This window comes from Hyposmocoma kahamanoa, unplaced genomic scaffold (assembly GCF_003589595.1).
Source record: "Hyposmocoma kahamanoa isolate Upper Pololo Valley unplaced genomic scaffold, ASM358959v1 202, whole genome shotgun sequence".
Taxonomy (NCBI): domain Eukaryota; kingdom Metazoa; phylum Arthropoda; class Insecta; order Lepidoptera; family Cosmopterigidae; genus Hyposmocoma; species Hyposmocoma kahamanoa.
This window is the reverse complement of record NW_020653726.1, coordinates 5,398,350-5,542,528: the sequence shown is the minus strand read 5'-3', so window position 1 is coordinate 5,542,528 and position 144,179 is coordinate 5,398,350. Positions and strand designations below refer to the sequence as shown.

Sequence of the window (144,179 nt, the reverse complement as noted above, 5' to 3'; positions counted from 1 at the left end):
GAGCGAGTTCATTACGTACTTTCATGACTAAATTGCACCTAAAGCACTTGTTGTACTTTATGTTTGGCATTCCAAGTAGCATTACAATAACACATTGTGGTTTTATATTGCAGTGGTAGTAATTATAGGACGTAGATATATGTTACCTACACTTGCGGTTTGCGGCGTTCCTCACAACAAACAGATACGTGTGGATAACAAGACTTAGGAAATGACCCGTAGGAACTTTGAAATGTAAAGAAATATTTTTAAAAGCGAAAGAAAATATGCTTAAAAAATGCATTAACTAAAGGAAGGTTAACTTGGCACAATTTGATTAAGGAATCATGTTATATGGTGGGTGATAAGCAATTCATTCAGAGTTCTTTTTTCAGATTTGAAAATTTAAGGGACAAAAGTATAAGATTTTTTCTTACATGAAACAACGTGTCTTATTTAATGTCATGTGGAATAATATATCGCTGTGTTTAAAAAATAGTGGTCTAGACTAAAATAGTTCATCTTTTGTCTTATTTCGCAAATACACTCAGAATGAGCGCAAGTGATTGAATCAGAAATGAGGAGATCCGGAGAAGAACGAAAGTCACCGACGTAGCTCAAAGGATTAGCAAGTTTAAGTGGCAGTGGGCAGGGCACATAGCTCGTAGAACTGACGGCCGTTTGGGTAGAAAGGTTCTCGAATGGGGACCACGAACCGGAAGGCATTCAGTGGGAGTAACCGATGGATGCACGTCGCGTCCCACCGGCTAGTCTGGCAATCTTTGGGAGACGCCTATGTTCAGCAGTGGACGTCTTTCGGCTGATATGATGATGATGCTCAGAATGAGCAAAATTGTATTGTGAAAAAGACTACGATCTTTTTATTATATTGTATTGTTATATTTTTATAATCACGTGAGAACATGGTACTCTGCAGTTGTTTTTAAAACACCTTCCTGATGGTCTAGGTGATTTTGTGACAGGTCACTATTGTAGAAACCATCGATATGTAGCTCCGTACATACGTGAATAATTACCTTTTCAAGGTAATTAAGAGCATGGTAAATAACATGCAGTACCTACCTATTTATATTGCAGGAATATTCAAGGTTTAATTAAAACGGTATGGTACCATGACAACGTTAATGAATAAACAGTTAATATACTTACTATATGAACAGTCAAAATTTAACCTAATGTTAATTAAAATTGTTAACTTTAATAAAGCAAATACTTCCTCGTATTTATTTACATATTATTGTTGCTATCTGTCAAATCAATGTAGGTATGTAGGTGTTCCGTGTAGGTACCAATATCAAACCGCGAAAAATAATCACATATTCCACACAAAGTGTTCGTTTTTACTCGATAAAAGTTTGTTTACCACTGCATACTGATTTCTTTACAAAAATATATGAATGTCATAGTAAAAACATCATGGTAGTCAATAAAGTAAATATTCTTTGAATGGTGTCAAGTGTTAATGGATTAATGGAAGAGCCTAAATGAGTCCAACTTTGTAAGTAATTCCAAATTTGTAAGGAATCCACTAGAAATATTACAAGATTGTAAATAAGATCATGAACGAAATAAAACCAACAACCATGCAACAGAACCATGTGGAAAAAGCGCCCGCATACTTTACGTTTATTTTAAAATTTTGTTTAATTATTAATTTTGTTAATGATCTATAAAATACCTTATTAATATTGTACTAAATAACATGAATATCGTAAGCAATTTCAATTACACTTGTTTGCAAACAAGGGCTCATACGTCTCTCGGGAGACGCAAATGCATGGAATCATAAACAATCAAAGTGATCTAAAAGGCGTTTATTTACTTACACATTACAATTTCTGTGAATTTTTAGGTATACGCATAAATGGTGCTGGCTCAACTATGTAAACAGGCATTTTTAAATACTTCAAAATCCTGCGGGATCCACTATATAATAAAGGTACATCTACCTAATTTATTTATTTTGTATCATTTTACAGCCTTCGGGATCTATTGGATGGACAGCAACACAATTTATTTAATTTTATTACATAATTATATTTTATGCTAATACATTTGTTTACTGTGCTAAGTCTTAACCATTTTTTAAAGGGGGAAATGCTTTATGCATACCCCCGAGACCGGAGAGGTTCAAGGGTTATGTAGGAATAACCCTCGAGGAGGAGGGTATACCCACTAAACCTCCCCCCCTGGCTTACCCTCTTGGCCAGGTGTTGTGGGCGCAGTGTGATTTCGCAGATTCACCACTACGACGCTCCTAAAGTCTTAAGTCTAGGTTTCCTATGCTATACATTTGTTCATAGTAGTTAGATCTAATTTTTTTTCTTTTTATTTACACACACATGACACACCCATAGACAACCACAAATTACACTCAAACTCACGAGAAAAATAAATATAGGCCTCACAAATATGATCTGCTTGGCAGATCAGGATGGTAACCGTTCGACCACGGAGGCAGTTAAATAAACTATTTTGTTAATTAATTATTAATAATAATATAAAGACCTAACACACATTAAGGTTTAAATAAAGACTAGAGTAAATGGATCAGATTGGGTCCCAGCATGGGCGTGCGCGTGTGTGGCCGTGTGCATGTACGTGAGGCACGCTGTCGTGGGGCTCCACTGTAGATTTCAAAGAGTTTATTTCATTTTACATTTTTAGGCGACTAGTTTCTTCCGGATGAAGCGTTTAGTTTCAATGACTTAATATCAACACTCGTGTTGGCAGTAATTAAATCCTACAAAATTCAGTAACTTGATGAGACCAATCTATATTCTATTATCGAAAAATTCGTCACATTGTTAGTAAAGACATGCTACTTCCTCTCAGTGGTAATGTATCAGAAATAAGTAATCTAGTAACATACCTAATTACTATATAGGGTTATTTGTAAAATACTAATAACCTCGTAGACTATACAGGGTGGAAAAAATCAATGGCACATGAAGAGGAAGTACCTAAAATGCTTACAACAGCTAATTCTAATTAAAGGAAACTATATTTTATGTTTCTTAATATAAATAACTGCATTCACAGAATTATTGAAAGGCTTGCCTGAACCAGCCGCGCCTACCACAACCTCTTAAAACAATATTACTTTATCCTTACATTGACTTTTCGTGGCATGCTCCGCTTAAAGTAAGCTTATTATAATGTTAAAACTATGATGTTTTATTGGCAGCATTGTGACTATTCATTCGCTTAGTTCGTACTATGACGCGACTTTATCATTAAAGTAATATTGTCCTTATGTCACGTTTAGCAATCTTAAAATAGTTACACGGATGCAAGGAAAATATTGATTTGTAATGATTAAAAGTTAAGTTGAACTTATTTATGTGCATATAATTCTTCAATATTTTGTTTATTTTTTTATGTAATAGTAAACATAGGAAATAATTTCTCGATAAATTAAAATACGCGATATTCATTTCGTAAAATTATGACAGCGACTTCTATATGCTCCTTGGTGACACTAACGCACACACACACTTAACATAGCCCCGCTCTAAGGAAACCCTGTATCGCGGGTGCCATTACTAACAGTTGATACTAGACTGTAATTCCGAATTCACATGGTGATAATCAAGACTCAGCTTGTTTTATTTAGTTTTCTTCATGATGAAATGCAGAAAAATAATTGAAAAGAACGTAATTTTAATGTATTTTATTATTACATATTTTTCTTTTTTTAACAGTTAAAATTCTCTGAATGTAAATAACATTAAGTACTTTAACATTGTACTACGATAGGCACATCAAAAAAGAAAGAGATGGCGTTTTACAGGTCATATAGCGTTATTTCTTTCCTATTTTTAGTAAGGAATAGACAATATTGGGAAATCATTCCTTCATCAATCAGTCACTTTAGCAATAATACATTACTTGGTTGAAAGGTTTGTTATGGTATGAATATGAGTAATATTATAATAAACTTACTATAAGCTTACATTTAAATAGGATTGTTTTTTGAAAGGTTATGGTAGGCCCCCAGGAATCGAACCAATTACAAATGCAAAAAAATTAACTCATCATTTTTTATTGAATGAATGAAATGTTCTTTATTGCACATTAAAACTACAATGACAACACAGAACAGTAACGTAAGTATCACAGAGTAAGCTAACGTACAACAGGCGGCAGTTTTGCTAAGTAGCAATTTCTTCCAGGCAACCTCAGGATAGAAATTTAACAGTTGAAAAGGGGGGTGCAGTCAAAGAATATCTTGTAATGAAACCTTTTTTTATTGTACTAATGGTTACGATTAGTTACGGTTACGTTTTACATTGCATTAAAACATGTTCTTTCACAAGGATCTCTACAGCTACTAAGCTTATAAAGTCGATAGCTAGTAACCGCGTGAAATGTTTAGTTTAATTTTTAATATAATTTTTTTTTTAATATAATTTAAAATTTACGTCATTATTACTGGTATTTGTTTTTTTAAGAATTATTGATTATAATCATCAAACGACCTTAAAAACTATTCTGTTATTTCCGCCGGAGCTTGAATAGTGAGTTAAGAGGGAAATAATATTCGGATGCTCGGTTGTTTCAACGATTTTATTTGATTTTAAAAATTAATTACACAGAAAATTAAGTTTATTGAAGTTAAGTGGTTTTATGTTCTGTATTTTAATTTTGGAGGCGCTGTACAATTTTGAGAATGACCACGGTACATATATTGAAGATAAATAAATATTTCAACAAGTTTTCATAAATAATTACAATTTTTTTATGAATAACAACGCGTCGGATCTCATAAAGTTCTTTTAAAAACTTTACTGAAACATACAATTATTATCTTTGATATTACTGTATATACAATATATAAACAATAATTGAGTCACACAATGAACTGTTGCTAAAATTAACAAGGCAATACCGAGTTGCATATCCAGTTTGAACACTGATTTGCGATTTATTAGCATTAGAGCAGAAAAAGTAGCTCTTGGTCTAGAGAGATGAAACGAATTGTAGAATCATCAATTAGATACACATAATATACGAGTGTTTCATTAAATGCTCACATTACTGCGTTTCGGTTTTGAAGGGTAAGAGTGCAGGTGAAATTACAGACACGTGCTTGGACTACGAAAACCAAAAGACAAGTTATGTTGATATATATCAGACGTTGTATGTATATGATGCATTTCGACGTTGAAAACATAAACATGTTATTGTCTTTGTTTAACTACTGTGTGCCGTCGTAAGCCATAAGAGATAGCATTATATTTTTATTCAATTAAAGATAGTTTAATTACTTGTAGCAGTTTTGTTATCTGTTAACTTATTGTTACCTCATAAAGTAGGAAAATTAAAGCTTTTCTACGAATGCCATATTAAATGTGTGGGAGCGTTTAATGTTCTTGAGGTTGGAAATGTATAGGAGATCTCCAGATTCATATTTCAAAGTTTTTTTTTTATATACTCTCGAATTACATTTTTTCTGTGCAAATCCTCTTTTCGTAATGTTTGAGTATTTGTAAACGCAAAACAATAAATTAAAAATTTCATGTGACATTCCCGGATATTCCCATATAACCTAAAATATTCCCCAATGGAATATAGATCTACTTTAATTAAATGTTTGCATGTCGATAATGGCTTATCGATAGATTAAGGCACGACACTAAAGAAATCCGCCATTTGTTCGTTCAACGTTTGTTTAGGTATGCACGTTCATTCCTTATTTAGGGCAACTCCTTTCTTTTATTTTTTTTCCATCCTCTAAGTAGTTGTACATCGTGCACAGTTTGACAAACCATTTTACAAAAACTGCGCAACGAATGTAGAAGCACAGAGCAATAGCTATTAGCAACTCACCCTAAGTACTCCTACTCAAGGTTAGTCAGACGACGTGAGCCGCGTCCTGCTTTGTTTGCCGGATCGAGCGCTGAAGGTGAAACGAAAGTTGTGCGTGTTTTGAAATATTTTATTTTCATCGAGTTGTAGGTGTAGATGTATATTAGGCGAAGTATTGTTTGCACCGATTCGTCTTATTTGTAGAGTACAAATACTAAGAATGTTTAGAGCACAATAGAACAAAAGAGTGAACCGTGTCCAATCCACCCAAAGCATTGGAAAAAATTAGTAATAAGTGAATAAAATTCATATTTTCAGGCAATTGTCGTGTTTTTATTGTATACACTTAAAATTCATATTTTCAGGCAATTGTCGTGTATTTATTGTATACACTTTGCATACACATTATTAGCAACACAAAACCGTATCAAAGAGATTCATTAGCAATCTTCTTTCAATGTCCTCCCTTTTTGTGGAGTTCATGAATTAAAAAAAAATCACAAGCAAACTAAACTTATTCGGTCCATAATGGAAGCTATCGAAGGTCTATTAAGAGGCTTCGTTAGGAAATTTGCATTTTGTAGGTTTGCCCCCACGTTCTTGGAGTTTTCCATATGCAACCAATTCTCTGACATAGAAATGTCTTATTGCTATGTGCTTTGTTCTTATATGCAGTTCTGGATTTTGAGCTAGTTTTACTGCATCATCATTATCAACTTTTTATTGGAATTTGCTTTAGAACAAAAATCTCATTAAATAGCTTTTTCAGCCACACGATGCTGCGTGATGTTTTGCTAGCTGCGACAATTTCAGCTTCTGTCGTAAATATAGCTACAGACGTTTGCTTTCGACTCGCCTAAGCTATTGCTCCGCCAGCATATAGACACAGTATGCCACTTGTTGAACGACCATCTTTGAGATCTCCGTGATTGGAATCGCTGTAGCAGTCTTGTATTCCCATCTCAAAATTCTTTTAGTGTGTTATACCATAACTTTTTGTACCTTGTAGATATCGCATTATACGCTTTATCTTTAATACATTCTCTTTGGAGGGGTTTCCAAAGTTCTCGATACAACATTAACAGCGTAGGCAATATCTGGTCGCGTTCCAATCGTAAGATAAGCAAGGGCACTAACAGCCTGTCTATAAGGATATGATTTCTCGTCTAAAATCTCTTTAACTGACTGCCCTTGTTCAGAATATCTGATAATTGGTGTAGTGACTGATTTACAGCTGTTCATACCGAAACGAGGTAAAACTTTATCGGTGTAGTGCTTCTGCGTAATGCTTATAGAGCCATCATCTTTACATCGCAGTTGCAACCCCAGATAGTAGTCTGCATGCTTTGTGGTTATCTTAAACCTTCGCGTCAGCTTTTCTATAAACTTATCTGCATCTGTTTCATGTGTTGCAGCTACCAGACGATCGTCTACATACAATACTAAAATTATTTTATTTTGTCTTGTTTTTCTTATAAACATGCAAGGATCTGTTTGACTTTGTTGAAATCCAATTGATTTCAAGTAATCTACAATGCGTTTATTCCAGCATCTTGGTGATTGCTATAACCCACATAGGCTGCGTTTCAAGTTGCATACTCGATTTGTCCCGTCGTTAAAACCTCCAGGTTGTTTCATGAAAATATCTTCGTGTAGATAACCATTCAGAAACGTGGTCGAGACATCGAATTGCGTGAGTGTCAAACCTTCGTTTGCCGCAATACTTATGACAGATCTGATCGTCGTCATCTTAGCAACAGGACTGAATATCTCATCGTAATCCACACCTTGTTTTTGTGTAAAATCTCGAGCAATAAGCCTTGCTTTGTATTTATCTATCGTACCATCAGCGTTAGTTTTAACTTTAAAGATCCATTTGCAGGATATAGCTTTACGACCCTTTGGTAAGTCAACTAGAGTCCACGTTTTATTATCTTCTAAAGACTTTATTTCACTTTTCATTGCTTTTAACCAATGCTCCTTGCTTTTAGTTTGTAATTATACGTTGTATATTGTAGGCTCATCCATTTCAAACCTATCACCTACAGACAACATAACGTAGTCACCAAGTCAAGCAGGTGGTCGTAGCGATCATCTATCTCGAAGAGTTCTCCTTCCGTCATTTTCTATTTCGCTATCTGGCATGATGTCATCCATTGGTTCTACTCGCTCTGGTAATGTCCGGTTGTTAACCACGTTATCAACTTCATCACGCTCATATTGAGTTTCCGAAGATGACTCTCCATTAATTGTACTCATCTCTGTATGAGGTGTATCTTGGAACGATTCAGGAGGTATACACTCTTCGAAAGTTTCTGGACTTTTTTGTCTTCGTCCCTTACATCTTGAATAGTTTTACTCTTCTCCTTCCTTACAACTGACTAATCTTTGCTTTATGCCATACTTTTGTAGTGTCGATTGAACTTTCTCCTTATTAAATTCACTGCCGTTGTCACTTAACAGTTCTCTTATGATATGACCAGCTACCTTGCTTTCTTCTAACATTAGTTGAAGCTTTGAATACATCTCAGGCTTCTGTTTCATGAAGTATACATAGCGGTACTTACTACAACCGTTTTTAAATAGAACGAAGTAACGTCACGATATCCTTTGTATGAGAATGGGAATGGGCCACTCACATCTGAGTGCATAACTTCTCCAGGTACATCCGATCAAAATTGTGTTCCAAAAGGTTGTCTGTGCAACTTTCCGAGGCTATAACCTTCACAAAACTCCTTTGTAAGTACCTTTATTTCGAGTTCTCTTTCAATAACCTTCTTTACATGAAATTTGCTTAGGTGTGCTAATCTCTCATGCCACAGCTGTAACGAACCTTGGCTTGTCAGCACATTGACTTCGACGGGTACTGGTGGCATTACATTCTTTACATTGAATTTGAATAAGCCTCCCCTTTTTTTTCGTTCATCTGTAACTTTGACTATACCGTTCGCTTTCAATTTACAGAACTCTGGTTCAGACTCGAAGACGCTCTTTTTTTTTTTTTTTTTTTTTTAGTTTATTGGGGTCAACAAACAGTTACACATTTAAAAATAGTACTTAATTATACTAACAAATAGTGACTTAATGAGTAGCCAACACCGTTAACCACAGGTTATGTGGGGTGTGTTAGTTGTTCCACCTCCACGCGTGCGAAGTTCTTGAACAGTCTGTGATGACATGTTGTCACAGAATGCCCAAGGATGTAGCCGGTACACCCTGGGGCTAACACTGACAACTCTCGGCTTCAGTCTGAGTCTTACCAGTGAGAGCGCGAAGTGATCAACACGGCCCGGCCATGCTTTATGAGGGTGGATCATGGCAAGTGGTGGGCGGTCTTAACCTACACCCTCCTGCGTTCATGCCTACGCAGTTGAGCGCCGTACGCAGGGATGAAGGAATCCTGGGGGGTTGAGCCCGAGCGGGGTGGGGACCCCGGCAAGCAATACGCCCTCTTTGGCCCTGATTTCCTGCTAAACGGTAGCCCTGTGACTAGCCAACACAGGGAAACGGCAATGTGTCCCGTCAGAGGGCCACAGGCGAGGTGTGGGGGGGACGGACTCGGCCATGCTGACGGGGTGAGTATGTGCGGAACACCTGGCTGACTTTGATCGGGTCAGCCAGCCGCACATTTCGAGCTCCCGATGTCGCGCAGTGAGCTCCCAACCTCTGCACCTATACTCTCCTGATAATCCTGGTGTCCCGAATGGGACATCCCCAAAGGTGCGGGCTCCGTGGTGGGTGGGAAATCAGGAGAGTGAACACAAGTACAATGCATTATGGATTCTGCAGATCAATCAAAACAAATCAATCACCCAAAACCGGTGGTACTGGAGGGGAAACCCAAAAGTGCCCCATCAAGCACAAAATCAAACACAGACCAGCGCCCTACGGTGAGTGGTAGGCCAAAGGGGAAACCCCAAGGCCAACCGCGTACCGATGCCGGTGCTGGCCCAACACCAGCGGTAGTGGCCCGAGCCTCGTGCTCCGTGGTCCCCGCTCAGACACCTGGCTCTGCATCGCAGAACCCAACGCACACAGCCCTTGAGGCAGGGTGGACTCTGGTGAGTCGCAAGCCCAAAACCGCGGCACCCATCCGCATGGAAGGGGAAAGTGGCCAGGGCAAGCGACCACCTCCAGCTCCCAGTGGGAGCAGGGGACGCCCTGCCCGAAAGAACAAACGGAGTCGGCTCCGAGAGCGCGAGCGACTTCAAAACGCGAGCAACACCCAGCAGAAGGAGGGAGAGGCGAGGCCCCCAGTGGCTGGCGAGGATGGTTCTGGGACCGCACCAAAGCGGCTCCCTAGACCGGACTCGCAACCCCCTGGAAGGGCCCCCCTCCTTTCTAAGAGCAAACCGGCGGACAAGGCGCAGAGGTCCTCGACCAATGCCAAACGGGCACGCCTCGATGAGACGATCTCTCCTAGAGGCGAGCACAAGCGGCAGAAAGTTGAGAGGCCCGCCCAGAACAAATCATACGCCGAGGCAACTAACCCCGAACTCATGGCGGTTATTACCTCGGCTAAAACAGGTTTCATACGGAGCCCCGATGCTGACACCATACAGGAGGCCCTATGTGAGCTTCTCACTCAAGGAGCCGAGGAATGCGGCGAGGATGACGTCGGCCCACAGTTTCGAGGAAAACCCGTCTACGGCGATGGGGCCTTGAAACTGTGGTGTCACGATAAGGCCACTTTCCAGTGGCTGGAGGACGCCGTCAGCACCATCAGGCTGCCTTCCGGGGAGCCCCTCTCGTTGAAAAATGGGGTGGAGGCTCCCCGGAGGGTGGTCTGCGGACTTCTACTCCCCGGCAAATGGGAGGATGCGCGCCGAATCGGTCGCATCCTCAAGTGGCAAAACAAGTGGGCGGAGGCTCACCGCTGGCTTGTCCACAAGCTGAATCAGCAAAGTGGGCATACCTTCGTGGTGGTGAGCCTCCCCGAAGATCTGGTCCCCACTGTCCTGGGGCATGGCCGGCGCTTCACATTCCAGTTAGGCACGGTCTACCTGAGATTTAGAACGAAAAGGGGCCTCTACACTGACGCGCCTCCAGAGAATATAGCGTCTACAATACAGGACACAGGACAAATGGATGTTTCCCCGGAGCCCTCCACCTCCTCTGGTATCACCAGGGAAGGAAAAGGGCCCTCCCCGACCCCCGACCCTGTGGACACCGACGAATGCCCGGCGGTGTCCATTAGCGACGACGAGTGTGTGTTGGGGATGGGAGACATCCGATTGAGCGAGGACGAGGACGTGGAGCTGCTGTCTGGTGATGGCGGTATCCCCCTCGCTCAATAAACTGCAAGTCGTCCAGAACAACCTCCACCACAGCCAGGCCGCAACGGTTCAGCTCCGGAAGTGGTTGGAGGTTAACAACACAGCCGTGGCGCTGATCCAGGAACCGTGGATCAGTGCCCGCGGCCAAATAAATGGACTCTCACATCTGAGAGGTAAGCTATTATCCACCAATAACTCAGATAAACCACGAACTTGCATCTATTACTCTAATAACTTACATGTACAGCCACTAACAGAATTCTGTTCCAGAGACCTGTGTGCCGTCAAGCTTTTAGCTGACACGGCCACAGGCCTACCTGAAGTGGTGCTCGCCTCTGTCTATATGGCGGAGACTGATGTACCACCGCCACAGGAAATGGAACGGCTAATCAAGTACTGCGAGCAGAACGGCCAGCACATCGTCGTGGCTACTGACTCCAATGCCCACCATCCACTGTGGGGCATGGAACTCGCAAATGACAGAGGTAAGAACCTAACAGAATACTTATTCACAACTAACCTTCAAATCCTTAATAAAGGTACTGTACCAACCTTCGTAAATAAAAGATGCAGGACAATTATAGACCTAACCCTAGCATCAGAAGGAGCAGTAAATCTTGTCCAAAACTGGCACGTGTCCGAAGAAGCATCCTTCTCGGACCACAGATGGATAAGATTTAGCTTAGACACAGCCATCAAAGAACAACAACCGAAACGAAATCCCCGAAAAACTGATCGTAAACTATACACTGACAAACTACACCAGAGTCTGGGGGAACCTGGCAGACTACTGAACACAGCACAGATAGAAACACAGGTAAAAGAACTAACATCAAACATAGTGAACAGCTATAACTCCGCATGCCCACTGAGTGACTCAGCCCCGCGACAAGGCCAACACTGGTGGGGGCCTGAGCTTGAGAGGCTTCGAAGAAGGGTAAGGAGATGTTTCAATAGAGCAATGAACACATGCACGGATGAGGACTGGGAAAACTACAAGACGGCAAAATCCAAATTCAAAAAGCGCATACGGTTCAGGAGCACCGCGTCATGGCGAGGCTACTGCGGGAACATTACGTCTTGTGCACAAGCGAACAGAATAAGGAAAATCCTAGGCAACTCAAATTCAACTGAGCTAGGTTCAATACGCAAAATAGATAACACATACACAACTTCCCCTGCGGAAACGGAGAGAACCCTACTGGAAACACATTTCCCAGGATGCAGGTTCGTCCAAGATGACAGGTGCGAAGAAATGAACCATAAAACATCGATCCATAACTGGCGATACGCTGAACAAGTAGTAACATACGAAAAGACAAAATGGGCAGTAAACACCTTTGAACCGTACAAAGCTCCGGGCCAAGATGGAGTATTTCCCGCACTCCTACAATGGGGCGGGGACACACTGGTCCAGCACCTGGTCGACATCTTTCGGGCCTGTCTAGCATTCAGCTATGTGCCCCACAGCTGGCGAGAGGTAAAAGTCATTTTTATACCGAAACCAGGAAAAAACGACTACACTGACGCGAAGTCCTTCAGACCAATCAGCCTCACATCGTTCTTCCTGAAAACATTGGAAAGGCTATGTGAAAGAGAACTGAGGGATGGTGCGCTTAAGAACATACCATTACACGGAAACCAACATGCATACAGCCAAGGCAAATCCACTGAATCGGCCCTACATGCCGTTGTTGGCAAGATAGAAGAGGCCCTCAAAAACAAAGCAATCTGCCTAGGCACCTTCATAGATATTGAGGGAGCCTTCGATAAAACCAACTTTTCCAGCATACAATCAGCACTGAGAAGACACGAAGTGGATGAAGTGCTGATCAGCTGGATTAGCAACATGCTAAAACAAAGAACAATAAAAACAACAGCAAATGAGACCTCATGGGCCATAGTAGCGAAGGGGTGCCCTCAAGGGGGGGTACTGTCGCCGCTGCTGTGGAACATGGTCGTAAATGACCTCATCATCAAACTAAACAAAGAACATTTCTATACAGTAGGATATGCTGATGACATAGCTATACTGGTAACAGGAAATTATGCCAATACTCTCTGCGACATAACACAAGCTGCACTCCGGATTGTGGAAAGATGGTGCAGGGCATACGAACTATCGGTAAACCCGACAAAGACGGAACTAGTAATGTTTACAAACAAAAGACTACTGGGTAACTACCTACTACCCAAACTCTTCAGTACAGAACTAAAATTATCAACCGAAGTCAAGTACCTGGGGGTAATACTAGACAACAAGTTGAACTGGAACAAGCATCTGAACAACAAAATTCAAAAAGCCACTATCACCTTCTGGCAGTGCCATAGAATGGTGGGTAAACAATGGGGACTTTCACCCAAGATAACACTATGGCTCTACACAGCGGTGATAAGACCCATGATCAGTTACGGCGCTACAGTATGGTGGCCACGAACCCAGCTGACGACCGCAACCGACAAGCTGGACAAATTCCAAAGACTTGCTTGCGTGGCGACGACCGGCTGCATGAGGACAACACCAACTGCGGCCCTCGAAGCGATGCTGGACCTGCGACCCCTCCCACTGTTCATCAGACAGGAAGCGGCGTCAACAGCAGTGCGTCTAAATAGAGCCGGCCTTTGGAAGAACATGAGGACCCCACACACAGAAATCCTCTATAAGACTGTCAATGAGGAACCGCTACTGGAGGCGGCTGTGGATAGGATCCCAAAACAATACATCTTTGACAAAAAATACAAGATACAATTGTTTGAAGAACCCAACGAAGGACTAAACCCCAAAGAGGTCCGCGTCTTCACTGATGGATCTAAAACAAATTCAGGAACAGGTACTGGGGTATTCTCAGAAGACCTCAATATCAGGATATCAACACCACTTGGTGACCACAACACAGTATTCCAGGCTGAATGCATGGGCATCAAGTTGGCGGCAGAAGCAATCATAGCGAGAAGAGTTAAGAACCACTCCATTCGAATACTCTCAGACAGTATGTCAGTACTACAAGCACTGAACAGCTATGACATAAACTCAGGGCTCATTTATGAATGCTATCAAGCACTCATGGAGGTATGTATACAAAACCACGTAACCCTACAGTGGATTAAAGGACACAGCGGCTCACGCGGCAATGATGCAGCAGATGAACTAGCCAGAAAAGGATCGGAGGCGGACGCTGTAGGACCAGAACCCATAGTGTCCCTCCCCTACCAATGGTTCAAAACAACCATACACAAAGGTACAAAATCATCACATAACAATACATGGACGACCCTTACGGTCTGTAGACAGGCGAGGGAAGCACTCCCAACGCTCAATGCCAGTCTATCGCGAATATTTATTAAACTCAAAAGGCAAGAGCTTCGCACTCTAACTGCCGCCCTAACGGGTCATGGTCCATACAATAAACACCTTTTCAATTTAGGTATCACAGACAGCCCTCTATGCAGAGCGTGCATGGAGGGGGAGGAAACGGCTGCGCACATCCTACTACAGTGCTCCGGCGTGGCCAACTACAGGGCAAAGTACCTTGGAGTGCCAAGGTCGCTCCCCGAAGTCTTCAGCAAGCCCAGGAGGCTGCTGAGATTCCTGGAGGAGCTTGGGTGGCACGAGTAGGACCCTGCACCCACCACACGCAAAATAGGCGCCTTGACGTCGAGTTGCGGACACCAGCCCGTTGCACCAAGTACCAAGTACCAAGTAAGTACCACAGGTTATGTAAACAGTTACAAATATAAATGCTATAACTAATTGCCCACTAGTTGTAATGATTTTTGTTTATGAATTATGATTATTATTTATTTGCTTTAATTTATTAATAATCAATTTTTTAAAAGTGCCAACACGTGTACCATGTATATCAAATTCATTAAATGTATTGTTAAAGGATTTTTTTAACCGAAACAACGGTGATCGCTTACCAGCGTTAGTGCGACATCTGTTAGTAGCAAACAAGTGGTGAATCCGTGACGAACGCATGTGGACTTTGTTGGGGACTTTATATGATATACTGTTAACAATATCAGAGCAATCATATCTGTTATTGCATAAGTCATACAGAGTCATGCACTCCAACTGTTGACGCCTGGAATGTAGATCTAGTAAATTATACTTTTCAAGAAGTTGGTCATACTTAATTTTGTAACCTTTACACCTATAGTTTACGCAACGTAAAAATTTTTGCTGCACCCTCTCTATATTGTGTGTGTATTTTTTGTAATAAGGATTCCAAATTGGTACAGCGTATTCTAATTGAGATCTAACAAGTGACTTATATAAAATCAAAAAAGATGAAGGCATTTTAAATTCTACACTGGAGCGCATGACAAAGCCATATGACCTAAAGGCCTTGTTGATGATACTCTCAACATGTGTGTCCAAATGTAACTTGGAATCAAGCGTAACTCCAAGGTCTTTAATAGTATTAACCGTCTCCAATCTTACTCCACAAAGCTCATATGAATGTCCAAAGTACGATTTTTTCTTAGTGAATGTTACCTTTTTACATTTGTTAAGGCTCAGACTTAATTTATTTTCAGTACAGTAAGTGGTAAAGCGATCTAAATCTCCCTGAAAGCTTTCAATGTCCTGAGTACATTTAATTTTATGATAGATTTTTAAATCGTCGGCGTATAGTAAGAAATTGCAAAATTTAAAACAGTTACTAATATCATTAATATAAAGTACAAAAAGTAATGGTCCGAGAATAGAGCCTTGAGGTACACCTGAACTAATTCTGACTGTCTCTGATTCATAGCCTTTGATCACTATTTTTTGTGTACGATTGGTTATATATGATTTGAACCAACGCAAAAGGTTACCACGGATACCATTAAAAGCAATTTTCTCAAGAAGTCTCTTAAGGTCAACTCTATCAAATGCCTTTTGAAAATCAGTATAAATACTGTCAGTTTGCTTATTTGAATCCATATTGTTAAATAAATGATTTGTGTAAATAAGTAGATTAGTTACAGTTGACCTCCGTTGCACAAAACCATGCTGTTGTGGAATAATAATATTGTGTAGCGAGGGGTATATAGCACGATGTACTAACCTTTCAAAAATTTTAGACACCGTAGGCAAAATAGAGATTGGGCGGTAGTTTTCTACATTTTGCTTCGGCCCTCCCTTATACACGGGCACGATACGAGCTGCTTTCCATACATTTGGGAATACTCCTTCACTGAGGCATCTATTAAACAATATATGTAATGGCTTGTATATGGTTTCAGCTGTGTTCTTTAAGAATATAGCAGGTAAATTATCTGTGCCAGGTTCTTTGGCAATCTGTCCTGTGCTGATAATAATGAGAACAGATTTTTCTGTAGGGACGGTACACACCATACATCGCATAAGATTATGATTGCTTTATGATCTCCGACTTTAGCTTCCAGTTTTATGTCAGCTTTACCAGTAGCATTAACTTTCTTGCCGTTTGTTGTCGTTACCGTACGCGTTTTGTCACATTTCTCAAACGTATGGAACAAATCTCTTCTAAATGTGACGTGACTAGTAGCTCCACTATTCAGATCCAACCATCTCTGTCAGGATATAAGCACGTGTCAGCAATCATTAGATTAATGTTACTTACAATGTTTGCATTCGAACTTGGCTTGGGTGGACGTCCATCACTCAACCACTTTGCGCATTTTCGTACTTTGTGTCCTTCTTGACCACAGTAGTTGCTCTTTATCTTTCTACTGTTGTCCTTGCGGTTTCATTTGTTATAAGAAGTCTTTACAGTTAGAGCTTGGGTACTCTCGCTTGTGGATGTAATAGCTTTTGTGTCTATGTTTCGCTTAAAGGCACAGAGTTGTGAGGCTAGTCTCTCTATGGTTCTTTCCTTTTTAGACATCAACAGCCAACTGGATTTAAACGTGAGGTATTCTTCTGGTAAGGTATCTAAGATCTTGCAAAACAGAATTACCTCCGGTAAAGAATGATTTCCTTCAAGCTTTGTGATCTCTTCGTTTAAATTAAACCAAACATTCTTTAGCTTTGAAATGTGCGTTGCCATATTATAGTCCAGTTTCTTCTTGTACTCGAAGAACTTTAGGCAATTATAATAAGAGTAAATCGTCTCCATCTCCGTCAAACAACCTCTTGAGCTTGACTTCTTTGGAAGACTCGTAACGCATAATTCTTTGGATAATGTCGTCTGTCATATTGCTTGTAAGAATTATTAAAATCATGCTATCTAGTTCTAGAAACTCCTTATTAGCAACGTCACTAACTTTTTCTGACGTTGATGCCGCCTCACTGATTGGTGTACCATATCTACCTTCTAATATATCCAAGGGTTTTGGAATCCCTTTTAGTAATGTAGATATTTTGTTCCACTTCCATACCGACCAGTTTGTGCCATGTAAGTTTCCGATTTTGAATCTTGTAATCTTAGGTTTGGTGGCCATGTTGACTACTTGACTACTAATCAACTATTTGCTTTTATAAATTTTTAACTTTCCATACACTCTGCTACCACGTAGCAGGAAATAGTGGAAAAAGGACATGTTATGTTGACATATATAAGTCAGACGTCTGCATTTCGACGTTGAAAACATAAACATATTATGGTCTTTGTTTAACTCTTGCATGCCGTCTTAAGCCAAAAGAGATAGCATTACATTGGTCTGTGTCAAACACGGGAATCGAAAATACGTAACGTCATCTTAAATGCCAACCGTGTCGATTTCGCAGTACATGAGAAACATGATACGGTTGTCAAAGGGAAGTACATCAAATTCCAAAACAAATGTTTTTCCAAGTGTTTTATTGAATTATTCGCATGTATTGTAATAAAATGGACAAAACTGTTGACAGTGAGAACAATTAAGTATTAATAAAAATTCGTCGCTACAGCATTACGGGATGTAGTATTTGAAAAAGCGAAGACCGACCGAATGTAACATTGTACAGGCACGTATTATTTTTCCGTCTATAAATCACACAAAAGCCCAAATATCTCTAAAATAAACAAAAAAAATATATCATGTAATTAGACATATTTAAGTAGTTTATTTATAAATCTTGCCAAATTTTGCTTTGGTTTGTTCAGATTGCCTGTTTGTTTATATATTTTGATGATTGTTAAAAACGATTATTTTGAGATAGTGTTGTTCTTGGAAGCGTACATATCGATATTCTGTTATTAAAATAATTCACTACGAGGTTTTTATTATTATTATTTTTACTATTTCAAAAGAATGGTTGGAAATCATACCGCCGTATAATAGTGCCGAATATAAACATTGAATCAAAGACCATCTTCAATTTTATTAGCTTCATTTTGAAGAGTCAAATTTTAAAATAACTTTGAATGTACCTAGATTACATTATAATGCAATTCCATCATTAGGTTTATTGGTAATTAATTTTATATTTAATTTAGATTAAACAAGATTCATTTACTAGGCATTCTCAGTTCCTGAAAACAAAATTATCCACTCGTTTCCGATTTTTTCCCACTGACAACTCTAACTACTAAAAATTCTTATTTTATAAAGTCAGCAGTACAAAGACCATGCTGGTCTAACGTTGCCGGGTGAAGGCCAATACCAACGTATAGACAACCTATTTGCCTTGCCTTGCCTTGCCATCGTTCGGTGTCACTCGCCTAGCTGACCGAGTGAAGGCGAGCGCTAACGTGTATAGAGCTCGTTTGACGTGGCTTGTCACAACTCGCAGTCGCTCGTGACTACTTGTCTCATTTCGGAGCAGTGTCGATTTTTCTGCACAAATCAAAGGCGCTCGGCCAATAGTAGTCAATTGACATTGTATAATCAGACATTTGCTTGCTATTTAATATATTGAAACGTGTTTATACTACCACTGTCTCTTATTACATCTTCTGTTATGCCATGTTTTAAGCAAATAAACGTATGATAATAATATTATTATTGATAACATTACTACTTTAATTTATTTCCAAAATTAAATGGAAGTAAAGATTCACTTAAATCAGTCACTGATATTAATTCTGTACCAATGCATAAATACAAAAAAGCTTACACTATTTGGAATCTGTTTAAAAATTTCTCTAAGAAAATATGAATCTTGAGGTTGGAAATGTATAGGACTTATATTTCGAAGTTTTCTCTTTTTTATATACTCTCAAATTACAAAATATTAATATTTTCTGTGCTAATTCACTTTTCGTAATATTTGAGTATTTGTAAACGCAAAACAATAAATTCAAAATTTCATGTGACATTCTCGGATAGGTATTCCCATATAACCTAAAATATTCCCAAATGGAATATTGATCTACTTTAATTAAATATTTGCATGTCGATAACGACTTATCAATAGATTATGGTACGACACTAAACAAATCCGCCATTTGTTCGTTCAATTTTTGTTTAACTTTTTTGTTGAACTCCTTTCTTTTATTTTTTTTCCATCCTCTAAGATCCATAACAACACAAAACCATATCAAAGAGATTCATTAGCAATCTTCTAGATTAGAGACGGTAATTGAGATGGTCATTGTGACTAGAAATTTATACGAAATTACGAAACCGCTGCTGTAAATGGAAAACCGCTTATCAGTAACTATTTATGATATTCATTCTTCGCAAACAAGGAGTTATCTTCTAACCGCGGCCAACACGCAGCTGCACAGGAGTTAAAGGTGAGTGTCACCAATATTTTTCCAAAATTACATTTGTTGGTTTTATGGGTAAACTCTTCAGAACGGAAGGAACAAAGTCCACTGCCTCCTTTTATCAACCAAAAAATTTTTAAGGGGCTCAGATGTTAAAAGGAGGCGTAAAGACGGTATTTTATACGCGCGGACGACTCTCGTATACGCGCCGCATACGCGCTGTAATCGCGCGTATGCATTGCGCATTTTTATAAAAGATAGTTTTGTTTCTTAAGTTCAGTTAGTTTTTTTAAATGAAGCAACTACATGAAATCCGAAGTGGAGTATATAAGCTTCTTCCTTGCAACGCGATGTTTGCGCGCGTTTGAATCGATTCACTACAGGGCGTCTGCGGCACGTGTACGTGCAGATAACGCGCGTATGCATATAGCAAGCAGATGACGTGCTTTTGCGGCACGAATAAAATACGCCTTGTGCATAGGCTCTAAGTACAATTTAAGTCATCGCCATTCTCATGTTTCCCTCATTCTTTTAGGATTATGATTAAGGTATCCTATTATATAAAAAAAAACTTTCACTTCGTTTACAATATCATTAATATTTTATAAGTTAAAATAATTGGCAATTGGTTTTACCTATTATTGTACAATATCAAGTGATGATTTTTATTTTTGTAGCTACTAGAAGATTCATAAAGATTGACTATTTTTTTAAAACCGATGTATTAAATATTCGTTTTATATGTTTTGTTAGGATATTCGCATAAAGATTTTATATTATTCGAATTATCCGATTACCAAAAATGAGCGAAATTTAAAGGCTCTGATCGTGACCACAATCCGGTTCTCACGGAGTTTTAATTTTACCTTTTTTTAATCAGAACCGACCATACGTCCAGCTCTCACTTTGCAGAGCTACTTACTTAAATAAAACTCTTTCTCTACGTGGGATAGTCAAGAGTCTGTTTATCAGCCTGAAAAAACCTCACATAGCCGTTTCAGGCCAGACGCTTAGTCGCTGGATACGCAGTACGCTGCAGGATAGTGGCGTGGACGCAACGGCGTTCGGCGTGTATAGCGTGCTACACTGCCACCTCCGCCGCAAGGCGAGCAGGCCTCAGCGTCAGCACTATCCGTCGCACCGTTGGCTGGTCCCATATATTTAAAATAATTATATATACATAAAATTTTTATTTTACCCTCTATATAGCGGGAAAGTGGCGACCGCTACGCGGTACTACAGCTGTTATTTATATGCTAATCTTGAGGACGAAGTAGAGTATAATAAATTTATGTATTGTTGTATATATTATTTTTATTTATCATAGTGTTCCTTGTCAGCCGAATGCATATCTACTGTAACACAGGATTCATGAGAGCGAAATAACATGACATTTAATACGTACTAGTTAGAATAGGTATGAACAAAAATGTTAATAACTCCTTTTCGGCGGGGCTTTTATTACCTTACTGCATTAAGATAAGTGAACTGTTTTTGAGATGCATGTCTCGCGTGACAAAGATAACGGAGAAGGTTTGATCGAAACTTTCGAATTGTACAACATTACCAAATTTCTCCCACATTGAAATAGAAAAAAAAGCAAAAACAAATAACGCTGCAATTTGAAAGCTTGTAATTATTGAAGATATTATCACTAGACATATGTATGTATATTATCACACTTGTTATGAGTGTATTTATAGGACTTGCCCTATTTTCTGTTCTTACTTTGTTTTGTAATAATGAGCATGCACTTAGATAAGTTATATATTCAATAAACGAAACAAACGAATAACACATATTTAAGGTTTAATTAATGTGTTGGGCAAGGTCTTCCATTCGGTGTATGATGCACTTTTGTTTATTGAAACAATTAACAAAAGAAACAATTAGGTATAATTGGTTTCAATGCAGTAGTATTGTACGGGGCGGTATTATTTGTATTGTTCTTAAGTGAAACGCGTAATCGTCCGGAATAGTGCAAAGCCGCGCAAGCATTGGTAAAAGGTGCGTATCTATACTATAATTACGTATAATTTTACAGGAAGTTTTAGCTTTATTACTTTGTTATTTATACTGCTACGGCTTTCACTGTATATCTGCTAACAATAGATTCCCGTAAATCTTGTTAATTTACTTGCCACGTCATTTACGCGGACTTGATTTAGCTACTAACTTACCGAGGTGGAGAACTCATATCGTAAGTTTCGCGGCATTGAAATCAAAGGCACACAATAATGCAAGGTAATTATTTTAATTATTACAACAAAAAATTAGAAGTGCTTTCTAAAACGTGTTTAACTTGATTATAGTGCAAAGGCGCGTTAGTAGCATTGGTAAACACAAAACTAAATTTTACAGGAGAGGGTTTTAACGTTATTACTTTGTTATTTCAATGGCTGCAACTTTCATTTTTGCACAGTAAGTATTAATTTGAAGCGTTGGTAGCCTAATGGTTAGATCTACTGCCTCTCAAGCAGAGAGTCGCGGGTTCGAATCCGGGCTTGCACCTCGGAATATCTCGGAATTTATGTGCGAAATATAATTTGAAATTTATCATGAGCTTTTCGGTGAAGGAAAACATCGTTTTGAAACCTGCACGTTGAAGAAGGTGCACAACCCTCGGAAAACGTGTGAAGGACGTATAAATGGGTGATGATGATGAAGTATTAATTTATTTCGTCTACGGATTGACCACAATAGGTTCCCATAAATCATGCAAATTTTTTGCCACTATACTTACGCGGATTTGAATTGGCAAAGTAAGTTACGCAAAGTCAAGTAATCTTTATTTCACAGGTAAGCAAGTTACACTTGAAATAATGCGGTATGGACATCAAAGGCATACATCGTTATTCACCGAATCCTGACTCTCTGTTAATCAATCGCAACTCGCGTTAATCATGCAACTATGTGCACTAGCATACAAAAGTAAATTGGCTACATGTGTCAGACACGCGGCATTTTCCAATTCTAGATAGACGGAATTGCACTATCCCCGACGTAATAAATAAATACGAATGACTTTAGCCATAATCGGTGACCAATTTGCTTAACCGTTGCACATAGATTTTTACGGATTTGTATATGATTGAAAAATTTAATATCGGCTGTAATTTTTCAAGATGGGTTGGCTGCATCGTAACACGTTGTTTATTTTTGATATCTTGCTATTGGCTACCAGTGTATGTACACCGTATGTCGTTCAAGAGATTTGTTTCCAAGTAAAAGCACGAAAATATTTGATAGGTACTTAGCAATTAGCAGTAAAAATTATACATGTTGAGTGTGTGCGTTATTTATTATTACACGCACCAGCACCTTTAACGGAATACTGCTAAAATCCCCAAAATATGCAGTGTTTTCTTCTTTGAGTCTGCTCGGTGTTATTGTATTTTTCTATATTAGGTTTAATTTAAAAAAAAGCGCTTCAGGCATGTTCGCGGACACGAGCGTAGACGATTTTTATGTCATTCTACGCAAAAAGACTGCATCAATATACGTCGTATACGTGGGAGCGCCAACGTTATCCTTAAGATGATTGCCAACCGCACTGACACGGCAATTTTCAGTCGATATATCGAGCACACATTCGAAAAGTGTTCCTCGATAGATCGAACTTTTGCGTTTTATCTTTGCTAGTCCTTACTAATATATTAACTTATGCTATGAACTTATAATTGGTTTGAAATTTTTTTTTTTATTTGAAAATAAAAAATACTCGTCTGTTATTTGTTTTAATTTCCTATAAATAGAGGTTTGTGGAGTAGTTCAAAGTAAATTTTGAGATCTTGTAAATTTTGTAAACTTAAATTTTTGTTATTTATTAACCAATGTTAAACTGTTACAATTTTTAAATTTTCAGTCGTTACAGTTTCGTCAAAAAATTTAATTAACCTTCGTTCTAAAAAAAATGTAATTAATAAATAATATTAAAAAATATTAAACAAACTGCATTTTTTAGATTTTGTGACGAAACAGTATTGGATGAAAATTCAAAGTCAAAGTCAAAGTCAAAGAATCATTTAATCCATAGGTAAAATAAATTTTGCTACATTTGAAAACGTCACATTTAAGCTACTGCAAAAATTGTAAGGCTCTAGAAATCCGATGTCAAAAAGATCTTAATATACTTGCTACTTTATGTCTAATTATTATTTATTTATATATAAAAGTTGCTATTTTGTATTTTCACTTTCTTTTTGTTCAGTAAAATGTGCCGGCGTGAGTATTACGTGTACAACTGTACACGTAATATTCACTTTTTGTTTTGTTTTTGTAAAGTGAGAAAGTGCTGTATAAATGACATTCTAGGTATTTCAGCTATAGATGGGAATAGCTTTCAAATACGAGTAACCAGAGATAAGAATAGGCAGAGTATATTTACCTTAACGTCCATGTAATGCACATAGAGTAACTAATACCTCCTTCTGAAATCCCGGAATAATTAAAAAAAAAACGCAAAAAAGCAAAACAACTTAGTTATCACTTACACTCTTATTTTATGAACAAAACCAAAGTTGCACTTAAGTAAATTCTTCACTAAGATCGACTTGAGTGAAATTTTTGCTTAAGTGTGACTTATTGATTTGAGTCTTACTTGAGACTTTTTTATGCTTAAGTCGGATTTAGGTTTGTTCATAAATACGGGTGTCGGAGTTGCTTGTAAATCTTTGAGAAACAATTCACTTTTCGTTCTACCCCCGCCCCGTGCTAATTATAGGCAAAATGAGTTTATGTGGCGTGCAGGCAATAATTTTAACATATTATGTACTTTACTTTGTGGACGAGGCGAAACTTATGTCGAATGTCCATGTCGTACCCACCCCTATAACAGTGGGAACCTTTACTCTCGAAGTTGTTGACGAGTATGTCTACCTTGGACAAACCGTCCAATTAGGCAGAGCCAACTTCGAGAACGAGATCAATCGTCGAATCCGACTCGGTTGGGCAGCTTTCGGGAAGCTCCGAGACGTCTTCTCGTCCGCAATGCCGCAGTCCTTGAAGACAATAGTCTTCGAGCTGTGTGTGTTGCCAGCGATTACCTACGGCTCTGAGACGTGGTCACTTACTATGGGCTTCACAAAAAAGCTTAAAGTCACTCAACGAATCATGGAGCGAGCAATGAATCGGAAATGAGGAGATCTATAGAAGAACGAAAGTCACCGACGTAGCTCAAAGGATTATCAAGTTTAAGTGGCAGTGGGCAGGGCACATAGCTCTAACTTTGGGGCAGAAAGTTTCTCGAATGGAGACCACGAACCGGAAGGCGTTTAGTGGGACAGCTCCCTACTAGATGGACGGATGACCTGGTAAGGGCGGCGGATAATCGATGGATGCACGCCGCGTCCGATCGACTAGTCTGGAAATCTTTGGGGGATGCCTATGTTCAGCAGTGCACGTCTTACGGCTGATATGATGATGATGATGATGTACTTCCTTCAATCTGGATCTATTCAATACGAGTGTGATTTCGGAGAGGAGAGCACTGAGTGGGCATTTCTTTGACTCATAGTGAGGCTTGTAACTGCGGTTAAATTTTTATGTTTTACGTAATAAGTTGTGTTTTATACGATAGGTTAGTTAAATTCTGTATCCTTATTTTATATTTCTATTTGTGAGGATCTGTAAATGGCTCTCAGTTGTATTATTATATAAGTTGGTTTTAAGCTGCTGGTCTTCCTTTAAGAATAAATAAATAAAAATAATTATATCTATATAGGAAATGAATATATTTTTCCGATCTAAATCGCATATATTTGTTTTTCAAACAAACTAAGGTTAGGGGCAGAAATAGAGACGAAATGTCATTTCATTTGTTAGTGCTCCGATTGGCTAGCCCGAATTCGAAACAATTGACGGGAGTTGTCAATTGTTTCACTTCAAAACGACCAATTTAACTTGAGCTTTGCTATAATGGGCGAACATTGAAAAATTACATATTTAACATTTAATTACCGATGAAATGTGATTCCGTTTGTTTTGTAATTAGATGGTTTGCTGTTTTTCGTATACCATCAACTGGAAAAGCTCCCCAATGTTATAGCTATCTTTATTACAATAAATAGAATATTTTTGGAATATATGAATAGTCAATCGTTGGCGCTGTACTGTTACAGCTTTCTAATTTGTGATTTCAGCGTAAACGAGAGTAGATATTTAAAAGTGATATAAGGCCCATTTGCCCGACGAGTTGGCAGGGATGTATGGCCCTTATTTCGTCTCTATTTCTGGTTATATACTCAATCTTAGAATAATAACGTCAATGCGACTGACTGAGATGGTAAAGTCATCAACCAGTGATGTCTAATGTTATTGTACAAAAGAGATGCATATAGGCTATTTGTGGTCTGAAGAAAACGGGCAGTTGCCAACCACATTTTAAAAAGCTGAAAATTCTATTCTCTCGTCCCTGAATATATTTGATTTATCACGTTTCGTACAGCGTCATACTGAATTGAGTATTTCAACATATCACAAGTGCACGCACGCCTTTTGATTAACTACAAACCAGATCATGCAAACTGCTCTACTTAGAGAAAGCGTAGTTGTAATGGCTTCGAAGGTCTATAACAAACTTCCGATTTAATTACCTCAATGAAATGACATTATACAATACATTGTATATTGTTTATGTTTTTTTTTAATTTTTGATATTTTTTTAGTATTGTGACTAATGTTATTTTATTGGACGGCATGAACACAGTATACAAATTGTTACACGAGTGTTAAAAATATATGACACTTTGTATGCTGCAAGGTGGATCACAGGCATTCTATATGAATTTTTTGTAACACCTTTTGTAAACTGCGTATCACAAAAAATTAAATGAATTTGAATTTCAATGCAAACTACCTTATCTTTTATAATTACAAAAGTTATTAATTAAATATTTTACTTTATTAATACATTCATTTACAACAACGATCTTGATTTAAAATTACAATACTTTTCTTTTAAAACACTACCATAATATTTTTGTGATGAGAAGTGGTCATTGTCGATAATAGACATTTGCAACATCAGAGGAGCTGCCTATACGTTGCCAGCCTTTGAGGGCCCTTTTGATTCGCTTTTTGAAGAATCCCATGTCATAACGCAAATGGAATAATTCGGGAGGTAGACTATTTCACATCTTGCAGGTTTGAGGACAGAACGAATATGATGCTCGTTTGCTCGTCTTTAAATATCAGGCAACAAGGATGTGGGATGGGCTTTGCTCCTTTGGCGGGACATGTGACAGAAAAGTTTCTCTGAGCACTCTCCGTTATAAAAACGAGACGGTTAAACACACACTGAGAAAAGTTTTTTTAATGATATCAAGTGACGGAACGTTCGGACCGAACTTATTAGGGTACGGTTTTTTGCACAGGTTAGTTTCACTCTAATACATAAGTTGACAAGTCCCATGTGCCTGTAATTTCACCAATACCTTTACCCTTCAAAACCGGAACGCAGTAATGCTCACATTACTGCTTGGCGGCAGAAATAGGTGGTAATATTTCTCTGGACGAACTCTTTCACAAGGAGTTCTACTGCTACTAAAACAGTAAATTTAAGCAGAAAAAGGTAAGTAATTGCTAGTTAACCTTAAAAATATAGAACAAAATACAATATAATAATTCCGGGATTTAAGAGAGAGGTGTGGTCCACTCCATGTGTATATTTTCCTTGAAATTTAGGTAAATGTATTAAATTTTTACCTATTCGATATCTGCAACCACTCTCTCGATCTCTGTTACCACTAATTAAGAATAAATCCCATACGAAAATTTTTAGACAAAATTTGAATTAATATACTTGAATTAAAATAGCTCAGTTGTGACGTAAAGTTGCTATAGCCTACATTGTAAATTATCATAACCCAGATAATTTATTTTACGTTATGAAACAAAACGAAAAATAGCCAACAATCAGAGGTTATTTCTTTGTATTGTATCGAGAAAATATAATCTAATCGTGATTTATGAAATACCGAGAATCAACTGAAAAGTAAAAAATCTGTATCTTAAGTCCAAATCTATTATCGGCTTCTTTATGAAATAATAAAATTTAGGTAAATTTATCAAAATATCATCTTATGATAAGTGTGGTTTTCAACGCTCGAGAAAGGTAAAAGAACTTAATCGACCAAGACTTGGCGGTCGGTATTCAACTTTTGCCATTTCCTAATCCAAAAGAATTTATAAATATCGTGTAATTTATGATCATATCTTCATAGATGTGGTGAATATTTATTTATTACAAAGGTAATTTCGAATCTCGAAGATATATGCACTCGAGTATTCTTTCCTCAAGGAAAAGTCCTTGCTATTGTTAATAGTGAATGCGAAGAAGGTGTCAGACGCCTAGGTCATGTCCGTTTTATCTTCGAAGGCAGTGATCAGATCCTAACAAAGTTACACCTAGTTTAGTTTGTTGAAGTGTATGTGAGTAAATGTATAATATACATTGAATTAGTCTGTATGCCTAATGTTTGGCCAGACACAGTGAAACTATACCTACTTATTTTCTCACATGTCAAATTCTACGTAACCTGTGTCTTCACAAATAAGTTCGAAGGCAGTGATCAGATCCTAACAATTGTTACACCTAATTTAGTCTATTGAAGTGTATATGAGTAAATGTATGATATACCTTGAATAAGTCTGTATGCCTAATGTTTGGCCAGACGCAGTGAAACTATACTTATTATTATTATATAATTTTTTTATTTTGTATTTTTTTTTATTTATACAATTTTATTTTTTTTATATTTTTATTTTTGTAAAATTGGCACACTACGTCTCCCGCTCCGATTAGCTTTCCTCTAACTCTAAGGTTCTCTGGAAGAGATCGCTCTTAGCGATAAGACCGCCTTTGCTCACATTAGTTTTAAGTTGTTTATGTACTATTCTTGTTCTTGTGTGTGAGCAATAAAGTATTTATCTATCTATCTATCTATCTATACCTACTTATTTTCTAATATGTCAACATGTACCTGTGTTTTCACAAGTAAAAGAATTATGAATAGAGGAGATATAGATATATCACCATAACGCCATCCATCGGACTCCCATAACTTTCACCAGGGCGTCGATCCAGCTGGTGGGTGGTCTGCCCACGCTACGTCTTCTGGTATGCGGTCGTATATGCATAAACTAATAACAACAATTATAGATCAAATTTGAGAAACTTTTTGAAGTTATTTCTGTTAATCCATTTAGGACAAAGATCTGTATGACAGCAAACAATGGAGGCACTGTATCTCAGTAGGTGTGTATTAATGTGAAGTATTTCAACGCGAGCCTAGTTTTATATTATCGGATAAAGTACATCCCATCTTGTAACGTTGTAGCACATATTTAGACAACACCCTTACGTGTATCGTATAGTTTTTGTACGTTCGTTCCCAAGGAGCACACTTTATACGCCTCAAAACTATTATATCTATAAACAGTCTTATTATGGTATAGGTTTAGATAATAGTCATCTATAAATGGTTTTAGAAAAAAGAAATTGGTCTTGTAGACTTATTTCACTCAAGTCAAAATTTTAAAACCTTCTTGATACCAAACAACTTAATTAAGTGTGATCTCTCTTAAGATTTACTCTGATTTCCTTATTTTAAGTGTATCTGTAGATCGACTGATTATTTTTAGTAAAATTGATCTATACACATCCAGTAAAGTCTATTAATACTCTAAAAACTAGTGTTCTTAAGTTTATTCTAGATATATTTCATTTATAGACATTCTGTAGTGTTTATACTTATGACCAACACGTTATAGCGCGTCTTCAGTACATTTTATAAAAAATACTATAATTAGGGTTTTTACTCTATTGGACGTTGTAAGAGTTCATGCGAAATGGATAAATTAAAGAATATTAAAATATCTGGTGAAGATGGTGAACCTTGGATATTATGTCACATAATTCGATACATTAATCGGTAATTCGCGCGCGAGACGGGCAGGATGCATTTTTGTTTGTAAACAAATAAATAAACATTGTGAAGTAATTCCGTGTTCTGAAGTGATAAAGACAATTGAAATAAGCACGTAAACTACTGTACTTCAATGTTGTGTATGTGTATTGTGCCGTCTATCAGTAGAATAAAGTGAAATCATTGTGTGAAATGTGGTTGGCGTGAAGAAATAACCTCAATTTTGTAATAAAAATTTTATTTCTTCCAACATAAGTTAGGTATGTCATTGAAATGTACCTTATCTGATAGGGAATTTATCCACCTCTCTAGTCATATATAGCACATTCCATATAAGTATACACAATAAGTTTTTTTTTTGCGACAAATTGGATTTTTTAAATTGTTTTTTGACCTAGTGTTTTGAAAAGTTTTTTATTGCATAATACGCTCACAATTCTCCACTTTTACTACATAAAAAGGTTTTGTAATACTGTCAAAAGAAAAAAATCGCTTAGAAACATCGCGTTTTGTAGACAATCACAAAAGTCATAGGAGTTAATATTCTTCTACAAGTTCAACTACACTAAAGCAAGTAAAAATCATCTTTTCGTATTCTAAAGTTTTTCCATACGTAAAGCTATAGACAAAAAAGAGCTTTAAATTCTTGTAGCCATTTATATTTTTAAAGAATGACTATGAAGTAATCGAGAAAAAATTATTTTCTTTTAAAAAAGTAAATTTAAGTTGAAATTAGCTTGAAAAAGCCAAGAACTTCTTGGAAATTATATTATATATTATATATAATATATTATATTTATACATAAATATTTAAAATACAGCGAGCGCATTAGTTTTATGACAGGTTTTTCATTACTTTTCACAATGTATTTAAAGTCGCACATCAAGTCGCGCTTTCTAAACGACTAAACATTGCGCGAAAAAGTTAGAAATATTATATCTAATTTTGGTCATATTGCAATTTTGATACTTTATATTTTGCAAGCAATTAAATTTGAAATCTATTACGTTTGTAACGCTTTAGTTACTTTGGTGTTAAAATAGCATTACTAAGAAAACTATCATAGACTATGAATTATCTAAAAACTGTCTACGAGACTAAAAACTGTCTACGAGACTAAATCCTGTTCTACAAATGGTCTTGTAGCATTCTAGAAGGGTTACTTGAGAAAAAAGATAAGAATCACTCTTAACACTACCTACAGTAAATTTCTCAAAGCACTCTTGTAATCTACTAATAAAGTTGTGCCCACTTTTACTTTGAATTATCCGAAAACCTTCTATCTTGAGGGAATTTGAACTCTTAAAATGTACATTCGAATTAAATTAATTAGATATCTTATAGTATATATTTATTTAATAGTAAAAACTAAACCATTGGATCTAGCTCTAATCTCAATAGAGTACTAAAAAACCGACCTCAAAAGTCATTCATCCTCTAGTTTGCCACCTTTAGGGGTGGAATATGGTCTACAAATTGAAATGGGATCATTTCTGAGGTACCCTTTTCCCAACAAAAAAGAATCATCAAAATCGGTTCACAAATGCGCGGAATTATCACGTAACAAACATAAAAAAAGTCCAATTGAGTACCTCCTTTTTTCTTAAGTCGGTTAAAAAGGATTTTCCGCTTTTCCCATGACTCGCCTTAAAATCAAGATACCGACATCCTGTGTCATTATTTGTACAGTAATTATTAATCCATAGCGGATCTTATTTTAGAGGTCTACTGTTTACGTATCACAATTTGTATATCTAATCGCTAACCGTTTTGTCTATTGCGTGTCCTGTATGCCCTTTGTTGTCTATTGTCCTGAGACAAGACGTTCAAAGTAAGTCGATTGTGAATCTTATTTAATTATATTAGCTATAGGTTTAACTACAAACTAGGAATCAAACTCGGGGTGACGTCTGGTCGTCCTAGAAACAAAAACTATATCTTATTAGCTACGGTCTGGACGTTGCTCTAGTACAGCCTTTCCCAAAGTGGGCGATAACGCCCCCTTGTGGGCGCTGCAGGCCTAAAGGGGGGCGGTAAGAGACCCAGAAGAAAAATGGGGGCGTTGTGTAGAGGCTTAGGGGGAGATTTGTAATTTCATTTAGGAAGACTCTTAGACACCGACTGAGCTCTCCACTCTCGACTACAAGTTGTGAACATCAACTTTAATTAATTAATATTAAAAGATTACTCAAACTAACTCGGTTCAATATTTCTCTCCGTGTAGTTCATATATCTGTCCTGTTTTATTGCATAAATAAAATAAAAATTATGTCAATTGGTCGCTCCGTTGCGAATTGAAAGTAGACACAAACAAACAAATAAAAAGGCAACAGACACAGTTTCTCATTTTAATAGTTATTAGTATTCCTAGATAGGTAATTTTCGTAGATAATAGACTGCGGGAAATCGTGTTTTAACAAGTTTTTGTTAAATAACCCGATTTGTGCATTCCTGTATCAATCGGCTGGTTCATAGAATACTTGTTCTTACTTGTTGAGTCCGATTGAGCGTCGAATGAGATAAACGAGTTTATGCATGTTTGTCTTATTCCCGTCAGTGCGTGCTGCTTATGCAATCCTATATAAACAACGTAATATTTATTTTATTTTCATTTGTGGTTTCGCGCGTAATAGATAAGCAGTACTTAAGTTCAACAATTACTTACGTATTTCTCAAAACAAAACAGTGTCGGAAGTAAAAAAGAAGAGACGGCAATACTGTGCGGAATATATTTATTCGAATTCATTGAAAATCCCACAAACCCATCGTCGCCTTTGTGCATTCTATATCTAAAAACATTTTCGAATGAAGCAATGAAGCCTTCAAGACTGCAAGATCATTTGAATAAAATGCATTCAGATAAGAAAGACAAGAATGTAGCATATTTTCAAGACTTAGAGATGAAGCAAAATACTCAGCCAAGTATAGCATAACTCTTTTCGGCGGCTGCTAAGCAAGATGACGACGAACTTCGAGCTTCGTACAATCTTTTACAAGTCTCTTTGTTAATTGCTCAAAAAGGCAAACCACACAACATGGGAGAAGAGTTAATTTTGCCAGCAACAAAGGAAGTAATAAATACTGTGCTTCATAAACCGGCCACAGATATTATCCGAAAAATCCCTTTGAGTAATAATTCTGTGCAAAGACGAATCGATGAAATGGCTGAAAACATTGAAGAATCATTGTGCAATCATCTGAGGACTAGTCAATTCTCAATTCAGCTCGATGAGTCCACTTTACCAACTAATGAAGCATTGTTGCTGTCTTACGTGAGGTTTATTAAAGATGAGAAAATATGTGAAGAACTATCGTTTGCTAGAAATTTAGAGACCGATACAAAAGGCGAAACCATATTCAATACATTGGAAAAGTTTTGTGATGAGAAAGAGATTCCCTTGAAAAATATTATATTAGTTGCTACGGATGGCGCTCCGGCTATGACAGGGTGCCATAAAGGCTTCATAGCATACTTAAAAAATAAAATTCCAGATGTCCTTGCTGTACATTGCGTTATTCATAGACAACATTTGGTTGCTAGAAATTTAAGTGAACGACTATTTCAATCACTGCAATATGTCATCAAAGCTGTCAATAAAATCCATAACAGCTCTTTGAATGATAGATTATTTCATCAGCTTTGTGTTACTAATGACGAAGATTTCAACCGTTTCACAGTATTTCGTCTAGTACAAGCTACCGGGACAAAATTCATGACGTAATTTCCAGAAATTAGTGATAACGATTTGTAAACAACCCTTCCCAGGTACCGAATTCCAAGAACTAATTAGGTCATCATACCTCATTACTTTATCGGGTGTCAAAGGTAAGTGATTTGGGAGTTCGGTTTGCATTTATAAATCAGTTGCATTTTTACCACACTTGTGACAACATCTCTTAAAATTGGTATCAAAGTGAAACGTGTTTTTTGTGATGAAATATTCTGTTGAAGATATGTACACTATTATCACGTATTTTTTTCTAAAAAATCATGTATATTTTTGGTGCAATATGATTTGAATATCTTTAAAAAAAATCCTGCATATTTCTCCTTAATTGTTAACTTTAAAGAACTGCAACTTTTTTTATTTAAACATATAAATCTAGATACTTCTGTATATTATATTTACAACTTTCAGGCATAGATTCTTATATATTTCTGAGCCCGAAAAGTCCCGCGAGTAAATTATTGTTATTTTTTCAGAACGTGTCATTACTGTGATGAAATTGGATTTTTTTGAAGAATGGCTGAGACATGAGAAAAATGCAAGAAACAATCGCATTTTTGATTATATATGTGAAAAACATAATATCACTTGTTCTTTTGACGAATCATTGAAAAATCTGAAAATGAAAATCTCAAGTCTTTCCGCGATACTAAATGAAAAGTGGACTTCATTTAAATCTAATAAAGAAGTGTTTTTAACCAAACATAAAAATTGGTTCGAGGCTTCGGGAATAATAATGAATATATATGTACACACCAGCCGCAGCCTTCAACATCATCAGGACTTGAGTCTGTAGGCAGACCCAAAAAATCCTTTAACGACTCATCGAAACGAACAGACGTAGAGTAGAAGATCTTTTAGAAATTCGGAGTGCAAGTGAGCTAACTATACCCGTGGAATTAGCTACTAGGAAGAAAGGGCACCGAAGTGTTGCTAAACAAATTAAAGAAGTCGGTGAAAGTCCAAAAAAGAATAAGTGTTCTGAACAAAGTAGGCAGTTAACTCCGGACGAAGCGTTAGCTTATTACGTAGACTCCAAATCTACTTCAATGAAGTAAGTCAATGAAAGCGGGACATCAAGTGTATTCATCATTCTACAGTTTAGATAAATCCAAAACTTGTTGTCCTTCTGACGAACACATTACTGTCACTGAATCTCGAGCTAAAATTAAATTTCAGGCGATTTTGAATAAATCGGCTGAACGATTAGTTAACGCTCAATGTGAAGTTATTAGAAGTGTGTTACCTCGTTCATCGTATACGTTGGTAAGCAAATTGGGTTGTGATGGGAGTTCGGGGCATAGTACTTAAAGCAGAGGTTTGAGAACACCAGCGCTACAGACGAATTTCTGTTTGTATACTCATTTGTCCCCTTGAGACTTCATGACGGAGAAACTGTGATCTGGCAAAATTCACGACCTTCTTCAACCTTATATTGCCGTCATATCAGGTTTATTTTTGCAAAGGAGACAAATGAGTTTACGAAACAAGAAACTACTAAAATTTTATATGAAATAAGTCAGCATCTTCCAACATTATGTAACGTTGATGGATCTCAAATTTTTGTTACACACTACTTATTGTTGACGATAACTGATGGTAAGTAAACACAGGACAGATGTGTAACGCTTTAACGGACACACGTTCAACACAAAAGTGTTATATTTGCGGTGCTACTCCGTCTACTATGAACGAGGAGCCGAGGAACTGTCCCAGCAACAAAGAGCGCTATGAATTTGGTTTATCTACTTTACATGCATGGATCCAGACTTTTGAATGTATGCTTCACATTAGCTATCGTTTAGAAATAAAAAAGTGGCAAGTCAGAGGAGACAACGATAAAGCTGTAATAAAGCACCGCTCACAAGAGATCCAAATAATGCTTAAAGATCGTATGGGTTTTATAGTGGATAAACCAAAGTCTGGGTGTGGCAACTCGAATGATGGAAACACAGCAAGTAGATTTTTTTCTAATGCTGAATTGAGTAGCGAAATAACAGGATTGGACGTAAGTCTTATTAAAAGATTTCATGTAATTTTAAGAACTTTGTCATCGGGATACGACAAATTGTTTAGAATTCGAAAAGTTTTGCGTTGAAGCAAGAAAATTATACCTTGATCTGTATTCGTGGTACTCCATGCCCGTTACTGTGCATAAGATTCTTGTACACAGTACGGAAGTAATTAAATCTTGCCTTCTTCCTATTGGTCAGCTTTCCGAACAAGCCCAGGAGGCAAGAAATAAAGATTGCCGTAGATTCCGTGAGCGACACACTAGGAAGCGGTCACGTATTACCACGAATACAGATCTTTTGAGAATGCTCCTAATTACGTCCGATCCTGCAATCAACACTTAGAGAGTTACCGAGAAAGAAGATTACTGCTTTGCCAGCGGAGGTTCTGCAGTTGATTATCCCACCTTCCTTACCATCCCAGTTATCATCAGTTCGCGAAATTGATGAGGAGGATTACGTGTTGTCAGACTCTACCGGATTGGAGAGTAATGATGAGGAATCATCTGAAGATGAGCATTAGATATTTTTGTAATGTCTTTACATTTAGATTAGATGAATTAGGTCTTGTTTATTATTGTAATTAATTATTATATCTAGTTTTAATATGTAGTTGTAGAGTATTTTACTATAGGTGTTTTAGTTATATAATGCACATTTATTATACGTGTCAATTTTGTTATTTACTACTGAAATATAATTTTTGTGGTTATTGTATTGTTCGTTGGTTTAATTTAATTGTATAAATATAAAAATTGTAAATAAATACCTACCGAACACGTCATAAATGTAATAAACATTTATGATTTTTTAAATTTAATTTTTATTTTTCTATGTCCTAATACTTTTATATAATAAAAAAATAATGCACTCGCGGCTTACAGGCATGTGAAGAAGGCAGAGGCACCTAATTACAGAGCTATCACCCACATTTCACCGCGTAATTGGTGACCTTACGTGTCAGGTGGTGAGGCCATCAACGTTGTAGGGTCTACACACATTACAGTACACAGGTTTCCACTTTTTTTAGCTTAAAATAGCATAATATGCCTGCAATATGCATAAACAATTAAAATAACTCAAAAAATAATATTGTTTCGCTAGCTTGTACTAGACGAGACACTGTGCGTTTGTTGTTGTTTCATACTGAAGTTCGTTCGTCGAAGACGCAATTGTCTGACTCGATTTTACAACCTGTTTGACTCTGTGATAGAGTTCTTGGAAACTAAAGATACAGAGTTGCGCAACAAGCTCATTACATCAAAGACTGATATGGCTTACATGACAGACCTGTATAAATTGTTCAACGACATGAATCTCCAACTGCAAGGCGATGCACTAAATTTAATTAAAACAAAAAATGTAGTTGCTGCTTTAGCAGCCAAACTGCTTCTACACAAAAAGAATATGGGCAGACGTGAGTTTCACAATTTTCCGAATTTATCAGTATCCTGCAGTAACGACGACTTGTTTGCCTACTGCCAACATTTGGAAAACCTCCACATTGACTTCACCGAACGATACCAGGACATTTTCAACTTGGAAATACCAGTCTGGGTGTTGGATCCGTTTTCAAATGTCAACACAGTAATATCATCTCAGCTGGAAGAAGAACTTATAGAATTGACAACGAACGAGGAAATAAAAATCAAGTTCAAAAATGGCTACCAAGAAGTTTGGCTACAAAAACCGATCCCGCAATTGTACTCTGGATTGTGGTCAATCGTTCAACGATTCTTGATAGCATTCCCATCGTCATATTTGTGTGAACGTGGTTTTAGTGCTGTGACAACGCTGCTTACTAAAAAGAGAAATTGTTTGTATGTTATCGAACGTGGTGACTTGCGGCTGTTCTTGAGCAAATTGGAACTTGATATCAATAAACTTGTTAAACAGCATCAGATTAATCCTTAACATTAGTTTTTTATATTAGAATCGATTATGTTTGTTTTATTTTGAATAAAAGATACTCCGTCTGAATACTATAAAGTTCCGTTTCAATAATCATTCTCATTGGCTGGTGTAGCCCGTAAGAGTTAACTTGAGACCTGAGCGCCGCCGTTGTGTACTACCTACTGCGCTTAGGTCTCAAGTTAACTCTTGCGGGTTATAGTAAAAGTCTCGTTTAGAATTAGTTTAGAAGACGAAACCATAATCAATACATTGGAAAAGTTTTGTGATGAGAAAGAGATTCCCTTGAAAATATTATATCAGTTGACATTGTGCCAAGTTAACTCTTGCGGGTTATAGTAAAAGTCTCGTTTAGAATGAATGTTTGATCTCCGCTAATATAGCTCACAATAATTAATTTAATTTGAAGTTATAGTGGTTTTTAAGTAGGTGTAAGAAATAAAATAAAATAGCGCAAAAAATAATTTATTCTCAAAGCGGGCAGTAGACAAAATAAGTTTAGGAACCCCTGCTCTAGTAGGTACTCATAGTATAGGAAATTTCTGACTTGTTTTGAAGGATAAGGGTGCTGGTAAAACTACATGCACATGCTCAAGGAGCACATCTGCATCTAAATATATGTTATGGGATATCTAATAGAATTTAATTCGATTGTCTATCTATCATCCATTTCATAGTTTTAAGAATTTAATATATTTGATATATTTTTTCTATTACATAATTTCTGTTTTGTTGTGCACGTAAACTCGTTATTGTAATTATTGTCTCCTGTATTTCGGTCTGCAGGAAGAAATTTCTATTAGAAATAAGCAGTACCTTTTGTTTGTGTTTTCCTAGTTACTATATATGTTTTTTTCTGTACAATATAATAATAATAACTCACACACTCAACATAGCCCCGCACTACCTTGTGTCGCGGGTGCCATGGACACACACATAGACAACTAACCACAAATTACACTCAAACTCACGAGAGAAATAAATGTAGGCCATACAAATATTTCTCCCAGTCCGGGAATCGAACCTGGGACCTCTGCATGGCAGTCCGGCATGGTAACCGTTCGGCTACGGAGGCAGTTGAATTTGTGATTTAAAGTGTTGACAAACTGCAACTGTTATGTACTTTTTAATAGTCTTTTTTAAGCAATTTTTGTATAGTTTTATCTATAAAAAGATTTAGAATACGAAAAGGTTAAGTGTACTTGTTATGGTGAAGTTGGTCCTGTCAAAGAATATCAGTTCCTAATGATTGTCTATAAAACGCGATATTTAAATATCAATAGGTGTAAACACTAAAAGATATCTAGTAATAAATTATATCTAGCATGAATTTATGAGCTATGTAGAGCGTTAATGGACTTTACTGGATACGTATAGAACGATTTTACAAAGAATAATTACTTAGTTGATCTACAGAAAGACAAAATAAGGACTTCAAGAGTTAGTCCTTAGAGTGTTCTCTCTTAATCAAGTTGTTTGATATTAAGAAGGTTTTCAAATGTTGTCTTGAGTTAACTTACGCTATTAGAACAATTTCTTTTTCCTATATTAAGGAACACAAATCACATTTATAGATTTAATGGTTTTAAGGCTCAAAATGTGTTCCTTGGGAAAGGGCTTGTCAAAGTATGTGTCCGGGTGACGAGTGCAGTGGCAGTGCCCCTGAGATTTTTGCGATTTCAAGCTCTGAGTGCTACTATGTTTCCGAGCATATACATACAACCCGACTATGCGAATGAATAGGCATTTTCTAGACGAGCTCGTTCCATCGTAGACCCTATTTTTGTTCCAAGGCAAGGTAGTGGTCAAGAGCAAGTCCATTTACTTTAAAAAAATAGACCGGTATAGAGAGGAAGTGAAGAGTCCGAGATCCACAGGTGTAATTGGTGAATTAAATTTTGAATGGACGGTATACATTTTATTTATTATTTAGCAGTAGTAGCAGTAGAGCTCCTTGTGAAAGAGTTCGTCCAGGGAATTACTGCCATCTTACCTATTTAAGCCGCCAAGCAGTAATGTTAGCATTATTGTGTTCCAATTTTGAAGGGTATGGGTGCTGGTGAAATTACAGGCACATGAAACTTTGTCAACTTACGTCTCAGGGTGACGGACACAGTGGCAGTGCCCCTCAGATCTTTGCAATTTAAAGCTCTGAGTGGCTCTGTAACTGTTATGGACAGGCGTGTAGCTTTCTACCAGGCGCACGACTTGTCCGTCCCGTCACTTGATATTATAAAAAATTTTTATTTTTATAATAAATGTTTAACAATAATTTATAAATATGTAAATTATTGTTATTTGTAGAACACACGTTAAGCTACTACCACGTCCTAGTTACAAATCTGGAATGCCCTCGTAACTTTTTATAAATAAACAATAATCCTCCCAAAGCACTTTGTCTTTATTTATTATTCATTCTGGTTATTGGTTTCTCTATGCCTTATTATTTGAGGATTTAGAACTTTTCCTGTTGGTTGCATAATTAAAAAAAAATGTAGAGTGAACGCAATGGAAAACGTGAGGAAAGGTCGGCCCATAACATTTATCTCAACCAAATTCCTTCTATCTCCAGTAAAAAACGCTAAAACATTGTTTGATTTTAAAAAACGATGTAAGCAATTGCCCCTATCTGTACAGAAGTCGAGTAACAACTGATGTCCAGCAACTAGCAGCACAGAATTTTAACATTTAGGTTAAATGCATAAAAAGATATAACTACACGGACAGCAATTAAATTTTAACTTATTACTACTTATTACCTAAGGTAGGTTATTACTTGGTGTACACTCAGCATATTGGCTTGGTGTAACATGCGAACAGCTAGCTACAGGTGAAGACTGAACCTTTTTTAACCGACTTCAAAAAAAGAGGAGGTTCTCAATTCGGCTGTATGTTTTATTGTATGTATGTAACGCGATAACTCCGACATTTGTAAACCGATTTGTTTTGTGATGATTCTTTTTTTGTTGGAAAGAAGGTACTTTAAACGTAGTCCCATTTAAATTTGAAGAAAATTCCACCTCCAAGTGTGGTAAATTAGGGGATGAATGACCTTTGGGGTCGGTTTTATTTAGTACTCTCTACTGAGATTATAATGTCCACATAACTCAATTGTTATTTTTCTATTAGTTGTTTAAGTATTGTGTTTCTTAAATTTTGTGCAGAAATAACATTTATTCTTTATTTTATTTCAATTGGGTACGTTTAAAACAGGAAAGGTCTATAGTGGGAAAAAAATTAAATGTGCTAAAAATAAAATAGTTTTGCCTATGAAACAAACAATAATATTCATTTTCTATTACACACTGAATATTATTTAATGCTATTGCCAACATGAACAATGTAGCATAGCTCCATTTTAAACTTATCACGCGCATATGATAATAATTGTTAACGATATGATAAACTAGCGCGTTCCTACTACTATATTCATTAGCGCTTTATAAAAATAGAGTTTAATTAATGTGTGGAGGTTTGTAAACAAAGAATGTAAACAGTGTAAAAGTTCGCTCACCTCTACCCAATACTCCATGGCGTACTGTGTAACTTATATTTTCGAAAGACAGATTTAGAGAGTCTTCCAAAGCAGTTGATGACGTTTCCTGGGAATCCGATTGGCTATCGCTTGCCATATCGTAAATTTTCACTTTCACTACCACAAAACTACATAAGGATACTTAATATTTGCATTACGAGTTGGAAGAGCACAAAGGATCGGATCGATATGTAAACAAAGAGCTCGTATGCGCCAGTTGCGTGACGCCCAGGCGCAGGCGATTAAAGCAGCGGACTGACTGAACGGAGTACGTAACTCTGCCGCCTGGTTGGTTATCGGTCGTTCTCCCCACTCCCCACATGGTCAGCATTGGAGTGCCAGCTGAGTGTCGCGTTGCAGTCAAATAGATTGTGTCCGTCACAATCAGGGGCGTAGCTTGTGTCATAGACGCGGTGCATAGTGGTATAGGTAGCTATTTTAAACAAGCGGAAAAACTATTTTAACCAAAACTGGTAGGTACCTACTTACTTTCATTATAAACATTTGACACTTGGCTCATTGCGTTCGATTGCCAGTATGAATCGCACGTTTCATTCAGAATATATAAGATACGTTAAGTTTCCTGGCTTTTCCTTCGAAAGTAACTCTAGTAAGTTTCGTAATTGTAGCGTCCGCGATTAATATTTATAAAGCGCCTTGGACTGTTGTAGATATCTAAACACAGTCCAAGATCTAATACACAGCAAAACAAAAACAACTTTGAATAGTTAACGTCAATTTATGAACGCAAAACAATTTATCACGATAAGCTGAAAAAAGGTTAGATCCGAGATAAACTCGACACACTTCATATACATATTGTGGGTGACAAGTTACGTAAATAGCTTGACACCAAACCGAGTAGTCAATGACCCTTTAGTTTATGAATGGTATTGTTTTATTGTAGTCAAGAGCATATTAAAATTGAGTTCTTATCGAAAATGGTATGGAGTTAAATTTAAACAAGTGTCAAGCTTGACGTCATTGTTCTTGACCCTGCACCTTAGAGTTGTTTTTTTTAATTTACCACCTATCAATTATGACCTTTTTTATCTGTGGAACAGATGTTGACACAAATGATGACAAAATGACCCAAAAAATGAACGATAGTTATGAATCATATAAGTATGAATAGCGGAGATATCAATCATAATTTTTTATTAGACTTAAAATGTTTAATTTTCCTTTAGTTCTAAGTGACGGATGCTGGAAATATGGCACTAATTACATTAATTAATAATCCCAACCTTCAAAACAATGATTTTTTTAAATTTTCGTACCAGCGAACTGCCTCTACCATGAGTTTTTTGTGATACCAAGTCGAAAAAATCAATACGGATGGTAACCCTATCCCGTATTTCAATGCGGAATGCAACAGTGTTGTTTTGCGGTAGAAAACGGTAGAGCGGTAGTTCTAAGCTATGGTCAGGGACTTGATCAAAGAACCCAGTCACTGGTTAAACTTGTTCATACGCAGGTACTTATCGAGACCGGAAAGATTTATTTTCTAAACAAGATTTACTTCTCAATTGATTGTAATGGGTATTGGAAGCAAATTGAACAGACCAGTAGCAGTAGAGCTCCCTGTGAAAGAGTTCATGAAGAACTGCCACCTTACATAAATACATAGGTTACGCCGCCAAATAGTAGTTTCGGTTTTGAGAGGTAAGGGTGCTGGTGAAACTACAGGCACAAGAGACATGTTAACTTCTTTCACAGGGTAACGGGCGCAGTGGAAGTGTCATTTAGATCTTTGTAATAACGCACACATTCATAGCACCGCACTAGGGAAACCCTGTATCGCAAGCGCTATGAACGCACACATAGACAACTACAAATTACACCCAAACTCACGAGAGAAATAAATCTAAGCTAAACAAATATTTCTCCCGTTCCGGGTATCGAACCCGGAACCTCTGTGTGTCAGTCCAGCATGGTAACCGTTCGGCCACAGGGACAGTTGAATTTGTGATATACAGTTCTAAGTGGCACTGCAACTGTTATGGACAGGCGTGTCGCTTACCAACAGGCGCACGACTTGTTCGTCCCGTCACTTGGTACCTTAAAAAACCTTTATGATACGTAAATAAATTTATCACAGGCTCCTTCTCGGTACCAAGTACCAAAAACTTTTTAGAAGTTATGGCTTTATAAAATAGGAAAGAAAGATTATACCTCTATCGCATCTACTTAGAAAACGAGTTCTATTGCGGAAAAGGCTAATAATTTTGATGGTATGCGTGTGAGCGTCCTCCGACCTTCTTAATTTAGGCCCCGCTCCAATCTCTCAATACCCAGTCATTATCTTGTTGATATTTGAAAGTAAGTATTAATACGATACAAACAAAACAAAATACAACACAGTTTATACACCGATCACGTAGTAATACGAGTAACTACGAGATCGGTGTATAAACTGTGTTGTATTTTGATTTTAGTAAAAAGGTTACTGTGACGAGATGAGAGATATAAATGTAATAAAATTATATGTATAAATAGAAATAATTACTCAAATTTGCTAATGCAGTTCGGTTTAAAATGTTTCTTTTAATTATCTAATATTTTTTCAATTCAATCACTTGAAATAATGATACATAGTTTAGATTATTGTGTAATTGATATGTATTAATAGGTACTTTTTGCCCGCAAATTTGTTTATGTCTCGGTTGAAACAAAATTAATTAGATGTGATTTATGGTAGCTTATATTGATGAGCTAATTCAGGAAGGATACCGCCCATTTAAAAAATGTCGTTCCAAACTTTTTAAATCTTTAGCACTATACTTTGACTATACTTTGCATGTATTTTGTATACTTATAATAAAATAAATATGTATTTTATGTATTTTGTACAAATTGTCACATACATATAATAAATTCGACTGTAAAACCAGAACCAGAGAAGAATACATTAACGTCCATAGGCACGCACACGCACACGAATACACCACGCCTACGCCCATTCTCATGCCCACGTCCATCCCTACCCCCACGCCTTCGCGAACGCGCGCACTCACGCGCGCGCACACGCACGCACGCATGCGCGTGTAAGTCAGGGCAAAGATAACCTCTATAACAACAGTAGGTACAAGTTTCATGTTGTACATTTTACTAATAAAATAACGTACCTTGTAAGAGGTGTAAATATATTTTCATGTTATCTTGACGCATTAGATCATTTTGATGGACAATGGTCCATTCTTTGGGCGAGAACCGTGCTCAACAGTGGGGCGTATATGAGATTATAAAACAAAAAATATTTACTCAAACCACTGCTCATTACGATCATGACCAAGTAGTGTGTTATATTGTACATAATGGTCATTAACGTCATAAAATATGGCGATTAGATAATTAGTGTTCATTAGATAATTAATAGTAGGTACGACTTACTATAAAATCTAAACACAGTCTACAGCACATCAAGCTATATATACACTTTTGTTAGAATATCCCTGCCAGTGCAACGGAACGACGTTCATCAATACGTAACTTGATGTGCTGCTGTCTGTACACAAATATTCTAAAAAGGTTACATTCTATAGGCAAATTAATTCCTCGTAAGGGATTTGACTTCCGAAAAGATGCTGTTAGGACTTTGACAGGAGCAGCATAGACCACTAGGTTGCAATTGCGTCGTTAAAAAGATGGTGTGAATAATTGTTATCATCATCAACCCTTTTCATATGTCCTACGGCCGGGCACGGGTCCTCCTCTCACGCGAGGGTTTAGGCCATAGTCCGCCACACTGGCACGTTTACACGTTTTCTAAGGGTTGTGAACCGTCTTCGATATATAGGTTTCATCACGATGTTTTCCTACATCGAAGAGATCATGGTAAAGGGCTCGTGAAGCGTGCCGGCGATATGTCGCGACTGCCGTCGCATCGACTCGCAGCGACTTCTAACGACGAACTACAGTGCAGCATGCGGGCGATTAGCGACACACCTACCTACAGTACCTACAGGGAAAATAGATTAAGGGTCGTATTCTAGAACTCTACTCAATGCTCAAGTCAGGATTTGAGTATGGTTTAAAGCACTTGATATCATACTCAAGTCCGTGGCATTAGGGTCGGTATCAGAACTTTTTTGTTGGAAAATTCTGTTTTACGGGTCCGTGCCATAGGAAGGATAAGAAGAAGGAATTTAATATTCATCCAATTAATATTCTGCGGCGATTACAAACTGCACAATTGACCTATTTGGGTCCATTATTATAATTTTAATTACTTATGTAATAATCTAATGATAATAGGAACATTAATTGATTATCTATTAGTGTACCTAAAAAAGAGAGGCGTTAAATAATATTTTTTTTAGTTTTGGATTTTAGTAGCAGCAGAGCTCCTTGTGAAAGAGTTCGTCCAGTCAAGTACTGCCACCTTACCTATTTCTGCCGCCAAACAGTAATGTGAGAAATACTGCGTTCCGATTTAGAAGGGTAAGAATGCTGGTGAAATGCACAGGTATAGACAAGCACATGGGACATGTCAACTTATGTCTCAGGGTGACGGGCGCAGTGGCGGTGCCCGTAAGATCTTTGCGATTTAAAGCTCTGAATGGCACTGCAACTGTTATGGATAGGCGTGTCGCTTACCACCAGGCGCACAACCCGTTCGTCACGTTACTTGATACTATTAAAAAAACATAACATGGGTACCCCATGATTATACAAACATATTATAACAATAATAATATTATATTGTTAAAACCATAATAATATTATATTGAAAGGTAAGTCATAAAATGCAATGCTCACTGAACATGCTTGCTAGTTTTACATTGATTGATGATGGATGATGAAAATGGGCAAATATGTAATTGCCTATGTATAATAATGGAGTGATTGTGCGTGTGATTGTGCGTGTGAATGTGCACGCGCGCTTGTGTGTGTGTGTGTGTGTGTGCGCGAGCGCGTGTGTGTGTGCGTGTGTGTGCGCGTGTGTTTGTGCGTGCGTGTGTGCGTGCGTGTGTGCGTGCGTGCGTGCGTGCGTGCGTGCGTGTGTGCTTGTGTATGGTAAATCGATGGACAAGTCGTCCAAACTTCGTGAAAAAATGATGTGCCATATATCTAGAGTGGGGCAGAGTCGACTATAGACTCAAATAGGGTTGCATTGATTTGCATTGACGTATTATCTTTAAATATCCGCCCTTTATCACTGATACTGACTATATTTGGTTCCGTTCATAGTTTTAAATATAACTCCAAGATTAATATCAAATATGGACTATGATGTAAAATAAAATAAAACGCATATGTAGCAAATATTTATTTTAATACATTTCCATTACAATATTTAAACAGTCTAACAGTTTTGTCATAAGTACCATTAATAGGCAATTAAATAATTACTATCAAGTTTCTTTATGGTCAATATACTAATACAGTCATAAACTACTAAAAAGTTACGGTTTTAATAAAATATTGTAATCGATTTTCCTGTGTCAGACACTTGTAACAGACACACTATCTTCAGGTCATGATATTTTAATTTGAGGAATACTCAAAGACGCGTCATGGATCGTTTAACATATTCTGGGAAAGATAAGGCGTAAAAGCCAAAGTATAAAGTTTACAAAATGAGATTAGATTTACGTTCATCTTTTGTTATATAGAACGTAAAACAGCTTTTTAGGCGAAAGCAAAGTTTTCGTATAAATACACTTATCAAAAGTGTCTGGGGACCACGCATGTTTTTGCTAATTACTGAAAATCAGGTTTTTTTAAAGATTTTTTTTAACATCAATGGATATTTTTTGTCAATTCATTTTAAAATTATAAAATTGACCAAAAAAATCTATCGGTTTCAAAAAAATCAGGAATTGCCAAAAATATGCTTGATCATTTGATGTGTGTAGACCGAAAGAGCACGAAAATTTGAAACAACTACATCAAAGATTAACTTTACGCCATTTTTTTCCAATTTATCGACATAACATTAAGATTTTATTGGGTACTGCATAAATTGTTCTCCAAGCACCATTAATTTAGTAATTAATACAAAGTATTGATCCATGCCACAATCATGTATATGGCGTGATGTTGCTGTCAAAAAATTGTCATACTTGTATAACGATATCCATATACATAATCAAAAAAAGACCAAAGGGATGAAATATAAAAAATAATAATATAAAATATTATTTTTTTTTTTTGTTTTTTTTTTTTTGTGAATTCTAGAAATGATACATATGAGGAGACTTTTCATATAATAGGTATTCGCTAGCTTATAATTCACTGGACTTAATTCTGTACCTATAATAATATACTGATTCATTTAATTCATATCAGTCAGAAAACAAAACTTTTACAATATAAATTTTAACAGAAATAATTTTTGTTTTTTTAAAAAGGAGAAAAAATATTTTTTCAATTGTTAAGTGAAGGTATACTAATAGTTGATTAGCATTATAAGGTTTTTAATCACCATCACGGGAAAAGATATACTTTTAATTAAAAATCGCATCCAATTGGTAGGTACCATAGGGGATGAATTCGGGTCGTTTACGTAATAATTTTGAAATAGTTTAATAATTATTGAGAATTATGGCCATAGTTGAAAATAAATAATATTACCGCTAATAATAACTCTGGCATCGATTTTCAGCAACTAATACAAAATAATGTACAGAATTATTTTACAACCTCTCAAACGTAAAAGAATGTGAAATAACTCATCTTATTACACAGTTCTAAAAGGCAAAAAGTCTATGACGGTTAATTTGGTTGTAGACCAAGGCATCTGTTATAATTTTTTAGAGATAAAGATGTCTAATTTTTTTTCGGTTTTCTTTAAAAATGTTTGCAAGTGATCAAAATTCATTGTTCGTAATGTAATTTCTCAAGATCAATCTCTAACTGTAACATAATAAAAAAAATACATGTCTGTCTGTTAATAATTATGTACTCAATAAATACTACGTATCAATACTACGTAGTCAAGAGCTCTTCAAGTTTGACACGTTGAAATATCGTCGGTAATGCAAGGATACAAGGTGTGCCATTGTTCATCTTTAAGTGTTTATGATGTCACTTGATATGTTCTGTACCTACTCAATATAATTAAGATCTTGTATGCTAGACAATTTGTCTCTTGTACAATTTTAAATTACCTACTTAAATATAAAGTTAAGCCTACACCTTTTAAACTTACAAATCTACAAATACTACAAATTACTGTATACCTACTTAATGATTATAAATATTTTAACAATTTACCCATGTGCTAGAAGCTTACAATATAAGGGAATAAATAACTAAAATCGACGCGTTGAATAATACTATTTTGCAAGATTTTATCAGCCACCTTTCTTTAATAAAAACATTAATTTAATGTACAATACAGTTGTAAGTCTTAATCCCTAATAATTAATTAGGGCGATCGCACGGCAGATGACGCCGGCAAACGTTTTGATCGTTAAAAGGTTCAGTGAGTGTCCCTTATGTTTATTGTACACCTAATCCAAGTAAGGGTGCGTTCTCATGGCCCATGACGGTCCGTGATTTCAAAGGCGCCGAAGGGAGCTCGCGACACGGACGAGTCCCGGTCTCGGGCCGACGTGCGTGGTGGCGCGTATTCGAGTTCGTATGTATGTTTTGTTCGTAAGTATTGTACATTCGCCTTTAAAGTCACTGACGAGCGGAGGATCCGAACAGGCCACCACGGGTGAGCACGGGCACACTCGGGCGGCCTTCTTCCCAGGCGCGTTTGTGCGAAACGCGCGGCGCGGGCTACGGGCTGTGGGAAGATGGCCTTAATGCAGATTAGGGTCGAATTCGGATCTAGGATCGCTTTCCTTGTTAGTTCCAAAAGAGACTTCTTGGCCTTTGAGGTATACCGCAAAGGTGACTGTGGAAAGTTAGCAAAAGATAATGGCCGCCTTTTGAGACAGACATTTCAGGCGGTAATATCACTTAGGCGTATTTAGCCAAGTGTGGATTTTATTTTTCAGTAATAAGAACGTCGTCTACACAGCGCGTCATAATCGCAGCACGTTCCATTGTCAAAATTATGTTATTTATTTAACAATATGTAATTGTGATCTCAAGTAAATCGGTGCTAGAATAGTAGTATATTACTCATAATAGATTTGATGAAGAAATACGAATTCATTGTTTAAAAACTTGTGAAAAAAATATAAGTTATTCATTTATGTCCTACAGTTTAAGGCTTTGAGTGCTCTTCCTCTATCCTTCTTTGAAAGAATCGAGACTATGTCTCTTTCTGGTCTGCCCTGTTTCCGTTGTCTTGGACATCCATTTCTTGGTTAAAACTAATCAAGCCTTTAGACATTCTTGACCTACACACATACATTTATTCAAAATATTTCGAAAAACATAAGGCAGAAGACCCTTCAGACTTGAATAAATGTAAAGAAAATATAATAGTTATTTTATATAAATGTTATTAAATAGTCAAATTTTATCTTTAAATTGTCAATCTTTATCAAATCTACTCTTATCAAATTATACAAATATAACAATTGCGTCACGAAGAGGTATGAATAGGTCATCAAAATTCATCATCATCATTAGATACATCATCATTATCTTTAGTTAATGATGATTTTGAAACCTTACACAAAAACCTTACACCTTAGAAGAAACACTTAAGGAACTATTTTGCCTACTAATTTCTTAGCATTAATCTATGTCTTTCCATTTTACAGTAAATGAATGACCTAATGGTAACTTAAATCAGTTCTTTTAACAATCATATCATCTCTTATTGAGTCGGTACCATAACGCAGCGCAGGTGAGAAGGTGCATCAACACAGTTGTAATTAGAACTAAAGCCATATTTCCACCGACGTCCACTTGGGCCATGTCCATTTCAATGAGAAACTTGCTTGGTGTACTGTAGTGGCAGTATTCTGGAAAATATTGATATTATAATGTATTAAACGTAACTGGTACTTCCACAGTTTTTAACCGACTTCAAAAAAAGGAGGTTCTCAATTCGACTGTATGTTTTTTGTATGTATGTATGTTACGCGATAACTCCGGTATTTGTGAACCGATTTTCATGATTCTTTTTTGTTGGAAAGAGGGTATCTCCCGAACGGGAGAAGCATTTGTATGGTCTGCATTTATTTCTTTCGTGGGTTTGGGCGTAATTTATGGTTGTCTATGTGTGTGCCCATGGCACCCGTGTCACAGGGTCTCCCTAGTGCGGGGCTACGAGTGTGTACGTTATTTATTAAGGGAGTATTGTACTTTTGAACCTGAGTCTCATTTCATTAAAGAGGCGTCCAAAATGTGTCCAGTCTTACTTACCCTTAGAACAATGGATCTTAGTCCTGTTGAAGCCGTAAACCGAATGCACGGCTACGTGGAAACCGGCCCTGAAGTAGGATATGTGGTGCAGCCACTTGAAAGCATACGGCGTGTCCCGTAACGCTAGGCAAAAACCAAACACGGAGAACAGGCATGCTACAACAGGGCCTATAAACACTGCGATCTGGAAAATAAATTTATAATTAAGTGTTAACTACTAAGTTATTAATAAATTACACGTGGAACTGATTCATAATAATGCAGAATTAGTTTAATCCATCTATGACATGGTAAATAGATATCAGAGAGCAGAGTTAACTGTATGTTTTCTCTTGTATTTAGGGTATCCGACTGCAAAACCAGAATAATAGTGCATTCATCTAAGGCTAATTTACTCAACAGGACAATAAATAGAGACCAAATAGACGTCAAGTAAAAGGAAACAGAGATAGACTATTTTGCTAATCGAAAATAAATAGGCGTTTTGTGCTAATCGCTTTATTTAACGAGTAGGCGCTTGGATATGGTTGTTGCCCTTCATGTTATAACTAACGCATTTGCGTTTTGGTAATTTTCGAGATGTTGGCACCTAATAGTAGTTTATGTGACTGTTAGATAATGAAAGCCATTAAAATACGAGTATGTACGTAATATAAAATATCACACGAGTGTTTTAAAGCCTAATTATGTACAGTTACATACACTGTTATATCTATACATATATTATAAGCTCTCTATGATGTGTTCAGGAACCGCATTTTACGACCGGCATTGCGGCATTGATCAAAGCTATTAGCAGTAATTATTAGTAACTAATGCAAAAAACTTATTTCTCACGCATGTCACGCAAACCGTAGTTTTTTTTAATTCATAGACAAACTACAGTCGGCCCCAACTCTCATATCATTCGATATCAAGTAAAGTAAGTAAAGTGTGAGATTTGTCAAAAATTTTTTCATCAAGACATATTTCAAATAAAATGTTATGCTTGTATATGTATATACGGCCGTGATCAATAAAAAAAGGCCGATTTGTCACTACAGTAATACGCGAGGGATGCGTTCCGGACAAAATCGCGATAGCGAAATCCGTGTAAAACAGGGTTGTTCTTATTTCTGTGGCCCGCCTGGTGCTATAGTTTTTTGGTCGCGGGTCTCTAACTTGTACTAACGATTGCACAGTGTGCTATTTTACTTTAGTTGTGGACATCCCCGTTTTTTGTTCGATTTCAATAGGTTGAGTCCTAATAAATTGTACTAAGAAACACCCGTTTAGATATTTACTTTTATTTTGGAGATTTTTTTTTTTCGAAAGGTCACTGAACTTCAAAAAAAATATTTTTGCCTGTATTTCCCGAAATATGTGAAACTTCTCTTTGAAAACAATACAAATTAACTGTCTATTTTAAGTTTATTAAAGTGAAAATCGCAAGACCTTAAGTGCACAAAAAAGCGAGAAAAAATATTTTGTTAATATATTTATATAAAATTAACCTTACTAAATTAGCATTTTTTTTACCTTCAAAATATACTACATTAATGTATATATCGAATAAAGAAAAAGTAAACGTTTATCTCGTAATATCTCGGATATACCGCATTTCTAAGGTTTTTTTAGATTTCTATGGAAATAGGGTTCTCACAAAATATATATATTTATTTCGAATATGAATAGACTTGTACGTGATAGTAGATATAAAGATGTGAACTTATTTTAGTGTTAGTAAATATAAAATTTTATTCATACATGTGGGCTTTAGCCCACAACAATTCAAATTCCTGAGGTTCAGATAACATAGTCCATATGGTACATTAATTGATTTTTTACATTTTTTAAGTTACGTTAGTTAAATTTAAAATCAAGTGAAATAAATTAAATTGAAGTAATTGATTTCAAAAATAATTTAAAACAATGTACGTTACATGCTATTGGCATAATTTGTTATAATATTCACGTATGCGCATTACGTTGTGTGAATAAAGATAAATTATCCTGGCAAATGCTGAAAGTGAAATATAAAATATTGCACTTTGCAGACTGAATAAATATTCAGTGCCAACCCTAACCCAAAATTAAAAAATCAATATTTCTGGTCTCTTGTGTTTGTCGCATCTGGATTTTTTATGGTAATATTTATTACTGTAATTAACAAATCTGCGTTGAAAAAACATGGTAATATGTACAAAATCTTCAGAAAAAAATGGTTTAAACTATAGAAAAAAAATATTTGTGCTCTAGGATAGCTTGATTTTTTTTTTGTACTTATTGGCGCTTTTAGTAGTTCTCTATCATAGCATGAAATATTTGATGAAAAATCAATTACAGGAAAGGAGATAATTTAATTTTATCTCCATAGATTTTTCTTGATTTTTTACATTTCTCTAAAACCATGATAGAGATATGCAGGAGAGTTTAATTAAGAGCTTTGTTTGAGTATTATCTTTCTAAAAAAAATACATAAAACGAGGATGTCCGCAACTAATGCAAAATAACACACTGCCGGGCACCAGCAGGTATATCTACCTCGCTCGCACCGTTACATTATTTTACAGTTATTTCTATCTATCTAACAGTGCTGGGGTTGAAAATTGTTAAAAGCTTTATAACGTTTATTTTCCATTGACCTACCAAGGTCAATGTTATTTTTCTTCAATTTTATACTTGACTTCGTAAAACCCGGTACCCGATACAAAAGCGCATTCCATGTTAGCAAGGTACCAAGTTGTAGGTACAATATGTATCCAATTTTCCGACCTTTGATCAAAAAATATTTACTATAAGATACTTGCTAAGTTTTGTTCAAATTTAACGATATTGTTATAAAATGTTTGTATTTCTCTAATTTCCTTATTCATATTAATTTAAAAACACCACAAATCACAATTGTAATCTACTGTTTTAAATCACACCAAATGTACAAGTTTTGTCTCATTGTAAGAATCCGCGTTATATTACTGCAGAATTTATATTGAATTGTAAATAAAAAAACGTATTGTAATTATAAAATGTACTGAAAATCTAAAAAATGACACGAAATGAAGAAAAACAATTGTGATTAAACAAAAGAAAGAAAAAAAATTGCAAAGGAATAAAGAAGTATTTAACAAAAAAGAAATTTCATGTCGTTGACATAATTGCGCCCGCGCATGAAATTGGAATAAACGACCTGTTGACACTTCAATCAGAACTTAAATATTAAAATGTTTAAAATACATTTAAACAACATACATGACTACATATTATATTACAATAAGTATTTCTCTAGTATTCATAACAAGTAGTAGTCACAGTATAATACAAAATTATATTGGCAATACAACGACTTTAGAAAAGGCCCTGGAATTATATGAGACTACTAAATCCTTATCAGATGTCATTACTTCAACAACTCTAACTGTAGAGTCCTTGCCTGGCTAGACCCAATGGCCAGAATTGTGGATGAAGCATATCATCCTTTAATAAAACCAACTCACCTTTACGTACATATATTTTTTTGTGATAGTACTTATTATATTATAATTAACATATCCGCGTTGAAAAAAAATGCTAATATGTAGAAATTCTTCAGAAAAAAATAACGAAATCATAGAAAAAATAGTTTAATCCGGAAAAATAGTTTCATTTCCTATTCATAGAAAAAAATTAATTGTGGTCTAGGAAGCTTTATATTTTTTTATTGTTTGAAATTATTGGTGCTTTTAGTAGTTTTCTATCATAACAAGAAATATTGAAAGAAAAATCATTTGCAGGAAGGGAAATAATCTGATTGTATGGTTCTAATAGATTTTTCTCGATTTTCTAAGTTTCTCTAAAATTATGATAATACAGCGTGAAGAGTTTTATTACGAACTTTGTTTGAATATTATCTTTCTTATGAATATTAACTTTCTTTCTTAAGACATAAAACGAGGATGTAAAATAATACACTGTGGACTGCTACCAGGGATGGAGGGGGGTACGATCGAATAAAAGCTAATATTGTAACGACCGTGCTATTCGAATGAACCTATCTTTTCTACAACTTTTCTTCGTCTTCAAACTCAAGCTCTTATTCTCTTCTTTCTTAGCCGGCGTCATTGTTCGTAAAATTATCTTTTGCAATTAACTGGATAACAGGCAGTACCAATGTGATCATAAATTAAAGGTCCTACCAAGAAAGAACTACCTGTGACAATGCAAATTTCGTAACTGAGAAGCTACGGGTTCAAATTGGCTAAATCAATGCATCCGTGTAAAGCGGGGTAATTTAGCGCGAATTTTGAAAATCGCAAGGCGGAGCATTAGTGTATTTTTATATTTTCTTAGGTGGATAAGATATTATGCAGTTACCGTAAGAGAAAAGTAGATATTTCTTAAAACATATTTTGTCGGTTCTGAGTTTTTGTCACAAGCGCCCTTTCAACTAAACGGCGGCAGCATAATAATACCATAGAATGAAAAAATGTTGTTGCCAAAAAATTACCTTAGTTGGCGTTGTGGAGCCAATGAAGTATCCCCAAGCCTGAGCACATAGTGACGTCGCGACAACAGTGGCCAGGAAGAGGGTTGCTCGCGTTGGATCCAACGGGTTGTCCGTCAACCAGTATGATAACACCACGTACGAGACGCAAGACAACATCTGTAGCAATATGTGTATTGGTTATGGCAAATAAATGCAGAAAAGTTACATTTATATTTACTTTTGTGGCCAATAATGCTTATTAAATTAAGGAAAATCATTAAGGCGGAGACTGACCGGATTATTTCAACATAACTAAACACGTTACGATGTGAGCATTCATATAGTCAGGACAGAGAGCGGAGCCGTTCGCTGCGAGCTCCGCGTCGTGGGCCTGATCTTAAGTGACACGCCTGTCTATAACAGTTGCAGTGCCACCCAGACCCTTTAATCGCAAAGATATGAGAGGCACGGCCACTGCGCCCGTCACCCTGAGACATAAGTTGACAAATTCACAAGCACCCTTAGCGCGTTGGGGCACTGTATCCGATTCGTTTTCATTCCGAATCCGAGACTGCACAAATTTAGAAAACTCGGACCCACTTTGGATGTCGCTTGTGCACTAAGTCCAATTCGACTCCGAGTTAATACGAATATCGGTTGTACACATAGAGATAAACTGATCCTGTGACATTTCGGACCGTCATTTCTCGGATTCGGAACGCTTTTAATTTTCAAAACCGGAACGCAGTAATGCTCACATTACTGCTTGGCGGCAGAAATAGGTAAAGTGGGAAGTACTTCCCCGGACTATTTCTTGTACAAGGAGCTTTATTGCTACTTAATCATTAATCCCTTTGAGTGTACGTTACGCCTCAAATTTTGGTCAGTACAGCTCGGAGAGTCGTCGCTATTTATTTATTAAAGAACCATGTCGACTGTGAATGCGGAGCACGGCCGAGCGCTGAATTTGAAACGAGCGATGATACCGTTCAGTCGGCTAACGCTCTAACGTAAAATGCTCGTAGCGAATGTTATGGTAAAATAAAATAGGATTTTCGGCTGGTCACATTACATTGCGTCTCCCTAAATCAATGCATCTAAGGCGGCCTTTAGAGGCTTTGGTTGAAAGTATTTACTACTCTCGAATTAAAGTTTAGAAAAAAATAAATTAGGGTGAAATTAAACAGGGTGTAAACGAGGTCGTCCCTCTTACAATTAGGCTTTATTTATATTGCAGCGGAACGGAATAGAAGCGAATTTTGTACGGATGGAAGTGTTTATTGAACTTTATGGTCGATTGTGTAATATACAGACCAGATACGAGTCAAAATCTTTTGCGGAATGCGCGAGCATTCTCGACCATGCGTGACAGGTCCGTAGTGAAGTCCGAAAGTGAACAGTCATTATTCTAAGGACTCGAAGGAAAGGTAGAGTTCAAATTGAAACTTACTTGAAATGGCAACTCCACTGCTAATATAGAAAAGATGTACGGCCCTAAATTGTACCATCGATTGAAATATTCGCCTTTCAGTATGTCCATTTCTAACGGAACTGCAAAAAGAAAAACATTTTTTTAAAGATGAATCTCGTCACCAAGACACGTCGTATTAGTCACTTACTTAACAGGTAAAGGAAAATTTCATGAGAAAACCTTCATGCGGGACGAGGCTTCAAAATTCTGCGATGGGGTCAAGTTCTTATCTTCTATTTCAGCCTTTCCCAAAGTGAGCGATAACGCCCCCTTGTGGGCGCTGCAGACCTAAAGGGCGGTAAGAGACCCAGAAAAAAAATGGGGGCGTTGTGTGAAGATTTGTAATTTCATCTAGGAAGATTCTTAGACACCGACTGAGATCTCGACTCTCGACTACAACTTGTCAACTAATATTAATTCAGGGATTGCTCAAACTAACTCGGTTCGATATTTTTCTCCGTGTAGTTCATATATCTGTCCTGTTTTATTGAATAAATAAAATAAAAATTATGTCAATCGGTCGCTCCGTTGCGAATTGAAAGTAGACACAAACAAACAAATAAAAAGGCAACAGACACAGTTTCTCATTTTAATAGTTATTAGTATTCCTAGATAGGTAATTTTCGTAGATAATAGACCGCGGGCAATCGTGTTTTAACAAGTTTTTTTGTTAAATAACCCGATTTGTGCATTCCTGTATCAATCGGCTGGTTCATAGAATACTTGTTCTTACTTGTTGAGTACGATTGAGCGTCGAATGAGATAAACGAGTTTATGCATGTTCGTCTTGTTCCTGTCGGCGCGTGCTGCTTATGCAATCCTATATATACAACGTAATATTTACTTTATTTTTATTTGCGGTTTCGCGCGTAATAGATAAGCAGTACTTAAGTTCAACACTTACTCACATATTTCTCAAAACAAAACAGTGTCGGAACTAAAAAAGAAGAGACGGCAATACTGCGCGGAATATATCAAATTCGGATGTATTGAAAATCCCACAAACCCATCACCGCTTTTGTGCCTTCCATGTCTAAAAACATTTTCGTATTAAGCAATGAAGCCTTCAAGACTGCAAGATCATTTGAATAAAATGCATCCAGATAAGAAAGACAAGAATGTAGTATATTTTCAAGACCTAAAGAAGAAGCATAATACTCAGTCAAGTGTAGCAAAACTCTTTTCGGCGGCTGCTAAGCAAGATGACGACGGACTTCGAGCTTCGAACAATATCTCTTTGTTAATTGCTCAAAAAGGCAAACCACACAACATTGGAGAAGAGTTAATTTTGCCAGCAATAAAGGAAGTAATAACTACTCTGTTTCATAAACCGGCCGCGGATATTATCCGAAAAATTCCTTTGAGTAATAATTCTGTGCAAAGACGAATTGATGAAATGGCAGAAAACGTTGAAGAATCATTATGCAATCATCTGAAGACTAGTCAATTCACACTTCAGCTCGATGAGTCCACTTTACCAATGAATAATTTGCAAAACATTGTTGCTCTTTTACGTGAGGTTTATTAAAGATAAGAAAATATGTGAAGAACTATTGTTTGCTAGAAATTTAGAGACCGATACAAAAGACGAAACCATATTCAATACATTGGAAAAGTTTTGTGATGAGAAAGAGATTCCCTTGAAAATATTATATCAGTTGACATTGTGCCAAGTTAACTCTTGCGGGTTATAGTAAAAGTCTCGTTTAGAATGAATGTTTGATCTCCGCTAATATAGCTCACAACAATTAATTTAATTTGAAGTTATAGTCGTTTTTAAGTCAGTGAAAAAATGGGGGTGCTAAAAAATAATTTATTCTCAAAGTGGGCAGTAGACAAAATAAGTTTGGAAACCTCTGCTCTATTTGGATTATGACCTGATCAAAATCCTTTGTGGTAAAGAGAGGATAGCTCCGTACCTCGCAGTCGGACATTATTGATTCACCAGTCTCGAAGTGATAAATAAAATGAAAATGTAATGTGTCTGACAACTACACCAATTGTCTGGTCTCAAACTAGGTAATTCCCTGTACTATGAGTACCAGAGCATCAGAATTCACTCTGGGGCACTCCCAGGACACCCAGACCAGAATTTAGAAAAGTTAGTTTTCCCTAATATATCCGTTCCGGAAATCGAACCCAAGACCTCCGCATTTAGAATCCACTGTTAGTATAAACCGTCAGGCACTGAGGTCGTCAAATGTTTGTGTATCGTGTTTTATAGAAAATTTATGTAAAAACAGTCACCCAAAGTTTTCTATTTATTAATTAATTATCATAATATAAATTATATCTGTTATTTACAAAGTATAATGCGCAACACATAATTGTCTACTAGTTCCAAAGTTCGTTTTAGGTCATCAGGAAATTTCTAGAAATAAGCATTTCACCGGTTCATTGCAAAATTTATTAGATAATGATTGTTTTTGTCGACGTAGTATTGTAATCAAATTATACATAGTGTTATAACATGCGTGTAAATGGTACTGATGTGAGTAAAGTGAATAATAATATTGTCGTCATACTGAGTTATCTGTATTTCGTGAAAGCCATGGAATTCGTAACGGTCCTGTTTAGATAACATGCGTTAAACACGCGTGGACGGGCGTGTAACGCTTGTCATTTATAGGCTGATTCACCGTGCCGGGGTCGGGCCGTGCTCCGGTCGTGTGCCGGCCGTGTCATGGTCAAACATTTGTATTATGCTTTTATATAAACTAATTCCGAACGAAGTCCGTGCTCCGGAGCACGGGTAAAGCACGGACTCGGTTCGGTCTAACATTAATTAGTTCATATAAAAGCGTAATATAGATATCTGACCGTGTTACGGTCAAATCGGCCCCGGCACGTTATAACATGAATCAGCCTTAAACCGGCCCTAAATATTTGAGAATGGTGCAGTCTGTTTACCTTCGCGACTTTATAGCGTCAATAGAGATCTCGTCTAAGTTGTTTTGAATTTATTCGATTAATTCATTATACGATTGTTTAAGAATAGGGCAATCAATCCGAAATTTGAATAATCCGGATAAAAAGAATGACATTGGTGAAAAAGTCCGGACTTTGCTGTAAAAAAATTAAATCGAAAAGCAGAGATGTCGTAAAACGACTTTTGAAAGTAAAATATATTTTTATTCTGAAAATGGTTACCCTAATCTGAAAAATTCGGACTAAATTCGTACTGAAAATCAAAATGTCCGGACAGATCCAAACAGATTGTAACTCTATTTAGGAATCAACTTTGGTTATATTTGATTTTGTTAGTCTATAATACATCCTTAATATTGGAGTCTGAACGAGAATACTTACATGATAAAGTAACGGACATCTTTCCAGTATAGACGACGAGCAGCATAGAACCATACAGATACACGTAGTTGCCAAGTACACTGCTAGCTTCACTGCCCACTCCGAGATATAGGTAGCCAAAGATAAGCGCGATTGTGACGTGGCATGCTACTCGATACATGAACAGCGACTAAAAAAGACATACGCATAAATAAGTACTGTATCAACCAATACAATAAAATATAGTATTTCTGTTGTATTATAAGCTTTAAAAAATGTGTTTATTCGTGATAAAATAATATAGATGTCAATTGAGGAAGATTAAATAGAACAATGTTAATATTTGCGTCTGCTCTACATTTTGTTCAGTCCCTTTATCAAGAACCAATATTTTGTATAAGCAACCCTAGTTTAATAATCGGGTTTTGTTTTTTTTTTGGTTGTACTTTGTAAACAGTTTATTGCAGTCATATCATGTGGCGTCTCTACAATCATTCTTTTTAAAGTAAACTTCAACAGTGGCGTTAAAATCGTACACTTGTGTAAACCTTTAGGGTTATTTATTAAAAACCCTTTATATTAATAATTTCTGTACATGGCGTCAAACTTAGTAAACTTGACAGTATAATAAAAAAGTTACGTAACCTTTCTTCATTGTCTTTTACATACTAGTTTTTCTGCGTTTCCCTTATCTGCGTTTGCTTGCACGCTATTCAAGCTATGTTCTTACACAATCTATTCGAGTTATAAATTAAAGATATGCTACCTATATTTCGTTAGCTCGTCCCGTTACTTAATATTAAAAAATATATAATAATTGTGGGACAAAAACCTAGAATTTAAATTGCTATATTTTATGTATTTTGTCTTATTTATTTCAAGCCGTTTTAACTTTAGTCTTGACTTGAGTAAATGTTCTATCCAATGACTGAAATATTAAATGTAGAAATGTTACCGTAGTATGTAGACCCTCCTACGTGCTTGTACTAGAAGTATGTAATTGTGATGCAGTTACGCTGACTACCATTTAAAGCGTTTCCCGATTGAATTTCAACTATATAGTTGCGACGCTCTCAAAATGTTGTTCATGTAGTGGGTAGTTATAAGAATTGTTTTTTTTATATAATTAAAACAAGTACATCATGTCTACTCACGTAGTTCCTGGTTGTCATTAAGTAGTTCCGATATAAAAGAATCCAGGTTTGTCGGAGTAACCCTGACTGGTTATACATGAACTTCGAATTGTTCTTCCTGTACTTAGAACTGCTTAGGAACGGCTTTGACTTCAGTTCGCTGGTTATTTCTAGAAACATAGGAAGAATATAATTAGAACGGGTATCAAAAAGCTTCCTTGAGGAACGCCATCATAAGTATACTCTGTATTAAAATAAAAAAATACTGTGATATTTTACAATCAAGGGAATGAATAATTTTCCCCTCAATGGTTTTAAAAATCTGACGCAAATTTGCAAGTTTCAAAGCTTGCGTAATTGCGAAATTATAATATAATTTAATAAACATGATCTAATTGATATCGGTTTTAGATCGACTTTCTTAAATGTCATTGATTTTTTATGTTAATACCCAAAATAGGATTGTATTTCGTTTTTTTGGTGCGCGCTCGCATTACTGTCCGAAGAGGCCCGCCTATAATCTTATGAACAGAACTGAAATATTTTCCTTCTTGGAACGGTTGTTATGTTTTGCTTTAATCTTATAAGTGGTACATAGTCTATGGTAGAGTTGCTAACGTCATGGGCCTAGTATTAGACAACATCACATACGTTGCTCTGATCCCAAAGTAAGTAGCTAAAGCACTTGTGTTATGGAAATCGGAAACAACGACGGTACCACAAACGCCCAGACCCGAAACAAAATAGAAAAAATAGTTTTCTGCACTGATTCGGCCGGGGATCGAACCCGGCACCTCAGAGATGGCAACACCATGAAAACCGGTGTGCAAGTCACTCGACCACGGAGGCCGTCAAGTATTCTTTCATAATTTTAAGTAAAAAAGTTAAATTACATTTCAGTTTCAATAATAACGCATGTTGGCGTGCGCTTGACGGTAAAATATTATAATAATGAATCGAATGCTAAGCGTAATGACTTGTTTTTGCAAAATTTACTACCATGTACTGTATGTACAATTTAACATGCTTGGTTTACCAAATACCCCTAGTAAATACATAAGCGATTAACAAAAACAAAAAAGGAAAATGTTTTAGCAAATATCATGGAAAATAAAATAGGGGTTACAATATTCTTACCCATAGGGCTAGGCAAGGCGGGTATAGTAGGAACATTATCTTCGAAGTTGCCATTAGCTGAAGGTTCGGGTTTGAATCGCATCATTGTGTTGCATGTTTTCTCTAGGTCGACATTATAATCTCCTGATGCTACCTCCATCACTGAAAAGAAAGAAAAAATTTCTTTATACTTTATAGAGACGTATCACGTAGTTTAGAAAGGTTTAGGTTTTAGTACACAACGACGCTCCAACAAATCGAGCTAGCGATGTTTTATCGAAGTGATTTTGTCATTTGGAAACCCAGTTACATAATGCTTATTCATTGCTTATTTATTTAAAATGAACAAAAAAATCTTAATATAATTTGCGAAATATAAAAACAGACTAAGTACATATTATATAGCAACCTACTTAAAACCTTTAAGTCAGCTTTAGGCAATTATGTCAGGACATTATGATGGACAGATGGATCTGTGCCGTTACAAAATAAATAAAGAAAAAACTAGGTTATCGACCGGTGATTTAGCACGACTGACCTTGGCCTCTTGTTGACTCCATATCGTCATAACTATTCAAATAATATATCTCAAGTCCCGCCTGAATATCGTTTATCAACTCAGTTACATAATTGTACAGCAATACGACTTCAACATAGAGGAAGCGAACGCGAAAAATAATGATGTTTAAGAAATAAAACTATTTTTACGGATCTAAATCGAAAATATTTGTTTTTTCAAAAAAACCAATGCCACAGACGCCGTGTGAAACCACCAACAGTCGAGCAAGGACCTGCCATTTTACCTTACGTGAGAAGTGTTACAGACAAGATCGGAAGAGTCCTCAGGCGTGCAGATGCACGACGAGATGCATTGATAGATATCAAGACCTATTTCAAGCCCCTGAGGAAGATTTCTCAGTTCCTGAGACCCGTGAAATGTAATATCCTCTTACAGGATGCAGGAGTTTACAAGCTTGACTGCGAGTGCAGTCTCTCTTATATTGGACAAACGAATCGAAGTATTTGTACCCGCGTCGTTTTGGGCCCTTTACAGGTTAGACAGTCACCCGTGACCATATGTAACATATACATATGAGTAACAATCGCGAAAACGTCGTTTATTTTTTATAAAAAAAAGTGCATTTCCTGACGATGGATCACACATACCTAATTAATGTGACATGTTGAAGGCTGGAGACAAAGTTGAAGAGCTTAGCGATATCTTTTAATTTAAAAAAGCACATACGATTTTTCATTTATACGCCACTACTGACACAAGAAATAATTAATATGCGTTGCATGAAAGAGCTGTAGGTTTTATGTAAATTTTTCGCCTTTATTGAATCCCTGTACAGATATATTTATTAAATAGAATAATTTGTATGTCTTTATGACCCCAATGTGTAATATGATTTTTGTGTCTACTTCCAGGTAAGCGTGTTTCCTTCACGACTACGTTGTCATTTATTTAAAATGAGGAATTGTAAAATAAACAATTATTTATATTATTATTAAAGGCGAGACTGTAAATAATTGTTTTTTTTTCTATATATATATTTAAATATATATTTATCATTGCTACACAATAATAAGATTTAATTAAACTTTTGATATATTCATCATTATAAGTTTATTTATTAATCATTGAATTAATCCGATATTATAGATATTGTTAGTGATTAACTGGAATCTAGTAACATCAGGAAAAATAAAACCATAGTCTCCGTGTCCGGGCAGTCGCCCGTTACTATCTTTGAACACTGGTACCAGTTAGACGTTAAATTACACGTAACACCGACGGAACACTCAAAGTGTTCCGTCGGTGTTACGTTGGGGATATCGATGGAGAAACTTATTTTGCTTGTTGTGCTAATTATACGTTGTCGAAGAAAAGTCAAAGTTAAATCATAATTTATTCTATAGATACAATGTTTATATTTGAAAACGAGTGTTAACATTGTTGCCGTGAATATTTACAGGCAAATCAACCACGTCAGCTGCAGGGTCTAATGCTTCGAAGACTACTTGATTAATCGGTGTGTCTGTGTGTCAAGTGGAAACAGCAGTGTCTGTGTGTAGTGGTCGATTCATATTAATTCTTTGAAAACAGAATATTCATAGTTAGCGCATTTGCACTGCATTCTATTCATATTCGTTCCGCATCTGAGACTATGCAAATCTTGAAAACTCAGACCCACTTGGGATGTCGCTTGTGCAATAAGTCCGATTTGTTAGACATTGTCGTGATTCCGCTAGCGCTATACTTCAATACACGCAGCTTTAAACTTTTACCTGATCTAAGATTATACAAGAGTTTTTTTTATTTGTAGTTATGTAATTAGTTTTGCAATCTAGCTAAGAATTTCGTAGAAAATACACTGAGAATGGTGTTGTATGAACAATTCTTCACACACGCACGTCACAAGTTATCCTTCACGTCTCTATGTTAACCTTTTTTTATTGTTACAGGCATAGGCGTAACTGTACGTGTGATGTAATTTACATAATTACGTAAATAACTTATATTTAAAAAAATAAACATTTTCTAAATAAACATCAGTAATAATATAATTATCTGATCTTTAACTAGGAAATTCTCAGAATACCCAGATTAGAACCAATTTAGAAAAATTCGTTGCTGCAGATTGATCACACGGAGAATTTAACCCGGATATTCCTAATCTTCCGCCTACAGTGCTAATCGTTAGGACACCAATATCTTCGAATAGGCACCAACATCCTTGGATACATAGTTAAGCGAAAATAATAAACTAAAATAGTAAATAATATGTTCATTTATGTAGCCCTCAACTCTTCTTAAAGGAGACTTGTCCTATGGTGGTCGGTAGGCAGGTTTTTGTTATATTACTATTGAAATTGAAAGAGGTAAGAGAATAACAGCCGTCCGATAAGCAATAACATGTCAACCCACAAGAGCACGAAAAATGAGATTTAAATGCCAAATTGTAGCTTGTCATCTGGTCTACATTTTACAAAAATAAACTAAATTATTTCAGACCTTGAAATATGTAAAAATGGTAAAAACAGTTGACATTAATCCATTATCACACGTTGCGTGTTTAGTACCTTGATATGTTTGAAGAACGTGCAAAGCGCCCGGTTATAATGTCAAAAACGTGTCAAGAAGGTTAACATATTATTGCAAAAATCACATTACGTCTGTTCCTTTTAGCATAAGTGTCGCGCAGGTAAAATTTTTCGACAAAAGGTGTTTAAATTTATTTTATTAACGTGATCAAGCCACAAATGTATTAATTATCATATTTTTAAGTGGATAAACACTACAAGTAACCAAGGTAAGTTATTTCTTTTAACCGGTATCTTACTATTTTAACGTTACATGTTTTTGAGGTTACAATTCAGGTAAAATCTACAAAAGAACGACGAAATTAAAATTTTTGCTAGGAATCTCTTTTGGCAAATCTGTATGAATAAATGAAAGGAATAAGTAAATTTAATTTAGGTTTAAGTAAATTTTTTATGATAAGTAATTCTAGTTAAAAAGGTTTTTCTACGTTTGACTCATTATTACAAAAAGAAAAAATAATATTTTTAATGAATCATGTTACTTGAATCATTATGGCGAAATGAAATTTGCCTAATATTTTTTTATTACTACCGTGTTATAAAACATAATACATTTTAGCTAAACTAGATATAGAAGATAAATAGTTCCTTTTTTGTTATAAGTGTCATGACACTGTTTTGCTAACAATGAACTGTTCATTCTATTGCTAATCTAAATACGCTAACCTTTTACAAATTTTGAGACTCCGACTACGGGTTGTTCTACCGTCGCGGGAGTTAGCATAGCTATTTTTTCTTCATAACCTCTCGAAAGTCGAAGGGTAAAAAAATACACCTACCTACCGCCAAAAATTGTGCCTTTTAATTTATAATCACATGCATCAGTTTGCATATGAATGGATTTATAGGAACATAACTCCTTTTTTAAACATAATATTATAAATACTATGTTTACTATTATTTATGTTATACTTACCTTACTTTGATGGAAGAAATACAAGACCTGTTTGGTTTGTTTGAAAAAAAAAAATACGCGATTTAGATCCGGAAAAATGTTTTATTTCCAATGTGCTCTAATCCCGAAAACCTAAGAACACGATGAGTATAACGTGATTTTTTCCAGGATGGCACCGCCGCCTAGGTCTAGAGGCCACTTGGTAGTGGATCTCGTTAAAAATAATTGCAATGAAGATGCTATCAACCTTTTTCCTGTTCCTACTGACTTACAAAGCGATATCACGTCAAATGAAGAAAGTGCCGTCACAACCAACAGTTTAGCGTATTCTATAGAGTTTCAGAGTTCTTGTTGCAGTGGTATATTTTCCGACAATATGCCTGAATATGAGAGACAATCTATGTCGCCGTTGATAGAATTGATTCACTCACAGTCCGTTGACTGTGACGTTTTACCAGAAACTGGTAAAGACGTCTTAATAAATCCTGAGATACCGATAGCTGCAGCAATCACTGAACTATTTCAATTCATAGAGGAAGACAAACAACCTAACGTTCTTAGCAGTACTCAGGTGAACGTTGACTCACAACCAACTTTACAAAGAACTGTTGACGTCGCAATAAATCCTGCAACACTAGCTAGTGGAATTGAGGAACTGTACCAACCTAATGTTGAATCAGAATTTAATCTAATACAATCTAACACTTAAAGCAAAGCTCACGAGAATCATCTTCATGCCGTGGACCCTGACTATATTCCTGAACCTATTGATGATGATCAAGTAACTCATAACGGACGACCAAAAAGAGGGCGAAAGAGAAAATATCCGAGCCAAAATTGAAGTTTAAGAAAACAAAAAGCGAACAAAAACGAAGATTATGTGAGTGCATCAGGAAAAGAAATAAACGCCAGAGTTTAAAGGCACTGATTTTGACTGCAAGTGTCCGCTTAAATGCACTGAAAAATTAACCAGCCAGCAATGAAATGACGAATTTGATAAATTTTGGAGTAGTGAATCATATGAAGACAGATGCTCTATTTTGCAAGGATTTGTTGAAAAAAAAAAACCAAAAAGATGCTATACGGTTAATTCAAAGGAGTTTATACTCGAAAATATATATTAGCTAACACAACAGTATGCAAAAAATATTTTTAAATACTTTGAATATTAGTCAATCAATAATTGACTCCGCTTTAAATAAATTCAGATCGCAAGCTCCGTTAACAGATAATAGTGGCCTACATTCTGGAGGCAAAATGCAATATCACAAGAGCAGTTGAGACAACTTAAGCATTTTATAGGAAGTTTACCAAAATATACCTTTCATTATTGCAGAGATTCTACGACATCAATGTGTTTAGCTCCAAATTTAAATCTTACACTGGTATATGAACTGTACAAAGAATTATTGCAGATGGAGCACAATGAGCACTTAGATCATGCTTCAAAATTAACATATCAGATGAAACAAGACTTAGCTCGTGCTCAAACAGATGTGACATTAGAGACTCTTACGTTTGATTTGGAAAAGACACATTGCTTGCCCCATCTACCAACAAATATTGTATATTATAAACGCCAGTTGAATCTGTACAATTTAGGCTTAAATTGCACAGATTCAACTGGCACAGAACAGGATTTTTTTTTCATTTGGCTAGAACTGTAAGCAAGTCGTGCCACGCAAGAAGTAGGATCTTGTCTACGCAAGTACATTAAACATCATTTAAAACAGGGAACGACTCACCTGATTCTATGGTTTGACTCATGAGGTGGTCAAAATAGAAGCATCAAAATGGTGCTCATGCTTCTGCATATTCTACACCACCATGATACGTTACAAGTAATTATCTTCCGATTTTTACAACCTGGTCACACATACTTGCCAAATTACTCTGAATTCGGAGATGTTGAGCGCGCTTTAAAGTCGCAAATTCGTCTATACACACCGGAAGACTACATTGCTGAAACTGCCGCTGTAAGAACAAATCAACAACAACAAAAAGTAGGGCAAACACGAGACATTTCGATGTAGAACTTCCAATTCTCTATCCCAATGGTTGTAAGCTTTCGGTAGCAAAAGTTAAAGATTTAAAAGAAATGATTAAACTTATACCAGCAGATGCGAAAACTTTCTATAAGTTTTTGAAAAATGTTGAGACAGACGATTTTATTGATGATACAGAAGGTTTCGGTAATGATATTGATTTCGAATTTAGAGCATTATGGCATGGAAACTGAGCAAGAAGATTAAAATTAATATTTTGATAGTTTATTGTAATGAAAAAAACTTAATGAAACTATTAAGACTGAAGAGTTTAAGTTCCTAATTTTTTTTTCCTAATTCTCTTGATTTTAGGAATTTATAATACGAAAGTACATTATTATACTGCCTCCGTGGCCGAACGGTTACCATGCCGGACTGCCACGCAGAGGTCCCAGGTTCGATTCCCGAGCCGGGAGAAATATTTGTATGACCTACATTTATTTCTCTCGTGAGTTTGGGTGTAATTTGTGGTTGTCTATGTATGTGTGTCCATGGCACCCGCGACACAGGGTTTCCCTAGTGCGGGGCTATGTTGAGTGTGTGCGTTATTATATTATTATATTATTATACGACTGTCAATGTCACTGTCAACGCGTTCAAATTAGTCGCTCGATAATCGCACGACAGTCGCGCGATTAAAAATTTACATACAAATTTAGAAGCGAAGCGCGCTTATAAAATTGTATAAAAATTTGCAATCGCACAACCGTCGTGCGATTACCGCGCGGTTAGTTTGAAGGAGCCTTAAGATCGTTTTCTTGCCGCGGATAACGCCATATGCTTGATTGGATTTTGATTGACACTTTTATGATATTTTGATTATTAATAAGAGTCTATTAAGTTTTCTGTTGCAATGTGTTACCCGTTTTTAATTTATAGTGTGCAACATTTTGATAATATCTCCCTATTAGAATATTTCGACGCCGGAAAGAAAGAACCACTTAAGTGGTTCTTCCTTTCTACCATCGATTTAAGATATTGGTACAGTTCTTTTTGGGTTACGAAATATTTTCTCTAATTTTTGTTTAAAATATATTTTGTGCAACAAGTTAATTTTTAAATAATTTTATGTTTAGGTAAGTTTAAAGAACTAAATAATTGTCAATATATATCTAAGATTTTTTTTAATTTTGTCCATTTTATCCCAATATCCACTTCACCATACAATGTTAAGTTACATAACTTAAGTACAAAGAGATTAAAAACCACCAATTAAATTAAATTAAAAACCATAATAGTGTTTTTTTTAGGATTAAATCACATTTGTAAAATTAGCAAAAAGGTGTTAAGTGTTATGACATTTTTTTTGCAATCTAAACTTTGTACTACAATTTGCAATAAACAGAAATGGAGTTTTTGTCACAAATTCTCATTTATTTTAGGAATTATAGTAATAAATCACAGCCATTCATTATTTCTGAGGGGACATGCGCAATTTGTAAAGGAGATCCGCCAAAATGACCCCAGGCCCGGCGCCAAAATAATGTAACTCAGTTTTTAGAGTAAAAATAGCAATAATATTATATAGTTTCGGTATTGCTAAATTCACATGCTAACATAGTTTTATTGCCTGTTGAATTTTCATAGGCGCTTTATGAAAAATTCTATTTATTACAGAAGCGTCGTCCTTTTTAGTTCATTAACATTGTAATAAATAATTATGGCATATAAGCATGTATATCAATCATATTATTATTATTAAATGAAACTCAACTCACTACAGAAGAGGCCAACAAATCACGACTAATAACCATGTGTCGTTGGGTTGTAGAAACTGTGAATGGCAAGTTTAAAAATAGCTTTAAAATCTTCCGCAACAGAATGTTTAACAATACCTTGACGAAAACATTCACAGATTTCAAAATAGCAGCGGCTTTGATAAACTGCTTTCAGGAGCCTTACGAAGACAGTAGATTTACTGATGATTTTATTGCATCAATAAACCGCAACATACATAAAACAAATCTGTTGGCCGCGTATGTTTTAGAAAACAACTTGAACAGGCAAAGAGCATCATTTACTAGATTGGACGCAAACAATCCAGAAGTATCAGATTTTCCGAAGCTGACGTACGAAGATCTGATAAAATTCGCTATAGGCACATATCACCTCAAAATAGCACGTTCGTACTGCAGCGAACACACGAAGAGAACTGGCGTATATGAAATCGAGGTTTACAGACACTCAGAACAAATAGATATAATAAATGATCGAGTTATAAGGTCACAGTCGCATACAAACAACGTACTGATTCGCTGCAGAATTAATTCACGTCATGTCAGATCAAAAACTTATTATACCTATTTGTTATTTAATACTGCGGTTTTTGGAATCGAGGCAGTGTAAGAACATTACTGTTCCTGTTATCACGGGAACAGAACACTGGGAAGTTGCGCCCATGTAATAAGCGTCATGTACTATTTGGGTTGGGCTAGACACAATGAACGTGATTTAGACCACCCAGCTCTAGGCTTAGATTTTGTATTAGTTGATTTAGAAAACTAAGTCCATCAAACATATATTCTGTCGAGAAAATGAAAATATATATTATTTTATAACCATACTAAGTGTTTTATTTTACACATAGTTTCGAACATCTAATTTATTTTTTCATAGTTCACAGTACAGTACATACATGCTTATATGCCATAATGACTAATTACAAGATTAATGAACTAAAAATGACGACGTTTCTCTAAAAAATATAATTTTACAAAGAGCCCCTATTAAAATTCAACGGGCAAAAAGACAATGTTAGCATGTGAATTTAGCAATACCGAAACTATATAATATTTTTGCTATTTTTACTCTAAAAATTGAGTTACATTATTTTGGCGCCGGGCCTGGGGTAATTTTGTATGGGATTTGGCGGATCTCCTTTAGCAAAAAGGTGTTGTTATGACATGTTTTTTTGCAATCTAAACCTTGTACTATAATTTGTAATAAACAAAAAGGGAGTTTTTGACACAAATTCTCATTTATCACATATTTAGGAATTATAGTAATAAATCACAGCCATGAATTATTTTTGTTGTGACATGCGCAAAAATTTCCATTTTATAAATAATTTTTAGAACAAACTATCAAAATACACGAAAATATCTTTAGGCGCCATTTTCTCAACGATGATCGTGTTGGGTGACACGTTATTGCTTGTCAGCATCCACTGTAGATGTAATATCGCAAATGACCACCCCAGTGGCCTAACGGTTTGCCATTTTATTCTGTCATTTTGTACGCTAACAAACGCTAAAATTTAATAAATACCGTGACACGAATTTCTCGAGCATATTCATTAAATTTACATAATTATTACGTTTTTTACTAGTAGTATTTACTAAAGGTTACATTAAAGGTTTTTGTCTCTACATACTTAATCTCGTAGTATTTCAAAAAATTGCACTTAAAAGCTTAAAGGAACAGAGGTTATAAACATTAAGTGAAAACTTTTTATAAGATAATAAACTTATTGTTGTGAAGAAATCAATTCCGCAAAATTCCGTTGGCTCGAACACGTCGAAAGGATGCCAGCTCATGGGCTGTGAAAAGGGTCTCTACTACATGAGACGAAATGAAAAAAAAACACATCCACGCCCTGCGCGCAGATACCTGGGAGGAGATCGCACAAGATAGGGCGCGCTGGCGCCAACTCATAACGGAGGCCAAGACCTACTTCGGATCGCTGAGCCAGCGGAGTAATTATCTAAGTAAGTATATTATCGTGTCATTTATAAATGTCATTTGTCATCAATTCTCATGATGTTTTCCTACTTTAATTTGTCTGAAAAAAAAGTTTAAGATTACTATTTCTTTCTTCCGTTGTTTCAAATAAAAAAAATGAAGTATAGTTCGGAACGAGACGTTACTAATATCTCACGTAGAATAATTACATAATAAACAATAGACAAGACAAACTTGGATTTTGAATTTGTAGACATGCAGTTACGGCTAGCTGCCAAAACGTACTCGTAAGGTGTAAATATTGATATGCGATCTCTTCAGTATTCACGAGTACGTTCACAATTTGAAATATGGTTGGGCCATTTCGTTACGCCCTGTATATTAGATAGTGTATATGGTATTCATACATACATAAACATTTTGCTTTTTACGGTCACGACCTACAATAGACCATTGAAGTAATAACGGTAGGTCTCACTAGGCCAAGGTATTTGCCTGTTGTAGTACTCCAATAGAAATTTGAAGAAACACCAACCTTATTCCAAGAAAATAAGTTGCAAACTAGCAATAGACTTCGATAATCGATTGTATAGTTTTGTAAATAGTAGAATACATAATGTACTAATGTAATTTAGTTTCTCACTTTGAATAGGCATTTCGTAGTAGTACAGTCCAGGCGTTTACCGCAAAAGGCTATAAGTATATCTAATGATTAAAAAACATTTAATCATGTTAAGCTTTTACATGAGGATGATCTGTGAGCACATCCTCTCGTTTTGAGAATTTTGATAGGATTGATGATGGAACGAACCAACGGCAATGTAAGAATAGTGGACGGAAAAAGGAATTCGAGAACGATTCAAAATTATAACAGTAAGTGGCCAGTAACCAGTAAGGAGGGTGATAAAAAGGTGGGACGACGATGAAGGCGGTCAGCATTATTCTTAAAATATGCTTCATATCCGCATAACGAACTGATTTGACTTAGTTTTCACTTTTAAGTTTAATTCTCTTATTCAGTATTCTTTCAAAGGATATATATGTAAATATATTAAGTATAAAGAAAGAGAATAATAATGTTCAACAATTATGTTATACAAATTAAGAATTTAGAACCCGAGTAATATTGAAAATTCAATATTAAAAGGCAACCCGACAAACTATAAATGTTGTTATCGGGTTTTAAATTACAGAAGGCAAACTACTTGCAGTTAATAATGTCACTTTGAAAAATAATGTTGCCAAGTGATTATGCTGAACTAGCTGAAACAGAATCATTTAAAGGTTAAAGATTCTTTACTAATCTGCATAAAAATATTTTATTTACATTTATTCTCTTCCTATTCTCTAATTTTTTATTGGTTTATTAATACACAAATTATTAAAAAGCGTCAGTCAGCGAAGTCGAAATATTAAGACATTATTTTTATTTCACGAAAAACTTGTAATAATTCCTAAGGCGATTATCACACTGCACCGCGCCCCGCGACAGAGCGCGGAGCTGCGTTTTTTAACGTTGTACTGAAGTACCTCAGTTTGTATGAATAACACGCGCCGCCGAACACACTGACAACGCTACTCGCGCGCGCGCGGTTTTACCGCGCCCCTGCGCGGAGGGGCGCGGCGAATCGCAGGGTATGGCACACTGCGCTCCGCACTACCGCGCAGATTTTTAAGCTTAAGGAACTGAACATGTGTTCAGTTTTCTACAATAGATCTCCACGTCGATAAATTTATATTTGCTATAGAAAATCGACGAAGTTTATCTTCATATTTTCTTAAGATTTAAGAAGTTGAAATTATTCATTGTAATGAAGTTGAAATTATCCATTTATCGATCTGGTTCGTAAAAAGGAATGTATCCAATATTTTCGATGTCTTTTTATTTGAGTAAACAAAAACCAAGTAGACTTACTGTTACTGTTATACTAACTGCAGCGTCCTGAATGAGTTCTGTATTATTAACCATTCTTGTCAAAGAAGGATTTCGGCTACTTATACAATCACTACGACGATCAACTGCGAAAAAAGTACTTTAAGTGACGCCATTTCCATTTCCAGCTTAAATTTAGTTTTTTTAAACATAGGAAATATTTCAGTAGCAGTAGATCTCCTTCTAAAAGAGTGAAGTTCGTCCAATCCCGTAAATACTCCCACTTTACCTTTTTCTGCCTCCAGGCACCAATGCTCACTTTACTGGGTTCGGTTTTGACGTATACGGATGCTGGTGAAATTACAGGTACATAGGGCTTTAACAGGCGCAGTGGCAGTGTCCCTAAGATCTTTGCGATTTAAAAGTCTGAGTGGCACCGCAACTGCTATGGATAGGCGTGTCGCTTAACATTCATTTGCCTGCCATGTATAAAAAAAAACACCAGGGCGCACGTGCTAGTCCCGTCACTTGGTTTTATAAAACAAAATATGACATAAGAGCTGCTCTGATGATGGTAATGGCAGACAGATGGAAGGAATTCCTCAACAGTGTACAGCAGCTATTTTGTGTTTGGGCTCAAATAATTCGTTTTGACGAGGACTTACATTATGCATTTCAGTTATCGTTGATTAAACCACGGTAACGAACAGCAAAAGCGGATGTACGAACATTTGAGGTCGTTTTTTCCTTAAAAAAAGTTATAATATTTTTAGGAAATAATAATGAGAAATACGAGTATAAAGGCACCTTGAAAACCAGGATGTATCATCTTAGTCTGCAGTTTTGGATTTTCTTCGTGGGATTATAGAGATAACCTGTAAATTTATGATAGAGGAATAAAAATGTTGTATTTATGTAAATGAATGTAAATCATAAAAAAAACCAGTCATAATGTTACAAAAACTGTACCCATATCAATTTACTTTTTTTTTATGAATACTAATAAATTTGTTGTTACCTTATCTAATGCACACTAATTCCTATTATTACACGAGAATAAAGTTTTTTTTAAATCAAATTCATAAAATATGCAGCTTTATTACGCAAGCTTTTGACTATAAAGTCGTCTACATATATTTGTAATGGGCATCATCTGGTATAGCCAGTTATTAATTATAATAGTTAATACGCTCAGATAACTCGGTTAAACAGTTTGCCAAATTTTAAAAGTAAACCAATTTAGTCGAAATGCTAAATTACGATCAAATGACTGGCAATGACAACCTTTTGGTGTCAAAATAAACCCTCGTGATGTGACTGTTGTTAAAAATGACCGTCAACCAGGAGTAGGAATAGAAATTGATGAATTTTTAAAGGTGGTGCAAAATAGAACACGAAATATTTTCTATTTTGCACTACCGGGTTATAACCCTATGTACAGGGTGGAAATTGGTAATGCCACCTGGAGGGAAAGTACTCGAAATACTGGAGATAGATATCCTATAGGTAGGAGATAGAAATCCTATGCGAGTGTAAACGAGTTGAAGGCTGAGGTTCAGAATACGATTTGTAATACAATTCATCACAACACGTTATTAAAAGTTACTCAAAATGAGTTCGTTAAAAGATTAAATTTGTGTATCCAAGAAAATGGGCTCACTTCGAGCAACTAATTAGTTGGATTACCATTTTTTTCGTTTTATTAAAATACGTTAAGATTTCATGGTTTTTTTTTTTTTTCATTTAATTAACCAATTTTTTGTGAGAGAGATTTTATTCTTATAATTAACCCTATCGATCGATCCATTAAAAGTGCAGGGTGCATTTTTTTTCAGATTAAAGCGGGTTCGATTCCCGCGCGTTGCTAGAAATTTTCGAAAATCTATGAATGCAGTTTTATTTCTTTTAAAAAATAAAGGACTGTTTCCTTTAAGTAAAAATTTCTATCTCCAGTATTTAGAGTACTTTCCCTCCAGGTGGCATTACAAATTTCCACCCTGTATACCAATGTTCCATTTTCTACTCGTTGAAATGTATATTATTAAATTGTTATTTACAAGTATTATGACTAATTAGTTATATTTCAAAATTCGTAAATTGAAATGGTTTTATATAAATGGTTGTAGTAAGCAAGTAAAAGTGACATTATTTAAAGCTTACTGTCAAGTCTTCTACGCGTGTAATCTATGGGCCAGCTTTACGCAGAGAGCTATAAGCGTCCTTCGAGTACAATATAATAACGGGTTCAGGATGCTGATGGGGCTGCCGCGGGCCTGCGGTGCCTCGGGTATGTTTGCGCAAGCTAGACTAGATGACTTTTATGCCATTATGCGCAAAAAGACTGCCTCGATGCTCTGCAGGCTGCGGGCCAGCCCCAACTCCATTCTGAACATTATGGCGGCGAGGTATGACTCGCCATGCATGCGCCACTTTGCCCAGGTGCTGATCAGCAGGAGATAATTTTTCTGTTGGTCAGACACTAATTGTTTAGATGTAAGTTTGTGCACTAACATAGATATAAGAATTCTATTGTTACTAACAAATTTGGACCAATGTAGTCTGTGAATTTAAATTTAATAAAAAAAATAAATAAAATAATAAAAAGTAACCTTGTGCACCACACATCAGTACTTGCATACCTACCTACCCATGACGTAAAAAATATTACCTTTTCTTCGACACAGCAATTTTAGCAATAATTTTATTTTAAATATTGTATGTTTTGTGTTAAAAAATAAAATATTTTTATTTTGTACATTTATTTAAATAGGTGAGAAAAACAACTTACAAAAATCAGCAGGATTATGGTAAGCTGGACACCGCAACCCAGCATTCTGTAGAGCTGGCAAAAGATTTACTCTGGCGCCTTTGAATAGAGTCTGTCCCTGTGCTAAGCAGTAAATAGAGTCTATCTTCTCGAAGAGTAACGCTGATGGCTGATGGATCGTGGCCACCAGAGTTCGTCCACCTCTTGCTAAACTGTTGAGAAGTGCGATCAGAGATGTTGAGGCGGATGAGTCCAGGCCACTGAAAATAAATACGGTATTGAAACACGATTCAAAAGAATTTATTACTCTATAAAGTCTTAATAATAGTTAGCCTATATATAGTCGTACTGCTGGGCATAGACCTCCTCTCACAATGGAAGGTTGGGCTACAGTTCCCAGGCGGATTGAAAAATTCACACACCTCATTAAATTGTTTTGCTGATGTTTGTCGGTTTCTTTACTATGTTTTCTTCAAAAAGCTCATGGTATATTTCAAATTGAATGTCATACATAAATTCCGAAAAACTCGCAGAGGTGCAAGCACAGATTCGGACCTACGACCCTCTACTTGAGAGACAGTAGGTCAAACCGTTTAATTACCACGGCCATATAGTCTTATTATATAATTCTAATATATTCACTATTACAAAATAGATACACCTTGCACTCTTTTTCATACAGTTAATATCGATGAAGTATTAATCCTATGCATTAGTTTTAAACGTTATTTGTTTATAGGATTGACTTTACGTCATCCGGGAAATGTAGATGTACGCCGTGTTATAATTTTGAATCCACATACAGATTTTATAATAATTTGATTGAGAAATTACCATTGTACCATTGTGTTTTCTTATATAGTACCAGCAAAATCGACATTACCACCTTAAGGATTCTTTTTCCGTGCAGGAAATGGCAACTTACTTGTTTTTATATAAGTATTTTTATTACAAACAAGAGGTTTTCACAAAAATAGAGTCAATAAAACAAGGAACGGTACTATATTTAACACTATTACACTACACACTACTACTATTTTCGAACATGCCAGGCTTCGATTTTGTTGATAGTACATAACATCAATTATTCTAACTGTCATTAAGTGAATTTTGATGTAACTTAAAAGTGAAAAATTAATGTCGGCAGAAGTAGAATACATTCATCATTATTTTATTGCATAATTATATCTCATTCATCATTTCTCATTGATATGCTGTAAAGTCTAAGTTTTTACAACAGTAGTAAAAGATTTGGAACAAAATAATCAACGATTAAGTAGTTACAAGGAAGATTAATACTTAATAATCTAGGATCACACTCCATAAATATAAGTAACACACATAATAATTATGTATCGATAAAAGTGCAATTGAGTGCTGTTTTCATGACTGTACGCTAATAGTACTTGATGTTATTGCATAATGATATTGTAAGTAGATTTATTTATACTGACTCATACCATAGTACAATAAGATAAGCAATGTAACTCCACACGGATGTTACAGCGCCTATGTATGCATGCATGCCTGATACGGGTACACATTCGCATAATTTAGCGGTGCGCTCGCGGTGCATAGTGCGGGTCGTCTCACGCGCCATTTATGTCACATGCACACAAAAATGTCCGTACTTTTTACCGTATTGCTTCAATAATATTTTTTTTATGATACCAAGTAACGGGTTAAACAAGTCGTGTGCCTGATGGTAAGCGACACGGCTGTCCATAACAATTGCAGTGCCACTTAGAGCTTTAAAACACAAAGATTAGGGGGCATTGCCACTGCACTCGTCACCCTGAGACATAAGTTGACAAGTCCCATATGCCTGTAGATTCACCAGCACCCTGGCCGCAGAAATAGCTAACATGGCAGTACTTCCCTGGACGTTCTTGGCAAAGTCTTTCATAAGAGTCTTTCACAAGAAGCTCTACTGCTACTGAACACTTTGTGACAAAAAGTAGCCAATGTCCTTCTTCTAGGTCTCACTTACCTCTATATACCAAATTTCGTCAAAATTGGTTCACCGGTTTAGACGTGAAACCGTAACAGTTACTTTTGCAGTATAAATATACTTAATATTGTCATAGTAAAGTAGTAAAAGAAAATGTTTTTAAGAGACTTGAGTCCATACTAGTGTGTGTTAATATATGTGACAGACCTCCAGGCTCCCACTTATTAGTCATACTGACTGCTATGTACAATCTTTCGACGTATGATTTCGAGACTACTGCCGTCACTTGTTTCGAAGTCTCCACAATACGTATATTACTAACTAACTAATGAATTATGTAACTTAATTAATAGAAACACAAATTGCTATTTACTTGTTCGTAAAAATTAATGCTTATCGCTATTGGCCATGATCGTACGTTTAGTAAGTTATACTTCTCAGAACGTGATAATGTGTATCATCGTGTTCGCACTATATTTCTGATAATAATAATATTTATTTCCATAAATACAAATAACAGAAACACTACAAAATTTATATTTTTAGGTTCCGTTGAAAACCAGCGTCATAGGCTGTGGCTTTAGCTGAATGAGATCCTTTTGTATACGCCACAGCCGCACACATATCACTATAGTATTAAGTTATACAGTAAAATGCGTAAAAAGTAAAATGTGTGTACAGTAAAAGGTACTTACAAGATAATTATTTCATACGGCAATCGATTATTTCAGTCTTTTCCTAACAGTAGAGCAGAAAGTGCAGACAAGTGAAGTACATTCTCAACAGGAGGTAAAAAAGATCCGTTCAAATGAAAAAAAAGTGGAAAAAAGTGAGATAAAATACATAGTAATATTTATATTTAAATAAATAAGAATTAGACAAAAAGTAACAATTATATTAACAGCTTGATTCAACATTAAAATAAATCGAAATTGCATTTTTCGCTTTTGTGTCAAAACAGCAATATTTTAAAATTGCGTCAATTTAAAACTTTCTAAATGAAGTTTATGGAATTTACAAGAACACAAAATAAACCATGAATAACTTAACACCTCTGTGATAATATTCAATTAAAAGAAATTAATGACAAAATTGGTAGCCGACTAATTCATTAGACTTAATTTAAAAAAGGTAATGATAAGTTCATTTCCTACCTACACTGCTGAAAAAACTTTGCATTATTTTGAGGATTTCACAGGTGTTCCACTGAATGTGCCGTGTTCAGTATTTTAATATGAAATTTTAACAGTGTACTGGATAACGGCACTAACAAGGGAATTCCTTGCACTATGAGGGCCAGAACAACGAAATTAACATTAGCAAACAGATCAGAACAAATTTAGAAAAAATTGTTACCTAACCTAGTAGATACAACTGGAGATAGAACGTGGGACCACCAAAGTCGAAGTCAAATAATCTTTATTTCACATTATATTCATTACACCTTCATATTGATTAAACTCTACTGCTTGTTCGTAAGACAGATTCGCCTGAGAAGAATGAATAAGAAACTATAGGAGTTGCACACATTTATCATTTATAATATTTATTTCAGATATGGATCGAAACAACATGCAAGAGCTTAATGGATCACTACAACGGATTTTTGTTATCCATGTACGTAGCAGCTTTAGAGTAAAGTTTTTATTTCACTATAGTTCTAAACCTCGTGTTTCGTAAACTTTAACTAAGAACCGGAATTTTATTAGGTAATACAAGCGTATACATTGCCTCATCTAGCTCTCATCTCCCCATCTAGCATCAGCAGTACTAGCCGCTGGGCCATCGAGGAGGCCAAAATTAAAGATAATTTTGAAATTTTGACTTACGTGGTGGGCTCATCCAGAAACAAAAGCGAGGGGTCCGACAGTAACTCTAAGGCAACGGCCAGTCGTCTCTTCTGACCACCTGACAAGTCCCTGCAGAGAGTTTGGGCTGTTCCGCTTAAGCCTAATAATGCTAAAATCTCGTATACCTGTGAAAAATGTAATAATTTTTTAGTGTATTATTAGAAGAGCACACAGAGTAAAATAATGGTCTAACCAATGAAGCAAAAAAATACCTGTAATATAAAATACCATTATACTGGTTAGATCAGTATCTACGGTTTTTTATCAGATCTATTATTTAGTGTGGTCAACCAAAATTCGTAAACAGTACCTACATTTGTGGAAATTGCACTGTTCGTCGTTAACAGGAAACTTCCAAATATTTTAAAAGCTTTTGATGGATTCTTGTATCGTGTATGTTTAAGGAGTCAATGGTTCATTATCAGCTCACTCGTGAACCAAAGCTCAACTTACATCGTCGCTGAAGGGAAAGAACTGACTTTTTGTGATCGTAATTTATGTCAACTGTCTAACGTATAAGCTAGATACGAGTCAAAAAACAGGTATGTTTCTTTAGAGAATTCGCGCGCAGTCTTGGGGATTCCCGCAGTTAACGTATCTAGTTCGTGTTACACAATTGAGATAAAGTTTATTATGCAATGTACCATTGTACAATATAATTTCGTTACTAAAATATGCTTCCATCCCGTTCTGCGGTAATGTAAATTAAGTCCTAGGGCTTCCAATGCGTATCATAATCACAGATTATTCAACGCCTGGCCGGCGCTTTCATTTCACCATTCGCACTCTGGCCAGTCATTTGGCTAAATGATTTCAAATTTGCATCACACAACACCACTTGATGTCATAGTACTTTTTACCATCTTTTGCGAAGAATTTTTATACATTGACTGATTCTGAATGTGAATTCGAAAAAAATATTGCTACTGTATTTACTTCCCGATAGCATTTACTTGTTTGCATGACTTACTTTCTCTTTCCTCTCATGGGCCGTGAAATCGGCCAGTTTAAGAGCAGCAGCAAGAGACATGCCTTCATGCACGGTCAAGTGCACGCGGAGGTCATCGTGCTGGCGAATGTAACGAGCTCCGCCACGGCCCGCCGCCTGGGAAGCGCACGCACACACACCGTTCACTGAAATCTCTCCTTTGGCGCCTCGTGTTCTGTTAACAAAAAGATGTCTCTTACTTTCACATTCGGCTTATTTGACTACTTTTTTTTTAATTAACTCCATCATCAAAAGAAGTTTCAGTCTTTATTGTGTTAATATTTTTTTTTGTTTTTCCGATGTTTTCTGTCAAGCAACTAATCATCATGTGCATTTTTTATGTTTATAAAAATAAGTGTTACCTTGTTCCTAATGACTTGTTAAGTGTACGTGTTATGGTTCTGAATCGTATGTTTTGAATCTGCGTTTTTATTTAAGTTTGTGCTGTACATATTTTGAAATTCATAGTTAATGTACAATTACTCTTTTTATAATTTATTTTGATGTTGGGTGAAGTTTTTTGTGAAGTTTTAAAATATGTTTTTGTGCGAGCCCATTTTTTATGAGAAAATAGAAGTGAATACATTTTGAAATCAACAAAATAAAAATTATTATTAGGTACCATGGATTAACATACACTTTGTACATTTTTCACATCCGGATAGGAGGAAACCACATTCTTCCACTTACAACGATCCTAATCAATTATTTATAACGATTTACATATCAAAAGCTTTTGATTTGAGCTGATAAGCGTTGCTCTGTTGTATCATAGTAAGTAAGTGATGCTAAAATTAATGAACTTGAGTAACAAATTCGACAAACGGCAGTCCAAAATTTACATTTCTGAATAAAGAATGTCTATCAAAAACATAAAATACTTCCGTCATTTTATAGGTACCTGGTAGAGCTCTTTGTGAAAGAGTTCGTCCAGGGAAGTACTGCCATCTTATCTATTTCTGCCGCCAAGCAGTATTGTGAACATTATTTCGGTCCGATTTTGAAGAGTAAAGGTCAGCACAAATCGGAGAACGGCAAGACAGAGGAAATCAAATTTATCAATCCATATTTTATGCGATTGCAATTGAAATAAGGTATAAATTTCAGTCCTCTGAGACGCAGCGACATGCTGCGATGCTCCGAGGTCGGTTTGCGCTGGCTCTATGGGTGCTGGTGAAACAGCGGAGGGGTACCTATACCTCTCAAAATGGTGGACTGCGAAATAGAAAGATATTTTCAATTCGTCTGTATTTTTTTGTGTGTAATTTACGCGTTACTCCGACATTTGTGAAGATATTTCGATGATTTTTTTTTGTCGGAAAAGGGGTACCTTCATAGTCCCACTCAAATGTGAATATTCCACCTCCAAGGGTGGGAAATTAGGGGATGAATCCGGTTTATTTAATTTCACCCAGTTTCCGCTAACCGATTTCAATAAAACTTGGCATATAGATGCAATTCCAATGAAAACGAAACAACGAAAACAGATAAGAAAACTTTTGAGATCGTTTATTTTTATAATAAAAGTTATGATTATTAGCTTTGAGTGCCTCTGCAGTCACGCGACTTGCTCGTCTAGTCACTTTAGTACCATGAGTCTAATAGCTAATTCCCTTCAGTGAACGCTACTTTTGCGTCTTTTAATTGCTGGAATTACCTCTGATTAAATAAGTAACTCTCTTTATTAAACAACGCATAGTCCAGAAATTTATAATTTTTATAAAATGTTAAGAATATTGTGTTTGTAATCAGAGATTGATGCCTAATTTTCGTGGCTATTTTTATTATTTACATAATAATTAATAAATTATTATTGTAATATTTCACGAACATACTACTCGAATATTTAAATAATAAACATTGCCATGGAAATTGGGCAAAAAACACTAACCTGAAAATGGCCTAATAAAGAGTCATTTTAGGGTAGAATAAGTGTGCACGTGACCTTCAACTCTTCTGATGTAATCAGAGCTTCGTGTGAATGTTCAGAATATCCACAACGTAGGAGTAATCCCCCAGGAATAGACGTAGGCGTCTAGTCCCTCGGTGATGGAAAGGTGAAGGCAGAATTAAATCGTGCAATTTCATCGCACCCTCTCCGTGATATATCCTGTAGAATACTGATAAGCAGGCAACTTTACGGGAATGTTCAAGGCTTTGCAGCTTCGCCTCAACTAAATCCGAGTCACCTTAAAGCCTCTTGACTCCGCCATCTTCCTTCTTTTCGAAGCAGTAGAGATCCTTGTGAAAGAGTTCGTCCAGGGAAGTACTGCCACCTTACCTATCTCTGCCACCAAACAGTAATGTCTGCATTACTGTGTTCCGGTTTTGAAGGGTAAGGATGCTGATCAAATTACAAGCACATGGGACTTGTCAACTTATGTCTCAGGGTGAAGGGCGCAGTGGCAGTGCCCCTCAAATCTTTGCGATTTAAAGGTCTGAGTAGCACTGCAACTGTTATGGACAAGCGTGTAGCTTACCATCAGGCGCACGATTTGTTCGTCCCGTCACTTGATATTACAAAAAATAAAAAACAAAAAAGTCTTGTATAACAGAAGTAAAATTAATCCTTCAAAGTATTCGTAAGTATCCGTTCTATGTAAGCACTATGGAATCATGAACCGCGAAGCCTACTTAACATCAAGTAGCCAAGTAGCTGTAAGTTTGCCCAACAATAATTTTTTTTTTATAGTAAAAACAAAAATTAAAAAATAAATGACACTCACGAATAGCCGGCCAGGATGTTAAGAAGTGTCGTCTTCCCAGCTCCTGAAGGGCCCATGATGGCCGTTAGCTCACCAGGCTTGAAACAACCGTCCACGCCTTTAAGAATTTCCTTTTGTTCTGCAACAAGGAATAAAAAGCAGATAAAGTATTATGGCCCAACTAGGTACAACACAGGAGTACGAAAGTTTAGATCTAGGTGAAGAAATAAAGTTATAACGTCTATCTGTAGTTCAGGAGTACAACACAGGAGTACGAAAGTTTAGATCTAGGTGAAGAAATAAAGTTATAACGTCTATCTGTAGTTCAGTAATAAAAATAAAATAATAATAATGTACCTAAGAATCACACCAATTGCCTATTCTCAATCGACGGAATCCCCTGTACTATGAGTACCAGAACAACAGAATTAATTCCGGGGCACTATCTAGAACACCCAGACCATAACCAGTTTAAAAAAATCCGTTTCATTAGTAACAATGGAAGCCCCGGTATGGCAACAGACGCTGGTTTGAGTCCACTCAGATCGAAGGAATTTTTCTTTGTGTTGTTCGATCTTTGCACCGATAATAAAATTATAATGGTTTTTTTATCACGTGACTTTTATCACTAACGTTAATTTTATCACAACAAGCTTTATTTAAAAAAAAACAGTTTTTCTATTAGTATTTGGCTCTGTTGCGTGTAATAAATTCATGATTGATAACTACGAATAATCGGAATACTACGACGTACTCGTTTTTAATACCTACAAATTAAATATAAAATTACAGTTTTAAATTGTATCGATAAAAAAGCAGGATGAGTTGATAGTTACGAAGAGAAGTAGTTTCCTTTGATAAAAGGTTGACGACAGGAGCCATGACCATAAATGAATAAATGGATATTGATTTAGCGTATCCAAATAATTGTAATATTTTTAAATAAAAAGAGTTAGTCCAGGGAAGTACTGCCACCTTACTTATTTCTGCCGCCAAGCAGTAATGTGAGCATTACTACGTTTTGAAGGGTAAGGGTGCTGGTCAAACTACAGGCACATAGGACTTGTCAACTTAAGTCTCATGGTGTGTGATATAAAGCTCTGAATGACACTGCAACTGTCATGAACATGCGTGACGACTTGTTCAATCCGTCACTTGGTATCAAAAAAAATATTTAGAAAACAAATGCGGCAACTGATAGATGAACATCACTAAGCTTAAACTGATATTATGTTGCACGCATAATCGGAAACAAATTCATTGTTAAGTTGCAATAAATAAAACAAGGAAATAATAAAAAATAAAATAAATAAAAAAGCCGAGAGATATTTTACTGAAGGTCAAATGGAAACAGGAAGTTCATTATCATGATTTTACGTCGGATGTATGCAGGATCAGTAAAATATGCGTCATTCCGTCATTCCATTGTCTGACAGTTTTGCACTTGACAACTGCCTAAAGAAAAGGGTGTGATTCAGAGGTGTGCATTCACTAATGTGAACCCGCGTAACCTGCATATTTAGCACTTAACACTTACTTAAGAAACCAGTAACGTCTAACTTTTTTAACGTCTAACGGCAGCATTTCCCTTTTGAATAGCTAAACTTATTCTTTGGTGAAAATAAATAGTAGGCTTTGTGGTCACCGTGCTTTAATTTATTTGTGGCTTCTTGTTGTCCTAATAAATGCTTATTATAGTTACTATTATTTTGGGTGTCTACTCATATACCTCTCATATGAATAGACACCCATAATATAAGTATAAGATTACTCTTACGTGAAACACAACTATAGCCCCATACAAAAATGGTCGGAAATCTAGAATTATCTAATGGATTTGTCCGATTTTGTTAGTAAGGCAGGATTTGATATTGATGCCGCACTCTGACGGGGACTGTAGGGCAGGACCTCTCGCTGCCGAGCGTGGTTGCCGCCATGCTCGATAGCGAGGAGTCCTGGGAGGCGGTGGCCTCCTTTTGCGCAGAGGTTATGTCGCAAAAGGAGGCCGCGGAGCGGGTGCGCGAGGACGCGGCAGACGCGCACCCGCTCCGGCGCAGACGTACGGGGAGAAGGCGAAGGCAGTTCGCTGCTCGCCTGATCCCCTAGTGAGACCAGCGGGCTCTGGACAGGGACCCCGGAGCCTGCATTGCACGGCCTCACTCGTCTGGGGGGCGGGTCGGAGGACAACCGACTCGCCCCTCCGTTGGCGCGGGAGCCCTGGCGTAAGCTAGGGCGGCCGGGCGGCGTCGTGATGAATGTTCACTGATCCCACGGCGCCGACTCAACCGGCGAGAGGGAAACCCGGGGGGGTTTTGGTGGGGTAGGCCCTCCAGTCTGGAGGGAGAGTCCCCACATAACCCCTGAGTCTCCCTGGGCTCAGGGGTATCCATAAAGATTTCCCCCCCGTCAAAAAAAAAAAAAAGGAGTTGATATTGAAAGTTACTGACTTAGGATTTGATCGATTTTGAATGATGCTTGATGGATTTGATTAGTTCTGTTGATGAAGTACTGGAAAAGTCAGGGATAGTCAATGGCTGCTTTGTGAAAAGGCAACAATGTGCTTGTCTAAATGATGGAATTAAAAATTAAAACTATTTTTATTGAAAAATAAAATTCTTAAAGTTAAAATGAAAATTTTAAAAAATAAATTTGAAAAATTTTAAATCTTAAAACTGTTTCGTTCTAAAGAACGATACCGGTAAGTATTTGTTTTACCAAATAATTACAGCTATTCCTTTGTGTATTGCGTGTCTTCATTATTATTTTACTTAGGTATATATTATATAAGTCCACAATTATTACGATATAAATTCGTAAGTTTCTCACAGAACGCGCTGACTGCAAAAAAAAGTCTGTTTTAAACCCATTATAAACATCTGTAACAAGCACATAGAGAAATTTGTAAGATTTGGTAACTCGATCTGTAGCTTAGTTGGTAAGAGCGGCGGTCCTGGCATATCACCAGACGCTGGTTCGAGTCCAGTCAGATCAAAGATACTTTTCTTTATGCTGTTCTATCTTTGTATCAATTTAACAAGTGGAGTATTTTCACAAAAAATATATAAATATATTAACAATTTTAGAAGCAGTAGAGCTCCTTGTGAAAGAGTTCGTCCAGGACAGTACTGCCACCTGACCTATTTCTGCCGCCAAGCAATAATGCCAGCATTAATGTGTTACGGTTTTGAAGGGTAAAGGTACTGGTGGAATTACAGGCACATGGGCTTTGTTAACTTATGTCTAAGGGTGACGGGCGCAGTGGCAGGGTCCCTCAGATTTTTGCGATTTGAAGCTCTGAGCGGCACTGCAACTGTTATAGACAGGCGTGTATCTTATCATCAGGCGCACGATTTATTCGTCCCGTCACTTGATGTTACAAAAAATATAATCGTCCCGTCGCTAGATATTATAAAAAAATAATAAAATAAAATATCATGATATTCAATAATTAAATATTATCACTACGTTCAATATTATTATTATCATCATACCGCTGCCATTGTCAAAATTAATTTGCTTTGAAAACTCAGAACCACGACCAAAAGATTTAAAGAAATGTAATAGGGTTTTCTTAGCTTGCTTGCAAGCTCAATAAGTCCTTGCAATATTTGTACGTATGTGTTGTAAGCGTGAGCTCAAGGGAAAAGCATTGCCGTGTTAGCAAATATTTTTCAAAATATATACTGCGCTTAGGTATCGGCGTTTCACAATCCTTATAAAGGACAACATAACCTTAAGAGATCTGCAATCCCTGCTCTCGCTTAGTTTGAAATTGCATGCGCTTATTCAAACTAAAGTTTCCAGAGAGAACAGGTTTAGCGTGTCTACTGTCTAAAAAGTAGACAAAAAAGTCTTCTTCAAGGTGTCGGAAAGTGACGGGACGAACAAGTTCTGCGCCTGATGGCAAGCTACACGCCTGTCCATAACAGTTGCAGTGCCATTCAGAGCTTTAAATCGTAAAGATCTTAAGGGCACTGCGCCCGTCACCCTTAGACATACGTCAAGGTTAGGAGATATTGTATTGGTAGAAACATCTGACAAGCGTATATATTGACCCTTATACGTTTGCATGAGGGCAGAGACGTAGTGTGCCGTGTAGGTACTATCAAAACTGGAGTCTTCATTCGTGTCCTTAAAAAATATACTTGCCGGAAGGTGCACAACAAGTCAAATAACCGCACTCTTTCTATCTTGTCACGTTTTTTTTTTTATTTTTCATTTTTTGTATTTTTCATTAATTTTTTAAGACATCTGACTTTTTGTGAAATCAGAAATATCTCATTAAATACATGGCTATTCAAACTATCCATGCCCTTTTTTCAACCCAATCAGAGGCTATTTCTGTACAGACTTAAAATGAAACGTCCTTTGCTTATTTCCTTAGTAAAGTGAAACTTCGTTTCGAATTGCATATCCAGTCACTGTCCGCGATTTAATGCTTATTGTTTGTTTTTAGAATGGACGAGTAAAGTTGAAAGGGGTTAAGTTCTCGGGAAAACACGGTGTCATGCTTTGCGTTCCGTTGTAACTGTAGTACCAAATTAAATATGCAGTTGACATTACAACTTCAGGATGTATAACGAAAGCCTTCAACATTGTTCAACTGTACACATAACTTGGCAGCACATATAGTACGCAATTATTATGCGCAGTTTAACGTTGCTGACCGTTTTTATGAGTTTGTTGTCACCTTTCAATGAAATGTTATTATTTATGTGCATAGGCTCTGCGCTTTGATATATTTTAGTGCTTCTTCCGATTGCTATAAAACGGTCTTCGAATTTTGACACACTTTTGGTTTGAGTCATACGTGTGGCGCACTATAAGTTTCCGGAATGAATAAAAAAAAAATACTATAAATGGTCAGAAATGATTTATTGTTTCTCAAAATATTCTCCGTTAATGTTAATGTACTTTTTCATACGAATGAACCAATTTTAAAAACATTTATGCCACTCCTCCGTGACAGTCTCTGAAATTTATTTTTCATACCTTCGACAGCCTCTTCAGGTAATAAAAATCGTTGACCGCATAATTGGTTCTTATATTTGGAAATAAATAAAAATCACAAGGTGCCAAGTCGGGACTGTACGCGGGATGGCTCATAAAGTCAACGTTGTGCTCCTTAAAACATTTATTTGTCTGCCTGGCCGTGTGAGAACAGGCATTGTCGTGGTGCACGATGATACGTTTACGGCTATTTTTACGGAGTTTGTCAATAACTTTCGGCAACCAAATAATCGTGTACCAATCACTATTCACGGTACAACGATTCTAGCAACAGTAGCCACGTGTCCAGTTTTATTAAAAAAAGAAGCAATCATCCAGGCACTTTGCACGCGCACCACTATGGTTAGTTTCGGCTCATCTCGAAAGACCCATACGCTCGATTGCTGTTTTGTTTTAGGATCGAAACTATAAATCCATGTTTTGTCACCTATTACTATGTCCCACACCAAATTTGACGCCCCTTCGTTGAATCTGGTAAGCATGGCGTTGCATCAAGTGACGCGATCCGTTTTTTGAACCGTAAGTCAAATTGTGTGGGAACCACCGAGAGCACAGGTTTTTCACACACATCTCATTTATGTCACATGCCTGTCTGTTTTGATCATACGGCGTACAGAATCAATGTTTTTGTTGTTCACAGCAATGGACGGGCGACCATCACGAAATTCGTCACTGAGATTCACACGACCGCGTTTGAATTCTGCAAACCAGCTATAAATAGTCGTCTTGCATGGTGCTTCATCGCCAAAATCAGTTTGAAGCCGAGCGAAGCTCCGCTGAGCTGTTAACTTACACTTAAAGTCGTAGAAAATCATACTACGAAAATATCAGTGCAGTATAGTATAGTTAAATCCATGCTAATCTAGACAACCAATTTCTAAAATGATGCCATAATGTAAAAACAAGTGACAGTCAGATGAAACAAACTGTATTCTACAGCCAAAGAGGTCCATTTTCAAATGTTGTAATTAGTTTTTAAATATTGTTTATGTAAGTGGCCAGTTCCAGAAACTTATAGTGCGCCCTATAAAGAGCGTCGACTTTGGAACCCCAACTCAACGTTTTTACGAATTGAGAATGAGGGTACCAGGAATTGGGAATGAGGGCCTGCATCATTGGCACTAAACTCTACAAATTAAAGGTTAAATTGATAAGACATTCTTAACACAACGTGGGAGGAGTATCTTTTGCATTGCAAGTATCGGGTTAAGACGTATTTAAGTTTAGTGCAAGTGAATAGGGCGTTTTTGATGTCGTCTTTCTGCTCACCAACTTTTGACAATGATGTCGTAACAGTATAAATTTTAAGATCTGATCCAGCGTTCAACTTTTTTTTATAATACCAAGTGACGGAACGAACAAGTTCCGTCACTTGGTATTAGGTTATGGTAAGCTACACGCCTGTCCATAACAGTTGCTGTGCCATTCAGAGCTTTAAATAGTAAAGACCTGAAGAGCACTGCGCTCGTCACCCTGATACATAAGTTGAAAATTTTATGTGCCTGTGATTTCACCAACACCCTTACCCTTCAAAACCGAAACATAGTAATGCTGATATTAGTGTTTGGCGGTAGAAATAGGTAAGGTGGCAGTACTTCACTGGATGAACTCTTTCACAAGGAGCTCTACTGCTATTAGTGGAGAACGATTTTAGATGGAATTGGACGGATTGGAATTTCAAACGGAGTTGGACGATTATTAGGTAATCGTAAGTCATGAGTTTGACATCAAGTGTATGTACAGAGGATGTATGTTAAGTGAATCAGCATTCACTTCAACAGCGAAGGAAAACATGCCATGAAACCAGCACTAGTCAATCACGGGCCCGCTTTTTAAACCCGTGTCTTATTGTGGGACCTATCTGAGTTCCCAAGCAGCACACCCATATCTAAATATATACTAATAGAATTTAATTCGAATGAATATTTTAAGAGTTCAAATTCCCTCAAGATATCTCGAAGAAGGTTTCTAGATAATTTAAAGTAAAAGTGGGCTCAAATTTATTAGTAGATCACAAGAATGCTTTGAGAAACTATCTGTAGGTAGTGTTAAGAGTAATTCTTATCTTTTTTCTAAAATAACCCTTCTAGAATGCTAAAAGACTATTTGTAGAATGTAGACAGTTTTTATTTAGTCTTGTAGATAATTTATAGTCTACGATAGTTTTCTTAGTAATGCTATTTTAAAACCAAAATACTAAAGCGTTACAAACATAGGACGCAATTCTCTTAATACTAATAGATTTCAAGTTTAATGGCTTACAAAATATAAACTATCAAAATTGCAACATGGCGAAATTAGATATAATATTTTTGAATTTTTCGCGCAATGTTTAATCGGTTAGAAAGCGCATATTGACGTGCGACTTTAAATACATTGTGAAAAGTGATGTAAAACCTGCCATAAAAGTAATGCGCTCCCTAAATTTTAAATATTTATGTATAAAATATAAACTTAATAAAAATACAGTTATTGATTTTCGGTTTTAAATATTTATAGAAAGCTTAAATGTACAAAATAACTCACAAAACAAACCATTTCCAAGAAGTTCTAGGCTTCTTCAAGCTAATTTCAACTTAGATTTGCTTTTTAAAAAGAAAAGAAATTTTTCTCGGCTGCTTCATAGTCATTCTTTAAAAATAAAAATGGCGATAAGAATTTTAGCTTTTTTCAAAACACAGTTGGGAGCATTTTGTCTATAGCTTTATCTATAGAAAAACTTTAGAATACGAAAAGATTATTTTTACTTGCTTTAGTGCAGTTGAACTTGTCAAAGAATATTCCTCCTATGAGATTTTTATGATTGTCTACAAAACGCGATGTTTCTAAGCGATTTTTTCTTTTGACTGTATTACAAAACCTTTATAAGGTTATACGAAAAAGTGAGCGTTTTATGCATTGACCTACCAACAAAATAAAAACTTTATAAAACACTAGGTCAAAAAAACAATTGAAAAAAATCCAACTTGTCGCAAAAAAACGTTATTCTGTATAATTATATGGAATGTGTTATAATATGACTAGAAAGGTGGATAAATTTCGTATCATTTCAATATAAGGAATATTTTAATGACATACGTAACTTATGATGGAAGAAATAAAAGTTTCATTACAAAATTGAGGTTATTTTTCACGCCAACCACATTTCACACAATGATTTCACTGTATTCTATTGATAGACGGCACAATACACATACACAAGATTGAAGTACAGTAGTTTACGCTCTCATTTCAAATGTTTTTATTATTTCACAACACGGAATTACTTCACAATGTTTATTTATTTGTCAACAAACAAATGCCGGCCATGACTGGCCCGAGCACGAATTACGACTATTGTATGCAGCGTTGCCAATTGTGGGGAGTTTCAACTAGATTGGGGATTTTGTGGGACTTGGCGCTATGTGAGGAAAATATGGGGATTCTAACATTTTATCATTTTGTTTAATCTATCAATTGCTGATGCATCGCTAGTTTGATCGTTACTGTTAGAAACACGTGACGGACTATATCGACGTGTTATTCAACATCGCACATCCCTCGTAGTATCAACAAGCAGCTTAAATAGAATGATTATTAGAGCACTTGGTTCTGAATTGTAAAATTACCAGTCGGTGCATGTTGAGTTCGCGATTCTTTTTCCCGCTTAGGACGCGGACGGTCCCCGGTATGAAGCAAAACGAAATCAGCTATTGATAAACAAAGCCGAGCAGTTAGTACTTCCACACCATAACTGACCACGCGTCAAGTTTAAATATTAAATATAGGTCGAAACTCATTGATTATTTCTAACGTTAACATAGTGTCACCAAATGCACAACTAATAATCAATTTACTTAATTTTGTAAGGCAAAGAAAAATGATTTTTTGTTCAGACTGATTACAAATTAATGTTGAATCTAATTAATGTTATAATTATTATAACTGTCTCCGTGGCCGAACGGTTACCATGCCGGACTGCCATGCAGAGGTCCCAGGTTCAATTCCCGGGTCGGGCAAAATATTTGTATGGCCTACATTCATTTCTCTCGTGAGTTTGGATGTAATTTGTGGCTGTTTACGTGTGTGTCCATGGCACCCGCGACACAGGGTTTCCCTAGTGCGGGGCTATGCTGAGTGTGTACGTTATTATTATTATTATATAGTGATTTTCGGGGATTTTGAACAATTGGCATTGGCAACGCTGATTGTATCGAATGATGTGACTTAATATCCAAGGTTTACCACCGCCACCAGATCTTTTAATATTCTTTACTTTATCCATTTTGCATGAACTCTTATAACGTCCAATAGAGTAAAAACCCTAATTGTAATATTTTTTTAAATAAAATCTACCGAAGACGCGCTATAACGTGTTTGTCAATAAGTACAAACACTACAGAATGTCTATAAATTAATTATATCTAGAATAAACTTAAGAACACTAGTTTTTAGAGTATTCATAGGCTTTACTGGATGTGTATAGAACAATTTTGCTAAAAAAAATCAGTTGTTCTACAGATGAACTTAAAATAAGGACTATAAGAGTAAATCTTAAGATAGATTATACTTAATTAAGTATGGTATTAAGAAGGTGTTAAAATTTTGACTTGAGTGAAATAAGTCTATAAGAACAATTTCTTTTTTCTAAAACCATTTATAGAGAACTATTATCTAAATCTATACCATATTAAGACTGTTTATAGATATAACAGTTTTACGGCTTATAAAGTGTGCTCCTTGGGTTGGTAACGATAATAATATAAGAAAGTAACTATCGTATAAACGGCATAAAGCAATGCTTTTTCCTGATTTTCAATTATTCATTTTTTAATTATTAAAAGAGTTGTTAGTTGTAAATTGGCTGCAGTAACCTAGTCACGAACCAAGTGACGGGACGAACAAGTCGTGCGCCAGGTTGTAAACGACTCGCCTGATAACCGCAATGCCGCTCAGAGCTTCAAAGCGCAGAGTTGACAAGTTGACAAATAGCATGTGTGTGTAATTTTACCAGCACCCTTACCCTTCTAAATTGGAATGCAGTGTTGCTCACATTATTGCTTGGTAGCAGAAATAGGTAGGGTGGTAGTACTTCCCTAAATAAGTAGTTTTAAATGCATTTTTATTAATAATCACATCAGGTGGTGTAGTTTTAAATTGTATTTTCCGAGATATAACTAAGATGGAAGGATTTTCATAGACGATAGACATTTCCGTCTCATTTAAATAAACAGAGTCATACATTGTATTCAAATGTATGCTAGAAGACGTAACTAAATTTGGATTTTACTGGGTTTTACCATCACCTCATGTTTATTATAACTGTAACCCTATTTTGTTCATACAATTCTCTTTAAGACTAAGAAGAGTTGTATTTCGACAACTCATTCTTTGGTTTTGTTAATTAAGTGGCAAAGAGATGTTAAAATAATTAAGTTCTGGTTGTTGGAATACCGCTATATATCGATACTGGAAGGCAAAATGAGTTTTTCATATACTTGGAATCAGAAAAAAAAATCCTTTGTATGCTTCATCAAAAATCCGTGTCAAAAATCGAAGTCGTGTTACGAGAAAATATCATAGCAAAATTACGATACGAAATTACGAATAATGCGCAATTTTTTTCTGATTCCAAATATATAAAAAAACTTTTTTCGCATTTTTTGAGATATCATATTGTTTTCTAGTGTCGACATCGATATAGATAACCATCTATTAAAATAGAGAAAAGCATACTAAAAATCTGTCAGATCTACTTTAAAGTAGGTAGGTTAATTACACAGATATCCAAATAAATTATTTATTTAGATGTCTGTGTTATATAATCTTTAATATCTTGATATTAAAGATTATATAACACAGACTAAAAATAAGTGACTTGACCCTTGGGTCAACTCACTTATTTTGAGTGTTTCTGCAAATATATTCGTCAACTCACGAAATTCAATTTTAAATTTAGTAGCGGTCTACCGCTCCTTGTGAAACAATTCGTCTAGGGAAATACCTTGCCTATTTCTGCCGCCAATCGGTAATGTGAGCATTACAGCGTTCCTTTTTGAAGGGTAAGGGTGCTGGTGAAATTGCAGGCACATGGGACTTGTAAACGTTATATCTCAGGATGACGTATGCAGTGGCAGTGCTTCTCAGATCTTTGCGGTTTAAAGCTCATAGTGTCACTTACCACTAGGTGCACGACATGTTTGTACCGTCGCGTCGCTTGATATCATTAAAGAAATAGTACAATAGGACGCGTTTTTATCAGTAAAAACCGTGCGAAACGAAGCTAAGCCATTATCGTTATTTTATATTTCGTAATAGACCCCTTGCTTATTGTGCTAGACGACATCACCATTCCGGCTCTCATAGAGCGCGTCACAAAGACTGGCTCGCAATATGAATAATTCACGAAACACATGGCTTCTCTCGACCATCTATCAATATCGAAGGCTGAATATTGACATTTGTCAACTAATATTAGTAATTTATCACTTGTTATTAAGAGTCAATATTTTGCAACTTTTTTTGATGTAAGAAGGGCACATCTGCGAAAATTACAGCTTTAGGTTTGCAGATGTTACGAACGAAATTTGTAATAATATTTTTTATTCTTCAAATTTTATGCATTTTCAAAAGCAGCAACAATGTCCATTATAAAACCTTTCGTAGTTAAATAACATAACATAACAAATATGCCTGCTGTACACATTTTCTTTTCGTGTGATGTGTGTTTAATTTAATAATTATCACATAAATTTAATGGAGAAGAATTTCTTGGTGAAACCTTGTCTGAGACAGCTCACGTACTAGGTCAATGTGATGAACTCTGACCTACATTTTTTTTCTGGATGAGATTCAGCGTAGTAGTAGAATGATGGGTTTATTATTTGACAACCTCCGTGGCCCAACGGCTTATACTTTGGTTTGGTTGCTGGATGCGGAGGTCCCAGGTTCGATTCCTAGTAGGACCAAATCGGGATATGTATTTTTGAAATTGATTCTTGTGGGTTATGATCTTCAGTATTGAAAGAACGACTGGATAGTTTGTTAGCGTCAGTGCCATAGTGTCGATTTCTGCCGCCCGTGGCCAATGTTAAATTTGCTCTATTTACACGATCACAAAAGTAGTACGTTTCGGCAGGTTCGGCTTGAGCATTTTGATGCCTGCCTGCGTTGTTCAGGATATCGTTTTCTCAAGTATTGGAATTTATTTTTTAATTTCAAGTAAAAAAAAATAATTCAGGACTAGGTAGGACTAGGCCGCGCGCTCGCCACCGGCCCCGTTGTTGTGCAGCCCGGGGCCATGGCCTCCTCTGCACCACCCACGCTACGTCACTTGTTAAAAGATAGGGCTTATTAGACAAAACGAAATATCGACGCAGCTCTTTACGAAAATTAGACAGTTTTTTTTTAATGACTTCATCATTGTTCGAATACAAAAATGAGTCAATTGTTTTGTAATTTGAAATAGAAACATCTTGGGAAATGCTTCTGCCGCGCGACCTTCATTTTAACAGTAGAATGACTAGGGATCCAATTATCATGTAAATCATGACTCGTATAACGTCATCATCGACTTGACTTGCAAATCACACTCGCGGAACGATTGAACGGTTAAATTTACACTTTGATAATTTGTCGCTTCTAGTCTGTCATTTTGCATTGAAATAATTATACTGAATCATTACATGGAATCATTTGACATTTAGTACGTAGTTAAGGCATTGTGATGTGAATTAATTTGTAGGTAGGGTGGCCTTAATTAGGTGTTAATAGATTTTTAAAAACAATGAAATGTATATTGTTAAGATATAATTAATTTATTATACACCGATGAGTTCACGAGATCTTACTTGTTAGATCCTATATCTTTCGTATAATTAAAATTTATGCAAATTAACCGTGAAACTCAATTGCGATAGTTGAAAAATATCGCAAATTATTATTATGTATGCGTCCTCAATTAATTATTATCTTACAGTTTTCCCAGTAACCCGGAGGTTGCCTGGAAGAGATTGTTATATAGCAAGATGACCGCCTGGCATACCTGTCTTTTTATTTTTTGTATTGTTATATTGTATTTGTTCTAATTTGCAATAAAGAATATTTGCATTGTAATAATAAGCCTTCGAGCACCTCATGTGTCATTGACATAATCTTACTTATTTACGTACTCATCTATTTCTGCCGCCAAGCAGTAATGGGAGTAAGGGTGCTGGTGAAATTGCAGGCACTTGGGACTTGCCAACTTATGTCCTCAGGGTGACGGGCTCACAGGCAGTGGCCCTCGGATCTTTATTTTATTTTATACTTAAGTTCATCAACAGTAAATATATATTATTTATTAATATACTCGTAGATAACAGTGTAATGTTACATTAGTATTGTACCTAAATGTTCTACACAGAGGTACACAGCATTAATGTAATAAAATAATAACAAGCAGCACAAAGAACTTATGAAATTACTGGGAAAGCGTTTCGAGAATGATCTTCATCATTTAAAGCTCTAGTGGCACTGAAACTGTTATGAACAGTCGTATTGCTTACTACCAGACGCACATCGTATCAAAAAAACAAAAAACGTATGTGTTGCAGCATCAACAATAAACCTACACTCCACGGTGATTCACGCTCCATACTAAGGCGGTCATAAATACGTAACTCCGAAATTATTATTATTTTTTTATTTTATTACGTTAAAATATGATTAGGTAAACGTAAATTAATAAAATTATACATTTTAAAAAATATTTGACAATATTTAGGTGTAAAAATGTCTCGCAGTAATTTTGTTTTTAGACGATGTATCTAAAACATTTTATACTGCGACTTTTAATGGTAAAACTGTGTAAATAATGATTATTTGTATTAACAATAACCACAAATGAATAAACTAAAACAATAAAAATACATAAAAAAGTTCATTTTACAAAATACAAACAAAACACAAATTATACCAAAATACATTAAATCTCAACAATATTAACTTTAAATACATAACAAGTCTAATACAGCTTTTGACAGTACACCTTTTTTTTTAACAGGTAACTTTCGTAGACCTGTTATGAAGGGATCTGAATGAAGAAGCAGCCTATTTACTAAATCTGTGTTGGTCACAATGCGACTCATTTTACGCGTATGATTTTTTCTAAAAGACTTGATGTATTTGTTAGTCGCTTCAGCTGCTTCTTCAGACAACTCTCCGATTGACAACAAACCGTAATCTATAACATTAGCACCATGAATTAGAACTTTGTGAACGGAAGCAGGCATGTTATACCACGGATACTCGGCAATTAACTGCCGAGCCGTCTCTAAAGCGAACTCTTCGAAGTTCGTCTTATTAATATTATATCCCGAATTTAAACATTGAAGGATGATCCAGCAACGATCTAGGAGATCCTTCTTGATCCCAGTAATTTCAGCGGAAATTTCTGAATTCGAGAAAAACCGCCTGGCTGTATTACCATCGTTTGATGTTCCGCTTCCGCCACTTTTAGGCTTATCCACTATAAGCCCTAATCTTTCTCTAAATTGAGTCTGAACATATGATTTTTTTGCAGCAACAAGCATTTTGTCATTAGCGGACCTAGCTTGCCATTTCCTAACATCTAACTTGAACGCGACATGAACAAAATATTCAAAAAAACGTATTAACGCGTGAAGAGGTGATAAACCAAATTCATATTTACTCTCATCGACTTCCTTATTTAAACATTCGTCAATTTTGTTCATTTCACTGGGCAAGGCGTTACAAATAAAACATTTTGATGAAAAAACACCACTAAGTGCATTACACACTTTACCATCTACCATAGTAAGTTGCAAACAATGAGTAATGCGATATTCGCGATCTTCTTCCTTGAAAACAGTAGGCTGCAAGTTCCTTATTTTATCTTTAAAATGAGCTTCTTCCTCAACTAACACTGCAGTCGATTCCTTCAAATATCGGAGGCGTATAGGACGACAGTATCGAGTTGATGAAGGACGAGGATTTTTCCACAAAACTACTTCAAAACTACTGAATTTTCTTTGTTATCTGTTGTCAAAACAAGCTGAAGTGGCACATACAAAGTAACAAACAGGCTACTGTCTTCAAGAGTGGAGTCAGAAAAACACTGTTTATATTCTGAATGCCCTGTACTGCCATCGAAACCCCATTTCCCTATCAAAGATATCTTATCTAGAGACTCATTAGGTACACTATCCAAAACATCTTTTTGAGACTTGAGAATCCGATTGGCAGTATGATCTAATAAACTTTGAAGTTCGACTTCGGCGGATGATTCTGTAACAGTAATATCTGAAGGATAACAGTGTTTTTTAGATTCCACGACACTTTGGTAAGATGGGAAAATGGTTTTTGAAAACTTATTGTCTATAAATTTCTTTACTAATATATATTGATGTCGAGTTAACTGAGCTTCAACAATGAGCGATAAAACTTCGCTAGAATCGATTTCAGGACAAGACAAGCTATCGGACGCATTGAGCAATGACTGTACAAGAGAAGGGTCTTGGTTAGACAAACTAGCCAATCTTCTCCTTTTTGTACGTTTACTGGTGTCGTCAAAGTTAATTCTCGGACGGCCATGCGATGAAGAAGTTGATGGTTTAACTTCGTCAAAGCTCTGAGATACACGTAACTCAGTTCGCTGTACATCAATATTTTCAACGACATGCAGCCAATCTGAATATTTTTCTAAGAATTTAGATCTAGTACGATTCGACTTTGCCCAGTAGTGGGAAATTCGTTTACAAATATTCTTAATTTTAAGGCTTAAAGTCTCTAAATCAATATTTTCGATGTCGTCAGAAAGGGATGATGTTTCGGTCAAAGTGCTCAGGACGTGTTGCATTTTTTCATTTGGATTACCCACTTTAGAGTGCCAAATATCAAAAATTGTCATCCTCGATACAGAACATTTGAAAAATGTACCTAAAACAATATGAAAGCTGAACTTAAAAAAAAATTAAAAATTCAATACTATGGACATGCATACTTTGACACCCCTTTAAGCCAAGAAGAGGCAGCAAGATGCAAATGAAACTTATAGCTCTTAATAAGGACATACTCCTTATTCAAAAACCATATACCTCAGGTGCAGCTCAGCGCAGCCAAAAGTTGTAGGTCTAAAGGAAATTAAGTTATGCCAAAAATTTTCACCAAAAAACTGCCTTCAATAAAAAAATTATATAAAAAAAATATGCATAAAAAAAATTTAAAAAAATTGATAATAAAAGTACATACCATGCTCTTGGATCTCCATGCTTTCACAACACGTAAACACTTGATTTGGAATAGTGACACTCAAAAACAAAGTGATTAAGTTTCGATGACTCACACGTGGTGATAATTAGTCTCGCGATGCGCTCACTTCCGATGCACAAAAGTTAATGATAACGTGACCTAATTACATTGATATTTATAGTTTTTGGAAGCTTGTTAACTAGTTACTAACTTAGTGAGTTGATCTAACCGGGATAAGCCAATGATTTTTTTTGATTTATGGCCTATGGGGGAATCACAGTGCACTCCTTGACAGCCGACATAGGCAGTAAGGCTGAGATTTACAAAAGGAACTCTGAATTTATGCAAAAAAGACGAACTAAGCAAGATATTCGTATTTATAAAACGAACTTAGCCTAATTTCAAAGTTAAAGTCAGAAATGATAAACTCAAAGTTGCATTTACTTTCGTTTTTTAAAGCGAAAAACTTGTCTAATTCGCCATTTATGCTTAGTGGAAGTCAACGTTCGTTTTATAAGTATCGGCCCTTATTATTAGCTCCTTATATAAATTTTTTATAGTCAAGCCAATATTTCGTCATTGCAACAACATTTCCATAACGACGAGTGAATAGCTACATCTTTTTTTTTTATCAAAGTAACTATCGATAACGAAAGTATTAAACCAGTATCAAATAAATATCGGTAGTTGTTACCATAATAACTAGTCTCATAGTGAGTTAACAATCAATATAAAACATAAAAATTCCATAAAATTAATCACTGATCGGAGTCAAATCGTAACACCGTTCAGTGTTTGTATAAAATGGGTCAATGCCATATAGCACTTTTTCAAGGAGCTACAAAATGCGCATCGGTGAAATATACGAGTAGTTATGTGATTTATTTTTCCATGATTAAAAAAGTACTTGCACTCTGCGTTTAGTTTTAATATATAATAGTGTTTAGTTGCGGTAACAATGACAAATGTTAAGCAAAGCATTTTTTTGTTACTTTGTTAGACATTTTTTCTGGGACAAGAAAGAAAACGAAAAAAACTGTAAATTTTTTAAACTTTAAATTTTCTAATTCGGAAAAAATGTCAATCTCCATCTTTTAGACCATCCTCATCGTAGTATATATTTTTCCGAAATACGATTGCAACTCACACTTACATTTACGTACAAAGTATCCTGAATCTTGTTTCCAATCGATGTTGAAATCGTATTGTGTTAATTGTTGAAACAACAAAGGAAGATTGCGATTAAAATCAATGCATATGCAACATGAAACATCATTAAGTTTCGCTTAACGCAATAACTCTCTGTTTTAAATTAGTTTTGATATTAATTAAATAGTAATAATAACTTACTAACTTGTGACGCGCAGATTTGGTCACTTACAAAAATCCAAAAGTCCAGACTCGGGGTCTGTCAACGAGCAATGGAGCGCAGCATACTAGGTGTGAAACGGACCGAGCGAATTCGGAACACGACACTGCGCTCCCAAACTCAGATTGCTGATGTAGCCCAAAAAGCTGCGAAGCTGAAATGGTGTTGGGCTGATCATGTCTGCCGCATGCCTGAAGACTTGTGGGCCAAGCTAACCACTCAGGGTACATCAGGCTAAATGTAAATGTAAAATAATAAGAGCTAATGGTACAATATATTTAATTATTTTAACAACACTAAAGCGTGAAACACACAGTGAGCGGGTTCGGGTCGGGAGCGTATCGAGTCGGGTGTAATTTCCGTGTATTTACATTGACGACAAGACTGCATGCGCGGGCGCGAGCGCCCGTCCCGTTCCACTTATTAGAATAGTCCTGTGACCTCCCGACCCGAGCACCCGCTCCCTCTGTGTTTCACGCTTTACTTTTTTTAATTTACACTAATAATGTTTTAAATTGTAGCCTATGATGATGACTGGCTATAATGGATTCTACCGATTTCCTAGCTGGACCATCACCATCATCTCTCAATCGTCTAAATGCTGCACACATGTATTTTCTGAGGAGAGGGTTTAGGCCACAGCCTGCCATATCATTCTAAAGAGAAGATACATCTTTGAAAAATTTAGTGAACCTGTGCTATATATTTTTCTTCACGACCCTTTACGAGTATCTACAAAGTTAGTCATAATTAATAAGCTAAATTGCATCTAAGTCTTTAAATCTCAGTGGTATAAGCCTCGACGACAACAGACGAACAATTCGTGAAAAGTTGTAGTGTCATTCAGTTGTTTATATCACAAAGATCTGAGGGGCACTGCCATTGTGCTCGTCATTCTGAGACATAACTTGACAAGTCTCATGTGCTTGCGATGCTCACATTACTGCGATAGGAATGTACTGTCACCTTTGGCAGTATTTTCCTGGACGAACACTTCCAAAAGGAGCTCTACTGCTACTAAAACTTACTACTTCAACTACTCCAACACATGTACGGATATATACCACCGCTCTAGCGATGTCTGCCGCAAACCAGCAATGCTGTAGTTCAGATTTAATGATGAAGAGACGGCGCATAATCATAGCAAGACACATAGATTTATTAGTTCAGCTGGAAGTGTGTACTTCCTTAATATTACAAATGTCAGTAGACTATGTACCGGTTTGAATAATATAATGTCGGAATACCGAAATACGATGTATACGTTAAAATGCGTCATTTTTGCAATTATTTTCAGCGCTTAAAATCCTTACTGAGTAATGTAACTTATGAGTTTGTCTTTATTTCAATTTTACGTTTCATCGCGTTTAAATGAAAGACATAAACGGCAATAACCTGTAACACAAAGTACAGCTGACTTTTTAATTTTACACGAACAAAATCACTTGTTGTCAATATTTCGACATATATGGGTAGGTTTGGTGTCATTGAACTGAGAAATCGGAACAATGACTCTCCTTGATCTTCCGGGTTTTCGTTGAATGTGATAAAGTTTATTTTTTATGATACCAAGTGTCGGGATGAACAAGTCGTGCGCTTGGCGGTAAGCAACACGCCTGTCCGTAGCAGTTCCAGTACCATTCAGAGCTTTAAATCGCAAAGATCAGAGGGGCACGGCCACTGCGTATGTCGCTTTGAGATATAAGTTCACAAGTCCCACGTATCTAATTTTACTAGCACCCTTACCCTTCGAAACAACGCAGTATTGATCGCATTACTGCTTGGCGGCAGAAATATGTAAAGGGCAGTACTTCCCCGGACGTACTCTTTCACAAGCTGCTACTAAAAATCAGTTGCGTTATTAGTTCTCTATTAACTTTTGTAAATCGTTTCAGCTATTTATTAGGTAGCCAGTTTATATTCAGCGCTAACCGCTCGCCAGGAAGCACTCTTATTATTCTTTATACTTTAATATGTTTGTATTTATCAAGTTTGTTCATGCGTATCAAGCAATACTGACCTTAATGATTACAAAGTGGAAGTTTCGTAAAATAGGATATTTTTACGCGTAAGTTTTTTAAATACATGACTAACGGCCTGTATATCTCACAAAATCAAATTAGCGATTTCCGTCTCATTAAATCGATAAAATGGTAAACAAACAATTAGAACGGGAACGGCGACTGTTAGCAGCGATACAAACGCGCGTTTGTGAAACGTTCGATTGCGTCGCGATTTATAAGCACTTGTTGTTTCCGCGTAAGTTCCGCGTTAGCATCGTAACGCGGAACTGCATCGAGGCAGTCGCTTATGTTGAATCATTATGTGCGAAAAATTTGTATAGGTTTATGCACATTGTTTTCTTTTGTTGATTGTAAGTTTAAAAGTGAAATAAACACATAAATAAATAAATTAATAACGTGAATCGCGTTTACATCGCGATTGTTTGTCGCGTGTGTGTGTAAAGGTAGACGATTAGCGACTACATCGGGACTAAATCGCTGTAGACGCGCAGCTAAAAGTCACTGTGTGTTTTTTTTAACAATAATTTTTATACTACTTGGTAGTGACGGGACGACCAAGTCGTGGGCCTGTCGGTAAGCGACACGCCTGTCCTGTAAATATATGCATTATTTCTGTGGTAATATTTAAGTTTTAAATAAACTAACTGTTACGAAACTATTAACTGTTGCGTATTTCTAAAAGATGTGTTATTATCTATAGTTCCATTGATGTAACGCGTTTAGAAATAGTATGAGCTGTTATATGTATTATTATTATCATGAATAATATGCTGTGTAATGTGTATGTTATAATGTACGTAACATATTGGAATTATTGATAATCTGGGCCCCAGAGTGTTTCTTACACTAGCGTCATAATGCATTTCTTTCAGAGGTCTATCTCTCCCTACGCCTCCATTCACATTCGGACTATAAATTTGTGCCGTCAATTTACCAACATTATCTTTATGCATGACCAAACCATCCAAGCATTTCCCTCTCTATCCTGATCACTACATCATCTTTCATACCACAACGCTCTCTTACTACACTACACTGTTCGGCATTCTGTTTCTAAGCTAAATACCAAGAAAAGTTTCGTAATTTTAAGTAGTAATATTTTGTTTTGATTTTAGGCTATTACTTATAATCATTCCGGGTCTGCAGAGGGGGTATTACATACTCTGCATACCCCCGTATTATTATACACTTTATGTGTAGTTTAGGTAAATACAGTCTGACTATTCTGATTTCAGTTATTGGGTTTTGTGCGCTACTGCACTAAAACTGTGCTCTCTATTTCCATACAAGAAGTATCATTGCGTATAGCAAAAGAATATGTCCTAAAATATCACAGGTGGTGACGAGTTAGTGCTACCGTGCTAAAAGTGTGTTGCTTAAATAAAAACTGCTTCATATTTATTGGACCGCGGTTAGTTTCTGTAACATACTGATATAAGTACCATTACCATTTAAGTAATTATATTTACAAAGTGTATCATTTTAAAATCAGAGCTTGTTATGCGAAGGGGCTTAATATATTATTATTCAGTCTTCAATTTTCCGTTCCAGCTGTGGCTTTGCATAATATTGCAAACACCGTTCATACACTGCATTGGATCCGGTGTGGTAAGAGCACTTACTAAGCTACTACTACCATTTTCGTTATCATTAGTATTAATCCTTCGTCATTTGTTAAAGAATTTCAACTATCAATCTAAAGCGAATGCATAAGGTTTTTTTTTCTCTTTTCACAAGAAGATGCTGTTGATATTAAGCGCATAAATTCAAAGCTTAGTTTCAAAACGAACGGCATCGTCTTTGCTTGTAACAGCTTTGTAAATGCTTTATATTTTTAAATTTTTTGAAAAATGTAAATAAAAAAGCAAATATCATTAGCATAAACTTAGAACTATTTTTGGAAACTTAGGAAGTGTCCACCTTTGTATTGTGGATATTCCAAGGATTCGCACGAAGCCTTTCGCTTCCATATTTATAAGGCAAACGGCTTAGAAGTAGAATTTCCTACCTGCAAACTTATTTTGTAACTTGGACCTTTTCAAGCCGTACATCGTCGACCTCATCGTCACTTTCCATCAGGTGAGATGGAGGTAAAATGCGAATTTTATTTGGCAAAATAAAAAAAAGACCTCGTTTTCGAAAAATTCTTTTCTTTATTTCTGATTTTATATATTACATTTACTTTTTGAAATGTTTTTTAAGTTTTCTAGTTGCCGTTTTTATAATTATTAGCTATTATTTTAGAAAAAAAGTAAACAATTTGAAAAAAAGTATATGTATTTATCACATTTTATCGCAGTTTTTTTTATCTTGGAGGGAGCCATTTCAATGCCTTCTGCATGCATAGGCGTTGTGTAAGTGACAAATGATATTCAAAATGACATTTAGTATTACAGAAACGTTCATGTTGACAAAAAAACGTCGCGAACGTGAAAACATCCTAAAATTATCTTATTATTTATCATTCCTTTTAGGAAGTTAAACAATAGTGTAAATAGATAAAAATATAAAGTACAAATTCGACACTATTATAACAAATTAACGAATATAATAGTAAACGGTATTTTATTTTATCATAATACCATTGACGCATTTAAAATTGAAATAAACAGTGATAAGCTTAGAATTAGTTTGATAGTTGAAATACTATCATGTAACTCCAATTTTTGTACAGTCCAATTCTTAGTAGCAGTAGAGCTCTAGCAGTAGAGCATTGGCAAGCGTTTAGCTTGGCAATAGGCGCACGATTTGTTCATCCCGTCACTTTGTACCATAAAAAAAATATCAACCATTGCCAAAAAAGTTTTCAAAAAAGGTACGTCGTTAAATTTGAGGCAATTCATCATGATTTGGGACACTTCAATTGTTGCAAAACTTCGGTGTTACTGTCAAAAATTAGTCTTCGCACTAACACACCGTTACGGGCCTTTGAGGACTCAGGCGGTGCCCCTTGCTTCACATACCTCTTTATCACACAAATTACCGACACAATACATTCGGGTTGCGTGGATGGCTGTGAAACATATAACAAATACCAGCACCGACTATGACTTTGACCTCTTTGCGACAAGCATTGCGATTGCGACCATTATACCCTAAGGTCTCGGTCTCCTTACTAATGTCTAAACATTAGTAAGGAGACCGAGTCAAATAGGCTTGTTACTAGGAGGAAGCACAGAAGTGGTGTAATAGCACCAAAGTTAAATATTGTTAAACATAGTCCAAGATATCAAACAACAAAAATGTTTAATAGTCTCCCTGCCGAACTTAAAATAGCACAGGATTCTATATCATTCAAAAAGGGCTTGAAATATTTCTTGTTGGATAAATCATTTTATTGCATTGATGAATTTGTTGTCGGAGGCTTTTGACCTTAATATAATTTAATGTAATTTATTTTATTTTATTTTTTTTTTAATTTATTTAGGAACAAACAGTTATATACAGTAGAAAAAAAATATACAAAAATGAACTTATTAATAAACCTATAGTCCCCTAAATGTAAATTTAAGATAATATTACTTTACAAAATTACAAATACATATTACTACAAAATATGAAAAATACACAGGATATCTGATAGAATATACAAAATATAAAATGGACAAGCATTACACAATACGATATTTTAATGCAAACATTTCACATATAACGAACAGGAAAAACATTTTAAAAATAGGAAACATATTAAATATACTTTTAAGTTATTACACTAGTAAGTTCAGTGATATGCTTTTTAAATTTTGGTAGCGACTTAACAAACATATCTGCATCATTCATTTTATCATTATATAAGGCACACGCTCTCTTTATAAAACTATTACTTCCATAGCAAGTCTTACTAGATTTTATTGCGAATAGTATTTTCTTGCGATTTGTTCTTTCTTGCTTACGGGGTACACGAAAATTAATTCGTTCCAAAAGGAAGGGGACATCAACCATATTATTTAATATTTTATACAAGTATGCAATGTCAGCGATTTCACGACGTTGCTTTAAAGTGTTTGTCTTATGGAATGTAAGGGATGATTCATAATCTATGCGCTGGTGGCCAATTCTGTAATCTAAAGATTTGATAAACTTTTTTTGTAACTTTTCAATTTTGTCCTGATGGACTTGTTGAAAAGGATTCCAAACAGAAGACGCGAATTCCAGTCTACTTCGGACGTAGCTATTAAATAATAGTTTATAAGTGTAAGCATTTTTAAAGGGTTTTCCCACGCGTAAAATAAAACCCAATAATTTGAATGAACTCTCAACAATTTTATCTATATGAGGAATAAAAGACAGTTTGGAATCCATTGTCACCCCCAGATCCCTGATTTCATTTACACGATTGAGATCAAAAAGAAGAAAAAACCTATTATATATACATACAAAGTTCACATACAATTTATATTTAATGATAAGGGTATCTAATTTGACATTGTTATTATTATTGTATTATTATTATCATTATTTAGCCTTAATGACTTGTAAATATATTAAATTATGTTCGGTCACTTATTATTATTTTGTATTTGATGTAAGTGTTTAATTGTAATTGATTTTTTTCCAACACAATCTATTTTGGGGAAATAAATAAAAAAGACGAATTTTAAGCTGTAAAGTGAATTACTTTGGATAGCAATAATTGTAGGTATGCTCATACCCGTTTTGGTATTATTTTGTACAATAGATGTATATAATAATAATGCCTGAAATATGTATGTATCGTATATATGTAATTGAAATATAAATTATATTATTGATTGCTTTGAACTATAGAAAATGTTAGTAAGATCAGCAGTAATTTATTAATTATTAGTAATTATTTAGTTTATACCATTTTCTAAATTATACCTGTAAACCTAAAGTGAGTAAAATAAATAAAATAAAATAATAAAAAAGTTTTTGATTTTACTATTGCTAGAATAATTAAACAGTATTATAGATATTTTAATATGATATATGTACTTACCTAAGTATTTATAATAAATAGTCTGCAGTAATTTAATATTTTTGCTATTGTCTTTTTTATTATTATTTTATTACATAATTTAATTGTGTAAAACTGAATTGCTTAAATTCGTAAGATGACCTACACAACGTTGAATGGGAATGGCATAGCATGACGATGAGCAGTGTTGCCAGTAGCCGATATTCGCCCAAGCCACAAAATCCTTAAAAATAAGAAAAACAATTCCACAATTCTGCAAAACTGCCTCTGTGGCCGAAAGGGTACCATGCCGGACTGCCACGCAGAGGTCCAAGGTTCGATTCCCGGGCCGGGAGAAATATTTGTATGGTCTACATTTATTTCTCTCGTGATTTTGGGTGTAATTTGTGGTTGTCTATATGTGTGTCCATGGCACCCGCAACACAGGGTTTCCCTAGTGCGGGGCTGTGTTGAGTGTGTGCGTTATTATTATATTAATTCTGCTTGCTGCCGGATATAGGGGAATTGGGGAAATAAAATAGTTCATTAGTTCATATTGCCCAATGTCTGGCAACAATTCCCCACACGTCGAAATACTCAAATTTCCAAATGAGTTATTTTACAACTCCATTCCCACAAAATCCCCAGTAAAATTTATAATTCCACAGACATTTTATTAAATAGCCTAAAATCGCCTTTTCCTATTTCGAACATAGTCTAAACATCGTCGAGTCGCCGTCCACTTTTTTAGTCGCCTCGCAACCCCTCAAAGTAGCCTAAATGAGTTTTACTTTTTAAACGTTAATTATTGTCTCTGGCTGGCTGGCTGAAATCTAACAAGAGCGAGATAGAACTATATACTAAATCATATGAAAGAAATGCGTTCAAGCATTATTAACCGATTGTGTTCAAAATTAGAATAATTACACTTTTTTTATTAATTTTATTATTGATTGTACTTATTCCGTTATTTTGTAATATCGGCAATTTTTCGACGAAATTACATGTCATGTCTAGTCATTATCATTGAAATGGTGAAAATAAGGTGAGTTTGTGATTTGATAACATTATTGGAACGTATCTTGTATTTGTACATTTTAATTGATTGCATTAAAGTAAAATTTGGCACTATTTAAAAGTTATTTCACGATTTTCGCTAAGTCAATAAAATGATTAAAATTCCATTTAAAAATTGCAATATTCATGCCAATAATTTGTCAACAATACTTTAAAGATTGGAAACTCGAACTAAAACATTAAAAAAACGCTCAATAGTTAATTAATAGTATTTATTTATTTATTGAAAATTGGCTATATAGCCTAAACGACAACAAATAATTCTAAGGTCGGCGAACTAAAGCACATAAGTAAAAAAAGTGCTACATTTGTTAATATATTATTATATTTTTTTTTGTGTTGTTTCTAGTGTTGGAAGTTAAATATAATCTCTAGAATAAAGTTAGAAATTTATTAAGTAACATATGAATTTGACTTCTGTGCTTTAGTCGGTAGATATATTAATTTAAATGAATCATGTCGGATTTTCACCCTAGTCTGCCGACCCTAATTATGAAACTGGAAATATAATAAAACTTAAACGAAATTTCTTAAAATTGTAATAAATCTAAAAAAGTTAGTCACGGAGTAACTTTATTTGAATTGCTTATTTTGAGAGATGAGACCGCCGCCATGTGCATGGCAAATAACACGTCATGATGCGATTTTACTATGAAAGAAAAGGAGAACGGATTTCGAATGGGGAACGTAAACTTCACGGATAGTGAATTGTTTTTGTGAGGTACATAGTACGAACTTGACAGGCAATCCAACTAACAGGCTTAAATAGGATTGTTCTAAGAGCTCATAATAGGTCCCTGTATTTTGGTCTGCAGAAAGAAATGTACTTTAGAAATAAGTAGTATCTTTTGTTTGTGTTTTGCGTTTTACTAAATGTGTTTTGTGTTTTCCTGTGCAATAAATGATTAAATAAATAAATAAATAGTATCTATCATGAAAGTAAATTAATTAAAGTAAAAGCAGTAGTACAGAAGTAGTTGTTACAAGCCATGGAAGGAACTTTATTTGTGTATTCAATTGTACAGCGTCTCTAGCGGTGAAAAGTGGTACTGGAACATAACTGCGTAAGGCAAAAATAAGTCAAACTTTTTAATTTTAAGTGAATGAAGTAGATAGTAATGAATGTATTATAAAGGGTTATTCCTTTTAAAGGCCCATCTGCATGGTCAAAGTTCATTCTAGTAAACTTGCGCAAGTTTAGCGTTGTAATATAAGTGCATATGTGTTTTTTAAGCGAAAATCGTACCCTGTGCAATCCGTGTGCACGGACCCGTGTAGACAGGTCATTACATTGGAGCGTTCGTTATAATTAACTAGCAAATATTTGTTTAGTGTTTATTAGACAGCTGAGTTGTCAAGAAAGTTATTTGTCATTTATTTTGCAAGTGTTAATATTAATATTTACTACTTATAAACGTATGTATTTAATAATGTGCCAGACAACCACGTCTGGGTCTTAAATTGGCGAATTCCCTGTACTTTGAGTACCAAAACAACGAAATTTGCTCTGGGGCACGTCCCAATACATCCCGATCAGAACCAACCAAGGCCCACAGTATAAACCGTTGGGCACCGATGTCTTCAAAATCGTCCAGGGAAGTACTGCCACCTTATTTATCTATTTAATAATGTCCGCCATGCCAACCAGTAATGTCAACATTACGGTGCTCCAGTTTTGAAGGGTAAGGGTGCTGGTGAAATTACAGGCAAATGGGACTTGTCAACATATGTCTCAGGATGATGGGCGCAGAGGCAGTGCCCCTCAGATCTTTGTGATTTAAAGCTCTGAGGCACTGCAACTGTTATGGACAAACGTGTAGCTTAGCGTCAGGCGCAAGACTTGTTCGTCCCGTCACTTGATATTATAAAAAAAATGTAATGTTTGGAAATGAAACTAATGTTTTCCAGCTAGCTCAGCGGTGACTGTGGAACCTACGCAGATCTTAAAATGGTGGTTGGTTTTTGAAAACAAAAACACATTCTGCGGTTTCAGATCTGATATAATGACTACATTTCCAATGCGTAGCAATTGTGGAACCCTAAGGACTTGATATATAAACAAATTTGTTCTAGCGCTACGTGTCATGAGCATAAGAAATATGTATATGGTCATGAGAAAGCATCTTCCAGCAAGAACGACTAGAATACATAGAATGAAATATGTTTATAATTCACGTCAAAATACCCATATTTCCACATTGCGCCTAGTGGGTTGATATTATCCATTTTTAGGTTGTCTGATTTACCAGATAGTTCACTTGGATACCTTTTTCTTTTGCTATTTTTGCATCGTTTTGAGCCAACTCAAACATCTTTGTTACACAAATAAGCAAATTATACTTAAATTCGTCTTATTCATTAACTTTACTACTCATTCGTTGGTTACATTCACCAAATTTTATTTTAAGTTTTTTTTCCATAGGCGTTCGTATTATCTATGTAGTTGATATTATAATATTTCCTCAGCAATACATTTTGGATTTAATGCGTCAGGAATGTAAAGAACAGAAATACAATATAGGTAATGAGTATATAACCAGAAATAGAGACGAAATATCATTTAATTTGTATGAAAACTGTTCTGCCAAATCATTTCCGTGACAACTGCACTCCGATTGGCCAGCCCGGATTCGAAACAATTGACGGGTGTCGTCAATTACTTCACTTCAAATTGACCAGTTTAACTTGAGCTTTGCTATAATGGACGAGAAATGCAAAATTACATATTTAATATTAAATTACCGATAAAATGTGATACCGTTTGTTTCGTAATTAGATGTTTTGCTGTTTCCCGCACTACCGAATGGAACAGCCCCCATTATTAGAGATATTATCTTTATTACAATAAATACAGAATATTTTTGGAATATACGGAGACGTACACACGGGTCAGTTGTTGGCGCTGTACTATTTCATTTTTCTAATTTTTATTTCGGCGCAAACGAGAGTTGATATTTAAAAGTGATATAAGGCCCATTTGCCTGATGAGTTGCCAGGGATGGATGGCCCTTATTTCGTCTCTACTTCTGGTTATATACTCGATGAACATAGGTCTATGGTTTAGGTAAGCTGCACAAAAGTAAAACGTAGTAAGACACAACGAAGTCACAACTGTAATAAGGAGAACGTATTACATTAGATACCTAAATCATTGACATTGCCATTGAACGAATATATTGCTCAACTAAGGCATGACTACGTGCGTGCGCGCAGCTGAACATGATCGCGTGGTAATTCGTTAAAGTGCATTGAGAACTATTACCGCTCACAAATAATAAAAGGCTCTTTGTAATTCAAATATGATCTTTGTCATTACTTAAGTGAATATTGTACCTCATTACCTAAATAGTACGCAGACCATTTTGACTTCATTGAGATATTTGTAGTCAGGACGAAAATTTGAATGGAATATCACCAAATTGTGAACCTATCCAGAAACAACTAAGTTCAATGACTGCAAAAATAATTTTCATCAAATTTGTATTGAATTGATATTCAATTATTATTTGTGAAATTACTTCACTGTTTGTTATAATTATTAATACAAAGTTCGAACACTCAGAAAAAATTCCTTCGATCCGGCGAGATTCGAACAGACGTCTTCTAGCAAACCGTACCAGACGCTATACCAACTAAGCCACGGAACGAACCAGCGGACCTCACGAATTTTTCTGTGTGCTTGTTTGTCGGATCTTTATATGGGTTTTCAACAATTATTTTCATGTTCATGCAAAGAATTAAATTACATTAAATATAATTATACATAACAGGAATGTAGAAACGGTAATAGATGTTGAATTTAGCAACAGGTTTTTTTGACCATTGACCTCGTATTTCGTTTTTTAAATATCATGGTGAGAGACGCTATTTAACATTTTAGCTGGGGTCATTCATCTTGGGTTATAATTTTTTGAAGTGGATAAGGAAAGGGAAGAAAAATACGACAAATAATAATAATAGATTTACGTAATATATTTATTGATAATGTTATTATTAATTTTATGGCGTCGACAAGAGCAATCGATATTGCTTAACGCTCTTCACGCTTTCAACGAGGATACGATGGTTAGTTTTAAGTATGATCATGAATTTTGTGTTAGATTTTTTTAATATATAATATCAAGTGACAGGACGACCAAATCGTGTAACACGCCTGTCCAGAACAGTTGAAGTGCCACTCAGAGCTTTAAATCTCAAAGATCTGAGGGGCACCACCACTGCGCCCGTCACCCTGAGATATAAGTTGACAAGTCCCATGTGCCTGTAATTTCACAAGCTTCTAAGCCAGAACGCAGTAATGTGAGCTTTACTGCTTGGCGGCAGAAATAGATCAGGTGGCGGTACTTCGCTGGATGAATTTTTTCACAAGGAGCTCTAATGCTACTAAAATATTCTACTTGTATAATAAATATAGCAATAATAAAATACTATACACTGCTACTATAATGAAATAATTGACTTTTCTCAATGCTCTTCACGCCTTCAGAGAGATGATGGTTAGTTTTAAGTATCAGCATATTTTTTCTATCGGCTGAAAAAAAAAGGAGGAGGTTCTCAATTCGACTTTATGCTTTTTATAAATGTATACATATATGTTACTGGATCACTCCGGTATTCTGAACCGATTTTTGAACCGGGTTTGTGAACCGATTTTGATGATACTTTTTTTTTATTGGGAAGATGGTACCTCAGTAGTGGTCCCATTTAAATTTGAAAGACTATTCCACCCCACAGGACAGCAAGCTAGAGGATGAATGACTTTTGAGGTCGGTTTTTTTATATAGATTTTAAGATTTTCGTGGTTATTCACTAAATGATTATCACTAATATCAGATTTCTTACCACGGTATGACTTCTTTTTGTTTTCCCCATATTTCGGAACGGTTGTACGCTCCATAGTCACGGGTTGATTGGACGGCGGCAGATGACAGCTTTAAGAACAGACATATCTGTCTACCCTCTTGCGCTGTCGTCGACTACCTTCATCGCGATTTGTTGTGGCGTTACCAATGTCACTCACTATAGAACTAATAACTAATAAGAAGAGAAAACGTGTTCGCTGCCGCAATCGAACAGGGAGTGAGATGCGATGCAAAAGAACTATGGAAAATTCAAAATTTAAATTTAAATACGAGTGGCCAGGAACCGGAGAAAGGCGATAAAAAGGTGGGATGACGATCTAAGGAGGTCACACCGTCACAGTACTCTGTACCTACTAAGATTATTTCTTACACAATTATGAATTGGTCATAATATATCAAAGGAACTATTTATTTTCATATAACGTCCCAGTAGTAGTAGTAAGTAACGTTGATCGAATAATCAACTATTTCAAGCAAACGAATGAAGTAATGATTTCCTCAATGTTTTATCGGACATTCATTGTTTGCCTCTGACCTCCATTTGATTTGTTCTACAGGGACTTGTACATAATAAAATAACAAATTGTCTGCTTTTAACTGAGTTCTCAAAGATCAACGAAGTTTAATTGAAGGTAACTAGAATATACAGATTAATTTACGTTTCAGTTAATTTCTGACTGTATCGAACCATCACAATACGATTCACTGTTAGGACAGGAGTATGATCTAAAGTGAGATTAAGAATTATTTATTATTGTTTTTATTTTAATTTATTTTATTGTTTTAAGAAAAAGTATACATAAGTGTTGTAAAGCACATACTTTGGTTTGTCTCGATGCCATTCATTCTGCTACAAACGAATTTAACAAAATATTTATTAAAAAAATCTTAAAAGCTGGTAGACATTGTTTTTATCTTTATTTGGAGGCATACATTTGTACAAAAAGTTAAGATGTAATGGCAAAGTATTCTATTATTCCTCTACATATTGACTAGACAAAGTAAGAATAGATAGTAATTTTTTAAAGTTTGTGACGTTTTTTGGATAGCCTGTTACATTAGTGTTTACAATGCACTAAAATTTGCAAAAAATAAGTTATTAATTATAATATTTTTGTGGTGATAATTCGAATAATATTATTAAAAAAAGGATTTTTTTTCCTACGACTACAAATTTTAGACAATTTTGTTTTATAAATTATTAATTAATGCACGGTTGTTATACCGGCGGGATATACAAAAAATGTAAGTACAATTTTGTGGCTATTGCAAAATAAAAAGAATGCTGTTTTCAGTATATGAAATTATAAATAGCATAGTTCACCTACGAGAAACTCACGAAGAAAATGATTTTATTTATATCCTAAAAAACTAAATTGGACGTAGTTAAGCAAAAAGTATCCAATCCACAAAATTATCAAAAAATGAGTTATATGTACCAAACGGTTCCATAAACTCTAACCTCTTAGATCAGCAAAAAAAAATCCAAGATATAAACGCAAATAATTATCTCTGGAGTTACATGACATTATAAGTTTTGAAAATAAAACACGAGTGAGAAACACTTTTAAACTTCAAACTGCCATATCTCGAAAGTGAGTGGAAGTGCATTGGATCCTTTTTGTTTAACTACGTCCAATTAGCAACAAACAGTTCTATGAATGGTTCACCGAATGAAAAATGATTAACACGTTCCATACACATTAGCAATCTTTAAAATGACGTATACTTCTACGGCTCACTTTTTTTAAATTCAGAACAAAGTGATGTTTGGAGTAATAGTAAAGGTAGGTAGGAAGTGCTATTTACACAAGCCGGTTCTGCACACACAGAGAACCCTACAACCAGTTTAAATTTCTACATCGTCTAAGCCATGAGGACAGTCATTCCTCAAATTGAATAGTACTGGCTTTATAAATTCTTAAAACGAGATTTGTTTGTTAGACACTAAGTAATCCCTCATGGAAAGCGTGAAGAACCTTGGAGAAGGTCAATGCTTTTGAAGTTGTAAAATTCATAAAACTAATAATGTACCTGTACAACTAATTTGCATGTAAAATACTTGCAAATTCTATGTAGCGTACATTGAAGTAAGTTTGTTAGCCAATTAAACATAGGATAGAATTTATTATTTTTGTAACCATTATAATTGTTCAAAACAGAATAGTTTGTATTAATATTGGATATAACTATTTGTAAATTAACAAAACAAAATTGCTAACAACTTCTAAGAAACTAAAACCCAATACTGATAATACAATTATAAAGCTAAACAATGTACAATTTAATCAAATAACAAAATTTAGATTCTTGGGCACTTTCATAAGCAATGATTCCAGATGTATATCAGACATAATTATATAATATTTTTAAGAAAAGTTATATAAAATAATAGTTTCAAGAATCACAATGGCCAAAGATGCTTTGAACAATCAAAATATCAATTTAAAGCATAAATTCCAAAAAGGGCTAGGAAACTGGTAAAGGTTGTACATTGTATGGCAGTGATACATGAACAATGACATTTTTCAGAGACAAAGAACGTTTGGAAGCACTTGAATTGTATTGCAGTGTTTGAAAAATGCAGGGAATCAGTTGGACAGAAAGAAAAATCAATAAGCCGTTGTTAAGAATAATGAGGAATAAGGGAAGCTTAATAAAGATAATAAAGAGCTGAAGAGGCAAGATGTTTGGACATCTAACACGTCATGACAATTTTTTTAGAAACATTATAATAGAAGGGAAGATCGAAGGAAAGAGAGGCAGAGCAACACCGAGATGAGATTATTTAGATATGATAAGGGAAAAAGTTAATGTCTAATTAAGTCTTATCAGGAAATCAAAGTTACAGCGTTAAACAGAGATGACACGCGATTACTCCACCGACAAACGCCCTTTTCTTGGATGTTTAATGAATAATAATATCATCTCAGTTAGCCGTGACTATGGGGCCTGTAAAGAGCCCGAAACGAAAAGTGTCATTTCCAATGTGAAGCAATCGCAAAAACCTAAGAACTCTATGAAACTATTATTTAAGTTAAATATTATGAAATTCCGATGCATTACATTTAACAATTTTACTGTTTCTTGAATATAAAACATCCAATTCGTGAAATTATCTACGTTTCGTTCTTCCAGTGGTATTATGGTGCACATTTAAATGAAATGCAGTTTGACCTTTAATGTTGGCATGCCCTTTATTTCTTTTGTATTAAACTTTCTTTATAAAATAATGATTAGAAAATTGTTGCGGCAGTTTGATAAGTTTCTTTTACAATAATTATTTATTTATGTTAGCTACATATATAAAATTACAACTGTTAAATATTGTTGTAAGTTAATTACAGACACGCATTATTATTTGTATATAATTTCATAAGAAATCCTTGTCCCATGTCGTTTAATCTGCAAAATTAATTCCATTAAACTTGCCCAAACATTTGCCTAGTCATATGTATCTTTAGCATTAATTTATTAAACCGAAACTTCGATTACTGAACTTGAATGAAATACACGCATTATTTATTTTTAACCGACTTCAGAAAGGAGGAGGTTCTCAATTCGACTGTGTGCTTTTCTTTTATTTTGTATGTATGTTACGCGATAACTCCGATTTGTGAACGGCTTTTGATGATTCTTTTTTTATTGGATGATTCTTTTTTATTTCAGTAGTAGTCCCATTTAAATTTGATGAAAATATTCCACTTCTAAAGGTGGCAAACTACGGAATGAATGACTTTTGAGGTCGGTTTTTTTAGTACTCTGTACCGAGATTATTAACATCGCTATTCCATAATCACAATGTTCTAGGTGTGAGTGTGTCTAAACCTAATATCATTTTATTTTCTATACTAAGTATTAAATTTACTTTAACATTAGAAATGTTAATTAAGGTACAATCCAAATGGGTCACAGGAAGTTTCGTAAGAAGCTATTCAATGTGGTTAGGAAAATTGTACTAGTAAAAACCTAGCTAGCCTTGGTCTGGATATAACTAATCTTGGAGCTCTAGGTGGAAACACTTGTTTTTAAGCCATAGGATTAATGCAAGGATACTTATATATATATACATATATGAAAAAATACGTACTTAATGAATGTTCTGAAACCGTTTACGGTGGATGTGGGTACAAATGTTGAAATTCGCGATTGAAAATTGAACCTTACAGAACCTATATACGTCACATTGTCATTTTACACTGGTTAGAAATTTGTGAAATCGAAAAGATAATTCGTGAAGGATAAATTTAAATAATAATTATAAAATTTTAAATGTTCCCTGATGCCTTATAACATAAATGAAGTCTGAAGTACATTTTCTTTCATAAAAAATTAAGATAGACATGACTATTTTGTTCTTCGTATTATTATTAACTGGACGTTCTTGACCGTCGTCTTCACAAAGCCGTAGATTTATTTAAGTGGTAATGGCAATTTGCCACATACGAGGTTTAAAACCATCGCGAGAATTTTGTTCTTTCAGGTTGTTTCTACTTATAATATTTTTGAATTATTATTATAAATTATAAATATATACAAATATCTATTTACAAAGAGTAACCCATAAATTTTCTAACACCATTCTTCAAACGGGAATATGCCCTACGAATGAAAATCAGTATTTAAAAAATAATTGAAAATTTCAGGTGTAATTTACCTAATTGTAGGGCAACAATTTTATGAATTTGAATTTAAGATTTGGTCGACGGCTTCACGGATTTTCACTAGACATTTTTGGGAATCATCTCTATTAGAGCAAATTTTATTTTTGTATGATTATAATTACTTGAGAGTCACGAAAAGTATGTACAGTTATAGTACAATTTGGGGATCTGGCGATATGTCTACCCATAACAGACTATGGTTATAGTGGCCATTAAAAGCTTAAAATCGCAAAAAATCTCAGCCTGAGGCACAAAGTGACCCCCATGTGCCTATATTTAAGCTACAATCTCGTTAAGTCTACGTAAACTACACTACATGTCGATACATGAACTATTAAGCAATACTGTGAATTAATGAAAATGTAATAATATATGTTTATAGCTGTATGAATATAATCATTTATTCACTTGTGTTTACTACTTACTATTAGAAGAAGAGACTTTAGGTCAAAGTTTGTTTATATACTGACTGAGTGTAACACAGTAGTTAATAGGAAAAAGAAAATTCAACTGCGTTTAACCCAGCAAATACGCACTTTCGTAATTAAGAGTCAAATACCTAAAATCGTCGGTTCTGCATAACAGTGAAATTGTTGAATCAATCGCTTTGAAAAATATATAGTAAAATTGAGGATATATACAATGTTCATTATATAATGTGAAACACGATTCCTAAGAATTTTCACGAAAGAAAATAACACAAACTTATCTCGAAATTTTACAAGAAAACTGCAGTATTCAATAGGTACTTTACAATATCAATGATTTATTTTTATATCAACTAAATTAAGTAGAATGCGTTTGCTCTATGATATACATTTTTCAAATGGCTTTGATTTCGTTTGTAAAAAAATAAATTCTGAAATAAAGCCAGTGTCACAGTCGCTGTGAGCGTTATTAAAAAAATGTGCTATTGTTTAATAGGAGTTTTTATAAAAAAAAATTGCTCAGAATCTCTAATCTATTATTCTATTAATTGCAAGGATAAATATAGATAATAATAGATACGATAACATACCTCTACAGAGACCTCGTAAAAAATTGTTATTAACTTGCATTTCTAAATAAAACTATTGTCGTATTTGTAATAGTTGACAGAAACAACGAAAATTGCGATGGCACAGTTTCGAGTTTCGCCAACCAAGTCGTTACGTCGACATGTTTTTAAAACGCAATCATTTTTAATGTAGTTTCGCCTTTCAAAGTTGAAAACACATTTTGCAATCTTTTTTGTAGACGACGAAATGAAATTTTGAATATTTTTGAGGTTTTACTAACAACACTGGCTGACATAACCAATGAAGATTGGGAAACTGAGTAATTAGAATTGCATTGAGAGAGTCCAACAGGGATGTAAGTTAAGGCTTTACTGATTTATGATAAATATTTTCTACGTAATACTATGATAACATATTCTTATCATAGAAGAAGTGTTGTCACTGTAGAGCATCTTGTGAAAGAGTTCGTCCAGAGACGTAGATACTGTTACCTTACCTATTTCTACCGCCAACCAATAATGTGAGTATTACTGCGTTCCGGTTCTAAAAGGTAAGGATGCTGGTGAAATTATAGGCACATGGGACTTGTCAACTTGTGTCTCAGATCTTTACGATTTAAAGCTCTGAGTGGCACTGCAATTGCTATGGACACGCGTGGCGTTTACTACAAGGGCGTACGACTTGTTCGTCCCGTCACTTGGTAAAAATCAATAAAAGAAAGTTTCTTTGAAACATTTAATCGTCGAATCAAAAGTCATTGACACCTTTTAACTATTTCTGTTCATTTCAAACTGAGTTCTGAACTTATAGTACATCGCAAGAGTAACGTTTATTTTTATATGTAATTATCAACAAAATATTCAGGACCGCCACCACTTATGGGCATTACTCATTGTACTAGTTTGTTTACTTTGTTTATTAATAAACAAACACGATTTCGAAAAAAAGTTATCAACCTTCATTAAATGCAGATCAAGAGTGAAAAAACAACGAGTCAAATATAATATTCAATCAAGATTTTTTTATGATATCTAGTGTAGAAATGTTTTTACAAAAGACAGAAATAGTAAAATGGTGTCAGTAACCAGTGTGTTTCCCCGAATAAATATTTCAAGTTTTTTTTATACCAAGTGATGACAAGTCGTGCGCCTGGTTGGAAAGCGATACGCTTAATCATAGCTGTTGCAGTGCCACTCAGAGCATTAAATCGAAGATCTGAAGGGCACTATCATTGCGCCCGTCACCCTGAGGCATAAGTTGACCAGCCCAATGTACCTGTGATTTCACCAGCTCCCTTTAAAACCGGAACACAGTAATGCCCACATTACTGCTTGGTGGTAGAAATAGTTAAGGTGGCAGTACTTCCCTGGACGAACACTTTCACAAGGAGGTGTACTATTATTAATTCTTTGTGATTACTATCATATCCATATTGAAATTTGACACGTTACATAAAGGTATACAGAAACTTACTATCTTGGCCTTACGTCGCCAGAGCTAGCCTAGATTCGATGGCGACGCACTTTCATAAATAAAATACAATTATTAGTTTACTGAAGTCTCAGTACTGAACATAAAAAAATAGCATTGACTAAGTTGTCCATAGAGTTTAACCAACATTTCCTGAATTAAAATTCGAATTCTTTATTTGCCATGTCACACGGTCGTAACGTTTAGCACGTCATTAATACAAAAATTTCTTACCTTGTCAAAGTTATTCACTACTAACATTTCATGTATTACATAACTAAATTTAAAGATTTGCACATATACACACAATTAAAATATTAATTCAAGCGTCAAAAAGGTCAAAAGGTCAAAATATTCGTCAACTTTATAGAATGAATTTTCAATGATTTTTTAAAATCTTTCTTTTAAATTCTAATTAGGGCAATTATAGTCGGTGGTAGTTCATTGTATAAATGTCTCTAGCTACTTAATAAACACATATTTTTAAAATTTTTTTTATGATTTGGGCGTTCATTTTAAATCAATTTAGTTAAAATGATTTTGAAAGGATTTGGTGGTACACGTACTGTCCGTAAGGTGGAGAGATATTTAATTAGTTATTTGATCTATCCGGGTGTAAAAGGTCAATAGTTGCTCGATTAAACATATAATGATAACATCGGAATGTAATAAATAACATTAAAAGAATAAGAGGAAATACTGATAGATTCCAGACTGTATACGTATCAAAAACAACAATGGTTTCAGAACCACTCCCTGTAGTAGACTCTGTACCATATATTAACATACGAATATAATTTTGGTAAGGAGGTACTTAGTAGGAATGTCAACATACTGTCGTGTTTTCTTGTAAGCAAATGAGAAAAATCTTACAATGTTTCGTATGACCTTAAAACTTCTTTCATTGTGATGTCTATAGTGAAAAGCAAACCAAATACATTTTTAATTTAGTATCATTATCGACTTCTCCAATCTCCTTACATTTTGTCATTTTAGCACTACATCACTCCGCGCTATATTTAGTCCGTCATGTTGTATGACAAAACACATCTGCAGTATACCATAAATAAAAGACGGTAACAGCCTGGTGATTTGTTCTACATGCCGCGGTTTTTGCACCTAAGAGAAATAAGATTTTTGTACTCTGTCTTGTTGTACTCGCACTTTGGAGGCACGCCGGATCATATCTTGAGAAACAATTGTCACGCGGGTCTCGCGTACGGTAATGAAAGTAAGTAAGTCGGTCCACATAAATATTGTAGAAAATAAAGAAAGAGAAGGTACAGGAAGGGAAAAGAACAGGTAGAGTAAAGGTGTAAAGGCTGTAACAAAACAAAATAACGGTATAAACACAGGTACAATCATATAAAAACACTCCCTGCTTATATTAGGTAGGTACAGGTTAATAAGTAAAAAACGAACGTACCCCAAAAGTGCCTGTATTGTATAGAAATAGTATGCTTTATAAGCAGTTACGTTACGTGATTTTCAATGGTATAACTGGTCAGAATTGTATGTGAAGTCGAGCACGTGTCCGAAGCGAGCCTTCGGAAATTTAGTAGGGAGTGGCGACGGTAAGACTAAAAGTAAGAGTGACGAAGAAAGGGAATTGAAGAACGATACAAAATTTCAAAGTAGGTTGCCAGGAACCAGAGAAAAGGGTGATAAAAAGGTGGGATGAAGATGAAAGACGTCGTGTCGTCACACAATATACAAAATACAAAATAATTTATTTTACAAATGAACTTGTGCAGGTACATTACAATTTAGTTACGATAAAGAACCACACAACTCAATTGTAGCGTACCTATATCGCGTACAGAGAATTTCCTACGATTCCTGCACTAGGCAAAGCCTGTCTCGCAGGTAATCTTAAAAAACATTGTTACTGTTACAAGAATAACGCCAAAGCAAGGAGAATTTTGTTAAAAATTTATATAAAATTTATATATAAAGGTACAATAGTATTATCCAAAGTCCAAACTTTGGCGCTGTTTCAGTTTTAAGGAATTGATCATGTTCAAATATAATAAATAAATGACATTAGAATTTTCTCGCTCGCCAGTACAATGTATGTCGGGATTAAAAAGTTAAATTGATATAATTAAACATTTTCAGTGACATTCTGTATTTGAATTATCCGATGTTTTTGTTGAAAACATGTAAATTTAAAAATCAGAACATCAAAAGCGTGCTTAAATAATCTAATAAAATTAACAGTACCTATACATTTGAAGAAATGTTTTGTCGGATCAAAAAGTTTCTCAATCAATGGTATTTTACTCGTAGCTATTTATAATCGCACGGACAGTCGAATGATTTCGAATCTGGGACTTTACTTCATGCCATTCACGTGCTTTGCAAAATGTAAGGTTAAATTACTTTATAAAAGCAAATATTTGTTTACAAAAAGATTGCAATTAATAGAAATATTTACAATGTTGTGAAAAGGTCATCAATTTATTTCAGTACCTACACGTGTGGTACACCAGCGCAGTGCAATACAATATGGGCCAATCAACATTGCTACCGAGACTTAATGCAAATTTTTGCAAATTTAAATAAGTTTGCAAACACTTTTATAATAAATAAAAAATATTTTTCTGATGTCTAAATTTAACTCCAAGAAAACTATTAGTTTATCCCTTTGTCATATTAAATAATATCCAGAGTATTAAAAAACCCACCTAAGTAGTTCATGGAATTATATAATATATTTGCCACGTTTTGTTGAAAATGTCCATGATCTCGAAGGGTCAAAATAGGTATAACCTAACCATCTCCGGTTAAAAAAACCCACCTCAAAAGTCATTCATCCCCTAGTTTACCACCCTTAGAAGTGGATATTTTCTTGAAATTTTGAATGGGACCACACCTGACGTACCTTCTTTCCAACAAAAAAAGAATCATCAAAATTTTTCCACAAAAAAAGAATCATCAAAAAATGATTCACAAATGGCGGAATTATCGCGTAACAACAAAAAAAACGACACACAGACGAATTGAGAATCTCCTCCTTTTTTGAAGTCGGTTAAAAATCAAATAATGAGCGAAAATCTTGACAATTTCAATCATGGAACTAGGTACACAACAGAGTACTAAAAACCCGACCTCAGAAGTCATTCATCCCCGTAGTAGTTTGCTACCCTTAGAGGTGGAATATTTTCTTCAAATTTAAATGGGACCACCAATGATGTAAAAAATAATTATACAAATCGATTCACAAATCGCGTTATCGCGTAACATATATAATATATAAATAACAAAAAAAAACGTACAGTCGAATTGAGAACCTCCTCCTTTTTTGAAGTCGGTTAAAAACATGAATTCTATATGATTGGTAATACCGGATACAAAAGAAATAGTATTCCATGTGAATGTGAATATGTTCTTGAAGACAGAATTTACGGATGGCTGTGTATCAAGCTACACATTGACGGTTCTTATTCCGTTGCTGTGAAGGCGATATTCGAAATTTTTGTTCCTTGATGTGTTGTTGACTGCACGTAATAAGGTCATATAAAATGTTGTAACATTGTAGACTCAGGGATAGGGAAAAGTTTGTTTTTCTCATGAATAAAAATAAATCATAAACGTAGTTACACGTCTTAAGACATAAAACTGAAATAAAACGACTACAGTAATATCATACGAATGAAACTGTTTTTTCGGGCTTGAATCACAAATATTTGTTTTTTCAAACACAGCAACCTTTCAAGCCCTTTACGAGTCCCCACGGTCACGGCTGACTGGGATCTGCAACGGGCAATAAAAACAAATATATGCAATTTAAAATCGAAAAAATAGTTTTATTCGTATGTGTAACAATCGTGAAAACCTAAGAACTCAATAATATCAATTCAAATATTATCAAATATCATTATTTTATAATTCAATCTATTGCCGGTAAAAAAGTTGATTGACCCATGTATTAAAATCGTTTACTTCCTTTATGTATTTTTTTTATATAGAACTGATTTTTTTATTGTCCTATGCAAACACAGTAGATAAGCCATTCTAGTTGATAACATTCATCAACCCAAACAATATTTCGCGAACTATACCTATATTACGAGGTCAGTATGATATCATGAAGTAGGAGCATGAACATAACATTAGAATAATCTGGAGTTCGAGACTCATATTTGGCCATGACTCAAAAAACAAACTTATTTTTACCAATGGCAGATGTAGATGCTATACCATGGTACGAATGCTTTTTTGACCATGCAACATGTAACAGTTTAGCGATATCGCAAAAAAGAAAAAAAGGAAGTTATAATGTGTAACCATAGTGAGTGATTATTATTTAAGGAATAGACACGAGTCTTCACACGAGTCTATAACTTAGAACAAAATTCCAGACAGTTGTTCCAAGTGACATAGATTGATTACCACAGACCACATAAATACTTCTTCCGTCTTGATTACATTGAAATATGTGTGATCGTAACGTGTAGTTTATTGCTAAATTTGCAAATAAATACTTAATATTTTTTTTTACTTGATTATTTTCTACAATAATTAATTAAAAAAGTTGATGTATCCTATTGGATAAAATTGATGACAAAGAACTTTGCCTTTTTTTTTAACCTTTTTATCTTGATGTTAAGGATCAAGGTGTGTTGTTTCAATATTTAAGTGTCATGTTTAGTTCGGGAAAAATCGACATCAACAATTTCTGGTATTTTCCTTTGTTATTCTGTTATTATAAAATAGTTTTCAATGTCAACAGTCATTACTCTGATTACAGTTGTTGCTTTGCATGATTCCTAATTGAAATCGAGTTTTCAATATAATTTATTTATGTATCTACACATGTGACGGAAGTTCATATCATTTCATCAGTGGAATCAAAGATCTACGGTTAACTGATGATGATATCATGGTCAGTTTTGACGTTCAGTCGCTGTTCACCAACCTACCAGTAAAAGACTGCATTGAAATTGTATGTAGAAAGCTAGGTGAACACATGTTCATTGAATATGTAGAATTATTAGAATACTGCCTAACATGAGGCTGTCTATTGTAGAATAATGAAGTATCTACAAATCGACTGTAGAACGTCGGGCTTTCCGGTATCTCCCGTTATTGCCGGTAGTTTCATGGAAGTTCCGATGAATAATCCCAAACAGACATAAGACTGCAGTACTGATTAATAATGTTTTAATTTATTTTAATTTCCATTATTAATTAATAATAAATTTAATTAAAATGAAATAATTTGTAAAACATCTGTAGCGTACATTGTAATATTCTTTGGAAAGTTAAAAATAAGGTATTAATTAATAACTTTTGTAACTATAATGGAAAAAATATGGTGGTTTGCATTAATATTAGACATAATTGGTTGATGACTTTACCACCTCTGTCAATCATGACCATGGGACCTGTAAAGGGCCCTAAAACGTTGGTTTGTTGGAAAAAGCAAATTTAAATATAAAAAAGCTGAGAGCTTGCTGAGTGAAGAAACAGGTTTTTCACAGAAGGCGCAACGGCAAAAAGTCAATAAAAACCTCGTAGTCGTTAAAAATTCGTAAGGTCCATTGATTCGTTCCGTGGCTTAGTTGGCATACGTCAAACACGGTTTGCTGGAAGACTCTGGTTCGTATACAGTCGGATCGAAGGAATTTTTTCTTAGTGTTCGATCTTTGTATTAATAATTATAATTTATTCATCAAAATAGTTTTAAAAGCATACCATTTAGCAAAATTCCTAATGAACCACCAACGAATTTCATATGTAATGAGGTCATACACCTCATAATCTTTATGTTTTATAAACAGATAATGATCTACGTCACGAGTTCAAGAATCTATTTAAGCAGGTTAATATTACATATATTCTGTCACGTAATGACATATGAACAAGATTCCGGTTTTATAATGGAATCACTACACTTATCGAAGCAGGTCGCTAAAAGCTTTATGTCCATACAATAAGAGCGAAAAAGATGTTTTGCGGAAGTGGAGGTTCAAGCCATTGATGACGTGAGGTTTGGCTTGATATCATAGACAAATTAGTATAATTAGCGTAATATATACTAGAAGTTCTTTTTACTATAATCGATACAAAGGTGGAATGCAAAGAAAAAATCCTGTTACCATGACGGGGTTACCGCTCTTAAGCGCGAAACACGCAGAGAACGGGTACGGGTCGGGCACGTGTCGGGTCGGGAGCACGACGGGTGTAATTGTGAACGGACTCGACCTGCGCCCGTCCCGCGCCCGCGCGTGATGTGTTGTCGTCCATATAAATACACGGAATTACAGCGTCGGACACGCGCCCGACCCGCATCCGCTATCAGTGTGTTTCACGCTTTAAATTGAGCTACAGGCCTACCAAGTCAGCAGGTCTTACGAATTTCTTTCTGTGTGTTTTATATTGGGTTTGAAATTGCTTTTTTATAAGAATAATAATAGAATGAAATAATAACAAGTAGAAGAAGAAAAAACGGTACGATACGAATGGAGAGAGGCGATACAAAAAGGTGGGATGACGGTATAAGGAGGTCACACTGTCACACTAGTTTAAAAGTAATAAAAAATTTCACAAAATATAATTGAATATCAATTCAATAAAAATTTGAAGACTACATGTTAGATAATTTTCTTGCTCGTTCTTCTCAGGGAAGTCAGCGTAGTGAACGAGCAGTAGCTTAAATGTGACATTTTCAAGTGTAAATTTATTTTACCTATGGAATAAATGATTCTTTGACTTTGACTCTTTCACAACGAGTCTATTGCTACTATTCTTATACAAAGCACATAATAATTTTGTCCATACAAAAGGCAATTCAAAACTCGTAACGAAATTGTACATAGCATATTGAACTTTATGTTTATTGTCACAATTGGGTAACAAACTCGATAGCTGCGAGAATTCACAATACTCCGCAAGAATTCTCCGGAAGACCTGTTTTTTGTTTGGATCTAGTTTGTTTGTTACACAATTGACATAAATTTCATTATGTTATGTACTACAAAAATTAGCTTCCATTCCATTCCACGGCGATGTAAAATGACAATGTTGAAAATAACAATGGCAGAGAATCATATATCATATATATTCATAAATACGCATGAATCATGAATTCATTATTAATATTATATTAGTATATTGTTTCTGAAAATATTTGTTTCAGCGCTTATCTGTGGTTTTTGGTGTGCAGTAGTTTTATTTTTGTGGTTAAGTCGTTAGCGGGCGAGTAAATATTATGGCATTAATTCGTATAGACTGTTGCACAATCAACTTTCTGTTCTGTGACCCAGCTTCGAGCCGGTTGCTTTTTTGAGAATATCCACGCATGTGCACTATTATGTAACATTACATTTACTTCTTGTAATAGGCATGTACTATTTGTAAATTAATTGAAATAAAACTATTATCAGTATTTAGATAAAATATCTAGCGACCAAGTCTAAAAATTTTCTTATTAGGGACAACTTTCTTGAAATTAAATCTTGATAATATGTCACAATTATACAAGAAAGACAGAATTTATATCACACAATCTACTCACCATATCGCAGCTTATTGATTGAGAAGGAGTTAATGGTACATTTAATATTCCGGAACTCAAGCTGCACAGTGGATCGTGGCAGTAATGGTACCACATTGTTGTTCGCTCCCAACACGGACGTTTCGTCTGCGCCCGCCATTATCTTCACTAAAGACACTTTCACTTAAACTGCAATTGTCATTACTTTCTACACTGTATTCGCGACGGTGCTCGTCAAAGTCCCCACTAGTTGGTAGTTTCGTGTAATAATAGACAGGGACACTTCTACGTTAACACTATTTGACCAAGTTCAAGTCGATTCTGATCCATTCGCCAGTCTGTAAACAAAGAAATTGTGTTAATTAAACTGCGTCTTACGATGTTTATTATTTTATATTACAGATTGTTCAAATTGATTAAAGTTTAATGAAGATAAAATTATATTGTGAAAAATATTATGTTCATTAATTGTTACGGTATAGGTTTATACATTTCATTGTATTTTAAGATTTAGAGTCGTTACACACGGCGCTGTTGGCAGTGATGCAATCGCGAGTTTGTATCGATGCAGTCGCACGCTTGCATCGCGTTTGCATCGCTGCTTCAAATCGCGTGCGTGTGTAAAGGTAGACGGTTAGCGACTGCATCGCTTTTGCATAGCTGCTCAAATGTCGCCATGTGTAACCGCTCTCATATTTAGAATGCCTATTATTATAAAGGCTAATAAAAAAAAACCACTATTTTAAAGTACCATACTGTATAATAGAAATAAAAAATACATGTTCCGTGTTTTTACGAATACTTGACAAATAAATGAGTTATGTCGTTTCAAAGTTTACCGAGAAATTGTGAATAGTATTGACACCAGACGATTAATAGACCCCGTTGCCATAGCAATGTGGTGGTGGTGGTGGTGAGTCGAAGCGCGAGTTTTATTTACTATTTTGAGGAAGTAGTAAATAAGAGTTTGCATCACTGCGTAAAATCGAGCGTGTGTGTAGAGGTAGACGATTAGCGACTGCATCGCGTGTGTAACCGCTCTTAATGGCGTTAGCACTTCGATGGCGTAGTCTGCTAATTCTTTGACGTTTCTTTCGATTCTTTTTTACTAACATTTTAAGTACTTATATCGATTATAGACTAGAAAAACTCGCACGGCTAGAAGATGCTGACACCCGCCTCTTAAGTCCCTTCGAGACCATGGACGTTACAATATGTCCGAAACGTCGAGGTAAATAAAATATGTTTTATACGTGACTAAGTCCCGAATTAAAAATCGAATAATGTGTGAAAATCGTGAATTTGAAATACAAAAAAAACATTTAGTTTGAACTAGGTAAAAATTAAGATATTCACATTGACTTACAATTATAGATATTCATAGTAATTTCCATGATTGTTTTAGTAAGTCAACATCGGTCGTTAATTAATTAATTAATACACAACTGCCAGCAGCTAGATTTTAGCAGAATAACAAATAGTGTCATATGATAAAAAATAAGACGCGTACAAAATCAATAAATGGGAAAAAGTTTACCCACAGCAATTACAATTCTATAGTATAAGGAATACTATATTTTTTATATTCTTGTTTGCTTCTTATAATTCATTGTTAGACTTAATTATTCTAGTGGAAACAACAATTCAAGCGTCTTTTTTGTTTGTAACCCACACGCAATAGTCACACGCCTGGTCGCAATTTCACTTGATGATGATCTGACTATTGTGTTTAAAGTCTATTTTTCTCCAGTCTTGAATAGCTCTAAATTGTGCTATGGCGGGAAACAACGATGTAATAATTAGATGTAATAGTAGTAGTAGATGTAAGTAGTGTATTCCATTCTTTGCCCTACGTATTAGGAAGGACGAAGCAAAGCTCTTCGTTCGAATGAGTGTGGTTGTCATATCAACGACATAAGGGTGGAGAGTTCCGAACTTTCTAGTTGACCGAAAGAGAAAAGATAACAGTAGAACCAAATTGAAAGTTACCGCGTACACTCTTTGAAAGTCGTAGTAACCTAATGGTGAGCCTTCTTCTCAAGAAGAGGCCGTGTGTTCGAATTCGGGCTCACACATCTGAGTTTCTCGGAATTCACGTGCGAAATTTATTTTGAAATTTATCATGAGCTTATCGATGAGGGAAAACATCGTGATGAAACCTGCACGTCGAAGAAGGTTCACAACCCTTGGAAAACCCGCATTGGGTCAGCGTGGCGGTCTATGGCCTAAAGCCTCGCCTGAGAGACGATCCGTGTCCAGCAGTGGCAAGTGTAAATGGGTTGATGATGACTCTCTGAAATATATCCGATAGAAAACGGTCTTAGCGTCCACTGAAAATCAGCGTCATAGTCTTTACATTAGCTGAGTGGATCCTTTTACATACGCCACAGCCGCATACATGGCATTTATTCAAAATTGGATTATGTTTTTGTTATTTTACTTTCTGTATTACTTTTACTTCTGTTTTTATTTTTTTTCTGTATATTTTTGTGTTGTGGCGTCGTAATAAATGAATTCTATTCTATTCTAAAACAAACAGGTCAGTTTTCTGAGGCGATCGAGATTTTGTAGTCTCGATTTGACAAGAGAGTTGTTGTCGACTCTGCTTATTACTCCACCGGTTCCAAGTCAGCTAACTGGTATAGCGCAGAGGAGGCAAAGGTATTTCATACACGGTCGAACTTGTGCTATAATAGAGATTTAAAAGCTGTTCAAGTGTAAAGTACTTCCAGACCTTGAAAAGTATGTTTGGCTTTCCTTGTGGTTATTGCATTGCATGACGTTATTAAGTGATTAGTTGTCTAGTCATCGAAGTTGTGGACTAAAAGTATTATTGTACAAGTATAAGGGATATTTCAAAAGAAAATTTAAACGAAGTTTTAGTGGTTATTTTTGCCAAAACCATTTTTCGTCTTTTTATCGATTTTTATCAAGTTTTGTCACTCTTTTCGATTTTTGCAAGTCTTTTGCAGTTAGCGTAGGAGTATAAATTAGCTATTAGACCAATCGATTTGTCTGGGAAAAGACAGCTTGCAAACTTTCAGTAAATTCGTCGATGATTGTTATATTTGGGATACGAATGTTTCGATTATTTGTTATGCCTTTATATTATTTATATTTTCAATTGTTGACACAAGACACGAAATATAAATGAATAAAATTCGTTCACAAATTGGATCCGAAAATGCGAATGATTAATTAAAGATTTGATTCATTTGACTGTCTTGGCTCATTATGATATTTATATCTCTTACAATCCGGAATGAAGTTCGGGCGAGTCAAGATAGGAAACAAATTATCACAAGGCTACTTTAGTTCCGCTAACGTTATATAAATATCGTATCCTTGGTATACTAAATCCACATCTGACGTACGTACGTCAAAAGTGCTTTTATCACATGATAGTCATACAAATAATACAAACTACATGAAACAAATTGTGTACATGTGAAATTGTATAGCTCTCCTATTTAATTAAAAATATGTTGTCGACTAACTTCTGTTTGTAGAATCTTTCCTCTTTCCTGAAAAGTTTTCAATTAGCGGATTTTGCTTTATGACACCAATGCGCATGGTGCGATATAATGGTTTATAAAATTTATCTTATTGTTTCGGTTCGTATATTATGAATGAGGAGGATAAATCGCCAGAATGACAAAGTTTAAATTCGGACACGGTTGTCTTTGACAATAATCAATACAATATAGATAAAAGTGCTTTAAACCTTCATTAAACTCTGTGCAGAGTAATTAATGCTTAACACACGCTCATACATGTATGCACATATACATGAAGTGGAAAGTAGAATTTTATGCAATTTTGTGAGGGAAGCAAACCTTTTCTCTCGAATTTTTGCTTCTTTATTATCTGTTTGCGATATCACAGCTCCTTTCAATGATATAGTTGTTAGCTTGACAAGTTCTAGTAACTTGTATTTCAGGCTTTATGGTAACGTACTATCCGTTTGGTCCTTCGTTACTTGAGATATAGCTGTCGTCAAACTTGTTACATCGATGTACATTTGACACCCTCATGGAAGAATGGCATAAGGTTACGTTAAAAGTGTTTATGGCTCCATTAAATACAGAAAAATATAACCCACATCCTCTACAATTCTTGTAACTCTATCGACAACATTAGCCGATACAGTTACAAGAATTGGAAAGGATGTGGGTTATATTTTTCTGCATCTAATGGAGCAATAAACACTTTTGGCCCAACTCCACTTAAGACATTCTTCCATGAGGAATTTGCACATTTTTTTAGCACTCATAGCCTAGGGAAACCCTGTATCACGGGTGCCATAGAGACACACATAGATAATAACAAATTACACCCGGACTCACGAGAGAAATAAATGTAGGCCGTACAAATATTTCTCCCAGCCCAGGAATCGAACCTGGGACACTTGCGTGGCAGTCCGGCATCGTAACAGTTCGGCCACGGAGGCAGTTAAATCATCCAAGGAATCGAGCAGTACATAATAATGGTAGACCTATGACGATTAACGGTTACGCCTGTGACGGTGTGACCTCCTTACACCGTCATCCCACCTTTTTGTATCGCCTCTCTCCATTCGTATCGTATCGTTTTTCTTCTTCTACTCATATTTAAATTTAAAATTTTGAATTGTTCCATTTTCCTTCGCATTCTGATTTTATTTCTTTCGACGGTCACTCCCTGCTTGACCGCGATAGCGGATACTACTAAATCAAATTGTCTAATTTTTTAAATTCTTTTCAAGTTTAACCATAATACAATCAATGTAAATCAGGTATTGACCATAATAAGCGAATCACAGTCTATCTGTAATTCAACATAAATACAACCCGATAAGGGGTAAGTGCCTAAATTTAACACCTACCAATTTTAGGCTTAAGTTAGGGAGTGTCTTTTTATTAATGTGCTGTTTTTCTACATTTACCTTTTATTTGTTACAGTTTTTTCTTTACTTTGCCTTTTACTTCACGTTAAATAAATTTGTGGACCGGAAGTTTCCTGTTTTACTGCCGTGATCACGGTTGTTAGGGTTACAACCCTTTCACGCCTTTGAAAGTTGGGTAACATAATATTTACTAAAATTTCAGAATCACTATTTAGCGGAGAGAGGCGATATCATTTATTTCGTTATAAATACCTACGTAATATGTTAATAATTATCAGTAAAGCGAAGAGACATAATGTTTACACGTGTTGCGTTAATACATGGCATCGTAATACAAAATACGTGATCTATTGCACTGCTAATCAATACTTTGCCGTTAATGTTACAAATTTAAATAATGTAATAAACTACCAAGGCTACCAAACTACTAAAGAATGAATTGCAGTGACAATACGGTAATAAAATGCATTTTGGCAAAAATGATTCTTAAATTCTTAGGTTTTCGCTATTGTTATACATAGGAAATGAAATTATTTTTCCGGATTTAAATCGCGTATATTTGTTTTTTCAAACAAACCATCGTTTCGGGCCCTTTACAGATCCCTTGGTCACGGTTGACTTTGAAAAAAACAAATATACGCGATTAAAATCCGTAAAAATAGTTTCATTTTCTATAAATCTTAAGTGTTTTTTTTGAGGTAGCAAATGACGGGACGAAGAAGTCGTGCGATTGATGGTATGCGACACGTCTCTCTATAGCAGTTCCAATGCTACTCTGAGCTTTAAATCGCAATCACCTGAGGGGCTATACCACTGTGCCCGTCACCTCTGAGACATAAGTTGACAAGTCCCATGTGCCTGTAATTCCACCAGCACCCTTATCCTCCAGAACTGGAACGCAGTAATGCTCACATTACTGCTAGGCGGCAGAAATAGGTAAGGTGGCAGTACTTCCCTGGACGATCTCTTTGACAAGGAGCTCAACTGCTACAAAAGTTATTCTATATACCTATTTGCCTCACGACATAGAGGATATAAAATACTATATGAGATAATAAAAACATTAAAAAATAATAAAAACAATCCATAATAAACGAATGCTGACATTCATACCAGGGACATGATAAATCAAGAATTTAGTAAATTCATTTGAAACACAATTCGAATCCAAGTGGTCTCAGACCACGTAGTTTTTTGTGATTGCTTATTCTTTTTAAAAATCGATATCAAAGGTTTGTGGAATTACTGTTATCTGTTTGCCAAATTTATTGAAATTAGTTGACGGAAAGTGAGTGAAATTCAGTAAACTGGATTCATCCCCTAATTTGCCACCCTTGGAGGTGGAACATTTTCTTCAAATTTGAATACAACCACTACTAAGGCAACTTCTTTCCAACAAAAAATAATCGTCGAAATCGGTTGACAAATGTTGGAGTAATCGTGTAATATATACAAAAAAAAAAGAAAAATGTATTTCCGATCCAATGGTTAAATTTTCTCTATATGTATGTTGATTGGTAATATTTGTAATTCTAAATCATTACAGATAAACGCGTGAAAAATAAACGCGAAGAAGAAAGAACGCTGATTGTTTTTGATTTCAATGCGTTCAATATCTTGCAGATATGTAGATAGGTACTTAATTACTTATCAAGCTAGCAAATGCGTAAAAGGTATTTTGCAAAATATGAAAAACAAAAATATATATATATGCATTTTAGATCCGAAATAATAGTTTTATTTCCAATATGTAGCAATCGCGAAAGTCTAAGCACTCGAAATATATTTATTATTTTCTTAGTAAAAAAAATTTACTCACATAAATATCATTTTTAAACGTTACGTGAAACATCACTCGAATGTTAATTATACAGTTTAATGAAATATATATATTCACATTTTTATTCTTTATTCATATTTTTTTGACTCCATTTATTGTTTCAAAGTACTGTAGGCCCGATATTAGCGATTGACAACAAACTGTACTAAACTACTTTATTTTATTTATATTGTAAATTATAATATTAAATTGCCAATTTTAATTTATTCAGATTTTGGTCAAAGTAATTTAAACCATCAACGAAAATAATTCAACTCAATAAAATCCCTTTTCAGGGCATACATATTTAGTTTTTAACCCACATTTGATATGTTGCTGAAAGATTGTATTGTATTTCATGCCTCTAAGTAAAATGTTATTGCAATCTTAAATAAAACACTTTAGCAGTTCAGGCGACTAAAACCATTATTATATATAACCACATAACTAACATTTCGCACGAACGTAACGTAGTGTTTTTCCTATACCATGTTATCGACTGGCTTGTTATCGATCTGCAGCGAAGGTTAAGGTTGGAAGGGATCGTCATAACCGGGTGAAGGATCTCCGCCCGCCAGCTTGCCTCCGCATTCGATTTCATCGTTGTCAATATTATAAATTACTCTATTGTTATAATATATATATATTTAAATTTATCTGATCTCCTTCGCCGCGAGTACAGCTGGAAGAGATTTTATGATCGATGCATATTTTTTTAAATTTTTAATTTATCTAAATAAAAATTAAAAGTTTATTTTTTTCAATGCTGGGAGGAATATTACATTTTATATTCAAGATTTGAGAAGACGGTAAAGAATCTCTGTCTCAAGTGGCATATTTACTAAAATTTCGAAAGTTTGAACGTAATATCGCAAACCGATTTCAACAGTGGCAGATGGGATTCGTTACAAGTGCGTCATAAAACTCTTTTTTAACTGACTTCAATAAAAGGAGGAGGTTCTCAATTAGACTGTATTTTTATTGTATGTTACGCGATAACTAATTTGTGAACCGATTTTGATGATTCTTTTTTTATTGGAAAGAGAGTACCTCAATATAGGTCCCATTAAAATTTTAAGAAAATATTCCACGTCTAAGGATGGCAAACTAGGGGTTGAATCCGGTTTCGCACACTTTCGGTAACCGATTCAAATAAAATTTGGCAAATCGATGGAATTCCACGAAATTTTGAGATCGGTTTTTTTAGTACTCTGTACCGAGATTATTATTAGTGTATTTGCATTTCAAATAAATTTTCTGGAATTGGCATAGTTTTTGGATCAAAAATTGTAGCAATATTATCAGTTTCAATTACTTGAGCCACTGTCCCGTTTGATATTTGCTATTTTTAAGTTGTATCCTTATACAACTCGGAGTCTAAAATAGAGATTTATAGGTATGATTGAATTCGCGTTTTCCGACGTTATTTTGTAAGACATCTGACTGTACGAGGAGCGTTAAGCAAATAATACAACATATAATTTTTCTAGAGTGAGTAAATCAATATTATCCATTACAATAATAAATATTTATCAGTCACTTTATAAACGGAATATTATTACGTATGCTGTTATAAGAGAAAGTTGTCAATAAAAAATACAATCAGGTACCGTAGAGAATAATATGGACAGTAGAGTAGCGTTAGGTCATCCAACTCAGGAAGTGATAAGATTTTAAAATTTTTAACATTGGTTGTAAACACGATACGTATGAAAAATAAGAAGTACGAAAATATTGTCTAATTTCAAGTTGAAATGTGATTTACTAGGATCTAAGTTATAGTTCAAGAATAAAAATGCTTTTAATTTACTAGGGTAAATACTCTCCAATTTGATTTAAATTGCAAAGTGTACCAAACAGAAAACATACGTACAAACAATCAATTTCTACGAGCATTTTTAATGAACGTTACTACTTAAAATTTTCCTCGACACGTCTTGATTTATTAAAAGGCGGCAAACAACAGTAATAATTGTTTAAAGGATAATTTAAGTGGCCATTGAATAGACAATAAATACTGGGATGCAAAGTGATAAATTGTGTCATTGGAAAGTAAATAAACTCCTTTGGGTGTTTTCCTTCCGTTTGTGTAAACAATTTGTAAATGATTATATGTGCTTGGAATGCTAATGCGTACTCGACTTACATTTCGTCTGAGATAGTGTAAACACGCGTTTACAGCATAGCTAAAAAGTGCGTATCTGACCTAAACCAAATTTTACAGGTTATTTGTTATTTCAATGGCTAAGACTTTCATATTTGCACAGTAAGCATTAAATTATGTTGTCTACGGACTAGTAACAATAGATTCCTGTAAATTACTTACTTTAATTTCGTTGCCACGACATATACACGAATTTGATTTGGCCACTAAATTACCGAAATGGAAACTCATAATTACGCGTAATTGCACTATCCCTAAGGATTTATTACTTTTTTTGCCGATTTTGTGTTAATTTAGTTTAGAATTGTGGTAAATATTACCTACTGTCCTTATTTATTAGTTTAAATTGTTACTTTAACGTTGTTTATTTTTATGGATACCGCTTTCGTTACATTTATGTATATGATTATAAAAATTTTATATGTTATATTACATTAGGATAATAAATGAATTTAATTTTTGGTTTAATGAGTAAGTTTCTATTACAGTTTTCATTAATGCTGCAAAATCACTTTCCTTTGTAAATAAAAATTATAATATTTTTATAAAAAAAAGACCTATAAAGTTGTTGAATTACATCTTTATGCCAAGTTTTGAATGTGAGTGGAATTCAATAAACCCCATTCATTTCGAAATTTGCCACCATTACGGGTGGAATATTTTCTTCAAATTTAAATGGAACTCAATTGAGGTATCCTTTTTCAACAAAATAAGATCATCGTAATCGGTTCACAAAATATGTCGGAGTAGGTACTCAAACGCGTAACATACACACAAAAAATAAACAAAAAAATGCAGTCGAGTTGAGAACCTCTTTTTTTAAAGACGGTTAAAAAGTGCTTGATTTAATTATTGGTTAAAATATTAAAGGTGTTATTATTTTGCATTGTTCTGTTAATTGTTTACTTTACGAGAACGAAATCAAAAGAGACGTACCTGAATTTCAACGATTGTATATTGAGGTATATAATTAAAATAAGGTATGTAAGGAAAATCAGAGCATGCGTTAAGAGCCATAAAAACTTCGAAAAACATAAATGTAAATTACTAATTTGTAACACTATACGGCAATATTAAACTGATGATAGATTAAAAAATACGTCACTAAATTCAAGTCATGATAGCCATAGTTATATCCACCGTGATAACAAAACGCTTTTTTCTTTGATGCTCTATTACGCCTCATAAAATTTTCTAGGTCACCTAGGTCTTAATGTGAAAGTTTATTCAAATCTTTCGAAAAAAGTTGCGTATCATTTTTGAAATATGCCACTCTTAATAAATTGTACATAATTTATTTTATTTTGTTTAAGTACCTAGCAAAATAGAAATTGTACCCTCATTTTTAAAAAGTAAAATAAAGATGCTTACTAAATATAGTGCAGTGCAATCAGTCACAAAATTTTCATTCAAGTTGATAAAACATTTACAAACACTCTCGATAAAACAGTCAAATAAAATTAAAACACTATCGGCAAAATGCACGTCTATTGTTTGATATTCGATTGCTCGCTAGCGTTGCGCATCGCACGTCCGTCAACCGTGTACATGGAATGCGACTGTGGATAGGATAGCAGAAATGCGGGTGGTGAGACACCCGCATGTACAACCCGCCACGTAGATTGAACAGAGTCGCTGTGTAGTTCACAGAGAGTGCATAGTACAGACTGCAACGAAGACTAGTTACAACGAAAGAATATTTAAATTTACAAAAGGAATTAAGGAGCGAGTACACTTGGCAGTCAGCACATTTATCGATGCAGATACGTATTTGACCGGTCAGAGAAAGCTTTATATCCTTGCGATAAGAACAAAAAAACGATGTGCATTTCGCCTTGGCTCGGACTGACAAACATAATTTTATGTTTAATATTTATTTATTTATTCCTTTATTCTAATTACAACACACATATCCAATTACAGTAATTAGCAAGAACAATCATAATAATAATAATTATCTTTTCCGCCATGGGAGAGGCGAGAATCTAACATTGTCTATAATAATAAAAAAAATAAAGAAACTAAACAATAATAATAAGAGCAAAAAACATGATATGGAAGGCAATATTTATGAACAGGTGGACTCGCACTCATTCTTGTCGCAAAACATTATACAATTATTTAAGATGGTCTTCCATCCATCCCGATACATATCACATTCAGGCTTATAAAACAAGAGTGCTTTGATTTGAGTCAGTATTCGACAAAGAGGGGACTGTGCACGTGCAATATAATATGTCAAGAACAAATCAATTTGACACTTTGTTCTTTGGACCGTTCTTATCGTAAGCGGAATAGTTGAATTTAAATCTTAAGAGTCAATACAACCTCAAATGGCTTTGGTTGATTCCGCATAACAGTGAAAGTATTGAACCAATCACTTTGGAAAAAATATAAAGTAAAATTTAGATATACTCTGACTACTATACGGTGTGAAAACACGATACCTAAAAATTTTCGCGATAGAAAATACATAAACTTACCTCGAAATTTGACAAGAAAACGGCTACATTCAATAGAAACTTTACTTAAACCAATGTTTTTTTCATATCAACTGAACTAAATATAATACGTATACATTTACTATACTATACGATATACATTTTTCAAATGTCTTTAATTTCGTTAGTAAAAAAATTAATTCTGAAATAAAGCCAGCGTCCCTGCCGATCGGCCCATATTAGTATGGGAAAAATTTACATTCGAGCTGAGGTAGTATCAACTCTTAAGTGTCAAGCTTGACGTGCTCTTGACCCTGTATCACTGAAAAATAAAGCGACATGTGATCATACATCAAAACTACTTTTATCACATGCACGCCATAAAAATAATACAAAGTACATTAGATAAATTATGTTTATGTGCAATTTTAGAAATAATATTTAAGCATAGAAAGTTATCGTCTCATTTTGCAGATGTGACCTTATTACACCAACGGTGGGATATCTGTATTGATATTCCAACTCCATGTGTTTCTATTCATTGTAATACTTATTTCGGTAGCTGCCTGTACACAAAGACGCAATTACAAAATACGTCACAAACAGTATGACGACAATAACCTTTTTCGTCACGCAATTTTGTTTAAAAGTTATTTTCAGAATTAGATAATAGAATTAATAATACTCTTTCACGTACTTTTACTTCTGCTATGTGAAGAAAATATACTCCCGGACGCATAATTCGAGGCACCTTGCATTTTCAATATTAAATGCTTAGCTTAAACAATGCTTGATTCCTCAAAAATGCTATTATGCGACTTTGAATCTGGTCATTTAACTAAACGTCATTTCCTGAAGTCCTTATTGAAAATTTGAATTTAAAAAACCGGAGAAAACTTTTTCTTCGATGATAACTAAGTATATTTTTATATTCTAGCACTTTAAGGAAAAAATGCAAGGTGGCTCGAATTGTGTGTCCGGGAGTGTATATTTTTTGATCATAGTAATGAGACGAACAAGCCGTGAACCTGGTGGTAAGCGACACGCCAGTCCATGACAGGGGGTCTACTCTCGTTCTCATAATTTATTACAGTGAAATAAACAATACTCGATCTAATTAAAACATAATGTGAAGTATGAAGCGTCATTCGCATCATGCGTCTTTTAATTTGACAGCAATTGTTTTGGATGGATGTCGAACGGAGAACGAGAGTACTGGGCCAGTTGCAGTGCCATTCTGAGCTTTTAATCGCAAAGACATAAGAGCCACTGCCACTTTACCTATAACTTTACATAAAGTTGACAAGTCCTATGTGCCTGTAGTTTAAATCTCATCCGTGTCCTTCAAAACCCGAACACAACAAACCTCACATTACTGAGACATCACATAGATAGGCAGTACTGCTCTGGACGAACTCTTTCACAAGGAGCTCTACTGCTACTAGATATACGATTACTAGAGGTACGATTAATAATGAAGGGCTTCGGTATTCATTGATTCAAAGGGGATTTAAAAAAAATGTATAAAAATATTTAACGAATGAAGGAAAAATTGTTACTTTAAAAATAGGTACTAAAGTTACTCAGATATATTTAAAAAAATGAAATCAACTTATATATGCATTAAAAAAATCAATAATTCAGAATGCAATTAGCAATATTTTCATAATTAACGAGTTCTTACGTTTTCGCGATCTTTCGGATGTAAATCGTGAATTTTTTTTAAATAAGTGGTTGTAGTAATAGAAAGTAGAATGAGAAAAAACAGACGTAGAAATAACCCACACTACTTTTGCGCTGATGGCCACAATTGATAAACACTTTTTGAATGTTCTCAGGGTGGGAACCTATCTTTTTTTTTCGTATTATTTGTTGTATAGTTCTATCTCGCTTTTTACGGACGGACGGCGGCGCGTGGGCTGATTTCGAAAAGTGTGGACTTAAGGCTTGAAATTTTTAGGATCGGATACTACTAGTCAATATGATAATTTTATGTTCTGGAACTTTTTTCGTATCTTCATCTATACCAATATTATAAAGAGGTAAATTTTTGTAAATTTGAATATTTGTATTTCTGGAACTACTCAACCGATTCAGAAAATTCTTTCATTAATAGAAAGTTACACCATCCCCGAGTGATATAGGCTGTTGTAATAGGATTACTATTGGAATCTTTATACGGGGAGCAACTAGTAGTTATAGTTTTTGAGTAATAACACTTTAAAAAATGTTTGTAGAAATATTTAAGATTTGACGTAATTTATTTTAATTTCGATATTATGCGGTACATTCTCGACACGAGAAAAGATAGCACACATAAAATTAATGCCAATCAAAAAGATAATAACATTATTAATATCAAGACGCATACCTACGAACAATCACCGCTCAAGTTAGTCAGCAGTCTCATCACCCTAAAATGTCACTAGTTTTGCTAAGAAACACACGTGTAAACAATGGGGAGATTATCATAAACACAAACAAAAGATCAAAGTTGTTAAGAAATATGCTTATCTTTGACAATTGTGGTCAAGTTAGAATAATAGTAGGTAGTAATTAGGTCAGTTTGTCCCATTCGAGTAAACTTCTCTCAGAACGTGATTACATTTCGTAAGAAACGCACTACTTATTTTCAAATAATATCCTTTTCTTGGAAGTTTTAAAAAATGGTTGGTGAATTGATGACTAACCTAGATTTGTTTGTAAAACTAAAAAAAAGTGGCAATATTAAAAATGCTGCGGCATTATTTGTTATTATAAAATCTAGTTTAAACAAAAATTTAAGCGAAGACAATATCAAAAAGTTGAAAGCGTTTTGTGCAACATATTGTTCTAATCTTCACAGAAATTGACTCAGTGCTAATAGAAGAGAAGAAGATTTTATAAAGAAATATAGTAAATGGTTGGATGCAGATGTATTATGGCCCGATTATGTTAGGAGTGCTTCAGAACAAAGCAACGAACCATCTACGATCACGCCTATTACATCAGCACAATTTACAACATAATCAAAAGTAAGCGTTGGAACCTATACTGAGTTGAGTCCAAGAAAACCTTTCTGTGATTTAGGGCCTAAACAAAAAAAGAGTCGCGCTGAGAATATTGATAACACAATAAAAATATCTTATGAAGAGATATCGTACGTACATTCCATGAAATGAAAAGCTGATGGTCATGGTGACATTGCCAAAATCGTTGATTACTTGCTTAAAAATCCACAAGATGTGAAAAAAGTAAAAGAATGTATTATATTATAATTAAACTAATTAAAAACTAATTTGTAATTAGTAACAAAACTGAAAAACCGTTGTTTGATGCAGATGAGGCTTTAGGTTTGTTTGTATCACTAAAACTATCCAAGTGGCAGTATAATACATTGAGAAAAAGTGTTGCAGAAAAAGGTGTGCATATATTTCCTTCCTACTTTAAACTCCAAAAAGCAAAACAGTCGTGCTATCCACCTAAAGAGGAGATTACACTAACAGAGATCGCTCTTAGATTTGACAGCAAGCAGATTATTAAAAGCTATACCGTTAAATGACGATTGTAAACAAATGAAACTAATACAAGTTTCATATAAGCAAACAATAGAATCAGAAACGGAAGATAATGGAGATGATTTCAGCGTATTTATGGGAAGTTTAGTACCCATCAAGTTAGTTTCTGGAGAATCAACGATTTGGGAAAACGACTCGCCAAATTCAACACATGTGTCGCCCACTATTTTTTAGATTCTTTAAAGAGAATAAAGCAACCATAATACAGCAAAAGACATCAGAAAAGTCTGAAATTGACCAACTGCAGACTACAAAAGTAGAAGATGTTGCAATTACTCATTCCTTACTGCTTACTATGATAGACGGTAAAGCCACAGCAATTTTAAGTGAAACATCAATGCAACGATGTTATATATGTAAAGCGTCTCCCAAAGAAATAAACGAGTTAGATCATCAAAAAATATAGATACCGAGTTATATAAATATGGTCTATCCTCATTGCATAGGTATGTGAATACGTATGATGGAGTGTATTCTTCACAGCGTATAGATTAGATTTGAAAACGTGGGTTGTGAAAGGTGAACAAAAAGCCGCTCTGGAAACTAGAAAAAAAATTATTCAGGACGCCTTTAAAGTTCAAATTGGTTTAGTGGTTGATGTTGTTAAACAACGTCATGGTACAACGAATGATGGAAATACGGCAAGACGATTTTTCTCAAACTATAAAACATCAGCTTCATTCATCATTACAGGTGTTGATGAAAATTTAATTAAAAGGTTTGCCACAATTTTGCAAGTCATTTCTTCGGGACAAACAATAAATATAACAAAATTTAAAGAATATGCTGAAGTAACT

At 35.2% G+C, this 144,179-nt stretch overlaps 1 protein-coding gene across 1 annotated transcript; it reads right to left on the bottom strand.

Moving 5' to 3' along the window:
* Window positions 1-48,385: 48,385 nt before the first annotated feature.
* Window positions 48,386-138,929, bottom strand: LOC113226945 (ATP-binding cassette sub-family G member 1). The gene is made up of 13 exons (XM_026459761.1): window positions 138,756-138,929; window positions 128,538-128,854; window positions 83,416-83,533; window positions 80,672-80,864; window positions 79,681-79,826; window positions 75,922-76,160; window positions 61,553-61,693; window positions 60,437-60,585; window positions 59,304-59,472; window positions 55,974-56,074; window positions 54,545-54,700; window positions 50,083-50,266; window positions 48,386-49,679 (listed from the first exon to the last, which is right to left on the bottom strand). Exons 2-13 carry the CDS (start codon window positions 128,674-128,676, stop codon window positions 49,525-49,527), a joined length of 1,890 nt encoding a protein of 629 aa, XP_026315546.1. The 5' UTR covers window positions 128,677-128,854; window positions 138,756-138,929; the 3' UTR covers window positions 48,386-49,524.
* Between the last annotated feature and the right edge of the window lie 5,250 nt (window positions 138,930-144,179).

What these genes read in the sequence shown, in the direction of transcription:
- LOC113226945 (XM_026459761.1), bottom strand. Translation starts at nt 128,676, where the DNA reads ATGGCGGGCGCAGACGAAACGTCCGTGTTGGGAGCGAACAACAATGTG. An exon ending in AATCAATAAGCTGCGATATG is followed by an intron (nt 83,534 to 128,537) that starts GTGAGTAGATTG and finishes TCCTTGTTGCAG; the next exon opens with AACAAAAGGAAATTCTTAAA. An exon ending in TTTCTGGATGAGCCCACCAC is followed by an intron (nt 76,161 to 79,680) that starts GTAAGTCAAAAT and finishes ATTTATTTTCAG; the next exon opens with TGGCCTGGACTCATCCGCCT.